Source organism: Chionomys nivalis, chromosome 3 (genome assembly GCF_950005125.1).
Source record: "Chionomys nivalis chromosome 3, mChiNiv1.1, whole genome shotgun sequence".
NCBI classification, from domain to species: Eukaryota; Metazoa; Chordata; class Mammalia; order Rodentia; family Cricetidae; genus Chionomys; species Chionomys nivalis.
Genome location: NC_080088.1, coordinates 83094099 through 83218154, shown reverse-complemented (window position 1 = coordinate 83218154; position 124056 = coordinate 83094099). Strand labels below are relative to the sequence as shown.

The following is a 124056-nucleotide window of genomic DNA, read 5'->3' as shown; positions in this document are numbered from 1 at the left end:
TGTTTTAAATGGGAGACGAGCCGTAGTTAGCTCGGGGCGGCTGCATTTTTAAATTTGAAACCCATTTAATGTAATTATTTTTGTTACGCATCTCCGAGACTTCCACACCCCAACTTTTTTTTTTTTTAGTATATGAAAACTTTTATTAAAATCGACAGGATCATAGCTATTTTTAACAAAGAGGAGCTATAAATTATTTGCTCTACCTCTCAGACTGTATATGAGAAACTGCAGAGAGATGTGGACCTGGACAGATCTGGGCCAGGTTCAGATCTTAGCACTGATACGTATTATATAAAATACAGCACCCACATTTGGACTTGACGGACTTGTGTTCTGGCTGTCCTTATTAATCTGTGAACCGTGTGAACTTGTTATTACCAGCCCTTCTTGTGTACTCCCTCACAGGATTTTGTCATGATCAGAAACTTACACAAAGCACCAACCATATAATTATCATGTATTTGTGCTTAATGTCTGTAATCCCAGGCACACCCGTAAAATGCCAATAACACCCATTCTTGCTGGGTTTTTGGAAGGATTGGATGCAAATAAAACATGTAGTGTGCTAATGAGCATTCAGTAAATTGTAAGAAAAGCTGTTGAAGCCAGCTTCTTGCCAGAACTGAAGTCTCAACTCCAATTGCTTGTGGAAGCGGAGAGGTGCCATCATCCTGCCTTCCTTTGACTTAGCCAGCTCCCTTACCTGCTTATGTACAGAACGATTCAAGTCACAAGAGGCCATTAGACGTCCCCCCCCCTTTTTATTTAAACACTTGTCATTTTCTACTAGCTTCATTCTGTTTTACTTAAGTTTTCATTCTTTTTTATTATGTAATTCCCCATTCTATTTTGGTCATAGCTTTAAAAATTTTAGGTGGAAACTTAAATCAAATAAAGCAAACCCTCTTGGTGAGATGTCTCAGTGGTTAAGAACACTTGTTATTATTGTAGAGGACCCTGGTTTTAGTTCCCCAGTATCCACATGGCAGCTCACAACCATTGTACCTGTAGTTCCAGGGGATCTGCTGCCCTCTTCTGGCCTCCACAGGTACTGCACACATGTGGTGCACATAAATCATGCAGTCAAACACTAAGACACATAAATATAATACATAAAATCATAGAACTTTTTAAAAATTAAGGCACTTCATCTCATACTCTAGCAATGAGGACATAGGAAAAGTATATTAGAGCGTCACCTTAGACCACCGGGAAACATAGATATTTACATTACAATTCATAACAATTGCAAAATTACAGTTATGAAGTAGCAATGAAAATAATTTTATGGTTGGGGTTCACAGCAGTATGAGGAACTGTATTAGAAGGTCACAGCAACAGGAAAGTTCAGAACCACTGGTCTAAGCCAAGTTTATCAACCTTGGCCCTCTAGAGGGAGACTGCGCTTTCATTGCCTGGCTGCCCAGACCTGAATAATCACACAAAAACTATATTAATTACAACTGTTTGGCCAACAGCTCAGGCATATTCCTAGCTAGCTCTTACATCTTAAATTAACCTATTTCTATTATTTTATATTTTATCATGAGGTTCATGGTTTATTACCTCACATATTTCTTAGGCATCTACATGGCGTCTCCCTGACTCCACCTTCTTTCCTCCTCTATCTTTGCTTGGATTTCCTGCCTTGCTATATTCTGCCCTGCCATAGACCAAAGTAGCTTCTTTACTACCCAATGGTTATAAGACATATTCACAGCATACATCACGGGCAGGAGGGTATGATCCTCCTACAGCCAGCTGTGGACATCTTTGGCTGGACAATGCTTTGTTGTGTGTTACAAGTTTTAGTTCATCCCAGGCCACTACCCAAAGGAAGTTAGCTGCACCACAACAACCAAAACTGTCCCCAGATACTGCCAAATGTCCTGGAGGCTCCATGCCTCAGTCTGGATAGTTTGATCAACAAAATGGCAAGACATTGGGACATATGTGTAGGGAAAAGAGCCTGACTCACTTTCTGGACCACAGAGGTAAAGACAAGCCAGACAGTTGCACCCTGAACAGATACCACATGGGGAACCTCCCACCTTGTCTCATTTGGTCCCAAGACATGCCCACAGCGGTGAAGATGTCCCCAACCCATGCCGAGGCAAGAGTGTGGAATTGTGCTCTTTGCTTTCTTATTTCTCAATAGTCATTTGGACGCCCGCATGGCATTTCCTAAGTAAGAAAGTGAGGGGCAGAATTCAACGCCATTGCTCTACTAGCTAGTCGCTTGAAGAGCAAGTATGGGGGCGGGGCAGGATCATTTGTGCCTTACATACTCTTCTGGGTTTCCGCCCTGAGGACTAACTCCACACACCAGAAATAGAGGCTCTTCTTCTCTTTGCTTTGTTTCACCAGTGCATGCGAGATAAAAGGAGCAGGCAGGAGAGTGAGTGGCTTGGGTCTTTTCTGAGTTCTTTTGGCAAATTGAAAACCCTTGTGCACAGACAGACTCTTGGAGTGTTGTTGGGCCTGTTATGATAGGTTGTGGGTCTGGGATGGGATGTGTCCTCTAACTACAGATGATCGCAGCCATGTACAGACACCTTTGTCGGGGTGGTACGTCGTGTGCTCTGAAGCAAGGATGTGTTCACTTTTCCAACCAACTTAATCATTCACACAGGCAAGTGGGAGTGTTAGAATTTAAAAGAGAAACACCTTGGGGGTTCATTTTTCAAGAGGAAAGCAGACTGCCACCTGCAGGCAGCATGGATGCGCCTGGAGTCTTGACGCTGAGCCTCCACCATCCCAGAGCTAGTTTGAGGTTCCCGCAGAAGAGTGCAGCTACTCACACACCTTGGACCAAAGAGGAGTTCTCTGCCTACTCTCTTTGACACAGTGTGCAGCTTTGGGAGTGGTGAGGGAGAAAGGGGACACCTCCCAGCCAGCAGGATCAACTCCGATCAGCAGGTGACAGTGCTACCTCACAGCCAAGATCTGTTCTTATCAAGCAAGTCAGGCTGTTTTTACCTTATTTGTACTAAGAAAAATAAAATTCTTCCTTCCAGACACTCGAGAGACCTAACTACCTGCAGGGAGAGTCCCATTTTGGCAGGCAGGGATGGATGCAATCACCGTTACTTGTCGAATGGAACATGGCTAGAATAAGGTGAGAAAGAAGTTACATCAAGCCACACAAATCAAGATTCTATATTTAAGTCCATGAGTCAAAGGAGAAATAGCACACAGGGAATTTCTTGCTGATCTGCAATGGTGCAGCGCTCTAAGATAGGTACGGGTGCCTTTTGGCTGCATTGTGTCAGGAAAAACAGTAGCGTTGAAAGGAAGCCAGTCGAGAGGAGTAAAGCTTGGCAATGCATGCGCATCTTCAACCTCCTGGGCGAAGTTACTAGGCCAGGTGCAGTGGCACACACCTGTAATCCCTACACTTGGATGGTAGAAGCAGGGGGACCAAGAGTTCAAGGTTATCCTTAACTGCACAGAGTTCTAAACCAGCCTCAGCTATATGAGGTCCCATGTCAAATATAAACCAATATAAAGATTTGTGCAAAAAGACATGCTCTTTGTGCAACCCGGCGCACAGTGCTCAGTGTGAGTGCTGATATATATAAGATTATGATGCTCAGGGCAGTTCAGAGCAGTGGCGGTGTCGATAATGGGGCTGCTTTAAAGAATGAAGAGTTGATAGTGGGGCAGCGGTGACACACACCTTTAATCCCAGTACTCAGGAGGCAGAGCCAGGCGGATCTCTAGAGTCCGAGGCCAGCCTGGTCTACAGCGTGAGTTCCAGGACAGCCAAGGCTACACAGAGAAACCCTGCCTCAAAAACACAAGGGAAAAAAAGGAAGACACGAAGGGCCCTTAGATGGCGCAGTGGTTTAAGAGCTCTTGCTGCTCTGGCAGAGGATCTGGGTTTGGTTCCCAGCTCCCAGGACTTATTGCATGCTACACAAGCATGGTACCACCTGAGCTACGTTCCCCACCACACGTTTGTTTTTGAAGAGACTCCAAACTTCCCGGGGGCAGAGTAGTGTGCTGTGGGAAGGGGGCTGAGGGGTGCATCAGGAATGGTGAGCAGGGGGACAGTAATGGAGTAGAGATGTCCATTTGCTGGGAAAGAAATGGCAGTGGGAGCCTCAGTCTACTGCAGATGGCCACACCTGCAATCAGGAAGCAAGCAGACCATTCAGAGGTGGACGCAGGGCTCAAGACCCCACCTTGGTCAAGGCTCTAAGGCCTCAAGGCAGGAGATTGTCCCTGGGTGTTTGAGGGTGTGTAGGGGTCCCGAGGGTCTCTTTGCATGGGCAGGAAATCCCCAGGGAATAACCACGATAAACTAAAGCCAACAAGACACAAGGAATGTGGACAAGCCTTTATTTCAAACAGCCCTGAAAGATTATACCATGAAGAAGCTTCCTTCTTTCCTTTCTCCTTCCCTTCTTCCCTTCCTCCCTTCTTCCCTTTCTCCCTTCCTCCCTTCCTCCCTCTCTCCCTCCCTCCTTTCTTTCTTCTTCCTTCCTTCCTTCCTTCCTTCCTTTCTTTCTTTCTTTCTTTCTTTCTTTCTTTCTTTCTTTCTTTCTTTCAATTCGTCAGTTCCTCCTCAGAGTAATCTAGAAGGAGTCTATTCCCCTGTTGGAGTCTGGGCTGGTGTCTGTAGCTGGCTGGCCCAACCTTGTTGTCATGCCAACATGGTGCTTTTTTTTTTCGTTCAACTGCTTCTGAAGAAGGGTGACCCCCTGTCCCCTGCTTCAAGCCACTTGCCATACCTCTGACCCTTACCCAATGGCCACCCCAAAGCAAGAACAGGGAGAAGCTGTGACCAGTTTGGAAGGACCCCCAATCACAACTGAGAACAGACTGACCTGAAAAACAAATTTCTGTCAAAGCGCTCACGGGCTGAGGATAGACTCAGCTCCTCCGGCGACCAGAGAGCAGGGGAGTAAATAAACTGTGAAAAGAGCATCGAGCATCCGTGTACAGAGAGCTGGAATCCTGGAGACGTGAATTTATTTTCTTTGCCACTCAGGGGAGCCAGAGACTCATGAACATCACGCACAAGCTGCCAAAGAGGCGGGTGGGGAGAAGCAGTGTTTCGCTTTGGACTTAGTCACAGGCGATAAAGAGAAAAAAAAAAAAAAAAAAAAAAAACCAAGCAAGCAAAGAAACAGAACAAAGCAAAATGCAACACTAACAATAACAACAACAAAAACCATGATGATAGAAAAGGAAAGGCATTAATTCACACGCCAGGAGCTCCCAGGGAGCTTGTGGTTTATTCTCGGCCTTGGCTATCCAGGGGCTCAGGGCTTGCTGGGCTCTCTCTGTGTCCACTTCTTCTCTGAGGTCTGCTTTGCTGGTTTCATTCCCAAGATCTCCAGGGTAACACTCTTATAGCCTGGAAGACAGGACCAAGCAGGTGTCATCTGCCTCCCTCATGTGTCCTTCCAGCCAGCTCCCAAATAATGACGGAGACTTATTTTTTATCATGAAGGCTCAGCCTATATCTTAGGCTTGTTCCCAACTAGCTCTTATAACTTAAATTAACCAATTTATATTAATCTACACTGTAACACATGACTTTTTACCTCTCTTCCATCTTGCACCTCCTGTTTCCTCTCCGTGTCTCCTGGCGTCCCTGCCTTTTTTCTTCCCAGAGTCCTCTCTGTCTCTGGAAGTCCCGCCTAACCTCTTCCTGCCTCGGTAATGACCTTTCAGCTTTTTATTATACCAGTCACAGGAAGTACATCTTCACACAACGTACAAATATTCCACCACAGACAGGGGCACCTGGCCTCTGCCGGTGCAGGAGTGTTATCCCCAGAGGGCCTCAGGACTCCTGCAGAATGGGCAGGAGTGTTGTCACCGATGTAAAAAATAAAGCCCTGGGTGATGGAGGTGAGAGAAACAGTCGCATCTCAGCCCATTTCTGGGTACCAAGCCTGCATTTTCGTATATCCTTTCAGTGTAGAACTTTAAGACAATTCTGAAGCCATTTCTGACAACTCTCAGTACTTCCCCACCTCCCCTGGGAACCAAGGACATAACAGCTACGCATGCACGTACTGAGACGTTGGGAACTTTTCATCTCCCTGAATAGGGGCATGATAACCCTTAGGTGTTGACTCAGTTACTGATGTTTTGACTTAGTCCCTGGGAAGGGGCAAAATGACCCTCAGAAATTTCCCTTTACCTCGTCTGATCTGGCAACCACTCTCCAGCCAATTATTGATAATAGCCTTTTTGAATAAGCCAATCATAATAGTTAAAGAACAACCCCCAGACACACCTTCCTTCTGTGTTTTTTCCCTTTAAAAATAGCCTGTACCAGACATTCAGGGTCTTCTAGCCTCCCGAATGCTGGAGGACAATGTCATGACAGAATTAATAAAATTCTCATGCTTTTACATCAACTGTGATGGGAGATGGTCTCTTGGGGCGACTCCTCCTCCTCGGTGATTGGACACTAGGGTCCAACATCAGGAGCCTTCATAGATAGATGCCTGCCATGCTCAACTCTGTTTTACATCTGAAAGTGAAGAGCTTCAGAAATACCGGCAAGAGGTTGGGTCAAGTTTGAACTCCTTGCTTGATCAAAGGGGAGGGACAGAGAGTGGATGAGGACTGGGGCAGGCAGGTGTGGGGAGTGAGAGGAAGTGTCTTTGAGGAATGGTTAACCCGTCTTTAGGCACACGTAAGCCCCTGGTTCTGGACAGGTAAATTCAGAAGGACGTGGCGCTTAGGTTTGCATTAGCATCAGAAAGTAGTGGGGCTGATATAGGACAAAACTTTGAGTCTGGGTGGGGTCTTACACAGAACAAATGGCAGCTCATCCTGCAGACAGCCCTAGAGTAGCCTGGAGGCAGCTATCAGAAGATAAGTCCAAATCCCAGGAGGTTCCTTATCCACTGGGGGCTTTAGTCTCATTCCTCATTCTCCCTGTTAATTAGACCAAGTTAGTAACCCTTACAGGGGATTGTACAGTTCCTGTGGGGACAGGGTCTTAGCACAGATGGCTTAGAAGGCAGCTGGGAAGGAGGAGCCAGATTAGCCGGAGGAAAGCAGTTCACTGTTCTTAGTGTTTGATTAGAAGCCATGAGCTAAAGGGCCCTGGAAAATGAGGGACTGCAACAAGAAAGCTGGTGTCCCAGTTTCTCCGTGAACGGAGGAGAATGTTCCAGGGCACCTGTGCGTGGGAAATGAGATAACAGTGAGCCTGTGCGACCTGGAGACAGACAGAAGCTGCAGCCAGAGGAACCCCGGCCTCACTCATAAAAATTTAATCAATCTCTGACTTGACTCTAGTTCTTGCAGGACCATAGCCCGGCTCCATGGTAATTGCTTTTATACTGTTCATATGCCTTAGCTGTGTTTGGATTTTGCCTAAGAATTGTGAAATATCAAACACTGCTTCAGCTGTTATAAAGAGAAGACAAAGAAAAGGTAGCTGAATGACTTTTATAAATTGTACGGGGTTGGTGGCTTTTCAGGGGCACCGAGCACCCCAGAGTCCGGCCTTGGCACAGCCGCCTCTATTAGTTTCCATGGAGAGCAAAGTCAGGCAACAGCACTCCATTCTGTGAGACTGTTACTTGGGATTGCAGAGTGGATGTCTTGTACGGCAGTCGAGGGGGTCCTACCTAGGTTAGCAGCTTCTTGTCCTTGCGTCTGCAAGCGTTTACCGCTCTCCCGTCGGCATGCCACAGTCGTTGAGTGTCCAGCAAGTGCCTGCCTGCTCAGTGCCAGGCTTTGTTCTCTGAATTGGCTCTCTAGTGGTAAACGGTGCAGACAAAATGTTTGCCCTTGCGAATATTACAGGAAAATGAAGGAACAGCTTATGGTAAGTGTTGTGAAGATACCAAAGTGGAATAATGGGGAGCTGTGGGTGTGTGTGTGTGTGTGTGCACAAGCGTGTCCTTGTGTATCACTGTGTGCACTCCCTGCTTTAAATAAGGAGGTACCAAATGAGCAGAGACCCGAGGAAGTGAGGGGATGATGCCCTGGTATCTAAAGAAAGGAAGTCTTAGCATTAAAGAACCACTCAAAGTCCCAGATGACGTGGTGTTTCCCCACTAGCAAGGTCAGTCTACTCTGCATAGAAAGGCTACCACACTGGTGATTGGGGATGGGTTAGAGAGGCACCTAGGATCATCTAAGCCAATGGAGGCCCGGAGGACCCCACAATAAGATATTTTATTGCCTATGAGTAAAATACCAAGCCATTGGAGGGCCTAAACAGAAGTGTAACATGACATGATTCTCAAAGGCTCCAATCCTGCATGATGTCTTTGGTTTGTTTGTTTGTCCTTGGTTTTTGAGACAGGGTTTCACTCTGTGGAGCTGGCTGGCCTGGAACTCATGCTGTAGACCAAGCTGACCTGAGAGCGTCACTAGCCTCTGCCCCTCAATACTGGGATTAAAGGTGGGTGCCATCTATGCATACCACCATGCCTGGCTTGCACAAAGTCTTGAGGAGCAATGGCTGATGGAAACATAATTTGAGGGCCAGGGAGAGGGTTCAGTCAGTAAAGGGCTTGCTGCATAAGCGTGGGACTTGAGTTCAAGTCCCCAACACTTATATAAAAAGATAGTGGCTCAAGCCTGTAGTGGCTCAAGCCTGCAGTCCCAGCACTGGGGAGGTAGAGGCAGGAGGATCCCTGGGCTTTCTGGGCTCAAGACCACCCAACTCAGTGAGCTCCAGGTTCAGTGAGAGACCCTGCCTCAAAAGATAATGCGTGGAGCAATGGATAAAGACCTTTGCTGTTAACCTCTGGCCTCTGTACGTGGGCATGCACACATACTTTATCTCAGTTCCTTTTTTATTGCTGTGCTAAGACACCACGATCAAGGCAACTCATAGAGGAGTTTATTGGAAGCTTACACTTTCAGCGGGTTAGAGTCTATGACTGTCATGACAGGGAGCATGGTGACAGGCAGGTAGACATGGTGCTCGGGCAGTAGCTGAGAGCTTACATCTTGATCCGTTAGCAGGAGGCAGGGTGGGTTGGGATATGGGGAGGGAGGGAGAGATGGAGAGAGATAGAATATAGCTGAGAATGGTGAAGGTTTTTGAAAACTAAGTCTGCCCCCTGTGACACCTCCTCCAACAAGGACACACCTCCTAATCCTTCCCAGATGGGTCCACCAATTGATGATCCAGTATTCAAATCTATAAGCCTATGGGGGTCATTCTCATTCAAACCACCATGTACATTTTACGCACACACACACACACACACACTGAGCCTTAAGTGTGAATCATGTATATCATTTAATTTTTTTAAAAACTGGGTATGATGGCACATGACGTTAATGCCAGCACTTGGGAAGCAGAAGCAAGTGGATCTCTGTGAGTTCCAGGCCAGCCTGATCCACATAGAAAGTTCCAGGCCAGCCAAGGTTATGTAGTGAAACCCTGTCTCAAAAACAAAACAAACATAAAAAAAAAAAGAAGCAAAAAACCATTCACCACCCCCCCCCTTCCCTGCACATCCTATTTTCTACTTGTTGCATTAAAACGAAAAGAAATGGGAGAATAAGTATATTTGAGGGCTGGAGAGATGGCTCAGTGGTTAAGAGCATTGCCCGCTTTTCCAAAGGTCCTGAGTTCAATTCCCAGCAACCACATGGAGGCTCACAACCATCTGTAAAGAGGTCTGGCTCCCTCTTCTGGCCTTCAAGCATACACACAGACAGAATATTGTATACATAATAAATAAATAAATATTTTTTTTAAAAAAAGTATATTTGAGCTAACTTAATATATCTAAGTTGGTAACAACTCAAAGCAATGTAAGTTATTATAGTATGAGTTTATATATTGTTTTAAATACATGACATTCTTGAAATCTGTGTATTTTCGTCTTGTAGAGCATCTGTGTGGCTTATAGATGGTACAGGTCCACACTTTAGGGGGAGGGTAGAAGTGAGGTCAGCGGGGAGAATGTTCTCAGAAGTGTTTAGAATGACAAGGCAAGGCAAGGCTGGGGCAGAAGTAGCACAGGGAGGGTTGACCCGGAAGCATGGTGTCTGCTAATGTCCAGTGTAGCATTGCGGACTCACTCACTTCAGCTTCCTGAGGGAATGGAAACCTCAAAGGAGAATTATTCCAGGCTCCACAGGACAGCTGCTTGGAAGAAAATAATCCTGATAGAAATCTCTTCCTGGCTTCGCTAGTGCTTAAAACTGTCCTTATCAGGTCCCCACCCAGTGCCCAGAAAACTCCGCCGGCATCCAAGAGCCTTCCCTAGCATCCTCAAGATTTCTCCAGCATCCAGGAGCCTTCCCTAGCATCCTCAAGGTTTCTCCAGCATCCAGGAGCCTTCCCTAGCATCCTCAAGGTTTCTCCAGCATCCAGGAGCCTTCCCTAGCATCCTCAAGGTTTCTCCAGCATCCAGGAGCCTTCCCTAGCATCCTCAAGGTTTCTCCAGCATCCAGGAGTCTTCCCTAGCACCCTCAAGGTTTCTCCAGCATCCAGGAGCCTTCCCTAGCATCCTCAAGGTTTCTCCAGCATCCAGGGGTCTTCCCTAGCATCCTCAAGGTTTCTCCAGCATCCAGGAGCATTCCCTGACATCCTACAGGTTTCCCTAGCACCTAGGATCCCCCCCCCAGAACCTAGGAGCTTCCCAACATTTGGGAGACTCGATCAGAACCCTAGGGGTTCCTGAGACACTTAGGAGGCCCCTGAGCACCCAGAAGCCTCCTCCACCTCTCCACCCCAGATTCTTATGTAAAACTTGGCTATCCTTACCAGTGCTCTTGCCTAGGGTATCCTGGGGTGGGGGCCTGAGGGAGCACCATCTGTCCCCAGAAGCCAGAGTTTTCTCTGTTTCTCTGCACTTGAAAGTGCAGCATTTCTGGTGAGTAGGAAAAGTCAACCATCTTTCCTTTGCCTTTCCGAGGGGAAGTTAAAGACTGAATGCCCTTTAAAAGGATGTGGCGCGACTTTAGGGCCTTAGCTACCCCTGCCTCCATAGACCCTTCCTCCCATCACACAAAGAACAGCAATAAAATAAATGCACACACATATTTACACATGTATGTAGGCCAAAGATGAATATATTAATAGCATATTTAATTTTTTTCTTCAACAAAGTTTTCCCCCTGATTTTAAGGAAATACCAAACAATGTCATAAGCCCCCTAAAAAGTACTGTGAGCCCTGTTGGGTTTAATGGGGAATTCGGCCCTTGCTCCATTATAGGATTATTGTATCTACCCTTTCTCCCTCCTAAATAATCAGTAAGACAGTTGCCTGAGCCTCCCAAAGCCTTTATGAATGTTAGATGTGTCACCACAGGCCTCCAAGAAAGGACATTCATCATAATACTAAATGTCATACTCTGCAGTAGGCTGCGTGTCACCAGTGATGTCTTTCAAAACCCAACCAAGTGGATCTGGCAAGTTTATATGGAGGATGGCAGGTTTGGTAGTTTGAACGAGCAATGTCCCCCAGATACTCAGGTATTTGGATGTTTTGTCCCCCGCTGGTGATGCTGTTTGGGAAGGGACCTTGCTGGACAAAGTGTGTCATTGGCAGTGAGCTTTGAGTATTTATAGCTCGCCCCACTTCTATTTAACTCTGTAGTTGAAGGTGATCTCTCGGCTTCCTTTTCCAGCCGCCTGCTGCAGTGTGCCCCCCCCCCCCATTGTTATGGAATCTTTCTCGGAGATCATAAATCCAATGAACACTTCCTTCCATATGTTTCCTTGGTTGTGGCATTTTATCCCAGCAATAGAAAGGTAACTACTTTGCATTGATATATAAAATTCTGAGAATCTATAAAATGGCTCCTTTCACGTGTTTGCTTCCTTTTCTTTTTGTGTACACACTCACTCTGGGCAGAGCAGAGTCGGGTGCCTGGTAGATTCTGGATCGTTTATTCCTGAGGTGGCTGTCCCTTCACCTTATGCAACACGTCGAAAATCTTGGTTAACTCTCCTGTAAATTGGTAGATAGAGCATTTGCTTTTGAATTTGTGCATTACCCCGTGACCTGCTTTAGAGAGCACAGAATGAGAGTGGAAGTATTTTGTGTCTCCTCGTGGCAAAAGTCTTGAAGACACTGGGTATGCAGCTTTCTTTGCCTGCTGTGGGTCCCTTAGGTCCTCGATGGTAGAGGCAGGAGCCTGTGTCTATGAGGGTGTTGGAACAGCGCCTCCTAATGGCCTGAAAGGATATTTACCGGGAGCAAAATGGGTCTGCCAGCTCCCTTGCTTCCTTTCTTTCCTCTCCCTTCCTCCTTCTCTCCCTCCCTCTCTCTCCTTCCCTCTCTCCTTTTCTTTAACATTTTAAGGGTTATCTCATAAAGGGGCATTGCCTACTGCTACATGTACTTGCTGCGTTTCTTCAGGTTAAGGTAACTCTCACGGTTTCACTTTTCTAAGTGCTTGGAGGTCAAACTGAAACCTAAGGCTGTAACAGAATGAGCCAGATTCTAATATTGTTTATTCATGGTAGGGGCCCTGTTTGTTACCACCTAGAAGATGCAACACCCACCCACCCCCTCAGCTTTGGTTTGTATGTGTCCTCTAAAAGCTCCTGTCTGAGAAACTAAGTCCCTCTTAGAGCGTGAATGTGAAGTGGCCTCTGTAGAACCCTTGGCCACCAGTTGGCGCCTTTTGAGAGCCTATGGGTGGTACTGGAGGCAGCAGAAGTGAGTCACTGGGAGCAGGCCCTAAGGTGGTATCTTCTGGGGTTCCCAAGCAAGCTGTCTGGTACTCCTGGACCTGTAAAGATGTGGTCAAGTGTCTTAAGAGAGACTTGAGGCTGCAAGATCACTCTGTTGTGCCATGCGATGCCCTCTGCTGTGTTAATCGTGGAGCAGCAGGAAGACTTGTCATGGCTGAGCCACACACTGTCATCACACACTCGGGTCCCCGGCTTCCGGAAACGTGAGGAAAGAAGTCTAGATAAAAAACAAACAAACAGGTTACACACTAAGCTGAATTCTGCTGCAATGCTGGGATGAAACACTCTTTGTGCTGAACTTATACTTGGTTGTGCAAATTATTTGAACAGTGAAATAATATGAAAATGGTGTGTGGTTGTTCTGGGGTTCTTCCCTCTCCACAACAAGTTTTAAAGTCCCAGGAAGAGGCTTCTCTGGCATTCTAATGGGTCTGAGAGTGAAGAGCTACATTCTTAACACACATACCCTGAAAGACAGAAACAAACCCTTATTATGGGAGTCCCTGAGCACTTAGGGATCATTTATCATCACAGCATAGTGTAGACAGATACATAGCACAGCTTCAAGTCCACATGATTTCAAAGTCCCAAATAAACCCCAGAATCAAAGATCACTATTAGGAGGAAACACATCGTTAGACCTTTGTATCGTCTAGATTCCTCTCTCTTCAGGGCGGAATATGTTAGCTCATCTGTTTCTCACTCATTCATTTTTATCATGACTGATTAGCCTCAAGAACTCTGCTGACCCAGGCCCTGCTGCCTGTCTAAGAGGTCAGAACCAACAGGGGCAGTGCCCTCTTTTCACTTCCCATAATCCACTGCTAAGGATGCTTATTGCTCCTCGCTGTTTGCTTGCCTAGGCAGGTGCATGGGCACTGCTCTCTATAGTCAGCGTGCTCAGACCTGGAAGTAGGAAGCAGAAAGCAAGAGGCCATCTTTAAGAGCCAACGGTACTCCCGCAACGTCCTAGACGCGCACTGGGGGTAGTTAGTAGTACATCAGCTTCTGTCCCTGTCTGTAGATGCACGACATTTAGGAATATATCCTATACGGAAGGACAGACGAGCGGTTTCATTTTCCGAAAACCCTTCGAGCCTCATCTCACAGGAGAGTTCAGACATCCCCTCTGAAGTTTCAATCTTTTTCTATTAGCTAACTAGACAGCTTCACAGGAGAAATAAGAACTAGTTTACGCACACTGTGCTGGATGGTTTTATGTCAACTTGATACAAACTAGAGCATCAGAGAAGAGGGAGCCTCATCTGAGAATATTACTCCATAAGATCAGGCTGTAGGGCATTTTCTCAATGCGTGATCAATGGGGGAGGGCCCAGTCCATGGTGGGCGGGGCCATCTCTGGGCTGGGGTTCCCGGTTTCTGTAAGAGAGCAGGCTGAGCAAGCCTTGGGGAGCATGCCAGAAAGCAGTACTTCTCCATGGCCTCTGCATCAGCTCCTGCCTCCAGGTTCCTGACTTCTTTCAGTGATGGACTGTGATGTGGAAGTGTAAATAATAAATAAACTGAAAAAATAAATAAGCTGAATAAGCCCTTTCCTTCCCAACTTGCTTTCGGTCTTGGTGTAGGACACCCAAGAACCATTTAATACACAAAAAGTCAAAAGGGGGACCAGATAGATGAAGCCTACATACCCTCTTCCTAGGAGACAGAGAAGGGTAGGGCCCTCTGATGATTTAGAGCAGCAGTTCTCAACCTGCGGGTCGCCATCCCTTTGGGGGTCGCATACCAGATATCCTGCATATCAGATATCTACATTACTATTAACGGAACAGTAGCAAAATTAAAGCCATGAAATAGCAAGGAAAATCATTTTGTGGTGGGGGGTCACCACCACATGAGGAACTGTATTAAAGGGTCGCAGCATCAGGAAGGTTGAGAGCCATGGCTGCGGAGGGATGGGACACGATTTGAGGATGAATGAGTCTGGAGACCACACAATGGCCTGAGGGAAAGGTCCCTCGGGCTCCAGTGTCATGTTGGATTTTCAGTCTCTTCTTCAGTGAGATGAATTTAATCTTCCTCCATTAATGAAATTTCAGCCAGAAGATTGAAACAGCAATCGGGGCTCTCCTGAGTGTATCTGGTCTTTAGATAGATAAGAGAACCCAGAGGAGGCTTCCTCTGCATCTGCTCGTCCCTGGATCCTTCCTTTTATGTCCACGTCATTGCTTCTTTGGAGCATTGCTTTCTGAGCCATAAGGCTTTAACAGCATTTAATCTGTCCATCCACTTCCACCAAAGCAAAGCGGCATCTGGACTGCAGCCCCTGTACCTACCCAGGTTGTCTTCCTCAGCTAGACTGTGGCAGAAACTCAAAGCTGTCCTCGGGAGCAAGTGATCGGGAAAACAACGCAAAAATTAAACACTAGGTCAAGACCCTTGGCGGATCTCGTCCAAACTAGTTTTGCTTTCAAATTCAAAAGGCTACGTTTGAGAAACCTAGGAGGGAGGTGAAACTGACAAAATTACAAAGCTTCACACAGAGTCAGCACAGAGTGCCCCTCCACCTCACCATCAGCGGTCACACCAGCACCACACCCAAACACCGTGACACTGTGAGCAGGCAGATACGGGCACAGTTAGAGTGCACGCCCAGCTAATTATTGACATAATGCATTGCACCCCCATAGTTCTGCTACCAACCAAACAACTTCAGCAAGTACAGGGGACGTTGCAGGGGACCTCAACACGCAGTACTTTTTAGAGATTCTATTTTTTGTAGAATTGCACAGCTGGATAATTCTTATAAGCGAACCACTGAGCCTTGAATGGCCAAACTGAATAGAATTTTCAGAAGTGGGAATTGTGAGCATTTAAAGTATATTTCTATTGTTCTTCCTGCCCTGCTTCGAGACCGCCACACATAACTGGGCTTTTGGCTTGTTTGGGGGAAATATTTTCAAGAGTAGAAATGAATGGCCCAGTCTTAAATGAGATGGTAATATTCAAATATGTTGTTTGGAAAAATGATATCTCCCTATTTTATTTTATTATTTATTTATTTATTTATTTTTTGTTTTTGGAGACAGGGTTTCTTTGTGGTTTTGGAGCCTGTCCTGGAACTAGCTCTTGTAGACCAGGCTGGTCTCGAACTCAGAGAGATCTGCCTGCCTCTGCCTCCCAAGTGTTGGGATTAAAGGCATGCGCCACCACCGCCCGGCCTCCCTATTTTGATCTTAGAACTTTAGATTGTCTATTAGAACCTCTGTTTGAACCTTGACTATAACTTCAGATTGTGGATAGAGTTTGTAATTCATTTGTGCCCTCGTGAGTCAAACTGAGACGAAAAGAGAAAAGGATGAACGGGTGAGCATGGAGAGATTAACGTCAATCACTTGACTTTGAAACTTCATTTCTTCAGATGAGGCAGCCCAGAACACCAAGTCCTGAGTCCCTCCTTGCTGAGAAAAATCACAGGAACTTGAAGCCATATACATAAAATCCATAAGCTGGTTTTATGTGAAAGCATGTTCCGGAGCAGCAGAGGTGGTTCTGCAGTTAAACACACTCCCTACTCTTCCAGAGGACCCAAGTTTGATTCTAAGCACCCACATGGCAGCTCACAACCACCTGTAACTCCAGTTTCAGGGGACCCAATGTCCTCTTCTGGCCTCCTTGAGCACTGCACTCACGTGGTGCACATACAGGCATGCAGACAAAATACTAGTGCATGTAAAAAGTTTCTAAAAACACTGTGTGCTAGGTAGTCAGATACAAAGACAAATTAGTGTACTGACACAGGAACATCACGGTTGTGAGCGATGCCACAAGCTTGACAGATAGATACAGAGTGAGTGTACCTAGCTTCAGGCAGAAAAAAATATTAGAATTCTTTATACTGTTTGTCTCGCATTCTTTTCCTGTGTGCTTTTACATATAGACAATTAATACAACAACATATTTATGGTATTTGGCTAGATATAGGTAGATATTGTTCATATCCAACAGTCTAGAGCAGTGGTTCTCAACCATCCCAATGTTGTGACCCTTAAATACAATTTCTTATGTTGTGGTATTGAAAAATTATTTTTGTTGCGACTTTGTAAATGCAATTTTGCTACTGTTATGATTCATAATGTAGATATCTGTGTTTCCCAATGACTTTAGGTGACCCTGTGAAAGGTTTATTCGACCCCCAAAGGGGTTGCAACCCACATTTTGAGAATGGCTGGTCTAGAGAGTATTACCGAATGGTACCAGAAACCATAACATAGTGACTCCTCCTACTAGTGAGAAGATCAATTACCTGACCTCAACTCTTCAAGCACAGTAAGTGGAAAATTCCAGAAAAACAATTAATGCTACATTGCATACCACTCTGAGATTATGATGAAGTGTCTACCACTGTGTTCTGTCCCACCCAGATGTGAAGCATCCTCTTGTCCAACACATGCACACTATATGGGCCACTGACCTCATAATCAGTTCATAGCCCATCTCCATGACACTGCAGACTTACGTCCGAGTAAAACATAATTTACTGTAAAATGTCTCCAAAGTCTCACACCACAGTAGTGATGCTCACGATTTTTTTCTCTTTTCCTATTTTTCTCCCTGCCTATTTTGTTTGAGATGGTATCTCACCATGTACGCCAGACTGGTTTTGAACTTAACATATAGCCCAGGGTGGTCTCAGTCTTATGATCTCCTTACCTTAGTCTCAAGTACTGGGATCACAGGCATATGTAACTATACCCAGCGTACCAGCAATTTTCTTAACATTGTATCATTATGCTCATTCTATTTTATTGTTAGTTATGCTAATCTCTTTATTACCTATTTTTCATATGCAATGAAAAACATACTACATAGGGGTTAGTATTACACAGGGTTTTTGATACCTCTTAGGGGGGGTGACTTTGGACTGTATTCCCCACAGATAAAGGGCTACATGGCAAAATGAAAACCCTGCACTCTTTCCCCTGTGGGCAAGAGAGACTGATACATGTGTGGTCAGAGAGTCCTGAAGCCCTGGTGGGGCATGTGAAGGACGAAAGAGGCAGAGCTAAAGGGGGTGAGGGGTTTGACTTGCCACACACATTTTATCCCACTCGATGGGGCAGGGGGAGGGGACTGCAGAAGAACATGGTGGGTTTGTGGCTTATTGCACCTCTCCACTGCCATTTGTCTGATACTTAGAGGAGTTCTGTCTGTTAGAGCAAGAACAAAGAATTAACAGTAAGACAGCCCTCTCGTTTTAAAAAGATTTTTAATTTTTTTGTTGCTATTTTTGTTTTTTTCAAGACAGGGTTTCTCTATGTAGCCTTGATTGTTGTAGATCTAGCTCTGTAGACCGGGCTGGCCTCAGACTCACAGAGTTCTGCCTGCCTCTGTCCTCTTCCCCCGAGTTCTGGGGTTAAAGGTGTATGCTACTACACCCAGAGTGGTATTCAGGCTGCATTTCTCATTCCTAGTGCAGTGCTCCCTTCCCAAATCCTTGGAAATTCTGGGGTGATATTGCTCTTGAGAGCCCATTTGGTTCTAATGAGGCCGTTCGTGGTGGGCCCCTAAGTAGCTTCAGGACGAAGGCTGGTAAACCAGGAAGACCAGGCTCGATTAAAATCTTAGGCCTTACAGCCTGTCCCCATGCCCTCTGATGAGGGGAGAAGGAGGATAGATGAGTTTACCATCAGTGACCAATTATTTAATCAACTCTGCCTAAGGCGTGATTAAAGGATGGGGTTTGGAGAGCGTCTGAGTTGGCAAACACATGCACGCACTGTGTAAAACTTGCTTGTGTCAAGATAGAGTTGCTTGTGTCGACATTTATTAAATAAATAAAGCCAATACATTTTTAAAGGAGGCCTTTTGTGCATGGTTGCCTGATAGTAACTGTCACAACAGGCCACCAGCAACACGGACCCGCCGAGCATAAAAGCCCCAGCAACCTTGTCCAGAAAAAGCCTCCGAGAGTGCTTCTTTACCATCTGCCTGCTCAGCCTCGGCCTGACATCAATCTTGGATGAACTATCGTGACCGGAGCTTGTTTCAAAATGCACTGCATAGGTGCGGTGCTGGTGATTCAGTGAGTTGCATGCACAGCTACCTTCCAAAGTACGTGTCTGATTCTGCCTTTCTCTCTAAAGACTTCCCCTGGTCTCCATGCCTTTGAAGACACCCACAGTTCACCACAGCATCTATATTCTTGTTGCGATGCCCTGTGTTCCCACTGCAGTGCTGGTACCAAATAAATCTAGATTTCTCTGGCTTCAGCTCGAATTTCTTTGTGTTTTTCTTGATTGGCAGCCGGGAGGACAGCCTATGCCGACTCGATGGGGACATTGTTTCTCTGCTCAGGACTCTGCTGGACCCCATTCTGTGCGCTGTTTGCCCTGGTGGTTCATGGTAAAACAATAAGCACAAGTCAAAGTGCCTGCCTGGGCCCCCAAGGCATTCTTTAAATTTATTGAACCAGAGGAGAGGGTGATGGGAATTCCCAGGTTATAGCCACTGTGAGCACTGCAGGTGACCTGGGACTTAGGAATGGCACTAATGTAGGACTGAGCTGTGTCTTCTGTGGGATCTGATGACGTCAGGATTACTTTGGATCGTTAAATACCCAGTTCGTGTCAGAGAGTTGGAGAATGATGGAATAAATATCAAATATTAGTTGTAAAGGAAAACAAAACCTAACAAAGTCCATCAGCCCCAACACTCTTGCAACTTTTTTCTTCCCCCTATCTGGCATTCTGTCTTTCCCTAACTCCTCTTCCTCCACCTCCCCACTTAAAACAATAGTTTATTTTTACTTACGTGTTTATATTAGTTTAAGTGCACCATTTGCATTCAGTACCTACAGAGGCCAGAGGAGGCACCAGATTCCCTGGAGCCAGAGTTACAGGCAGCTGTGAGCCACCTGCCCGGGTACTGGGATCTGAACCCAGGTCCTATGGAAGAGCGGTCAGTGTTCTTAACCGCTGAGCTAACACTCCAGCCCTGCACCATTCTCTTTCAATCCCCACTGTTTGCCATAGTTTCTTTTCCTGTTCTTTCGTGGGTAATGTCAAACCTGTGATCCATTTACTCTTCTGCATGCTGAGGTTCTAAGTTACCCCAATTCCTGAACACTTACACCCAGACGCTCCACCCTCACTCCAAATGCAGTTGTCCAACACAGACAGGCAGACCACTTCCCTTACATAGCTAATCCTGTGGCTCGGCAATTCAGATGCCAAGGCAGACAGCTGCCTCTTAGTCCTTCCTGGTTAATCCTGTGTGTGATGTCATTGATCTTTGCCTTGAATGTGTTTCTCTAATGCTATATGCACCACTGTAGTTCAGCTCCTTGTCGGCTTATGCAACTTCTCTGGCTGTTGCAGTAGTCATAGGCCAGGCTAACAGGCTTCTGACCAGACTTTTCCCTGGTGCGATCTGCACTCTGCCTCAGAGTCTTCCTGAGGGCATGCTTTCGTGAGTGTTCTGCTCTCAAAGCACGGTGGCAGTCAGCTTTCCATCGCTGTAACAAATGGCGGAGACGATCCCCTTCCATCGAGGCTTACTTGGGCTCACGCTTTGGAAATTACAATCCGCATTCCACTGGCCTCGCTGCTCTGTGCTGAGGCCACGCACGATGGATGACCTCAGTGCATGGTGGAGCAAAACCACTCATCTCACGGACAAGATGCAGAAGAGGAAATATCAGGGTTCTCCAATCCCCTTGGAGAGCATACTCCCAGAGATCCAATTTCCTTCTCTTAGGCTTGTCCTCCCAAGGGTTCTACCACAGCTCAATGTGCCACAGTCTGGGGACCGTACCTGGAACACTTGGTTGGGCCTTTGGGGGACATTCCAGATCCAAGTGACAGTGATATGGGAGGTGGTACAATCTTGTAAGCCTGCCTGCAAGAACTTGAGAGTCTGCCCCGGTTCCCTTGTTTGTGCCTATTGTGTCGAATACTTAAACAAAAGGGGATTGTGTTGTATGCACCATAGATGGGGATGTGTTGATTCCAGCCCTTTGAAAGGTCTTTAAATCCTGCTGCTGGGAGCTCTCCCTGGCAGTCTCATTCTGTCTATGGTCACACCCCTATTTCGGCCTTTCTCTTTGCTTTTGTCTTAACATTGCTACATTTATTTACTTACATATTATACACACACACACACACACACACATATATGGGTCCTGGAGATCAATCTCAGTCAAGCTTGGTGGCAAGTATCATCACCCCTGAGCCATCTCTCCAGACTGGCTTCTTTCTTTTCGTTATTGGCCCCACCCCCTTCAATAAATTGTGGTGGCTTTCCCAAATGGACATATCATGTGTGCCCCAACATTCAGGTTTTCCTTTCTCCTTTCTCCTCTGTTCTTCCAAAGACAGATACTAAAGCACAAAGCAGGCGCACACAGACGAGGACATGCCTACTCCCACTTGAGATCTAACACATAACAATTTGATTTAAGCAAGATGCTTCCAACATCTGCTTGACTTAATGCTTAGAAAATGCTATTTCTGAAAATGCTGTTTTTGTTTGTGTAAGACTATTATGCCACAGCTATTTTATTGTTATTGAAGTTGAGAAATTATGAAGAAAACACATTTTTAGGAGAAGGAAAAAAAAGAGACATAAAGCAAGCTTTGGCTTGAGTTTTCAATTAAAATAAACGATGCCCGTATCTCTCATCCTAATGTTTCTCTTGTGGACAAATAAGTGGCTGTCAGATCCCTGTGGCTGCCATCTCTGTGGTCTACTTGTTTGCATGCTGTTCCTCTGGCTGGGATGTGGGACCTCCCCAGGCTGATGTCTTCTATCCCCAGCGTTATCCCTGAGTACAAACAGAGCTTTCCTGGAGTGACTAATTGCAGCCACACTGGTCTAGCCACAGGCTTGTGAATCTCTCTCCCCTCAGCGCCTGTAATGTCTCGTCATTCTTCTCTGCCGGTCTGGATGCTCCCGGCATGTGATGACCTCTGTTCTGAGGCCACGCTCTCCTCGGAACTGTCATGCTAGGTCTGGAGGTTTCTTTCTCCTGTGACCACCCAGGGCTGCTCAAGTCACCTGGAGTCCTAGTCCTACTTTGTCGACAGCTGTCTGTGTGTTTATCAGGTAGACAGTTCACAGTAGTATTCTATCTTCTTAAGTGTTTTCGGGTTCCTGAAGGCTACATTTCCAATCTTGTTTTATTCCCCAAGATTTATCTAGCATGGTATCTTTTCAGAGAGATCATCATTTTCAATTGTACTCTTAGGGCTTTGCTCTTGATTAGTTTACCTTGGTTTTGGTGCCAGGGATGCTATCCAGGGCCTTACCCACAATCACCAGGCAAGTGCTTGCCCACTGAACTACAACCACAGCCCCTGCACGTTAAGTGTAGCCCAAAAGCCCGTGTGTGAAAGGTTTGACTCCCAGCATGCAGCCACTGGAAGGCGGTCAAGTCTTTAAGAGGTAGAAGGAAGTTAGGTCGCTGGTGGCATGCTCCTGAAGGAGGTTGTAAGACCCACTCCAGTCTGGCAGTCCATCTGTCTGTCTATCTTTCCATGTGCAATGGGGCACAGTAAGATATGGACTGGAGCCTCAGAAAACTGTGAGCCCAATGAGCTTTCATCTTTGCAGTTGATTGCCTCGGGGATCTCATGAGAGCCAAGGAACACTGACTTATGCTGCTTGGCAGGGAGAGAAGACATGGGCATTTGGCAGTGTCGTGTTTACCAGCAGCAGGCTCCTCCGTGCGACTCTGGGCTATTGGCAGCGCCTTCTCATTCTTCAAGACAACAGAGTCTGAAGTGAATATGACATTCTCACTGGTAGCTTTTGATTGTTGAGGCTTGGCTCTTCAGTATCCTCTTTCCATGCCACAGTGATGGCAAAAGACGCAGCTGACATGGCCGTCAGCCTGGTCCCTAACAACAGGTGATGGTTGGCTAGAAGGTCACTATGGCAGCCGGCTTAGCATGACTGAGACAGGTTCTGTTATGTGGGATTGTTATCTCGGTATAACTTTGCCCGTTTAACGGATTGCTGTTATCTTAACTCTGTAGTGACTGGGACTTTAACTGAGTGGCCGTGAGCCAAAGTAAGCTTGTGGGAACCACGTCCCTCAAACGCAACAGATCTGAGGCTGAGTGTGGTGGAGCCCAGGTCCACGAGGGAGAAAAAGGACTTGGAGTGGATCCAGATCCACTCCATCAATTTCTAAACTATGCCTCCTGAATTGGCCCTCCCCAAATAAAGAAGGCTTTCACCTCAAAACCCTCTTATATTCTGAAAAAGAAAAATGAGGATCCTAAAGGGAGTTTGCTTAAGTGTTCTGTTTCTGGGAATGTTTACTGTTAGATGCAAAACTCAGAAATTTAAATACGTTCATCAAGTCACCCAAATTTAAATGAACACGTGCATCGTATAAGTACATTTTATTTTTGTAAAAATAGTCTTTCAAGAGGCAGTTCACAATTATCGTTATCTCCAGTTCCAGGGGATCTGACACCCTCATGCAGACACACATGAAAGCAAAACACCGATGCACATAAAATAAGAATAAATAAATCATTAAAAATGTTTTTAAAAAAGAAAACATATTTATGATTCATAACAGTAGCAAAATTACAGTTATGACGTAGCAACAAAAATTCAATTAGTTGGGGTTACCTCAACATGAAGAATTGTATGAAAGGGTCACAGCATTAGGAAGGATGACAATTCCTGGACTAGAGGCTCAGATCAGCAGAATTAACTGAAAGGGACAGAGACCAGGCAAGCAGCCTGCAAGAGCCTCAGGCCACCTGAGCCACCTGACAGAGACGCCCCCAGCCAAGGAGCTGCCTGCAGGCTGTGCAGTGCTCTCCGGGTTTCCTGTTGCTATCTGTCTTTGGCTGGGCTTTGGTGAGACAGCTGTCTTGAGCGGTTTCTGTTCCTGTAAGAAACACCTCACCTGTATCCTGTAAGTAACCCCAATAAAACTCATTGGTTCACCAAGTTGGGCTTTGGTGGTATCGGTACTTTGATCTGCCATGAGTTTCCTATATGGGGTGAGTAGGTGTGTGTTCACACCTCCCTAGGAGCAGAGTCACACAGCACTGAAGCACTGTGATTGTTGAAATGCTGGGGTGAGTATGTGTGTGCTCACACCTCCCTAGGAGCAGAGTCACACAGCGCTGAAGCATGGTGTTTGTTCAGATGTTGATGCTTTTCACAGTGTGATATGAAGAGTTCATTTGGTTTTTTTTGTTGTTGTTTTTTGTTTTTTGTTTTTTTAACTCAGCCACTGGTCCCATTACAAGGTCTTTAAGGATCGGGAAGGTGTTGCATTCTCAGCAGCAGATATACAAGTTTCTCAGAACTCTAATTTTGCACTAAGACTTATGTTTTATCACTGGCAACAAATTTTACCAACAGTTTTACTTGCAACGACAGGCTCACTTTATTTGTTGAGCATGTAAATGTTTGGCTAGGCCCTAAGCCCAAGCAACTTCTGTTTTTGGCCTTTCTCTCAGTCATACCCAACTTTCCCAGAAATAAGCACCTAGCTGAGCTTGTAATTCAAGGAGGCTCGCAAGTGTTTCTTCAAGGGACTTCATGTTATCTGTGACATGCGAGGACTTACATGTTTACCTCTCAACTTGTTGCACAAACTACAAGAGAAAAAATGTGTATTCAAGGGTGTAATTTTTAATAAACCAGGTAGTTTCCACTGCTCGTCAAGGACTTATAACTTGGCTCCTCAGCCCTTTCCTGGTCCAGCCTGGTGTCACTCTGGTCAAAATGCTTTCATTTGTGGTTGATTCTGTGCCGTTACTAGGAAAGTCTGCATAGAACAAGCTAACATTTTTGCATTGATATATATAAAAAAAAAATAGTTTGTACTTTGCAAACCCAGATACTCTGAAGTGATTTCAGGAATCCCCTTAGGAAATTATTCAACCAACCCAGGTTTGTTTCTGTTGCTGTGATAAAACACCCTGACAAAAAGCAGCTTAGGAGGAAAGAGTTTATTTGGCTGACAGCTCCAGGTTATGGTCCATCATTGTGGAGAGGTCAAGCAGGACTGTGGTATTACAACCACAGTCAAAAGAAGAGAGAATGTACGCATGCATACTAGCATTTAAGCCCCTTCCTGTTCTTGCACCGTCCATGACCCACACTCTGAGGATGGTGCTGCCTACAGAAAACTGGGCCCCCACCTCAATTAATGTAATCAAGGCAGTCACTTGCTGTTGGTTGTTTTTACTCTTTACTCTTTGGCGGTCTGCCACCCAGCTCCCAAATAATTACACGGAGTCTTATTCTAAGTCATGATTGCCAAGCCTTAGTTTGACTTGTTTCTAGCCAGCTTTTCTTAACTTAAATTATTTCATCTCTCTTTTGTCTTTGGGCTTTTACCTTTCTCTATTTCTGCCTATCTTTATTTCTTTCTAACTCTGTTGCTGGCTGTGTAGCTGGGTGGCTAGCCCCTGGTGTTCACCTCTCCTTCTCCTTTTCTTGCTCCATACCTCCTCCAAATTTCTCTGCCTGACAGTCCTGCCTATCCTTTCTCCTGCCTTGCTTTTGGCTCTTCAGCTCTTCATTAGACCATCAGGTGTTTTAGACAGGCAAAGTAACACAACTTCACAGAGCTAAACAAAAGCAATTTTAAAAAACGCAATATATCTTTGCATCACTAAACACATGTTCCATGACATAAACAAATGTAAAGCATTTAAAATAATATTCCACCACAGTCACCCGCAGGCTTGTCCACAGGCCAGCCTGACCTGGACGCTTCCTCACAGACTCTCTTCCCTGGTGAGTCTGGATTGCTTCAACAATGAAAACCAACTACCACACTACCCACCTTAGACAACCTGACAATAGTAATAAAACTGTTTGGAGAATTGAATGGCAGCTTAATAAAAGAACATATAACACTTTTAGGCTGCTGCCTGGCATAGAGAAGCCCCCAGAGCATCACCATACACCAACTGGTGCTGGGAAGGCATCCTGTTCGTGTGCTGGTGTTGATTGTAACCTTTCATTTTTCTCCATAAACTCATCCTTCTGGCAGATACCCACTTTAATTAATTGCTCCATCGGTCCCCTTCTGTGTGCTCTTTCTTAGCGCCAGCCAGTATCCACTCACAAGTACAATTGGTCTGACCTCTGTCACACTGTCAGTGATGTCTTCCTTCCATTTCACAGGCAGCTCTGGTTTCTGTTGTTAGACCCTCTTGAGATTCATTTACTAATCTAGAGAATGGATGTCTGTCTGAGGTAGAAGGACTGAGAGTTCCCAGCAGGCCTGGGACACATACACAATAAGACCCCATCTCAAAGGAAAACTAGAGAAAAAAAAAAAGAATAATCATTTTATGTCTTTGGGACTGGGATTTTCATTGGAGGGGGTAAAGGTTAAATGAAATAATATACTTAAAAGCAACTTCCAGAGTGCTTACCTGTGGCATATATTTCTCATATGTATCAGGCTTTTTTTTTCCTTTGGCTCTGTCTCGTCCCCCATAACATCACCACCGAATTGATTTTCTTATGTATTGTTCATTCACATGGGCATCATCTGTGACTTCATCACCTCATGAAATATTTAGTCATCGCTTCTCCGAGAGAGGCTGCGCTTAGGACACAAGACAGGCATCAATAGCTATGGACCCATGGTGGAAGCTGTGTTCTTGTTGGCAGCCAATATAGCTTCTCCGACAGCCTCAGTGCCCTTCCATGAAGGTCAGCCTTCTTGGCAAGGCAACCAGGATGTGGCCCTAGCCAGCTTCCCTTTGATGTTCCTTATGAGATCACTCAACTCCTGTCTCTGGATGGTTCCAGTGCCCAGCATACAGCCAATGCCTGTCTGTCTCCTCTGTTTGGAATGCCTTTCTTTATCTGCCACAGCTTGCTGGTAACTGTGCCATCCATGAAAGTCCTTCCCCAACCCTTGCTCCATGACTTCCCTTCTCTCTTGCCCTTCCACCTCATTCTGTTTCCAGGCTTCTCAAAAGATGTGTGCTCAAACACGAGCTCATGGTCACTCTGTGTGTCTTGGTCCTCTTGAAGGGGTATGATACACCAGGACAGAACTTCCCCCTCCTACTGTCAAGCCATAAGAGAGTCTGGAACATGTAATTCTTCCATGAGTGTTTGTCTCTGGATGCATGAAAATGCTTCCCACTAATTTTGGCCAGCTTATTTAGTCAAAATCCTACATCTGCAAGCAGTTGATATAAAATGACTGGCTAGTTTCTAGCAATAGCATCGAATTTCACACTGACTGTGGAATAAGTGGACCACACACCTCACTTGCTGATGCTCCTGCCTTTCATGATAGATTCTTGGTCCTTATATCCATGGGAATGGGGAGGAGGTCTGACTCTGGGAAAGAGAACAACATAGCAAAGTGGATCATTTAAGTGATCATGAGAAGGCCTAGGAGGTAGCTCCTCTGTGGATAGATAACTTTATACTTCGGGGACATCAAGAGACTAGAGAATCAGATGTCAAATAACTTCATATTTCTGGGGCTTGTTTGGGATGTCTCTAGAGGTGAGATTGTGACCTGGGTTGTATTTCTTGGCTCTGGGTTTGGAGTTGGTAAGCTGTGAATATACTTTGATGAAACCTCTTTGGGTGAAACTCTTGGCTGAGTGTTTGGTTTGGCAGAAGGTGTCTGCCTATGAATTTTAAATGACGTTTGAAGTAAAGTGAGACAAGACTCTTGTGCTTGGAGACATCATTTAGATCATCCAAGTAATTTTCAAAAGCACTTGCTGTGGGCTATGCTCACAGGATGAAACATTTTGTTGGCAAAGTTAGACACTGGGCAAGAAATTGCCCTTGCCTTGACTGCTGACAGTACGTTGTACAAACTGGATAAGCAGGACATAAAAGAAGGTGACTGCCAAACTTTGCCAAGACAAGGTCAGATAGTCCTTCAAAATTCCTGCTTCACAGAAAAGTTTGTCAGATATTCTAGGCCTGTAGGCTGAAGATAGATGCCCCAACAATGCAGGAGAGCCTTGGGTGACTGTCCAGGTAGCTAGCTGTTTCTGTCATTTCTGTCAGTTTTGGAAATTTCTTGCTCTGCACTTTATGTTTACTGAGACAATATTATCTTGTTCTGGGTCTTTGATGGGGTTGAACACTAGAAAGTTATAGTTACAGTTTTCCTTGTTACCAAATTCAGTAAAGAAACTCACAAAAGAGGTGTAACATTTATAAGGTTGAGAGACATAAAAACTTAAGTTGTTTATTTAAGAAAATGTTTTAAGGTCTAAAAAGATATATTTTAGGACAGTGATACAAGTTATGATACAAATGGTTTAGTTATTAGTTTAGGTATAAAACTTTAGACTCATCAAGATAGGATAGATAATAAGGTAACTTCTCCAAATTTGTCAAATACAAATGAACTAGACATTGTGAATGTAATTCTTACTTGATAATTGTTCTTATTGTATATAGTCTTGCTGTGTTAGAGTTCAAACCGTTTCTTTTTATTTAGTCAAAAGGGGAAAACTGTATATTTTTGCATGTATTTGTACACTGCGTGAAGATGCATTGCTGTGATTGGTGTAATGCAAAGATGAAAGCCAAAGCTAGGCAGGAGGGATGGGCGGGACTTCCGGGCAGAGAGAGAACCCTGGGAAGAAGAAAGGCAGAGTCACCAGCCAGAAATGAAGAGGAAACAGGAGGTGCAAGATGGAAGAGAGACAATGAGCCCCATGGCAGAATGTAGATTAGTATAAATGGGTCAATTTAAGCTATAAGAGCTCACGGAGACAAGTCTAAGCTAAAGGCCAAACTTTCATAATTAACAGTGTCTCCACATCATTATCTGAGGGCTGGCAGTCCCGATGGAAAGTACTGCACTCGTCAGTGGTTAAGGTATTACAGTATGGGTCTGACTTAATGATCTGAAGTCCTAAAGAACTACTTCTTGCCTTTCCAGTCCTCTGTCAGATTCCAGGCCTGATTTTAGTTTGGGAAACAACCCCTCATAACTCAGAAAGGCACTTCCTGGTCTGGGAAAGGAATGGACCTCCCAGAATGTGCCGGTTGCTAATTTGTTGCAGGCCTGAAACTAGGCCTGGAGGGAAGAGCAAGAATCTGAACCTGTCCAGTAACCTTCGCCAAACAGGAATGGGAGGCCTGAGGGCCCATCAGATTGATGGGAGAGAGAGGTGGCACTGGAGGGAGCCCAGCCGGAAGTCTTTCCCCTCGTCCATCATATGGCTGTTGATGGATCCGCCACATGCATGCCATACCTCTGCCTAGGACCAAATCCCCCAGTCTCTCGGCTTGAGACTTGCTATTTCTCCTTTAAGAAGTTACTCAAAAGTCACTTCTGTTTTTATGATCAGTTCCAAAGGGCTTGATAGATGTCATCTACTCCTCTGTGTTCCAGCATGTTCCTGCCATCTGCCTGGGCTGCAGCATCTCCTGCATGGCAGGTTACGGACATTCTGTCTCCCTAACTGGACTAGGGAGTGCTTGGGCTCAGTGCCAAGTACATGTCTCAGGGCTTAGCAAAGGCCCATCAGCCAATAGTACACTGTCATTTGAACGAAGAGTATTGCTTTAGGAGCCTGGCATTGCTCTGAAATCAACCATCCAGAGAGAATCGGTAATTTACAGTTTAATTAAACTTTGGTTACCAATGACTTTATGAATATGTATTTACATTATTTTCCTTAGGTATTTATGCAGGTTGCTTTAAATTACTTCAATTTTAATGATTTTACAAACCATCATTCTTTTCCAATCATGTGTCTGTAGGGTCCCCGAGAAGAGATGGCCTGTGCTAGCTTGTGTTCTCACCCTGTCCTCCAACAAGGGCAGTGGGACAATCCCAGAAGCCAGCATGGAGGTGACGGCAGAAGGAGGTGAGAGAATCCCAAGACAACAGAGCTATGGCCCGCTCTTCTCCAGGTCGCTATATTGGAGTTTTATTTTTTTCCCTGTGGAGAACTGTCCCTCACAGTTCTGTTACCAGCAGGCCTCATCATGTGTCTGTTGGTACCACTGTGAGCAGGTTTCCTCTGGGAGTCTTTCTATTAGTGATCAGGAGACAACTTCCAGGGAGTCTATTTATCACATGACCAGAGTCCCTGAAAGGTAATCCTTTTCCAAATGTGAGTTATGGAGCTGTGCAACGAGCCATTTATCATTGTCCTCTGTGAGGAGGCAGAAGATGGGCAAGTTCATTTCTTAAAGGATGTGCTCTTGTTCTCATGGCCCAATTCCCCACGCTTGTCCTGGAAGACAATAATGTTGTATCACAATTAGGTTTTTAAATTAAAATTCTGCATTTTCTTGATTTTAGTTTTATGTACTTGTGTGAGTCTGTTGGTAGGCATGTGTGTATGAGCGTGCTGGTGGAGCCAGAGGTATCAGATCATCCCGGAGTTTGACTGACAGGCAGTTAGGAGTCAACAGATGTGGGTGTCGGGAAGAGAACTCAGGTACTCTGGGAGAGTAGTACACGCGCTTAAACATTGGGCCACGTTATGAGATACTTGTTCACGGTGTGGAGATATATTGCTGTGACCGGCATCATAAAAGCTGAACAGCCACTAGGTAGAAAGACATTAGGTGGAAATTCTGGGGGCAGAGAGGACTCTGGGAAGAAGGGTGGAGTGTCCAACTCGATGGAGAAGTAACAGGAGGTGCAAGATGAAAGAGGCACGTGACAGAACGGAGATGACTATAAATGGGTTAATTTAAGTTATAGGAGCTAGTTGAGACAAACCTAAGCTAAAAGCCCAACTTTCATAATTAACAGGAAGTCTCCATGTGGCTGGCGGTGCGAGGGGAAGTCCATCCACAGAACAATCTCTCCAGCCTCTCAGGTTCAATTTCGATGGCCACTCTGATCCACTAAGCTCTCAAAGTTGTCTGCCACCAAAGCAGAGTCTTCAGTCGAGTTACTCAGCTGCTAGACCCTTCTCTCAATTTACATCTTCTTTATATCATGTGGTGTCTAACATAGGGATGGAATATTTGCTGTGGAGAAAGCCAGACGACTTTGGAAATGGAAAACAATCTAGAAGTTTTAGAACTTTCCAGGAAGGGTCAAGGAGTCAAAACAAGTCAGTCAAGAATTTAGAAAAAAAGTCTACTGCTGGTCTTCATTAAATGTAAGCTCTCAGTCAAGAGATTGGCATTAGGCACCAAGAGTTGAGTTGCAGACACTTTGAAACTAAAACATGTGCTGTAAAAGTCCTTATGAGGAGGCGTCCTCTGAGACTCTACCTGTGATTGGATGAGAATGTCCACTGGTCATTTGTCCTATGACCAGACTCTGAAAGGCCACCCTGGCCTGCCTCCAGACCTGCATGGTCTAAACTCAAGCCGGGGAGGAAAACCTGTATTTCTGGGAAGGGTTCCACCTTCTTCAGTCCAGTACAATGTGATTGGATAAGCCTGTAACGCAGCGACACTTCCTACTTGGGAAGGAGACTTCATGGTTCTGTGTTAGACGGGACTCTGTCTAGGGAGCCTTTCCCACATCGCCACACTCCTGTATTTTTAATTGATTTATTTTTATCAGGTATTTTGAATCAAAGTGTACCCCCCTTCCATCATGGTGAACACTTAAAATTACATTTATAAAAAATTAGCTTTACATCAACATCTATTAAGAGCAAAACTCCGGGCCAAAGCTATTGATCAAATTCCATTTAAAAGGAGGATATTAAGTAAATTAGTTGAGCTGATTAAAAACACCTTCATCAAAGTGGAACATCGGTGCCAACGATATTAAGAGTTGAATTATCGATTTTGCTTTTTATAAAAAACAGAATATAGTCCATTAACAGGGAGGACAAACGATCCTTCCTCCTTCACTTTGGGCACTGTAAGGGGAGTGAGAGATCTGTTGCTGGTGATGGGGAAGGAAGTACGGGGGAGGGAAGTGTATGAAGGCAGAAAGGAGGCCCCGAGGTCAGAAGCCCAGAGGAGGGCGCGGTCCAGCTGGGCAGCAGGACCACCTACAACCACAGCTGCTGCGAGCGCACACTGGGGCGCTCCCGCTCCCGGCCGCCAGAGGGCGCAGCCCGAGCCGGCGCGGTGCCGGGAAGGAGGAGGGGAGCGCGAGAAGGGTCAGGCGCGCAGGGCTTCCGCGCAGCTCGGCTCCGGGAAGGGCGCGCAGCCTCCACCGCCGGGATGCGGCCGCCCGCGCTACTGGCGCTGCTCAGCTGCTCCGCGGGTAAGTAGCGCGCGGTCGGGGCGCGGCGTGGGGAGGGAGTCCGGGGCTGCCGGCCGCCCCCGCGCAGTTCCGGCTGCCGCCCGCCCCGTCCCGCCCCGTCCCGGCCGCAGCGCCCTCTAGCGGCGCCACCCCTGGCCCGCGCCCTCTCCGTCTCCGCCTTCTTCCGCCGGGCCAAGCGGGCTGGTGGGGAGGGCGCGGCCGGGTCTGGAGGCTGCTCCGCGCAACTGCTAGAAACTTTGCAAGAGGTCGCGCGGTGCCCGCCCCTGCCCGCTTCCCGCGCGCCTTGCCGTGCACACCCTGCGCCCCACTGTGTGCACCCCGCCCCGTGCGTCCCCACCGCCCCGGCGTGTGCACCACGCGTCCCTTCGAGTGCAGCACTCCGCACCCCACCGTATCTACCTTGAGCCCCACCGCTTGCATGCCATGGCCCGCTGTGTGCACTCTGCGCCCCACTACGTGCACCTACTCCTCACCTTGTGCGCCCCGCTCTCTACCTTGTGCACCTCCCGTTCCCCACAGCTATTCACTCATGGGCCCTACAATGTGCACCACATCCCCCTAGATGTGCACCCCTTCGCTCAACCACATCCCGTGTATTCCTGGTACCCCGCCGTGCATATCCCGGGTCCTACCTTGTTCTACCCCTCCCGATCCTATGCATCCCCCCCCCGCCAACGCCTCATGGTGCACACCCCGCATTCCACTGTGTGCACCTTGTTCACCCCCTGCGTCCGGCCCTGTGTACCCCGTTCCTCCGGTTGTGCGCAACCTGAGCACAGCCATGGGCATCCCCCTTCCCATGCTCAACCGTGTGCTCCCTGGATTCCCAGCTGTGCATGACCTGTGTCCCACTATGTTCCTACCAAGTCCTCAGTCATGCACATTTTGTCCTGCCTTGAGTACCCCACGCGCCCCGCCGTGTGTTCCTTGCGACCCCACCCAACCTTATACAACCTTCATCCAGTCCTTAGCACACTCTGTACCCTACTGTGACTCCTGTGTCCCTAGTCCCCCCCATCCGTACCCCTAGCTCTTTTAATTTCCTGGGACTCCACCTTTCTAACCCCCCCCCCACCCCCGCCACCGGCCTTCTTCCTAGTACAATTGGGCGAGGAGGGGAGGGGAGAGCCCTGCTGAGCCTTGGGGCTTGGGGAGGATTCCCTGGGAAAATCAGAGAACTGATCTCAGGCAGTCCCGCTGCTGCCCATTCCTTCTTTTCCGTTTTCCCGAAGGCATTTCCTCCCCCCTCCCCCGTTAGCTCAGATGATGTGAGAAAAAGTTAAAAAGTCACTCTGAATGACTTTTTATGATATTTGTTCAAGTTTGAAAGCGTGGGTAAAAAAGAAAAAGGACTCTTCAGCTTGTCATTATAATACTTTCTCTAACCCTGACTTGCCTGTGCTTCCCGTTTCTGAAAAGGCAGAATTTCAGATTTTTGGAAATGGCAGAACAGTGCAGTATGGAAAGACGGTCCACGAGAGCCTCGGCAGCTTGTTTTTATTTGGATTTATGCTTTCCGAATAGGGACATTTTTTTGTTTTGCTTCTGAATACCCCTGGCATTTCTTCAGGTGCTCACTAAGTGTGCGAAAATTGAGCTAGATTAGCTCATAATTAATTGTTCACTCACATGATTAACTTGGCAACACTGTAATTTAAAATTCTGGGGCATCTTGGACCCAGAAAGTGACAACTGATCATGGGGAATTTGGCCAGAGATCATTAGCTGAAGAAAGTATTGTGGAGCCCTGGCAGAGGGCAGGCAGGAGGGTGGGAAGCTGGGTGACTGTGGCCATCCGCCTTATCGCCTGAAGGTTTCGCAGCTAACCAAATGGGTGGGTGGTGACTGAAATTAGCCTTCTATTTGCGGCATGCATTAATAGTAATATTTGTAGCTCACAGATGCAGTATATAGGCTGAAAGCTAGGCTAGTTATTTTTGCATCTACTTTTTAATACCCATAAGGGGAGATTTCATTTGATAATACAGGAAAGGATATTTCGAATGAACTAAAATGTCAACACATTTTTAGAGATGCCGCCGAACCTCGTGAAGTTGTTAGATAAGCACAATAAAGGAAACAGAAAATTCCTTAAAAGGTTTCTTGGGAGGCTGGAGAGATGGCTCAGTGGTTAGAGCACTGGCTGCTCCTGCAGACGACTTGAGTTCAGTTCTCAGACCCACATGGCAGCTCACCACTGTCTGTAACTCCAGTTCCTGGCCTTCTGATGCCCTTTTCTGGCCTCCACGGGTACCAGGCACACATGCGATACTCATACATACCACATGCGGGCAAATTATTTATATATGTGTAATAAAAATAAAGTAACCTTAAAACAATCCAAGTCCCTGTGAGACTCTTGGGTCTTGTGAGCTGGCTCCTGTGAGCTGGTACAGGAACGAGAATTCTTTCTTTCAGGCCTGGTGTTTATTGTTCTATTCTTTGATATCAGGGGAGAGACATCGAAATGTCTAAAGATGTGCCCCCACCCCAGTTAGGAATCTGTTGAGAGAGAAAAATGTGACATGCACCTGGAGTCATTGAATAATTCTGGTAGTTTAGAAGTACATTATATCCCACCCACCCCATTTTGATTTTCTTGATTGGGTTTCTCTGTGTAATACTTGCTGTCCTGGAACTCCCTGTATAGACCAGGCTGGCCTCGAACTCAGAGAGATCCTCCTGCTTCTGCCTCCTGAGTGCTGGGATTAAAGGCGTGCGCCACCACCCCCTTTTAGGGTGGTCTGACAGGCAGTTTTCCCACACACTACCACAGTTTTTTTCTTTATGAGGAGAGTCCATTTAGAGATTTTGTTTTCAACCTCTGTGTATGCAGACAGTTCACAGCAGATTCAGTTCTAGAGTCTGCAATGAGTTCCAGAGTGAGATTTACAACCTCTTGGTTGCCATTCATTAGCTGTATGGCTTTTAGTGGCTTTGAACCTTCATTATTTTATATAGAACTTGAGGCACGGTCTTGGCTGACCCCTGGAAATTTTGCTGTCTCCTACAGTTTGAACATACAAAATCCATCATAGAAGAGACAACTGTCTACCTTGTAGCCGTTGGCTCGTCTTTCTCTAGCCAGGTTTATTTGTATTACATGGGATTTAAAAGGATGGCGGGGAGGGCGTGGCGATGATGTTGCTATGAGATATTTCTCAGTGGCTTTTGTAAATGGGGTGATCAATGAGGTATCTGTGAGGATTATGGGGACATTCACTTAAAGTGGCTGGTGCAGCCAGGGTATAGCGCTTTGGGGCTTGTATTATTGTCCTTCTCATTGATTTTGAGTGGACCTGATGGCTTGAACTCTGAAGGTCACGTTGTGGCCGTGAGGTTACCTTGAAAATGGGGGGCAGGTAGAGGGAAGGAAGCAGCTGGATACCAGATGGATACAGAGTGCTATGCCCGTCCTGTCTGTCACCTGCTTGCAGCCTTGTATCGCAGGAGATTATATGCAGCCAAGCCTACTCTTAATTGATACCTCTGCGGAGAAGACGATCTGAACCAATGGTGAAATAATAGCTATTAGCGTTTTTCTTTCACATCCCTGCCTGTTCTCTGAGTGAGCCAAGATTCTATTTCTTAGCACCTGCCAAATTGGAATGATTTTTTTTTCCTTCTGAGCCAAGTCTTGCTCAGATTCTTCTCATTATGGTGAGTCAGAAATTTTAAGACAGAGTCAAACCTAACTCTGAGTTGTTTTCTGTGTGGGCTTTTTTTTCTTTTTGATTTTGCAAATTCCCCTGTTGTTTCTTAAAGCCACTTGTAGATATTGATGACAGTGGTTTTAATTCTCCAGATAGATTTGTTGTCATTTGGGACCCACCCCTAGCAAGTTGGCATAATCTACTTGGTCATGAACTTGACCCTGTAGCTCAGTCAAACCCTATAACCATGACGTCAAAGTTCTTCCCAAGCCCCCAACGAAACCACATTCACTGGAGGAATACATTTGAATTGCTAGATAGAGTAGATTTCAAAATCATTAAAAAAAAAAGATCATTAAACTGAAAGACTATTTGGATTCATTATTCAAAGGTAACTTTTGAGGACCTACTATGTGTTGGGTACTGAGCTGTCCCAGGAACAAGACAGCTAGCTCCACCCTTGTGCAAGTGGCTGTGTAGGAGGGAAAGCAACATTCAGTAATTAAACCAGAACCCAGTTGCATCCTGCTAAGTTCCGGACACTTTGAGAACGTGTCACAGGGAGGTCCTTGCTTCTGTCTGTGTGCTCAGATACAGCAGTTTGCAACAAAGTAACACTTGTTAAGAATGTCACTAGGAGCCAGGTGGTGGTGCACGCCTTTAATCCCAACACTTGGGAGGCAGAGGCGGGCGGATCTCTGTGAGTTCGAGACCAGCCTGGTCTACAAGAGCTAGTTCCAGGACAGGCTCCAAAAAAACCACAGAGAAACCCTGTCTCGAAAAAAAAAAAAAGCCAAAAAAAAAACCCCAAAAACAACAACAACAACAACAAAAAAGCCGGGTGGTGGTGGCGCACGCCTTTAATCCCAGCACTTGGGAGGCAGAGGCAGGCGGATCTCTGTGAGTTCGAGACCAGCCTGGTCTACAAGAGCTTGTTCCAAGACAGGCTCCAAAACCACAGAGAAACCCTGTCTCGAAAAACAAACAAACAAACAAACAAAAAAAAAAAAAAAAGAAAGAATGCCACTAGGTCACCCATGTAGCATTGATAGCCAGGGATATTGTGAAGTCGTGGTTCTCAGCCTTTCTAATGCTGCGAACCTTGAACACAGTTCCTCATGTGTGGTGACCACTCCCCCCCACCATAAAGTTATTTTAGTTGCTACTTCATAGCTGTAATTTGCTACTGTTAGGAATCGTGACATAAATATCAGTGTTTTCTGATGATCTTAGGTGATGCCTGTGAAGGAGTCTTTTGATCCCAGGGGGTCACCACCCACGGACTGAGAACTGCTTTTATAAAGCATCCTACAAGACATAGGACCTCTCTGCTGCCATCAGACAGCTTAGTTAACGGGCTCCAAATGTCAGTAGTGTTGAGGTTTGAGAAACTGGTAGATCCATGAAGGCTTCCTGGAGGAAGTGGTGGCCGCTGTAAGTTCAACCCTGAAGGGGAAGTAGAAACCAGACAACTGGGAGGGAGAAGCAAGCATGCCAGTGGGAGGAAGGCTGGGGCGGGGGATTCAAGTAGAGAAACAGCAGCATGGAGAGTTTAAGAAAAGAGGCGGAAAGGTGTTGGGGCCAGGTGAGGTGGGCCCTGCATATAAGGTTGCAGACTCGTGAGTGGCCTTGTGGAAGGGCTTGTCGTGTGTGATGCTCGTTCTGGCTGTTCTGTGAGACGGGGATTCGAAGGGTCCGTGTAGACCTGGGGAATGGTAAGCAGAGAGCGGCGTAATGACACATGGGTATGAAGACGCCATAATGAGACACATTGCTTCGTACGGTAATTTTTAAAACTCTTTTTAAGCAACGGGAGAAGCTTCCAGACTCCATGATTGATTGGGACAGTGGGCTGAGAGTGGAGCGGGGGAAGAACGAATCATTGTTTCATCTTTTTGTTTTTGTTTTTCACCTGGAGATCAGACCTGGGGTCTTCACTCTGGGGAGATGGCTCAGGGTTTACGAGCACTTGCTGCTCTTCCAGAGGACCAGAGTGCAGTTCCCAGCATCCAAGTCAGCCAGCTCACTCCCATCTGTAACTCCAGCCTTTTCAAACAAAAATCCAGGGTCTTTGTGCACAGTAGGCGTGTGCTCTGTCGCTGAGCTACACCCATGCTCTGAAATAAATACCGCTCTCTGTAAGAAACGGGCCAGAGGCTAGTGTCTGGGTTCTGATGTGGGTGTTTAGAGGAGGGCCAGAATTAATTTTTTTTATTATGGTTAAGTATGTATAATAGAAAATCCATTAAGTATATATTGAGTATATATATATAGTACCTATATATATGTATATATACCTATTGAGGTATATAGTTCTGTGGGGCTACATAGCTTGACTTCTAATTTTCAGAGGGCTGGGAGGTGAGGGTGATGAGTTCTGGACAAGTTGAATTTAGGGTGCATGTAAATTGTTCAGATCCGGTTAGAAATCTGGGTCAGAGCAGGGCATGGTGGCGCACGCCTTTAATCCCAGCACTCTGGAGGCAGAGGCAGGCGGTCTCTGTAAGTTCCAGGACAGCCAGGGCTGTTACACAGAGAAACCCTGTCTCCAAACAAACAAACAAACAATAAATACAAATGTAAATTAAAAAATAATTTGGGTCAGGAGCTCATCTACTTGAGGAACTTGAGGGGCTGTTTTTGTAGGTGGCATTTTGAGCAGTTTGTGCATATATATATATATGTTATATATATTACTTTTTTAAGGAAGAAAGACTTTGGCAAAATAATTCTTTTGTGCTTCGCTTCAACTGTATGCATGCTAGAGACGTTTCGACTTTTGGGAAGACAGCCGTCTTTGTAAATATGCAACTGTAGGTTTAGGCAAAAGAGTAGAAGTCTCATTAGAGGGAATTTGCATATATCAGATATGACAGCACCGGTTTCTCCGAGGGGTGTGGCTTATCTGCACTTCTAATAGAATCCGCTGGCAAAGGGAAAAGGTGATCTATTGCTGTTTGCATTATTGCTTGCTGTGAGAAGCTCAAGGCTTCTCATATTTCACGTTGAATTTATCTTCTGCAGATCCTTGAGGGTGGTTATGCACGAGTTTGTGTATCGTTTATGAAATGAATGAAGGGAAGGGTTCGAAAAGGACAAGGTCTTTATGGAAATAGCCTCACGTAGCTCGCTAGCTCCCTTGAGTTCTTGGGTAGCTGTCTGTCCCGATGTGTGTCAGGCTTTAGTGTACGTGATAGTCATATCAACATTCCCAAACGCTTACGTCTATTCAAATGGAGATTCCAGGTAACTTAGTCTGTAGGATAATGCAGTGTACATGAAGCTGGGGTAAAGACAGCTCTCGAAGCTGACCGATGGTGGCGGATGGTGGGTGTGGCAGGAGTGCGTGCAGGCATGTAGGGAAGGGGCACACGGGGTTGCCTGTTACGTCACAACCCAGATCCAGTACCTGGAGGCCTGGGCTGCTTCCACGTGAGAGGTATTGACCCCTTCTTCGGTGAGTGCCTCCTGACTCGGTGAGTGCCTTGCCAGTCTTCAGTGCTTGAGTATAAGCAACTGTACACTGCTGTAGGAGAGAGGCTGCTTGTTCCTCCTGGCCGCCCAGCTAGCTTAGCCCCGAAATAACCACACAGAAATTGTATTAATTAAAACACTGCTTGGCCCATTTGCTTTAGCCTCTTATTGGCTAACTCTCACATTTTGATTTAACCCATTTCTATTTTTTTTTCTTTTCTTTTTTTTTTTTTTTTTGGTTTTTCGAGACAGGGTTTCTCTGTGGTTTTGGAGCCTGTCCTGGAACTAGCTCTTGTAGACCAGGCTGGTCTCGAACTCACAGAGATCCACCTGCCTCTGCCTCCCAAGTGCTGGGATTTCTATGAATTTGTATATCATCACGTGGCAATGGCTTACTGGGAGAGATTCTAACCGGCATCCGTCTCAGGCGGAAGATCCATGGCTTTGCTGACTCTGCCCTTCTTCCTCCCAGCATTCAGTTCTGTTTTCTCCGCCTACCTATGTTCCGCCCTATCAACTAGGCCAAGGCAGTTTCTTTATTCATCAACTAATGAAAGCAACACACAAACAGAAGGAACTCCTACACCAGTACACGCTAGTAGTTTTTTGTCCACCTGACACAAGCCAAGTCATTTGGGAGGAGGGAGCCTCGGTTAAGAAAGGGCCCCCAGCAGATGGGTTTATGAGCAAGCCTGTGGGACATTTTCTTGATTGGTGATGGATATGGGAGGGCCCAGGTGACCGTGGGTGGTGCCACCCTGGGCGCCATAAGAAAGCAGGCCGAGCAAGCCATGAGGAACAAGCCAGTAAGCAGTATTCCTCCATGACCTCTGCATCAGCTCCTGTTCCTATGTTCCTGGTTAATGGACTATAAGCTGAAATAAACCCTTTCCTCCCCAAGTTGCTTTTGGTTGTGGGTGTTTTATCAGAGCAGTAGAAACCTAACGGGCAGCAACCAAACCTCCAGTGTATTAGCCTTGGAGGCCAACCTTCTCCAAACCTTCCTTCTAGAAAGCTTATTTTTTGAGCTCTATTTCAAATGAGGGTTGCAAATGTGTATTTTTAACAAGGGGTCCAGGTTATCTGTGTGCACAACCAGGTGTGGGAATGCCATGGATCAGTCCTTTTCTACACTAGGAATATGTATTACTCTCCTTGGTTAATAAAAAGCTACCGGTAGCTGAGCAGGAAGTTAAGTTAGTTGGGAAAGCCAAACTGAGAATGATGGGAAGGAGGGTGGAGTCAGAAGAGGCACCACCCAGCCACCCCAGGAGCTGCTGGGTATTTGGGAACGGGTGGTCAGAGGAAGTGTCCATTTACATGGGAGCTCTTCCTGGTCCACCTAGGCTCAGGTACCAACTGTGACCATTACTGGGTCACTTTCATGAACATCTGTAAAATGTAGAGATGTCTCGGAACTGCCCTGCCTTGAAGATGAGCTGGGTAAATTTTATGGAACAGAACCCCAGCTCGTATCAGTCAAGGGGGTTTCTCTACTTAGGAAAGAAGTAGAAACCCCAGAACTCAGACCAAGAAGTTCCAGCACCATGCCCTAGTTGGCTTCCTATTGCCATGATAAGCACCATGACCAAAATCAACTTGGGGAGGAGAGGGTTTGGCTCACAGGTTATTGTCCATTATGGAGTCGGGGCAGGAACTCAAGGCAGGAACTGAAGCAGAAAGCATGAAGGAATGCTGCTTACAGACTTGCTCTCTGTGGCTTGCTCAGCCTGCTTTCTTATACCACCCAGGACTGCCTGCCTGGAGTGGCCCCAACCACAGTGAGCTGGGCCCTCCTACATCAGTCATAACCTCATAAGCTGATCGGATGGAGGCATTTTCTCATTTGAGGTTCCTTCTTCCCAGATGACTCCAGCTCGGGTCAAGCAGACAGAAATATAACCAGTGTATATAATTTGGCAGATTTTTGTATCCTTCTGAAGAGACTGCCATGATTTTAAAAAGAACTAGAGCCGTGAGTTGTTCTAGCGAAGACTTGTAGAGCAGGCACAAGGAAGTCTCTGGGCTTAGACTCTCTCAGATTGTATACAGCATGGATTGCTGCTGGCGGGGACTTTCCATCTGCTTTTTCTTGTGAGGGACAAGCTGCCCATCAGTTAATTGCCCATTGTGTTTTTCTAGAGTAAGCCTGGCAGTTATCATTCAACAATAGGATTGCTATTTAAAGGCGTTTTACGAAGAGCTAATTTCCTTGTGTTTGGATATTTGCTTTGTGCTCTACTGCAGTGTGTTTTGGAGAGGGCTGTGTGAGCAGGGATTTTTTTTGGATTCTGTTTCAGACCATGGAACATCCTTATAAAGATAGGTTTTGAATCTCAAACCGTTGGAGTGAAATTTTTGCTTTATCCCCTCATCTTGACTGACTTCTTTAATCAAGATGTAAATCAGAGAGGCGAATTCTCTTGCTTTGTAAATGTATGTGGTTATTCCCATTCTGTCCCATGTGCTGTGCTTGTAAATATAATTATCTTCCAGCTCACAGGGTCTCTGGGCCAGACTGTCTCATGCTACTTTTTTTTTTTTTTTTTTTTTTTTTGGTTTTTTGAGACAGGGTTTCTCTGTAGCTTTGGAGCCTGTCCCGGAACTAGCTCTTGTAGACCAGGCTGGCCTTGAACTCCCAGAGATCCGCCTGCCTCTGCCTCCCGAGTGCTGGGATTAAAGGCGTGCGCCACCACCGCCTGGCTCATGCTACTTTTTATAGTCACGCAGTGCTGGGGCCTCAGATCTCCTCTACCACAGCTTCCCTCTCTTGTCAATTTGAAGGACATGGATCTTTTAAAGAACTATGTAAAAATTTCTCTTAAAGGGTACTAGAGAGGTGGCTCCCTGGTTAAGAGTACTTTACTGCTCTTGCAGAGGACCTGAGTTCAATTCCCGGCATCCATGTCCAGAGACCCACAACTGCCTGTAACATCAACTCAGGGGATTCTGATGCCCTCTTTGGGTCTCCTTGGGTACTACGTGTGTGTGTGCGTGTGTGTGTGTGTGTGTGTTCCAGGGGTTGCCTGGAAGGGACCAGAGTCTTGACCGCATGTCCAGTGCTGAGTGGGCAGGCTGTGGCTTCAGTCTCCTTGTACTATGGAGACCCCAGCAGTGCTGGTCTCTCTGACTCCACGCTGTGTACTGTTCATGCAGAGGAAGCTGCTTTCGGAGTTTTGTGGTTAATTCGTTCAGTGTCCAGGAACAGGCTTCCCTCATATCTGCTCACCCCATGACCTTTTCTTCCTGCTAAGTCCCGAAGGTGGAGTCACGTGCTCTGTTCTTCTGCACGGCCTTTTGACTTCTCCCTCCCAACTGTAGCCACTTGCATATCTGCCTCTAAGGTATCTTTGACAGATATCTTCTGTCCCCTCAGCCTGACAGCCTCAGGTGCTGGCTTGCAGTTCCCCCATCCTGACTGAGGCCCAGAGATAGTCTTGTGCCAGTAGCCTCCCAGCTGGCACGTGTGTGCCGGTTCTTATCCCCTGAACAGTCGTTCCGTTCACTGTCTTGAGAAGTCTATCTAGAAAACATAGCTCCATATTGCGTTTCCTTCTTCAAGAAGCTTTCATGCCCAAGTGGGGCGGGGGGATTAGGTTCTTAAGGCTCCCCTTCATTGTATTCACCTACCCCATAACTCCTGCCCTCTAGGTGCTCCCCCATCAGACTTCACTCTTCCCAGCCATTAACCCCAAAGTGCCCCTTCTCCATCAACTCTACCCTCTCAGGTATGCCCACCCCAGTCATCCTCCCAGGTGTCTCTGCCTTGGCCGCACCCTTAAGCCAAGTGTACCCTCTCCAGCTAATGCCTAGTCACCCCCTCAGGTGTTTCCACCTCAATCAATCACACCCCAAATTCCTCACCCAGTCAGCCCCCCCCCCCCATAGGTGATTCCTCCGCAGTCACCAGGTATCACCAACCCAGGTACTTCCCCTACCAGGCACCCCCCTCACAAGTTTGTTTCGGCTGCCGTTACCCCTTCCCCTTGGTGTCCTAGCCCTCTCATTCCCTCCCTCAGTGCCCCTGCCCAGCCTCTCTCCTGCACTTTCTGTCATCCCTTGGGTGTCCAAGTGCTAGGCGTGGGCCTGTACAGTGCAGTGTGTGTGGGGGAAGTCTTTCTAGGCCTCCTTGGTACCTTACCACGTGCCCTCTGGGCTAGGGCCACCTCCAAGCTTCAGGACTCTTGACAGACTCTGCTGGAGACTGTTGGCTCCTCTGGGGGGCAGGGCCTTCTTCTTTAGCATAACCTGGCACAGACAGACAGACTTCTTGTCTTTTGAACAAAGGAAAGTCTGAGCGAGTGAGGTTGAAGAAGATGGTTGCTAACACCTGTACACACTCCAGGGCCTTTGCGGAAGACGACCTCCTCAGTCCCTCAGGGGCCACCGGTTCAGGCCCTTCACCCTGTGGGTTGGCAGTGCCCGCTAGAGCTGCTTCCCAGTGTGTCAATGACTGGGGTTGATGCGTCTGTCCAGGGAGGGTAAGAAAGAGGAGGGCTCTGTGCCTACGGCCTTTCCCTGGGCCGAGTCTGCTGGACTCGGGATTGCTTTTGCTTCTCTGCCCTCAGTGGAGTGGGTTACCCTCAAAGCTTTCATTAGAAATGAACAAACCGCAAACCGGCCTTGAGCTGTGGTCCTGCGGTGAAAGGCTCCCTCCCTCCTGGGACCTGCAGGGAAATTCAGAAAGCTCAGGGGAAGGAAGGGTCAGCCCCTAGAGGCCAGAGCTGCCCTGGGAAAGGAAATGTTTGGTAAGTAGGGTCACAGGGAAGAAAGAAAGAAAGCCCCAAGGCTTTTCCTCCCAGAGGGTGGTAGAAGCCAACAACCCAGGCATGTCGGTGACTGGATCAGATTTTCTGCCTCCCTCCTGGCTTCTGGACAGGACTTGCACCCACATGACAGAGAGATGGACAGTCTGCATTGTCTTGATTAGCGACATAACTTGCACTGTTGCAGGATGTTTTGGTTTGTGTTGTTTTGGAGACCGTGTCTCTGTAGCCCAAGCTAACCTTGAACTCATGACCTTCCTGCCTCCAGCGCCAGAGTGCTGCGATTAAAGGTGTGCGCCACCATGTTTAGCTTCCCCCAGTTTTTCCTCAGTGTCAAGCTGGTCCCTAATGGCTTCACTGTCTTCTCCTCAGCACCTCCTGAGGTGGGAAACTGGATGCAGAGCGTGTTACTGTTTTCTGTGGTTTTCAGTTTTGTTTGGTTTCTCTGATGGACGTTTCTGGAAAACTTGGGAATTAGGGGGCACGAGCGCATTCCCTGCACGGAGGCAGGGTCCTCCATCCACTCCCAGGACCCAGGCCAGCCAGGTGGTGCATACTACACACACTGCAGTTAACTCCTTCGGGTTTCTTAAGCATTGGGGCTTCATCTAGCCTGTAAAACTGCATTCCAGGCTACTTAAAGATCTCAATTTTTCTTTCCACTATAGGTGTGCTCACACATCCGTTGGCCTGAATTATTTAACGTTATCGTGGAAAAGGCCTGATTTCTATCGCCTGCCCTGATTTGCACTTTAGATATAGTTCCCTGTCTCAGTTCACTAGAACTCGTGTTGAAAATAGAAGAGAGAAAATGACTCTTAAACAGCAGTTTGGCACATAAAAGCATGATTTACCTTGGAATACTTCTCCAACTCCACGTTAATGCACTAACGCCACATTTTCAGAAATGCTTTCCCCTGCCAAACCTAGGAATCAACGTGAAAGGAAACAGTGGCCATTCCCGGCGTCCCTTTGGCGGGTAGGGTATGTGTTGGAGAGGGTCCCTCATCTCCTCCCTCTCAGTCCTCCCCACCTCTGAGATCGCCAGACCTTAATATTAAATCAAAAGCAACTCAACCGTGAACATTAGAAATACAGGGCATCTCATGTAGACCCGAAGCCCGACGGCAACTTGAGGGACTCCGCGTCAATATGGCACACTCCACATGCAGTGCGCAGAGCCCGTCATTTTCCACTGTGAATTATTCAGCTTCTGTTTATATTTGTGTTTTCTATATTCTGCTTGCTCCTCTGATTAGCATACCCCAAATCTGCAGTGCGTCAAAATGCTGAAATTAAAAATAAAAAAGAAAAGGAAAAACGAAAGCAAACATTGACCTGTCTCCTCTCACTTGTGAAAATGAGACGCTGGGTTCTATTAATATCGAGAGCTAATTTAAGACAAAAAATAGTTTAAGATTTTTACACTTAAGCTATTGGGAAATTATCTTTGCTTTGGTAATACAAAGTCAGTATTTGTTAGAACTGCTGGAGTAAATGGACAGATTTTTAAGCCTTATTTACTCTGTTTTCTCGCTCTTTTAACCCATTTACACCCCTCTTTCATCATCTTTTCCCAGGAAAGCTGGGTTTTGTTGGGAGGAATTCTGCAAATGACTCATCATTCTATACTTTGCTTTATTATGCACCTATGGAATACATTTGGTGCCTACACTGTTTTGTGTGTTCGGTTTAGGTGATAGGAGAGAATCAGGATGAGGGAGAGATGGAGAGCGATGGTCATACTCATGGTGTCGCTTTAAATATTATGTCATCTTTGCTGTGGAAAAAAGATTTTAATTTCACAGTAGAGTGATGGAGACGATGACAGGGTTTTTATTTTTAAAGGATTTTTTTTTTTAAAATGTCTAGATCTGTGTATTTTGGGATAGAGATAGACACGAACAGTAAGCCTTGTCTGCATGAAGGCCTGGCATCTCCTTCTCAGCAGGCAGCATCTGTGGGGCTCTCTTGACTTATTGGCGATGTGTTCTTTTGTCCGTAGATCTCCTTTACACAGCGACATTGGGAAGTAGTAGCTGCCTTTTAAAAGGAGAGGCTGCACCTTGGTGCCTCCTGGAGCCCGTGCAGAAAGGGACCGTCCCTCAGTCTGCTCACCCTTCTCAGCTGGCACAGCCCCACGAGTCATAGCCCTTTGGCTTTGCAGGCAAGTCAGCTGAAAGAAAATTCTGGATGTTAGATGGTGCCATTGGACCTTTTAAATGAGAAAGGTACTTTATTTAATAACAGAGGAAATGATAACCAAGAGACCTTAGATGATCTAGGTTTGAAATAAGAACTGACTGGAAGGAAGGGAGGTTTTTTTTTCTTCTAGTGCTGGGGATCAGCCGAGTTCTGCATGTTAGGCAGATATTCTGCCACTGAGCTCCATCCTCAGCAAGATGGATCTCTGAATGGAAAAGTACATTGGCATTGCTCCTGGGATGTGAGGCTATACTACTCACCATACAGCTGAAAGCCCAGGAGACAGATATTCATGGGTGGAAACAGGCTCGTTCAAAACCCATCCTAAAGAAGACAGAGGCAACTCTCAGCCTCAGAAGTCCATCTCTAGGTGTTTAAGGGAGCAGAGAGCTTTTATGGGGTCAAGACGGGGAGTTATGAATAGATAGTGTGTGTTGGCTAGTGTCTTTTCTTCCTTCCACAAAAGGATTAAGGGGAGGGAAGGTAAAAGAAGAAGAGGAACACTGGATTATTTATTAATTTTTAAAGATTATTTTGTTTTATGTGTATGAGTGTTTGCCTTCATGTATTATGTGCTCCATTTGTGTGCAGTACCTGCAGAGGCCAGAAGAGGGCGATGGGTCACCCTGTAATTGGAATTACAGATGATTGTGAACTGCCAAGTGGGTGCTGGGAACTCAATCTGGGTCCTCTGCAAGAGCAGCCAGTGCTATTAACTGCTGAGCTAGCTCTCTACCTCTCCCACTATCTGTCAGTTCATCCATCTGTCCATCCATCCATCCATCCATCCATCCATCCATCCATCCATCCATCCAGGATCTCCCTATGTAGCCCTGGCTGGCCTAGAACTCTATATAGATCATATTGACCTCAATCTGCCGAGATCCACCTTACTCTTCCCCTTGAATCCTGAGATCAAAGGTGTATGTCATCATACCCTAGCAAAGGACAATTTAAAATAAACTGCTATAGCTTGACCACAGTTTTTATAGCCTGTAAGTTCTCAGCATGTTTATTTTCCAGAATCCAGTGCTGCCAACTGATGTTAACATGTCACCATGATGTTTATTTCTTCCCTATTTTAGGTTAAACCCATAACTTTGTACATGCAAAACACATACTTTCCACTGTGCTGTAATTCCAGCATCTGTACTTAATTAGTAATTCTGGTTTTGATATCTCCTTGAGAGTTTAATTAATTAAACTATTTTATTTTTCTTCTAATTGTGTGTATATGTTTGTGTCTGTGTGTGGGTTTGTGCCAGTGGGGACCAGAAGAGGGCGTCAGATCCCTTGAAGCAAAGTAACAGGTGGTTGTGAGCCCTCTGACCTGGGTGGTGGGAATTGTGTCCTCTTTAGGAACAGTAAATGCTCTTAACTGGTGAGCCATCTCTCCAGTCTCCTCCCCGACTGTTTCTAATGTAAGAGTCTCTTGGGAGCAAATGAAGTAAGACAAACCCCAAATATTAAGTACCCAGAAACAGGACTGAAATGACATTTGGGTTAAATGTCTGCTTTATTAATGATTTGAGCCTTGGTGTGTGTGTGTGTGTGTGTGTGTGAGTGAAGCGTGGAAACAGATCATATCATGGTGAAAATAGTTGGACATGGGCAATAGGCTCTCTTCTGCTGGATTAGATGGGTGTTGCTGGTAAGGGAAGCCTTTCAGTGAGGGGACCCCATAGCCGACACATACCTCAGTGTGCTGTTCGTATCCTAGTTAGCCAATAAAATTATATTCCTGTGTGTGAAGCTTGTAATAAGAGTCTTTTAGTAATGGTCCCCAAATACGTATTTCCAGCTGGTGCCGAGTTCTCTAATGAACGGTCGGGCCGAGTGGGGAGGACTGAGGCTGGTGTACCGTTTCGGCAGTCATGGGACCTCGTACGCTGTTTGCTCTTATCCTAATTCCACACACTGAGGTTCCTTTGGCTGGCGCTTCAGTTTCAACCCTGCCGTATGAAATGTCATTCTGGAAATGGAAACGATTAAACCGTGGTAGTCATTTACTTTTTAGTGTGGACATGTTGTAGATGACTTCTTGTGAGCAAATGTTAATGGGTGATGTGAGGCAGTGGATGTCTGGGGGTGTAGTGGGGGAGGGAACGGATTAGACGGGGATGGGGTGGGGTGTGGATGTAGTGGGGGGAGGGAGACCCAAATGGTTGGGTTGTCTCCTGCTTGTCAGTGGCATTCTCCAAGGACCCTCCCATGATGCTTCTTAAACTTCATTATTGTCTTGGTGTCCTAGAACACTCTATGCCATGTGCCTGCCCTGGTACAGTGCCCACTTCCTCTGGGAATGCTGCCTGGAGGACCCGAATCCCTACCCTGCAATGCTCTCCTTTAACTCCTTCGGAGAAACTCATTATGCAGTTAGTGCTTGTGTTCCTTGCCCTTCCGGACACGTTGTCTTTAGCATTTTGCTTCGTATTTTCAGTGCTGTGTTGCATTGTCGTTGTTATTATTTTTAATGATCAGCCTAAGTGTGCCTCTAAGGAGATCTTTGCCTATTTATGACTTGAACTGAAACGTTCCGTCATTCTGAATGAAGGATGATTTTTCATTCCTTCAGTCTCCTGCCCTAGAATTTCAGTAGGATCCGCATCTTCTCCCGCTGGCTTGTCAACAGCAGCATCTGCGATTCTAACCCTGAAGCCCCGAACAACAAATGCACCCCAAAGATAGTTCTGTTGCTTTGGCAGGGAAGATGGAGGTAGGAATTCATACTACCAACCCCTGCATTCTCAGGAATTTTTTTTATGTTAAGAAGGTATCTAAATCAAGAGTTTAAGGAAATATTTTTCTACATTTTTTGGTTGTTTGTAAAGATTTTAATTCCTCTGTTTTTTTTTTCTTCTTTTTTCTGCTTGGTAACCCGATCTCATTGACTTTACAGAGATAGTAATTTCAGGTCTAAGATAGAGAAAACCCGGAATCCTTGTTTGTAGCGGATACGGCTGTTTAAAAATGAGCAAATGCGTCTTGTTAGAATATTCCTCCCCCTATTTTCAGCAGAATTATTAAGTGTGCGAATGAACCGAGATTGCTAATCTTAATGAAACCATGTTTCTCTTTTCCCTTCCAGCTTTTGCTGTGGTGTCTAAGGAGATAAAAGAAAAGGCCACGCTTTCCCAGGTACAGTCTGACCACTCTCCTGACATTCTTTTAGATTTAATGAGAAGTGTAAAGATTTTGTCCTTAACAGTTAACTTTATTTTTTGCTCTTGTATGGAGTGAGCTATTGTTCAATATATGTTTCTGTATGTATATGCTTGTGTGGGGGTACTGTGTAAGTGTTTTGAGTGTGGAGGCAGAGGTGAGCTTTGTATGTTGTTCCTCAGGCTCAGCCTGTGTGTGTGTGTGTGTGTGTGTGTGTGTGTGTGTGTGTTTGGGTGTATTCCCCATATATGCATGCGGAGGCCAGCCGAGGACATGAGCTGTCATGCTCTGTCACCCCCCACCTTATTCCTTGGAGGCAGGGTCTCTCTCTGAGCCTGGGGCCTGGTGGGCAGCCAGCAAGCCCCAGCCATCCTTCTGTTTCTGCCCCGTGGCAGCTCTAGTCACCCACCTGGATTTGTACACAGCTTCTGGAGATTTGAACTCAGGTCCTCACGCTTGGGTGACTAGTGCTTTACCAACGGAGCCGTCTCTCTGGCTATCAATATGGATTTTGATGCCCTAACAACCTGTGAATAAGTTTGATTGTTTTTGTTGTGTGGGGGCACATGTGTGTTGTATGCATGCTCACATGTATGTGTGTACATGTGCGTGTGTTCCTCCATCACTCTCCACCATATGTACCGAGGCAGGGTCTCTCACTGGTCCCAGGGCTCACCGTTTCAGCTAGTCTGGCTAGTCAGCTTGTCCTGGGGATGGTTTATCTTTTCCACTCCATGCTGCACGCCCAGCTTTTCTGGTCTCTGGCCATCTGTGTTCTGTAAGCCCCATGCTTGTGCTTTGCCCACTGAGTCATGTCCTCAGCCCCAGATTTGTTCTGAAAAGTATGATTTAATAGTTCCAACCATTTTAGGAAAAAGGATTTTTGATACAGAGATAGATCTCTGAGAAGCCCTACCTGGGTAGCTTTGTTTTGCCCCAATCTCGGACTATCCTTCCCTTGGCTTCATCTTCCAGTCTGTGAAAGGATTCTTGGGGAGAGGGCAAAACCTGATCACTGTTGCCTTGAAGATGGAGCCCTGTGGGGAAACATCCTGAGGACAGGATGAAGGGCTCCACAGGTGACCAGGCTGCTGGGTTCCTTGGAAACTCAGAACCCAAAACCAGGTCCGGGGGCTGGGCAGAGTGGGTCGTACTTTTCCAAAATCTCTGAGCCACCTCCATTTTTGATCACTGATGATGTTGGAGAATTTCATATATATATATATTTATCTCCACTTGAGCTTTGCCTGGGCTTAGTTTAACAGGTGAGCAAGCAACAGTATTTAAAGACTGCTACTCATTTCGTCATGGTAATTAAGGCTCTATTGGGCCAGCATTTTCTCTGCAGTTGGTGTAAAGTCTTTTGAATAGAATATGTCTTTGAACAACAGAGCATTATCTAACTGTGCCCTGGGATCCCTCCAAAGGGGAAACGATGCTAATCATTTCTTATCATGTTAGGACTCTTTAGGCCTAATGAAAGCATTTGAACACATTTTATTTAATTTGATCTTCTCAGTGGCGCTGGTATTGCTAAGCAAAAAAAAAAAAAAATAGATATTCCCAGTTAAACAGAGGAAATTTAGCCTGAAAGCAATTATGTGATTTTACCAAGGACATAGGATTATTAGAAATTCAAGTTAAATGTTCTAAATTCTGTATTTTCAGTCTGTACTCCATTTTAATTATAATGTGTGTCTTGGACAGGATTGAGGCCTGCTCCTAAAGAGTTTAATGTACTACGCAAGGGTTATTAGCAGAGAATTAAAATTTTGTTTAATGAATTTAGAAATTATGCATACTTAAAAATGTTAAGATGATTATTAAATTTTATTTTTATGTGTACGAATGTTTTGCCTATATGTATGTATTTCCACCACATGTGTGCAGGTGCCCGTAGAGGCCAGAGGAGGGTGTCCGATACCCTGGTACTGGAATTACGGATGATTGGGAGCTGCCATGTGAGTGCTGGGAACTAAAGTCTGGTCCTCTGCAAGAGCAGCCAGTGCTCTTCACTGCTGAGCCTCTCCTATGTGAAAAATTTGCAAACTAATCATTGCAAATTTGAATTGTCACTGTTCAAACCTCTGTGGTCTTGGTCTTGTTGGCATGTCTGAGTTGGGATAGATGCGCTAATAACAGTTCTCTTTCTTGTCTGGCGGTCGGTGTGCAGCCTTCACAGCAAGCATGTTTTTGATTACTAAAGATAGTGGCAGAAACTTGTAGCATCAGAGATCATAAACAAGCCCTGCGCCTTCCTCCTCGGAAAAGCGGAAGGCCGGGTTTTCAGTGTTCTGTCGTTCCTTCATTTAGCCCAATTTTCTTTCTCAAAGGAGAAATTACTCAGGACTATGTTGGTTCCTTGGGTATTTTATTTTTTTACAGTTTACCAATTGGGTTGTTTGAGAAAGCTAATCATTTCCCTAGCTTTGTGTCGGCCAGTCTGAGCTACAGGGCTTCATACCAAATAAGAAGATCCGTGATCCGGGTCGGTCTTCTTTGATGTCGTGAAGATGTGTGGTTGCAAGTGCAGCAGGTGTCCAGGGCTGTTGAAATGACGCTGACTGGAGCCCCTGGGTCTGGCTGGTTTTCGTCTTTCCCTGTGTGGGAGGTGACTCTGGTTATGCATAAATGTGTGTTGTACTGATTGTTTTTCTGAAGACCTGCAGGCTGGTGCTGCGGGGAAGAAGGGACTAAGAAGACCCAGACCTTCATCCTGGGTTTGTGGCCAAGGATTATTGAACCCTGGGAAGTTCCTTTTTTGTGTCCTGAGAGGAATGGTTTTCTCGTTTGGAAGAGGGGAATATTGGCTGTAATCATCTCTTGATGTTCTTCGTCTAAATGTTCTCTTTTCCCACGAACCACACACAGCTGATTCGGTGGCTTAAGGAGAAGGATCAGGTACCTCAGGTACCTTAGGCAGGGGACAGGGAGCAGTCCTGGTGGGACCCATTGGTGGCCTTATGCTTGGCACAGCTGCACTGTGGGCGGGTCTCCTGATCAGGTGCAGCCTTTTAATGTCTGCACAGGCCAGCTTGGCATGCTAACCCGGCTTGAAAGAACACCTTCAAGAAGGAGTAGAACTTTCCAGTCTTAGAGGTTTCTTCCAAAGTTAATTGTTTCATCAGGATTTAATGGTTGTTTGTCCCGGGGTCCGACAGAGCAGTGTCCAGCAGTGGCATAGTCTCTACTCAAGCAGCCTTTCTGCTCTCGGGGCAAGGACAGTTTCATAAGATGAAACCCATCAAGTCACATCCCTGCCTTCAGCTCTGTCACTGCCTCGTCTCACGGACCCTTTGGCATCCCTTGAGGACCTTCTTCTTTGTGGCTTTGTCTTAGCTTTGTTGGTAAAGGCTCACAACCGTGTTTCTTATTTCAGCCCGTAGGAAAATCGAAGGATATTGGTGGTGGCTAATTGCTGTAATTATAGTGTAAAGCTGCCAGCAATGAAAAACGAGCACTTAGGAAGAAAACGTTGCCCTCGTCTGAAGGGAAGGTCTTGGAGGTGGCAGGTTGAGCTGTTGACCCAGCGAGTTGTCAGAGAAGCTGTGAGTCTCCAGAATCAAGTTATCTCTGTGCCTGTGTCTGGATCTGTGTGGTGAGGTTCACCAGCCCTGAGGCGCCCTTTTGTGCCCAAGAGTTCTAGTGACTGCATGTTACTGTAACAAAATGCCTGAGACTGGGTGCTTTATAAATAACTGGCATTTATTTCCTATAGTTCTAGAGGCTGGGAGTCCAAGGTATAGGAGTGGAGGCCTTTTGTCTGGGGTCATTCCGGAGCAGAAAGCAGAAGAGCATGGAGGATGTGCTAGACAGAAAGAGAGGGCTGGACTTGAGTTTATAACAGATCCATGCTTGATAGTGAGCTCACTGCCTTAATAGCACAGTGCATCCATTACCTTGTGAGGGTTGCACCTCAACATTGTGGAGCTGGGGATATTTCCTCCCTTCCCTTCCCTTCCCTTCCCTTCCCTTCCCTTCCCTTCCCTTCCCTTCCCTTCCCTTCCCTTCCCTTCCCTTCCCTCCCCTCCCCTCCCCTCCCCTCCTCTCCCCTCCCCTCCCCTTCCCTCCCCTCCCCTTCCCTTCCTTTTCCCTCCCTCCCCTCCCTTCCTCCTTCCCTCCCCCTCTCTTTCTTTCTTTCCTTCTTTCATTCATGTGTATGAATGTTGTCTGTATGTATGTGTGGTGTGTGCTTGCAGTGCCCATGACGTCCAGAAGAGGCCATCAAGTCCCTTGAAACTGGACTGAACAGATGGTTGTGAGCTGCCATGTGGGTACTGGAAACTGAACCTGGGTCCTCTGCAAGAACATCAAATTCTCTTAATAAGTGAATCATCTCTCTAGACTCAGGGATGGCCTTTTCTTTTCTTTCTTTTCTTTTTCTCCTCCCTGAGACAGGGTTTCTCTGTATAGCCCTAGCTGTCCTGAAACTCAGTCCGTAGACCAGGCTGTCTTTGAATTCAGAGATCTGTCTGCCTCTGCCTCCCTAGTGCTGGGTCTAAAGTTTGTGTGCCACCACGCCTGGCTTGGGATGACATTTTCAACATGTTTTGAGAGACATGTTCAAGCTGTAGCAGTTGCCATCTGTCCTCCAAGGCTCTTTGGGAACCTTAGGGGTGCTTCTCAGACAAGAAAGACCATGTTAATGGTCTTTTAAAGATGACTGTTTTTATTCATTGTGCATTGGTATTTTGCCTAGAAGTATGTCTGTGTGAGCTGGCGTTACATATGGCTGTGAGCTGCTATTGTGGGTGCTGGGAATTGAACCTGGGTCTTCTGGAAGAAGAACCAGTGTGCCTAACCACTGAGCCATCTCTCCAGCCCCGTGTATTAACATTCTTTATGACATCGTGTCTTAGGTACGTCTCTATGTGATGACAAAACACTATGATCAAGGCAGCCTATGAAGGAAAGCATTTTATTTGGGGCTCACAGTTCCAGAGTCCGTGACCATCGTGGTGACGAGCATAGCTGCAGTCAGGCTGGCGTGGTGGTGGAGCAGTAGCTGCGAGCTCACATCTGGTCCACAAGCATGAGTCAGAGAGACATAGGAAGATTTTTGAAACCTGGAAGGCCACCCACAGTGACACACCTCTTCCAACAAGGCCACCTCTCGTGATCTTCCCAGCAGTTCCACCAACTGGGGGCCAAGCTTTCAAATATGTGAGCCTGTGGCGACCATTTTTATTCCAACCTCCATACATGATGTCTGAGCTCCACAGATAAAGATGATAGCTGGGGGGCTGGAGATATGGCTCAGGGGCTGAGAGCACTGGCTGCCCTTCCAGAAGACCTGGGTTCAATTCTCAGCACCCATTAAAAAAAAATAATAGCTGGGAGCCCTTTCCATCCTGAGGCGAGTCCTTCCAGCATTTGGACTACGTCTGGTATTCATAAAGCATTTTAGAGTTGACAAGGTTTTTAGAATCAACTTATCACAAAATGTAATTTTATACAGGAGGAATAAGTTTTTTAATCCAAATAAATGACTTGCCTAAAATCACATGCAAAGGACACAACTCATGCTGGAGAGATGGCTCAGGGGCTAAGAGCACTGGCTGCCCTTGCAGAGAATCTGGCTTTGATTCTCAGCACTTGCATGGTAGCTCACGAACTTCTGTAATTCAGTTCTAGGGGATCTCATGCCATCTGCTGGACCCAGTGGGTACTGCACACACATGGTACACATACCTATGTGCAAACACTCACACACATAAAATAAAGATAAAACAATCAAAGGCACAACCTTGTTGCAGAATTTCTAGAGCGAGGCAGGCGCTCCTGGTTCTTGCTTTGCCCCATTTCGACCTAGCCTCCTTACTTTAGGGAAGCATTTAGCTCCATCCTCAAGTCTTGTCACCATATGTTAATCCAGATTATTCATCTTGATTCACTGTGTTGCTAGTTCATTTGAACGATGGAATTCATCTTTGCCTCTTTCATTTTAAACACAGGATTCGGAGCAGAGTAGTCTATCAAGGAAGCATGACATAGGTAAGTGAACTTTTGTTCCTTTTACATCTGTGTGGTATGGCAAGTGTGCATATGTATATTTGCATGTGTATGGGTGCACGTGTGTATGCACGTGTATGTGTGTGTGCATGTGATGGAGGCCATCGCGTGTCTTTCTTATTTGCTTTCCTTTTTATGCATTGGAACAGGGTCTCTCCCTGAACTGGTAGCTCCACCGATTTGGTAAGCCTAGTTGGCTCTCTTGCCCCAGGCTTTTCTGTCTCTGCCTAATGAGTCTCGATTTTAAGTGGGTTCTGGGGATCCAGACTCATCTCGATTTTAAGTGGGTTCTGGGGATCCAGACTCAAGCCCTGTACTTGCTCAGCCCGCCCTTAATCCTCATCTCTAAGAAAGATTTTTTTTATTAACCAAAGGACGTACTTTATTAGCTCCTGAGCTCTAGTTCTCCTTCTCCCGTACAGTTTTGGTTCCATGTCGTCATCTAGTCTGGCCAGCAGCAACAAGACCCACTTTGCCCCCAGCAGGGCTATCTCTTTGGGTAGTGGAGGGTTTGCCAATGTGCTGGCGGTTCCCACCTCTGAGGGCTGCGCCACAAGATTCATGACCACATCCCGTGCTTATGGCCAGAAGTTCCTCTTGTAGGCACGGCCAGCTTTTAAGATAGGTTTGTCAGTTTTGCCTCTTCCGGCCGACACACCAACAATGGCTCTGTCGACATGACCTCGGGCCCTGAAGGCAGCTTCACATGGGTCTCTTTAGTCTCTGGGCTGTGGGAGATTACTGTGGCATATTTCCTGGAGGCTCGTGCCAACTTGCCCCTGTCCTAGGCTTGTCCCTCAGAGAGCACACAATAGGTACCCTCAGGCATGGTGCCCATAGGCAAACATTGCTGTAGTACACAGTGCCCAGTGGGTATTCCCTCTGCAGCCATGCGCAGCTCAATCCGCTTCTTAGATCGGTAGGTATCACGAAAGACCACTTTCACGAGGGGAGCCGTGCGACAACCAGGGTCACGAATGATATCCTTTACAGTGCCCTTAATGTTGCCGAGCCTCCCAATGAAGTCTACGGCATGCAGGCGCATGGCGCCCTTATGGTGTTTCATGTGTGTGTGGAACACAGAACCTGTGTCTCTCCTCTGTCCTGGGATTACATGGCCCCCGGTGGTGCGTCTGCCAGCAAGCACAGCTGAAAAGAGGGGAAAAAAAAAAAAAAAAAAAAAAAAAAAAAAAAAAAAAAAAAAAAGATATGGGCTCACTGTGTAGTTCTGGCTGTCCCTGAACTCACAAAGATCCATTTGTTTCTGCTTCCTGAGTGCTGGGAGTGAAAGTGTGCGCCACCATCCCCGTCCCCAGCAAGGAATGTTTAAGTCTGTATTTATGTGAATTTGTTGGAAATTAGAGTCTAGCGAAGCAAACTTGCCCTTTTTGATGATACTTGCGAGGTATATGTTGTTGTTTGTGACTAGGCTAAAGGTCGTCGTCATGGAGACGTTGGGAGGCCACTTTTCAGAGTGGCCTATGGCTTCTGATACGAGTGAAGTCCTTCCTGTCCATCCATTTATTGCTCATTCCTGGAGGAGGAGCGCTGTCGATTATTGCGAACCTTGAGCATGGTTGCTGATGGCAAAGCGTAGGGAGTTTAGAAAATAGCAGCCACAGTGTACGGGAAAGAGGGGATTCACCCCTCACAGCTCTGTCCCCCAGGCAGCAGGGTCAGGTGGTTGGGTGGCACACCAGAGAAGGCTTTGGAGATCAACTTTGGGCTCTGGCCTCAGCTGGAGTGTGACTCCCCAGAGGGCACACTAAGGTCATATGTAGAAAACTTCTCTTATTTCAGATGTAAAGAAAAGCAGGCTTGTAAACTTGTGCACTCTTTGCTGCTGCAAACTAGATTAATCTGGTTCTTTTCTGGAGTGGGTTGGGACCAAGGAGCACATCAGTAATCTGCCATTCAGTATACTTCCTTCAACCTTACCACCCAGACCCAGGTAACTCTACCAAATGGATCCTGTCCCCAGGACAGTTCCTATAGTCCCCTCTGTGGAAAGGCCATGATGCCTCGGTCTTATTTGACTCCTGGTACCATTTCTACTTTGAAGGCAGTTAGTCCATAGTCCAAGCATCCTAGCATGTATATAAATTCCTCATGATCTGCCTTGGCTGAGCCCACCCACCCTCCGATTTCATCACCTGGGTGCCATATGTCTTTTTACAGAATGCTTCCGCGGGGAAGCTACAGAGATAGGGTCAGCTGTAGGCTCTGGGATAACCCCACTTCTTCCTCGGCTACTGTCCTCCCTTCCAAAGAAATCCAGCAGATCCTCTGTGAGCAGCCCCACTGCCTGCCTGTTCCCACATCACCCATGGTCACCTCTGACTCTCTATCCAGTTCAGTGTTCCTGGGTCCTGGCACTGGACTGGGCTCTGATGCGTCCACACTGCTTCTGAGCAGGTTACTGATGATGTCTGCAGATGGAGTGTGTAGCCTACATGATTGTAGTCCACAGAAAAGGAAGGGCCAGTATGATCTCAGCTATGTGAAGAAGCAAGGCGCGAACATGACTCACACGATGAAGATGCCTGAGAGAAGAGTTTGCTTTTGTTTTCCTCCAGTAGTCTCTTCCCTGCGTTGAGGATCTGTTGTCTTAGAAGATCAATGGGAGCTTTGCTGCACCTGCGGAGGCAGCAGGTCTTGCTTGCTATGGTGAGCAGAGGATTAGCCTTTTGACAGGTGGATTCCTACAATAAAGAGTTCATTAGGAAATGATCTGGATTTAGGAGATGCTATAAGGGTTAACGCAAAGAACGCCTGTGTAGCCACAGCCCAGGTTAAGAAGTAAAACATTACTGAGAGTCCATATCACGAGTTATGTTTATTGCTCATGGAAGCTTTGACACTTTTAAGGGACATATGCATAGTGTGTTGGGGGCCCAGCCTTGACAAAATATCACTTGCCAGGGTTGGGTTATGGGGATGAGAAAAATCAGTAAAGAATATGAAAATGCGAGTAAAAATAATAAGACAGAAACATGGGATAGTATCGGGAGGGAGTTCCAGTGAGTACTGAGTCGCCGTGTTTAATTTTCCATACACTTTTACACCCTAATACAAAAAGAAGTCAACAGAAGACTTCTTTAAGATGGTACAAAGGACAACTCAAACAGTTAATTACTTCAACACTTTGAGGCAAGTCATTAGCATTCTGTTGTTTAGGCAGTGAAGCCACCCTAGACACTGAAGGCAGCCACTCCCCAGGTTAAACCTCCTGTTAAAAAGAAGGAGCAGAAGTACGCTTGCGTATCCTGACCCTCTGTCAGGGTGGGGTGGGTCTACCTGTGTGTGCCATCTGAATGTCAGAAGAACCAAGTGATGTGTAGCCCTGGTATCAACAATTTTGAACAACCCCAAACTCTTTGACCCTCAGACAAGGCGGACATAGGCTCACATCTTTGGGCCTCTACAATACTGGGTAGTTTTTATTGTAAACTTTGCACAAACTAGAGATGCCCGGAGAGAATAAACATCAATTGAAGAATTGCCTTCCTCAGCTGGGCTCATGGGCACGTCTGCAGGGCTTTTTCTTGACTCCTAACTGATGAAGGAATGCCTTGCCCATTGTGGGCAGTGCCATGCTTAGGCAGGTGGACCTGGACTGCATAAGAAACCAGCTTGAACAAGCCAGGGAGAGCAAGCCACTAAGCGACATCCCTCCATGGTCTCCCCATCAGCTCCTGCCTCAGGCGAGTTCCTGCCTTGGCTTCCCTGGACGCTTGTCTGTAACCTGTCAACCAAATCAACCCTTTCTTCTGTAGGCTGTCTTTAGTCATGGTGTTTATCACAGTAACGGGATAAATCAGAGCAGTATTATCTACTCGATGGATATTTTTGCATATGTTTTGTAAATTACTGATTTATACAGTTTTTTCCTTCTCTTTTTGTGTCTTGTCAGTATTACAACATTTTACCTATGAGATTTATCTACAGTATCTTGATTTAGACATGTTGTCTTAGCTACTGTTTTAATTAATTAGTCGTAGTTAATTAGACCATGCTAATCAATTTTTATTGCTGTATAGTATTCTGATTTATTTATATTGCTGGTGAATAGTCAGGTCGCTTCCATTTTTTTCTTTCCATGTGCTTTCTTAAGGGTGACTAAAATGGTGGGATTCTGGGTCACTAAGAAAAATACATCTTTGCAGGTCAGTGATGTCGTACTCCTTTAATCCCAGCACTTGAGAGGCAGAGGCAGGTGGAGCTCTGAGTTTAAGGCCAGCCTGGTCTACAAGAGCTAGTTCCAGGATAGGCACCAAAGCTACAGAGAAACTTTGTCTTGAAAAACAACAATAACAAAAACAAAAATAGAAAAAAGGAGAAGAAGACATCTTCAATTTAGTTAAAATTTGAAAGCATATCAATTCCCTAAGCTTATTTATTCCATTCCCTGCTTTAGTATTTTGAAAGTATTTATTTTATGTTAATGAATGTTTTGCTTTTGCCTGCTTGTATATTTGTGTACCATGTGTGTTCTGGGGCCAAATTCCTTACAACTAGAGTTACAGATATTTTTGAGCTTCTATGTGGGTGCTGAGAACTGAACCCTAGCTCTGCAAGAGTAATAAGTGCTCTTAACTACTGAGCCATCTCTAGCCTCTATTTCGTGTTTAACAAAAACCATCTTTACAACTTGACTTCACTATGTTGGCTTCTATCAGTGATTCTCAACCTGTGGGTCGCGACCCCTGTGGGGGCAAATGACCTTTTCACAGGGATCTCATAGCAGATACCCTTCATATTAGATAATTACATTGCAATTCATAACAACAGCAAAATTACAGTTATGAAGTAGCAAAGAGGTAATTTTATGGTTGGGACTCAGCACAGCATGGACTAAGGATCTCAGCATCAGGGAGGTTGAGAAGCACTGGTTTATATCAGTGCTTTAGGGGGAGCCGCTCACAGGTAGTGTTTGCCTGAGACGGGAGACGCCCTTTTAAGCCTTACCTCTGTGCTCAGTGTATGGAGCTAGGACTCCAGCTTAAAATAGAGTATATCTGTGGACTGTTCCCGTTCATACCGACTGGGAAATGAGGTTGGCCGTATTCAGTAGGTTGCCCAGAATTTCCTTTTAAAATTTTTATTGAGTTTTATTTAGCCAAAGAGCATTTCTGGTTATTTTTAGGACCTAGATGGCTCACTGTGGAACTATCAGTTGCGTGACTATTTAGACAAATAAATGAATGGAACTCCAGAACCAAATGGAACAATAAAACATAATAGAATACAATTAAAATCCAGTTAGCATCCTTGAGGCTTCTGGTGGGAGGAAGGTCCTCATGTCGGTTTGCCATAAACCAGGCTGAAGGCCACAAGTGACATCTCGCCGTACCCTGGCGCTGTTGTCTCTGCTCTGTTTATTTCATTGTAAGTTCAGAATCTGAGGCGGTCTCCTCCGCCTCCGTGACACGTGACCTGAGCAGCCCCATTGGTTTGGGGGGTTTTCCCGAGATAGTTGGAGGTTTGCTCCCTGCTCACTGTTGTGAAGGATGAGCGTACTGAGGCGAGTCCTGCCGTCAGCGTGCTGTGTGCCGTCAGCGTGCCATATGTACGCCGTGCTCAGCATGCCATGCACCGTGTGCCGTGTTCTCGTGTGCGCTGCTTGCCACCAGCACCTGTTTCTGTGGGATTGTCATGGCTGGTTTCCTGGAGATAGCACCCAATCTTGGCTAGGTGCCTTGCGACTGAGGGTAGGGATTATTGCCTTGATTATTTGAAAATCCTTGTGACCTCATGGGATGTAGACCGCCACTTTTAAGTACCACAGTAAAAGGTCATTTGGAACATTCTTGCATATTGCGTATTAGTTTGCCAAGGTTGCTGTAGTTTAAATATGACGTGTTCTTACAAAAGCTGTACTTGAAGGCTTGGTCACCAGCCCACAGCACCACCTGGAATTGGTGACGCCTTGACGAGGGGAGAAGCTAGGTGACTGGGGCAATGCCCTTGAAGGGGACATTGGGATCCTGGCTTCTTCCTGGCTTTCTCTGTTTCCTGGGCTTCAGTGAGGTAAATAGGCCCAGTGTTTGTTGCTCTTGTGCCCCTGTGACCTCAGTCCCTGGCAGAAACGGCTTATAGGAGGGAAAGTTTATCTGGGCTCCCGATTTCAGAGCGTTTCAGTCAGTGGGGAAGTCCGTAGTGCTGGGACTGTGCAGGTCACAGCCAATCTGGAAGCAGAGTGTGAGCCAGGAACCGGGGATGGGGCTGACTGTCAAAGGCTCTCCCTAGTGACCTACTTCTGCCGGAGGCTCCACATGGTCCTAAAGGCTCCACAGCCTCTCACAGTAGCAGTGGCAGGTGGGCCCGAGCTTTCAGAATGAGCCTGGGAGGGACATTCCAAATTTGAATCCCAACGGGTACCACACACCTCACATTCCCGTCCACGACACACCGTGCTGCGGTCTCAAAATCAACAAGGCCAAGTGAGCATGTGTGGGGACCACCAAAACTTGAGTCAAGGGAACTTCTGCTTTCTATAAATTTGCCCATGTCCATCTTTTGTCATATAACAAAATAATTTGTTATCTCAGAATTTTGGAGGCTAACATCCGCAGTGAAGCTGTCTGCATGGTTGGCTCCCAAGGGCTGTGGTTCTTTTTTGGCTTACAGATAACCATGCCTGTGTTTTTACACCATCTTTCCCCTGCGGCGTGAGTGTCCCTTTCCCCTGCTCTGTAAGGACAGAGTCACACTGGGTGAGGAGCCTCCGTTTGGCCCGATGACTCTTGAATACCCAATGCCAAACGGGATCGTCTTGTGAAGTCTAGAACTCAGCAAGTGCCTTTTGGAGGGGACACAGTTCATGCCATAGCACAGTGTAGGGTTATGTTGGGACCGTTGGAAGGTCCCTGGATGGTGTGGCAGGTTTGTTTTGCAGATCCAGAGTTGTTGTTTGTTCCCCAAGGCTCCATCTAGTGCCGTGAGCTTGTTTGATTGACATTTCTAGGAAGGAAATTTTGGACGTTGCTTTAAAGCAGAGAAGATTTTGGTTCTAGAGTTATATAAATGAAAGATTTCCAGGACTGGGGAAATGAATCACTGGCTGCCCTTGCAGAAGACCTGGGTTCGGTTCCCAGCACCCATGGGGCAGCTCACAGCTGCTGTAACTCCAGTTTCAGGGTATCTGACGCCCTCTTCTGGCCTCTATGGGCACTGCATGCACATGGTGCACATACACACATGCAGACAAAACACCTCTACATGTAAAAATTTAGAAAGTGTACAATTTTCCCGTCAGAGTTGATTGCTTGTATGCTTGCTTTAAAACTGCACTCTTACACTTACGTTCAAGTTAATTTTAATCAGGGTTGAAAAAAAAATAACTTGGAAACTTTTTGTTTGTTTGTTTTAGACTTAAAAGAAATTGTGTTTGTCATCCAGAGTCAAAGTAATTCTTTTCATGCCAAGAGAGCAGAAGAGCTGAAAAGGAGCATCTTAAAGCAGGCTGCAAGTCTGACACAGGTACGCAGAGAAGATCTGGGGTATGTAGGGGTCATTATGTATGCGTTGAGATAGTTATGTTTTCCTGAATCTGTAGAAAATCAACTTTATTTAGATGAGAACAACCCTTTGGACTCATTGTACTAATTTCATGTTGAATATTGCTGAAAATGTTCTCTCATGGTATGTGTATACTTAATTACAAGAGTTCTGTAATTCTATAGGACTACCATGGCTTTGTCATGGAAGAAATAGCATTTTTTTTTAAAGAAATAGAGATAATTAACATGCAAACTTTTTGGCAATAAGTTCTAAGGCAATTTTTTTTTTTTTTTTTTTTTTTTTGGTTTTTTCGAGACAGGGTTTCTCTGTGGTTTTGGAGCCTGTCCTGGAGCTAGCTCTTGTAGACCAGGCTGGTCTCGAACTCACAGAGATCCGCCTGCCTCTGCCTCCCGAGTGCTGGGATTAAAGGCGTGCGCCACCACCGCCCGGCTCTCTAAGGCAATTTTCATGTTGAAATAACATTTTCATTAATCTTACTGTAGCACTCCCTCTATGAGTCTCTCTCTCTGTGGTTTTTTAATTGGATGCTATTAATTGAACCTTTGATCTGATTTATAGTGTAATACCCCAGGATTATGGAGAGAAAAATATACACATACAGCTCCATTTTAATGACATCTAAAAGAAGTGTGAACTGAATCTCAGGTTCTTCTGAATAATGTAGGTGTTTTGAACAAGCTCTACCTTCTTGTAGGTCATTTCCTTTGTTTGGTGAGGACACAGTTCAAGCCTCCTAGTGGGTATCTGAAGCCACAGACGGACCCAGACTATTCTGTTTTCCATGTTTTAGACACACACACACATGCACACGCACACACACATGCACACACACACACGCACACACATACACACACACCCCTTTATTACCTAAGGTAAAATTAATTTATAAACTAAGCACAATAAGAGATTAGCAGTACCTAAAAGCGGAGTAGTTAGAACAGTATGTTCTCAGCCCATTGCCGAGGATGCTTTGGACGAGGACCAGGGGGCACTTGAATGACAGTAGTCAGCTCTGTATCACGTGACTGACTGTCACCAATGGGTGAGCATAAACTGTGAGGATGTGCTGGATGCCTGATGGGTGTCTGGCAGGGTATTGAGACAGCACAATATTTCACTGTATGTATCAGAATATCACACAGTTTTAAGGCTGACAGTTATGTATGGTATTTTTCATCTATTTTTCAACCACAGTTGACCCTGGGGAGCCGAGACTGAAGATAAGAAAGTCTGCTGTCCTGTCTCTGGACGCTTTCTTCTTTCTCTCTCTCCTCTTCTTTTTTTTTTTCCCTCTCTCTCCTCTTCTTTCTCTGTCCCTTTCCCACTTCTCCTCTTACTCTCCTTCTTCCTTCCCTTCTTCCTCCATCTCCCACCTCATCCCCTTCTTCTCCCTTCTCCATTTCCCTCTCTTCCTTCTTCTCTTTCTCCTTCTATCTTTTCTTCTTCTTGCTTTGAGACAGGGTCTCACTATGTAGCCATGGCTGACTTGGAACTTGTTATGTAGATCAGGCTGGTCTTGAACTCACAGAAATCTGCACGCCTCTGCCTCCCGACTCTGAGATTAAAAGCAGGTACCAACATGTCTGGCAGACATTTTCTTCTTTAAGAAGCCCAGAAACACACATGCATGCATGCATGCATGCAGGCACACATGTACACACCCCTCCAAGTCCTCTGTCTGCATCGTTGCCTTGGCTCTCAAGACTGTCCATTTGTGCTCTCTCTTGCTTCTTATCGTGGTCTGCTCCACTCTGCTGCACTGGAGAAGCTGCTGAGATGCAGTGTAGGGTACCACAGGGAGAAGGGACACTAGTGGCCTAGATAATCACCTTTGAGTTCAGGCAACCATGGCCTGAGTGAACTCCCCCAGTGAGACCTTGTGTAGTTAGTGATGACTTCAGACACACCGAAACTGGATTGCTTACTCTCGTGGGAACCACGGGTACACTTTTACCTTCCCATCATAGAAGCAGTTTCATGTGTTTATGTGATAATTCTCTGTTTAAACGGTGCTATGGTTCTTGTCAATCATGTGGCTGTCAAACATTAGTCTGTGCCAGCCAAGCCTACGTGGTTGAATTCACTCTGTATTTTCTCTTCTGTACGTTCACGCCACCCTTTTGTTCTTTCTCTTCTTGTCCTGATGTGTGTGTATGTACGTGGACGCATGTGTATATGTGCACACATGTGCATCTGGCAGTCTCCTTGGCACTTTGTAGCAGGGCAGTGCTCCTCGGACTGGGCTCATAGTGGTGATGAGACCTCTGGGTATTTGTTGATGGGAAGCAATAGAAATTGTAAAATGTTCCTCCTTTATACCATATATATATATGTACATATACACATACATATATGGAAAGTGCTGTTTGGGAGTGGCTGTGCCTGTTTCCTTTGGGGCTTTAGTTACTGGATACTTAACACTGATTCTAGGCTCTGGGAGAGGGTGGCTTGAGGCTCCCACCAAAGCGAGATCCAGTAGTTGTGATTAGGAATAGAGAATGTGTGCCTCTTTGTGTCTCCAGTAGTTTCGTTTTGTTTCTGGGAGTTGAGCATTAGCTTCCTGCACACGGGACACATACCTGCTTTACTGCTGAGCTTCACTTCCAGCTCCTCCAAAGAGAGGGAGTGGATCCAGCAGAACAGTGGTGACCTTCAATAGTTCCTGTGTGTGTGTATGTGTATATGTGTGTGTTTCTGTGTATATGTATGTGTATATATGTTTGTGTTTATATGTATATATATATGTGTATGTATGTATATATGTGTGCATATCTGTGTGTATATATGTTTGTGTTTATATGTGTATGCATATATATGTGTGTTATATATGTGTATATGTTTGTGTATATATATGTGTTTGTATATATAGGTGTGTGTATATATGTATATGTCTGTGTGTATTATGTAAATGGAGACTGTGCTTTCATTTCCTGGCCACCTAGACCTGAATAATAACAAAACTATATTAATTACAACACTGTTTGGTCAATGGCTCAAGTGTATTCCTAGCTAGCTCTTATATCTTAAATTAACCCATTTCTGTTATTTTAAATTTTACCATGAGGCTCATGGTTTGTTGCCTCACATCTTGCTTCTTGGGCAGTCAGTCTGACTCTGCCTTCTTTCTCCATGCATTCAATTTAGTTTTCCTGCCTAGTTATATTTTGCCCTGCCATAAGCCAAAGCAGCTTCTTTTTATTTATTTGTTTATTTATTTATTACCATAGGGTAATAAAACATGTTCATAGCATATAGATGGGAATCCCACATCATATGTGCATGTATATGTGTGCATATATGTAGGTGTGTGTATATGTGTGTGTATGTGTGTGTGTGCATGCATGTACATATGGGCCTGTGCATGTGTGTATGCCAGTAGACAACCTTGGTGCAATTCTTTTTTTTTTTTTTTTTTTTTTGGTTTTTTGAGACAGGGTTTCTCTGTGCTTTTGGTTCCTGTCCTGGAACTAGCTCTTGTAGACCAGGCTGGTCTCGAACTAACAGAGATCCGCCTGCCTCTGCCTCCCAAGTGCTGGGATTAAAGGCATATGCCACCACCGCCCGGCCTTAGTGCAATTCTTAAACAAGCTTCCCTCCCTCCCTCCCTCCCTCCCTCCCTCCCTCCCTCCCTCCCTCCCTCCCTCCCTTTCTTTTTTGAGACAGGATCACTCACTGGCCTGGAACTTATCCATTAGGCCCAAGAAGGCTAAACTAACTGCCTTAGCCTCAGAATCCACTCATTCCTAGTCTTCTTCCTGGCCTTGGGGTTTTAGATGCATCCTGCCATACATGCCCAGCTTTTATTTGGGTGTTGTGGACCCGAAGTCAGGTCTTCCTGCTTGAATAACAAGCATTTTTAAACAACTCCAGCTTCAGGGGGATCTGATGCCATCTTCTGGCCCCAGAGGGTACTGCACTGGCGTGCACATAATCCACATATGTGCACACATTGGTGGTATGGTGGTCCTGTGATTACGAGCAGGTGCCACCATGCCTGGATTCTCTGTGCCAGCTTGACCCACAGCTGTAAGTCACTCCTTGCTGGCCCTGCGTCTGTATCGTGTACAAACCCATTGTATTCTTTCCGGGTGTGCTACTGCTTGTTACCGAGTTATCCTTCTCTTCCACAGACCTTGAAAGCAGAGAACAGGTTGAATCCCGTTAACTTTTGATTACTTAGAACCAAGCGATGTTTGTGTGGGTAACTCTGACTTCCCCAGATTCATTCTCTTCTCTGAGTTGTGTTCTCTTCTGTTGTAATAGATGTTTCTTTTCTTTTCAAAGCAATTGTAAAAGGATTCATCTATTTTATTTTATGTGTATGAGTATTTTGTCTACATGTCTGCCTGTGCACCACTTACACACAATGAAGAGACCAGAAGAGGGTGTCAGGTCCCTGGAAACTGGAGTTACAGATGGTTTGAGCCCCCATTTGGGTGCTGGGAACCAAACCCGGGTCTTCTGCAAGAGCAGTCAATGTACTTAATGGCTGAGCCATCTCTCCAGCCCACAAATGAACGTCCCAAGGGCACAGTTCAGTATATTTCTGTTGGCAGTATATCTCCAGAGACCCTTTATCCCATAAAACCAATACTGTGAACTAAACATCTCCCTGCTCCCCTCTCCTGTAGCCCCCAGTAACCTTCATTTAACTTCTAGTCTCTGAATGAGAATGGTATGGCTGTCCTAGAAGGGGTGAGGGGAGTCTTGGAGGAATAGTCCTTTAGGGGGACAGGCTTGTTTCACCTACTCGTGTTTTTAAGGCTCCTTTGGTCAAGAAGAATGGCTGGAGCTGAAGAGATTGCTCAGTGGTTAGAGCACTGACTGCTCTTCCAGAGGACCTGGGTCTGGTTCCCCACCCACATGGAGGCTCACAACCACCTGAAACTCTGTTCTTAGGAGGTTCTGACACCTACTTCTGGCCTCTGTGGACACTACATGTACGTGATTCATAGATGCACAGGCAGGAAAACCACACATATAGATCTGAATAAATGAAAAAAACATCTGTCAGTGTTCCTTGAGACTAGTGCCTTCAGTCCAGTGTGATGGAGATTTTCATCTGTAGGTGCTTTGTTCCTGCTGTCTGACTGGCATCCCGCCAAGGCCTCTTCATGGTACCTCTTGTCCTGGTGTCTCTCTGTCCTGTGTTCAGGTACCAGGGTAAGGCAGGACCCACCTCTACTTTTCTTGTGTGTATCCCCCCACCACCCCACACCTACTGGCATGCCAAATACAATATTAGAGACCACGTTCCCATTGATGTGTTTTCTCGGCTTTTAAATCTTGGAAGCAGACCCATTTGTTTAAAGCGTTAGACTCTTTTAGCTCTTTGCTTCTCTTCAGTTTTAAAATTTGTATTTAGTTTTTATTGTCTTTTCATTTACATCCTCAGTGAGTTAGGGCACTGGTTGCCACTAGGTGGCGATATTGGTTTTACATTTAAAGAGGTGTAGTTAAGAAATGCCCATTAAGTACCCCCGGCCCCCAGCGTTTAATTTCTGTGGTAGTAAAATAGAATCTAAAGTGATAAAGAGACCCCCCCTCCTAATTATAAGATCAATTGTTACTGTTACCCTGACATTACATCCCCGGGTAATGTAGAGAGGACAGATTTGTAATGCTCAGATTTAATTTGCCAGGGAGCACTGGAGTGTGCTGTATGTGCCTTAGGCAGGTTCAAATGCGGATTAACAAGGCTTTTGTTAGTCAAAAGATTGCAGAATTTGCAGCTATGCTTAGTCCTGGATCCTTTTCTCTTTATGCAGCTTTTTATCTCTCATATGGGATTAAAACTTTGGTTTAATTCCACGAATGGCACTTCGGAGATTTTAAAATAGTTGACAGCTCTCGGGGTGGAGCCGGGGATGATGATGAGACACTTAGCTTTGGGACTCTATGAGCACTTGAGAAAGGTCATTTTCTGAGAATTAATTGTCAAGCTGTACCAACCAAGCAAGGAAACCACGTCTTCCAAAGCAGGAATGCTCCCTGGTCGCAATCAAACTGGAAAACAGTTTCAAGGAATTGACATACTTTTGGGAAAGTGTTGACAGCTGAGCTCAGCCTGCCTCAGAGCTGGGATGGGAAGTGGGACATGCAAGGACCGCAGATAAGGGGGCCATGGCAACCACAGTGTGTGCGGGACAGTGATGGATGCTGTGATGGACGGGTTGGGGGCACTCTCCCAGGACCTGAGCATGAAGCAGTCCTTCAGCTTACAATAACCAGTCTCTCAGAATGCCTTCTGAGATCATTCCTGAAAGTTGTCCCGGGAGGGACAATCAGCGGTTAACTTTTTATCACTTGACTATCTGATAGCTCGAAATACCTGTGCCTCCCACAGCAGCAGATTCTCAGAACCGCTGTTTATTCATTCCTCACTCCTGTCAGGTGGCAGGCACGCTGCCAAAAAATCAAGGCACAGCAATGGAATCAGCTCTGTGATTACAACTCTCTGTCCTGCTGCTCTCTTTGAGTAGGCGGGGCCATTACCTGGGCCAGCTTTGCCTCGAGGTGCTGAAACATGGTCTTATTAACACCACAGACATTTCTCGTTATTACAGTGTGACTAAGAACTAGGCGCCTGCACTAACTCTCTGAAATTTAGTAGTTTGCTCCTACTGGTTGCTGGAGTGACGAGACTGTTTTCCTCGTGTTCTAGAATATTCCCGCTTGATGCATGGTGTGCAGTTTATAGTCGCTTTGACATTTCTAATATTTTTTTAAATTTTGTTTTGTTTTATGTATTTATTTTTTTGAGTCAGGGTTTCTCTGTGGAGCCCTGGCTGTCCTGAAACTCGCTCTGTAGACAGGGTTTCTCTGTTCGAGCCCTGACCTCGAACTCACAGAGATCCACCTGCCTCTGCCTCTGCCTCCTGAGTGCTGGGGTTAAAGGTGTGGGCTACTACCATCCAGCTGAAGTTTCTAACTTTTAGCATCTTTTTTTTTTTTTTTTGTCTAATCAATGAATTACCAGGTTTTGCCCACTGCTGATTGCAGCTGTAGGTTGCTCTGGTGTGGAGGGTTACAGAGGAGTCATAAAATTTTGACTTACTTTTAAGGCAGGTGGTAACTGTTTCCTACTGTGCATGATATCATTAGGTAGAGCTTGGGCGTACATGCTACTCTACCCGTGTAGCGGGCATCTGTAGCTTCATTAGGCCTGCCTGTCTGTATGGAAAAGAGATGTTCGCACACCCATGGGCTTGGGGAAACCGTGATGCCAGGCAACACCGTTTGAGAAACAGGGCCCAGTGTAGAGAGTGAGTTGGTTTGTACCAGTTTTGCATTTGAGGCTGGAGCCGATGGAGGGGCGAGAGTCTGTGAAATTAGGTGGCAGACAGGGAAAATCAGCCGAAGGATGTGGATTTAGATCACAGATCTGGGAGGTAACCACGTGGATTTACAGAAAGCTATACCTTGGGCTCCCTCACGGGTTCTGGCATTTGTACAGTCATCCGCGGGATGGAGCAGGCACGTGCTGGGGGCAAATTAGTTCCTTTCAGGTTAGAATGGAGGGAGGAGAATGCCGGGGCAGTGGAGACCATGGCTGGTGAAATATGAAGTCCCCAACTATGTTGGAGACAGATGCAGATTCCGAAGGAATGCCATTTCCCCTACAGATTTCTCTTTTTTTTTCTTTTCCTGCTCTACAGCTGGAGAAGGGATGTGAAATGGTAAGATTGTCTCTCTCAAGAGGCATGCAGGCGAAGAGCTAAGTGAGGAAGGGCCCTGGGGAAGCACTTATGTGGTGCCTTCCCAATAAATCAGGACCGGAGATGACTTCTGTTTAAATACACGTTAGGTCCGAGGCATCTGGTGCCAATTATGATTTAAATTTTGGTTCTTTACCCCAACACAATTCCTTCTCAAAGGAATTGCTTGTGCGAGGCTCCTTTTTGTGTTTGTTACAGCTATGTTGGGACACAGAAAAAGGCTGTCACCTGAGTCCCCCCTTTTTTTAACCTTCCAGAATGTGGCATCTAGTTACCAAGTGTAGCTGCCTAAGATGATGGGGACTGAAGGGTTTGTTTCACTGCAAGAGCAAAGGAAAGGAGACGTGAAGCTTACTGACATCATGTGGCGTCCTGGAAGGCACTGTGATGAAAATGTCTGTTTTGTGTAGCGTAATGAAAAGGTCACTGTAGGTGGGGGTCAGGGAAGAAAGTGATTGTAAGAGGACTGGGTAGGTGGGGGGTGGGGAGCAGAGACGAAGCCTAGAATGATGCCATAGGCTAAAGAACAGTTGAACTGTCGACAAAGTAGACTTTCCTTTCTCTAGGCAATCTACCAGTAGAGAAAACACACTGCAAGCAGGAGATGCTTGATTTGGGTCCGAGCAGATCATTCTGCTTCGGGCCACAGCGGGTCTGTGCCAGCTCTGTTAGAGCCCTCTCCCCTGCTCCACTCCTACCCATATAGCTTCTAATTTCACTGCCTTTATTGTGGGGAGACTCTAAGGCTTATTTAAAACCTGGCAGAACCTCAGCCTTGCCAATAAATTATTCCCTTTGCCTCTTCACGGAAAGTTGTGGAAATTGCCATTTTCTGGAGCCGTGTTAGTCGGGCTGTGGCTCATTAGATTAAAACAACCCCAGCTCCATAAAACCAGCCAGGTGAGCTGGCAGAGTCTGGCTCAGAGAGCCTGGAGAAGGACGGCCTCACACTTTGGAATTTTAGAACTTTATTTTATTGGCAGGGAGACAGTGTGAGGTACTTCATTAGATTAGTGTTGAGCGTCAGCAGTGCGATTTTATTGCCTTAGTTTTTTTTCTCTTTCTGTTTTTTTCTTCGTAGATACAGTCTTTTCTGTGTAGTCCTGGCTGGTGTGGAACTCACTTTGTAGACCAGGCTGACTTTGAACTCAGAGAACCACCTGCCCTTGCCTCTTGGCACTAGGATTAAAGACGTGTGCCACCATGCCTGGTTTGGCTCAGCTTTCTGATGCTATCACTATACTTGACTTTTGAGATGGGTGCGTCATTACTCAGGACCCTTTCTTTTGGGTCGAGATTGATGGGTGTTGATTTGTCATATAAGGTCTTTTTTATTATACTGGAGACTTATTACACTGCTGTTGAATAAGAAATTATCCATTCTTTCATTTGCTGGATATCTAGTATTCAGTTTATGAATAAATATTAATAAATATTTATTTCATACAATAATATTTTAATGATAATATACAATGAAAATATATAATAATAAGTATTATTAATAATAAGTACTTTGGCAAGTGTCTGAGCAAAATATTCCATGAGGAAAATAGTTTTTAAAATAAATTCAGTAAAATATTTTTTAAAAATTCACAGCTATAATTCTTAAAGGCACCATTTATTCATTTTAATGCTTTAAGATGTCATTATGTATGTATTTATTTTGTGCTTTGTGTCTGATGCATTCCTGCCATGCTGTGTGCACATGGGACTCAGAGGGCAACTTGCTGGGCTCAGTTGTCTCCTTTCATAGTGTGGGTCCCAGGGATCGATCTCAGGCCATCTTGCTTGGTGCCCAAGCGCCTTTACCTGCTCAGCCATTACCGACTCAGAAACATCTGTGTGCGTACATGCCTTTACCTAGTGCATTCCATGCAGCCCAGGAAATAGAACCCTGTGACTCCGGGTGGGGGTTGCCCAGCAGCAGTGACGTCTTCTTATGGTTGAGAAGCCATCTCGTTAATGTTGACTGTCTGCTTTTGGATGGCCAGTACCTCAAGTATTTACTGTCCTAGATACTGGTCCTGTGTGAGTCTGGAGAAGCCTGGGACTTGGCCATTGTTTTCATTTGCTTTCTATTGTTGTGATTAAATATGGTGACCAAAATCAACTTAGGAGGACATAGGGTTTCTTTGACTTCTGCTTCCCAGTCCATCACTGAGGGAAGTCAAGGCAGGAGGCGAAGTAGGAACTTGGAGGAGAACCCAGGGAGGAACACTCTTGCTGGCTTGCTCTCTGACTCATGCTCAGTCTGCTTCCTTATATAGCCCAGGCTCACCTGGGGCTGGTGCCATCCCCAGTGGACTGGGTCCTCCCACGTCAACCATCAGTCAAGACAGTCTCTTACAGACCTAACCATAGGACAGTCTGACTGCATAGTCCCTCCTTGAGACTCCCTCAGAGACCTCTAGGCAATGTCAAAGTGGCTGCTGAGGCTACTGAGAAAGGTCACGAAGGAAGCAGGGGCAGATGCCCCATTTTTCCAGGTATGCTATAGCATGAATTCTAATTGGCCTTAATAGCAAAACCCCATAGTGGTTAATGCTGAAAGATCAGAGAGGCAGAGCAGCCAGCCATTAGTTCTTACCTCTACTGACTCTTCAGACCAAAGGGCGATTCTCTCCCTACAAATCCTCAGACTGAATGCTGAGCTCCTGCTCCCTCCTCCCTTATATTCCTCTCTCCGCCCAGCCACATCACTTACTGTCTCCACCTCTCTAGTGCTGGGATTAAAGGTGTGCGCCACCACTGCTTGGCTGTTTCTCTTTTCAACTGATACAATCTCGTGTAGCCCAGGGTGACCTTGAACTCACAGAGACCTGTCTGCCTCTGTCTCCTGAGTGCTGGGATTAAAGGTATGTGCCACCTCTGCCTGGCCTCTATGGCTAACTGGTGTGGCTAGCTCTACACTCTGATCTCCAGGCAAGCTTTATTTGCTAAAGCACCAACAAAATATCACTGTAGTCTGCAAGACGCCCTATGATCCAGCATGGTCAGTGGGATGTTGCCATGTAGGGTTTGGAGTCAGGGCCCTGAGAAAGCAGATTGCTTTAGGACTCTGTCCTCGAGAGGTAACAGTGTCGGTATCAGTGGAGACAGGAGGACCAGGTTAAGAGTCAGTACATGTGGGTGTGCACACGCAGATGATGTGATGTCAGCAGGGGCAGCCTCTCTTGGTTGCATTTCTTTGGATATCATACCCTGCTCTGTGGCAGGGGTACCTGCTGTACCAAGGGGAATAAATACGTGCCTCCAGCTGGGTGACTTGCTACATGGCTCTATATAAGCGTAAGATTCTAAGAACACAGGCAAAGATGCGCCTGGCCACACCTGGAAAGACATGCCAAAGTTACGGCATTTGAAGCAAGCCTTGAGTTTGTAAGTTTCCTGGGCTTCTGTGGATGGAAGCAGGAGGAGAGGTTTGATTGGATGTATGCATAGATGAAGAGGAAAAAAAAATGTGTACTCCAAGCTGAGGATCTGGGCTTATGTGTGAGCAGGTGGCATGTAAGGGACCAGCGAGATATCTAGTGTGGAGGGCCAGGCCTGGGGTGGAGACAGTTGGGAACCCTGCTGGAATCCTAACTGGTTTTCTCTGGGTATACATCACTGGCATTCTTGTTCTGGGCCCTTGTTGCGTGCTAAGTTCTGCTGTTTGCAGGCAGGAGTGCATGCATTTCACTCCCAGCCAGCCCACATTTTGCAGAAAGGAACCCGCTATTGAGAGGTAAGGGATTTCCTTTACCATCTGTGGTGGAACCAGGCCAGACACACCCGTCAGCAGGTCTGCATGGCTGTCGTTCTGTGTTCCTTACTGAACAGCAGTCTCTTTGGCCAGTCCTTACGTTGGTACTACGATGCCCTAGCACAGGTCCTTGTTACTCTTCTGTAGATTTGTTTCTGAGTGGCTTGACCCTTACTGGAATGTGAGACCCTAGTGGGCAGGGACTCCGTTGCTCTCTTAGTAACTCTTGATAGTAATCTTATTGTCAGGCCTGGTGCGTTAGTTACCTTTCAGTGCTGTGATCAAACAACACAACCAGAGGAACTTACGATAGAAAGAGACTGTGTGGGCATGTGATTCCAGAGGGAGTCCGTGATGGTAAGGACAGTGTGGCTGCAGGTGGCAGACCGCAGGCAGCAGGCATGGTGGCTGGAACAGCAAGCTGAGAGCTCGTATTTTGAAGGACAAATACAAAAAAGAAGAGGGGGGTGAGAGAGGGATGGATGGATGGATGGATGGATGGATGGATGGATGGATGGAGACAGAGAGGCAGAATACTGAGAATGGTACAGAGGTTTTGAAGCCTTAAAGCTGGCCTGCGGTAACATACTTCCTCCTGCAAGGCCACACCTCCTTGATCCCCCGAACAGTGAACAGTGCTACGAACAAGTGAGGACCAAGTGTTCAGATACATGAGCACATACATGAGCACGTAGAGACATCCTCATCTCATTCAAGCCAGCATCCCTGGTGCATAGTAGATGCTCAAAACACACTGTTAAACAACAATAATATTAACAGTTACTTAAGGGTTTTCCATGTAATAACTCACTTATTCCCCATCTGTCGTGTTAGCTCATCACAGGAGGCAACAGGCCCATAGCTAGTGCAGGGAACTTACTGAAGGTCACATGGCTGAGAGGGGAAAAAAAACGCTAAGATTCAGATGGAAATACTTGGCTTCCAAAAATCGGGTCTTTAAACACCAAGGTTTACTGCTTTTATGAGGAAATGATTAGTTAAATATATATGTGCTATAAAAGTATATTTAGTAGTTCAGTTCAAAGTACATGGCTTATAAATAAAATTTATAACGCTATAATACATTTTCTTTCTGGAAAACAGTTAATGAGTAAGACAGGTATATGGAGGAGATATATATACACACACACATATATACATATACTTGGGTTCTTGGAAAGAATATTAGTATACTGTCACTCATAATGTTCTAACCTATAAATGAACACTATATTTTAAAGAGTATAAATCTGTCTCATATATGTTCCAAGAAGCATATCATACAGCCCCATTATGACAATAAGTATATATCTCTTACAGAAGGAGTTATAATAATAAGCAGATGTGGATTTTTATTATAGTTTACTTGTTGATCTGTCAGCTCAGTTTAGTGCCCCAGGGCTATACAAGAGTTGGGCTTAGATATTGGGATCTTAGCCTCTTTACCTAATACCTACAAATGTTTTGGCATCTGCTGTCTGGTCTAGCTCTCGGATCTGCATTGTGGGGTGAGGGAACCATAAAGTTTCGTTCTTCAAAGCTTAGGTCAGTAAAGGAAAGTAAGGGCAAATCACAAAGACTGAGAAATATCTATGGACAAAGAGAGACCAGGGGCTGGAAAGCTGGCTCAGCATGTAAGAGCAATGGCTACTGTTGCAGAGGACCTGGGTTCAGTTCCCAGCATCCACACAAGGGTTCACATCCAGTTCCAGGGGATCCAACGCCCTCTTCTGGTCGATGAGGTCTCCTGCATGCATATGGTGCACATACATACTTGTAGGCACAAACAAACATATAAAATAAATTTTTGAATGGAGAGATAAGCAATTGAGTTAAATCATTGAACTTTTTTTTTTCCAGACAGAGGCAGGAAGATGAAAGTGGTACAAAGCTAAATCTATGAAAGGTTAAAATTATTGACAACCGTTTAAATTTTCATTTGCCTTGATGTATTTTCACATATTATTAGCCTCTTTATTTGTCCCATTAATATCTCCAAATATGAAATCTTCATGGCTCCCCTCTATGTTAAGAGTAGTGGTCTTGGGCTATGGTAATGTAGCTTAGTGGTAGGGTACTTGCTCCGTGTGCACAAAGTCTCAGGTCTGATCCCCAGTGCCACCAAACAAAATCAAGCAGACGAATAAGCCATTTCTCTACTGTGACACTGACCTCAAGGCCCCTTTCCAAATGAGGAAGATGAAAAGGTGTGTGTCTGGGGCCCACCAGGGAGTCAGAGCCCTGGCTTTACAGTTGTTTGCTTCCAGTAATCATTGCCTGCTTTAAGTATGAGCCTGTTCCTTGAGACAGATGAGTTCAAAGGAAGAGCAGCGGCATCATCTCGGGGACTGTCTTCACAGAGGTGGTGACACCCAGGAGGTACCGCTGAGGCAGAAGTGGGCTTTGGTTCAAACACAGCGACCGTATCGACAGGTTAAAAGTCTCTGTGGTTCCCCGACCCTTTGATTCACCCACATTTGATCAGCGGCATTCCTCGTCCCTTCGTGCTGCTTCTGCTCGAGCCTCAGCACTCTCTGCACAGATTTGAAATAGTGGCATGGCGAGGGGCCAGGCGGCCTTAGATTGTGGGAGCCCCTCTACTGTCCTCAGAATAACCATACACAGCATTTTCTTTTCTTGATTTTTTATTTGGAAACTTTCTTCTGCCTCCCTCCTTCTTCCTTCTCCTTATCTTCTCATAGACTTGGTACTCACAGTGTAGCCCAGGCTGGACTTGAATTGGCAGTAGTCCTCCTGCCTCAGCTTCTTGTGAGCTAGGATTGCAGGCACTAGCCGTGAGTGGTTTTCAACAATGAATTTTCTTTTCTTTTTGTGAGCATGTGTGTGCATGTGCATGTTTGTGGGTCTGTGTACATAGGTCTGTGTGTGCATGTGTGAGTGTCTGGGTGTGTGTTTATGGGTACACACACCTGTGTAAGCCAAAGGAAGGTGTGAGGTCCTGCCCTCTTTCTCTGTTTTATTCCTCTGAGACAGGGTCTCTCACTGACCTGGCGCTTGCTGTTTCTTCTGTTAGGCTGGATAGGCAGCAGACTCCTCTCTCTGCGTTCCACACATAGTTGGGGTGACAGCCATGCACAGCCCTGCTTGGCTTTTATGTGTATGCTGTGGAATTAAGATCAGGGACTCATGTTTCTTCAGTAAGCACTTTTACCCACTAGGCCTTCTCCCTAGCACCTCTTTTTAATTTTTTTTCTTCTTCTAATTTTACTTTTTAGTGCTGGAGATCAAATCCAGGGTCTTGGTTATACTAGGCAAGCATTCTACCCTTCTGTTGCTTCTCTGTCTCCAAAAATGCTCTCTTTCCAATGGCTTATTAAAACCATTTGTTTTGTGTCTAAAGGTGCCTAACAGCTGGCGACCTAACACCTTTAAAGGCGGTCAAAATCTTGTAGTGATGGATTAAACACAGATGGAATCATTTGATAGAAAATCTTATTGTAACTTTTTAAAATAATTCATTTGATATAATTGTGCCTGCTTATGTGTATGTGTGCGGGGGGCATCACAAGTGTTAGGATGTGTGTGTGGAGGTCAATGGACAATTTCATGGAGTTGGTTCTTTTCTTCTACCTTTATATAGGTTCTAGGGACTGAATTCTGGTTGTCAGGGTTGAGCAGCAAACACCTTTACCCGCTGAACTCCCTCACCAGCCCCTATTGTGACTTTTGATTATTAGAAGCTGTGTATATCTGCTTCTGTCATATATGATGATGATAATCTGAGTATGTGACAAAAATAAAAGCTCTTGGACTTTTAGAGTAGACGAAACCTTTATAATTAAGATGAGCTTGCCTCCCTGTCACAGCGCTCAGGACGAGGTTTATAGTGTGACAGCTGGAGCTTGCTTGTCACTCTTGAGCGCATAGTCGGGGACTATAATCCACAAGACACGTGTTTATTAAATACGTCTTAGAGATACATGGCCACAAAACAAAGCCTGGCCCTTCTTGCAGTAAGAAATAGAAGTACATAAGAAACATAGCAGACGATTTAGTGAATTAAAAATAATGAAGTCAGGAGTAGGTTTAGTTCACTGTTAATCCATCGAATCCGTTTCAGAAGAGGATTTGACTGCTGTTTTGTGCTGAGCAAACTCTAGCTGAATTTGTACTGTGGTAGAAGTCACTTACAAGCTGGTATCTAGCTTCTACTAGCAGAGTGGTCTTGCCGTTGGCAGGGAAGCCTGGGTTTACATGTTGAAACCATGTATGTCCCACAACTGGGATGTGGAATCATTTTTGAGTGAAAATGTAAGGAATGGCCTGTTCCTCTGGTGGTTTGAATGAGAATGGCCCCCATAGGCTCACATATACGAATAATGGGTCCCCAGGTGATGGAACTCTTTGGGAAGGATTAGGTGGTGTGATCTTGTTGGAGGAGGTGTGACACTGAGGGTGGCTATGAGTTTCAGAAGCCCACTCCACTGCCTGTTAGCTTTTTCTGCCTCATGCTTTTGTCTCAAGATGTGACCTCTCAACTGCCGCCCAAGTGTCTTGCCTTCCTGCTTCCTGCCACACTCCCAGCCGTGATTGTTGTGGATGCTAACCTTTTAAAATTTGTGAGCCCTAAATAAATGCTTTCTTCTATAAGTTGCCTTGGTCATGGTGTCTTATCATAGCAATACAAAAGCAATGAAGACAGAAGTCAGTACCAGGAGTGGGGTTTGAACCCACACGGACATGCCCATTGAATACTGTAAGCCCAAACGAGGCATTTTCTTTTATAAGTTGTCTTGGTCATGTTGTTATCACAGCAATAGAAAAGTAAGACACATCTCAATTTACAAAAAAAGTATAATCATATGCCAAGTTTACTGAAGCCTTTGGAAACACTTAGCTCATCTTCCTGTCATTACAAAACAAACTTTGTCACTTCCTGGTTCTTTCAGTTCCTGCTCACACAGGAAGTTGCCTTATTGTAGGATTCATACTGTTTCTCTATTTGTCATTAAGATGCTTCCATTGTTATAATACTTGTATCATAATTTTATTTTGTTTTGCTTTTCAAGACAGAGTTTCTCTGTGTAGCTCTGACTGTCCTGGAATTCACTCTGTAGACCAGGCTGGCCTCAAACTCAGAAATCTGCCTGCCTCTGCCTCCCTAGTGCTGGAATTAAAGGCGTGCGCCACCACCACCTGGCTAACTTTTTTGTAATGGCTACTTTGTGACTCATTAGCACTTGCTTTCCATCTCAAGATTTTAACAGATTCCTATATATACTTCTTATTTAGTTTATATTACCATTCACATATAATTATTTTAGTATTATGCAAATATTAATGTCATTAGTTTATACATGATTTTTGCTCTTGTATATGAATTTATATGCATATGTGCATACATTACAATTTTTAAAAGGCAATGAAAATTTGTGCATAATTCAGAAGCAACTGAAGAGAGACCTTGAATTATTGATTTTGTTCTATCTTGGATAACTGTTAATTCAGCCTTTAGGTTTGCTTTTTTTCTGAGCATGTCATATCGTGTGTCTGATCTAGCTTTTGATTGTGTTTTTTGAATTTGTACGTGAAAATTGAAACAAATATTACATAGAAGAAGGAAATGTGGTGAATTTGATATCCAGTGGCAGCAATTTATTTTAAAAGCTATGTCTTCTTCAATAATAAATTTATATGTACTGGAAGAAGAGTGGCATGGAATTGAAATAGTTTTGCTGCCCTGCATCTCCAGGGTGGCGTACATGGGTGGTGCAGTAGTGGGTGCAGCTGCTCCCCTAGCACTCCAGCTGTTTAGGAATTCGTCCTTAAAGTCTTTGCGGGTGTCACCATGGATTCATTTTATATCTAATGCAGTTGGAGACACAATAGTATGTGCTGGAGGCGAAGGCTCAAGCATGTGAGATAAGAAATTCTGACTGTTGGCTTTCCCAGCTACTTGAAAGACAGCAAATCATAGTGAAATTTCAAGTTACTATGCACAGCCTTGAGTTCATTACGCTTTGTCTGTATCCATGTATATTTATGGAGCCATGGCGCGTTATTTTAGGCTCTTTTAGTTCCGTCTGTGTTTATCAATTTGTAGATCGAAATTTCAGTAAGCCATTCCAACTGCCTGAGTAATTAAGGTTGCTATGGCTAGTATTTAGACTTAGAGTGGTGTTCCTATGGTGCCAAACATCTTTAGGGGCATTTTGGGAACTTTAAGCGAGAAGCTGGCATGCGATCGATGGGACCGTGCATCTTTTTGCTCAGACAGGGACCTTCATAGGACATGCTTTGCTTCCATGTGTGTAAAGGTTTGTTCCCGTGCCCCCGAGACAAACAACCCTGGGGGCTTTCCTCTCTGATTACACTTACAAATCTCCAGTTAGCTCCATGAACACTCTTGGGGTCCAGGCAAGGGGAGGGTGCTAAGTTGGTTGATCTCCTCTGAGGTGCATCACTGCTGTAGCCCCTGAAGCAAATCAGGAAGCAGAATGCTGCTCAGGATAGAATGCCAGCTCTCGGGACCACAGCACCACTTGGCATTTTTTAAAGGGCTGTTATAGGCTTACTTTTCCTCTTTGATTGTTATGTTTTCAGGATCTTCCCAGAGTCCTCCTTCTCCATCAGCTGGCGAAGCAGGAAGGTGCTTGGACCATCCTTCCCTTGTTACCACAGTAGGTACCTTTAACTTAAACAGTTTCAATAACCACACTTTTGCACTCCTTAGTAAGGTTTTTCAGGTTATTTAGAGGTGGTTTGTTTCCTGAGAGGCTAAGTGAAGTAAATTTGAGTTTAATATTTTGTGATCACTGGATTAAGTAAATGTTTTTCAGCGGTTGGTTCTTTATCATAGTTTGTTTTTGTTTGTTTTCTTTTAAAAAATGATTTACTTTAGTTTATATGCATGAATGTTTGCCTGCGTGTGAGTATGTGTACTACCTGCATGCAGTATCCACAGAGGCCAGAAGAGGGCATTGGATCCCCAGAAGCTGGTGTTACAGACGGTTGAGAGCAGCCATGTAAATGCTGGGACTCAAACCCAGGTCCTCTGCTCTAGCAACCAGTGCACCTGACTACTGAGTCATCTCTCTAGCCCCATAGTTTTTAGTTTTGGGTGTGTTTCTTTCTTAGATGATGCAATACTTCAAATTCATGTTTGAAATTGTAATTCTAAACTGATGTTGTTAAGGGCAGAATGAATTGTAAGCATTTTCTCCTTCTGGAGTCCTTTAGTCCCTGGCTTGCTTTGCAGTCAAAGCTAAGACACAAAGCTAAGATACAAGGGGATTGTGCAGAGAACAGGACACTCTAGACACCTTGTCTTCCCCTTCACCCATTTCCTAGAGCCAGGTGGTTGTGGCACACACCTTTAATCCCAGCACTGAAGTGGCAGACTCAGGTGGATCTCTGAGTTCAAGGCCAGCCTGGTCTACAGAGTGAGTTCCAGGACAGCCGGGACTGTTACACAGAGAAACCCTGTTTTGAAAAACAAAACCAAAACAAACAAAATCTTGCTATAATTCATTCTGTGTACTATACAGTATCTATACCATGAATCCATGGGCCTTAACCTGTTTCTTCCCATCAGCTTTTCTGTAACATATAGCAAGAATTCAGCGTGGATCTTCTTCTGTGAAGAAGAGACGAGAATACAAATCCACAGACTCCTAGAAACACTCAGGCGGTATGATCCAGCTAAGGTGCGCAAACTTCGAAACCATGTTTGCCTTGTGGGGGGACAATAATTCAGGGAAAATGTGATTTTGTTAAGAGGTATTGGAAATAATAGCTTGATTTCTGAAAGCTGTGTTGTAAAATTCTCTGAGGTTTATAGCATATGGAGAACATAAAAGGAGCCATTTTATGTGGAAAATCTACATTTATGTGTGTTGACAGCTTAAGGAAGTTAAAAACAACAACCCCCTTTTTAGTGTTACCCACCAAGTTTCCATAGGAGTATAATTAAATAAGTTATTTTTTTCCCCATTAGGAAAGGACACACACATAACATACAGAAGAATTTTATTTATTTTTTATTTTATCTTATATGTAGGGATATTTTGTCTACGTGTGTGTGTGTGTGCACCATGTGTAAGCAGTGCCCACAGAGGCCAGAAGAGGGCACTGGAACCCCTGGAGCTGGAGTTACAGATGGTTGTGAGGCATCACGTGGGTGCTGGGAACCAAACCTAGGTCCTCTGTAGCAGCAACAAGTGTTTTTAACCACTGAGCCGTCTCTCTAACTCTCAAACTGAATATTTTGATGTCTTGAGGTCCTGGGTCTGGTATCTACATCCTCAGCTCACAATCTGATCACTTGGGGTAAGAGGACTTGGAACCTTCCTGGTATTCTTAGGACTGGTTCCATCCAGACAGGAGTGTGGGGACCGAATGTCTGGGAAATACAGGCCATGTGGTTTCCCAAACATTGCATAGTGCATTACTGCCATGAAAATCATTGTGTTGGGAGGCTTTTAAGTGCTGGAAGGACCCATTAGGATTTCTTTCTGCTGTTGATTTCTGAAAAGCCACGGATAAGCCTGCATGGGAAGGCCATTAGGGGAGAGAAGGGTTAGGAGCAGGTTTGGTCCAGCCCTTCCGAATGATGCTATTCTCCAGCTATGGGCCTCGCTGCAAACGCAAACCATCTGTGAGATTTTTGTTTCCTTCTGACTTGAATGTTGGGGTTCCAGCCTCTTCCCCGCTGTTCGTATCATCTGGAGACTCTTGCCCTGTTACCCATGGTTCTGATTCCATGGGGAGATGGTGACTCACAGTGTCTTTTTAATGAAAATGAGAGTGAAAAATGGAAAAAGTTCAGAGCAAGTTCACGAGAAGCAAGTTCAGAACCGAGGCAAAGGGAGACCTTGCCCTTCCTTTCTGAACTCTGCATTGTGGAGAAAAGAAAACGCTAAGATTTATTTCTTTTGAAAGTAGCAGGACAGAATATAGATGACATCATGTTGAGGTCATTTCAAACCAGTGGGGCTTTTTCCTCTACTGTTTGAAATCTTTGGAGGAAAAAAAGCCAATACCGACACAAATAAGCCATATCAAAGTAACTGTTGCACGTGGAGTCCTGGGCATTTTGATTCCAGCACTGTTTTCTTTGCTATCTCCGAGTCATTCTTACAAAGGCAAACACAGGCTCTTGTCCAGTGTTTTAAATGTATAAGTTTAGTAGTTACCAACGTTAAAGTGCCTCCCCTGTATTGTTTGAACCCCGTCTTTTCCGCTCCGTAGTGTGCCTTTAATATCGGTGTGTCTGATGAGGCGTATTAACTTTGATTTATTTTTAACAGCAATGAGGCATGGTGCTGGTTAAAAGCGATCCTAGCAGAGTATCATCAGTTATCTTACCAGTTTTCTCTTTTTTATTAGTGTTCTTTCCATGAAGCCACTAAGCAAGCCATTCGCTAGGAAGAAAGATGTATGGTTCTTCCCATAGTCTCCACTGAGTCCTTCCCAAGATGATTTATCACCTCAATAAAAATATTAGTAGACTAACGTATGCGCTTTGTAATAGCTGGGCATTGTAATGAGGAGATAAAGTATGATGCTATGCTTTATGTAAAGCGTCAGTGTTGTCATGGAGATCTAGTAGTGACAGCTCAGTGTGGGGAGGGGGTCCTGACAGCTCGGCTTCCAGGCCTGGGAGCGGCTCTTCCTGTCTGTCCCACCTGCCAGTGCTGTTGTCTGCACATCCCATCATCTGCTGGACGCGTGCCTCCTGTGTTTCGTTTTTCTCAGTGGCTGTGGAGGGCTGAGCCAGGTCATCCCGTTGTGGCTGATGTGGAAGTTTTTCATTGCTCTTGAACGCGATAATATTCCTCTTGAGTCCAGCACGTGGAACCCAGCCCAGCCAGGCTGCCTCTTTCCTATCAGGTTCCCCACACCTGCTATGTGCCAGGTGCCGGGAGCAGGTGGGGAGGGAGAGGGTCTTATCATTCCAGGGACTTCACCCTGACAACATTTACTGTTCTTTTTCAGGTTCTTCTTTTTACCATGGGCGTTTGGATGTTATTTCACTATTGTTTGTTTGTCGTAAGAAGTTTCCCTCTCTTTCCTGGGCAGCCCCACCCCACCAGTTATTGCGCTTTCTCTATTCCTATTCCTTCTGTATTACAAGTGCATCCCTGCTGTTGTGGGTTCTTGATACATGTGGAGTGAATGAATGAATGAATGAATATGATTCTGGGAGGAAGTTTTCAAAGATTTGTTGAAAAACCCTTTTTGGTTGGGGCTAGAGAGATGGCTCAGTGGTTAAGAGCTCTCTCTGTTCTTGCAGAGGACCCCAGCACCCACTGGCTCACAGGCTTTTGTAACTCCAGTTCTAGGAGATCTGATGCCCTCTTCTGGCCTCTATGGGCACTGCATGCATGCGGTGCATAGATAAACACACAAGCAAAAGACTTGTTCACATAAAAGAAAACTAAATAAATCTTTTATATTCGTATGCGGGATATCGTATAATATACCACTCAGGCTGGTAAAACAGCCCAGGGGTAAAGGCACCTCTACCCAAGACTGACTGTCTACGTTTGAGTGCAAGGACCCACAGTTGTTCTATGATTACCACATGTGCACACACACACACACACACACACACACACACACAATCTAAATAAATAAGGCAATTTAAAATTAAAACATTTTTATATTTATGGCACACATGTATACACACAAAAATTTAGGCAACAAGACAGTTTTTGAAAATTAAAAAAATCTTGTATTTATAGTATAATGATGGCTAATATTTTTCACACCAATGACCTGATCCTGAGTTATTTTAGCTACAAAGAGTGTGATATATTTATTATCATACTTGTATTAATTATACTTTTATTTGGACTCTATAGAAATACATAATTTATCCTAACTTCATCTGCCAAGATATTTAGTTAACTAAATAGTTTAGCTTTAATATTTTAGATAACTAATTCAGGTGCTATAATTTTGCTTTCAGTCTGAACATTAAATGGCTTGTCAAAAGTGATGATGTTTTAACTTTTTATTTAACAGGAGTGGTTTTTAGGAAAAGCTTTGCATGATGAAGAATCAACGATCGTTCACCATTACGCCTTCTCTGAGAACCCTACAGCCTTTAAATATCCCGACTTCGCTGCTGGCTGGGCCCTTAGCATCCCACTTGTAAATAAGTAAGAGTTTATTAGACATTTTGGGGCATGTGTGTTATGTCACTGAGTTTTGTTACTGGTGAATCGTAGGTTCTCAGATGAGTTTTTCAGCCCGAGGTGTTCCACGTGAGGGGAAAAAAGCGAAGGGCAGGAAGGTCTTGCCTCAGCTGGGTTCCTTACGAAGCCCTGGAGATACATCACACCCCTCCTCTCTGCTTCCTCGTAATTTCTGGCAAAATAAGGTGACTAATGAATCTGGAGACTAGGGGAGGGTAGCAAAGGGCCAGAGAACACGGAGGAAGCATGACCTGTGTGCAGGGACCTCATTTGTGAACACGCACCTTTGATCACCAGTAAGAAGAAACAGTGACTGCAAGGAGCGGAGAGGTTGCCAATGAAGGAAACGGATCTGTAGATGCTGCGTGGGCAGACTCGGGCAGCTCCGGAAGGTGCCCTGGGCAATCATGTCCAGCCACAGCTCAGGCCAGTTCCTGAAGGAGCCCTGGGCAATCTTGTCTCAAGGCAGTTCCTGAAGACGCCCTGGGCAATCATGTCTGGCTGTTTATGTTCCTCGCTGAAGCAAGACGCTTCACAGTGTGGCAAGGAGAGCGAAGGTGACTGAGTTCAACCAAGGAGAAATGTGGTTGTCTTCAGGTCTTTGTTAGTTTATATTAATTATGCACCTTTATTGGAAGATGGAAAACGGCCTTTGTTATCATCAGAGATGGAAGGGTTTCTCTAATTTTTCATTGCATGTCCTATTTCTAGGATTTGGGTCTTTGAAAGTGTTTTGGGCCATTGTAGAGGAACATATACGTGTGAATAGCTGTACTAAACACCTGCCTGACGCAATTCACAGTTGGTAGTTTTGTACGCTGTAGCTCTCCTCTGTCCCAGTATAGACTCCACCGCTGCCCCCTTTCTACAGGGTTGTAGCTCCGTGGTGGGCGATTATCTAGCTGCACGATTTTAATTTAAATTGGAGTTGGTTGGCCACTTTTCACTGTGGCAAAGAACAGATGACACCAAATGCGGAAAATTATCTGGCACTGTGTTTCTCCATCTTTTTGGATTAATGTGGGCAATTCCTGAACTGTTGTTGATTATCACTAGAGGTTTTTAATTCAGTTAGTTTTTAAGTGACACATAACATTATACACACTGATGGCCATGTGCAGCCCTTCAGTGCGCGCAGAGGCTGTAATGTTTCAGTTGGGCTGTACGTGGGCTGGAGAGATGGTTTGGAGGCTAAGAGCACTGTCTGTTCTCGCAGGGGACCCAGGTTCAGTTCCCAGCACCCACGTGTAGGCTCATAACCACCTGTAACTTTAGTTCCTGGGGATCAAATGTCCTTTTCTGGCCTCCTTAGGTACTCAGTGTACACACATGGTTTACTTAACATCCATGCACACAAAATACTCGTACACATGAAGTAAAAATTAATATATAAACTAGGGTATGCATATTTGTCTTCTAAAATATTATCATTTATGGTAAGGGCATTCAAAACCCTTTCTTCTGAGCTTTTTAAATGATTGCAGTATGTAATTATTAGTTTTTGTTTCATTTCTTTTTTATTGTGTTTTTAGAAGGTTTTGTATGTGTGTATAGTGAATGTGTGTTTGTGTGCACACACGTATGCATGCGGGCATATGGAGCCCATTGAACTCATTTGTGGATGAGGGAGACTGCCAGGTGCACCTTCTAGAGTGTCTCCCATCTCCTCTTCTGGCCAAGTGTAAGCACAGGTCTTGCTGAGATGGGGAGAACTCCGGGTTTTATTGTGGTAGCTGGGTGTGTAGGTATCTTGGCCTGGACTGCTATAACAGAATTCCACAAGCCAGGTCATTTGTGAGAAAGAAAGGTGTATGTCTGTAAGTTCAGATGTAGACAGACTTTTCTTTGTGCTGCCAGTTCACACACCCAAAAGAGCAACACAGGAACTTATTATTAATTATGAACCCTCAGCCTATAGCTTGGTCTTGTCCCACTCGCTTTTATAACTTATTTAACCCATTTATATTAATCTATGTTTTGCCTTGTGGCTTTTTACTTCTCTTCCGTCTTGCACCTCCTGTTTCCTCTCTGTGTCCTCTGGCATCTCCTTAATCTCTTCTCCTTCTCTCTCTGTCCAGAAGTCCCGCCTAACTTCCTGACTAGCTATTGGCCATTCAGCTCTTTATCAAACCAATCAGAAGGTGCCACCATTCAGCTCTTTATCAAACCAATCAGAAGGTGCCACCATTCAGCTCTTTATCAAACCAATCAGAAGGTGCTTTGGCAAAGACATATCTTCACAGTAGAAAGAGATTATTCCACAGTATTTGGAGGCTGGGAAGTTCATGATGAAGGAATTTACAGTTTCAGTAGCTGGCAATGTCGGCCCTGTAGTTTAGCGCTAACACCCCTCACTGTGACCTCTGAAGAGAATGTTGTGCCCAGATTACGCCCCCCAGAGAGACCACCAGAGAGGCCTAGACTGTAATAAGCAAGGTTTATTTAGCGTAATACAAACTAGTTTGGAACCCATCTCTAACCCATGCTTCAGTGAGGTAGAGAGGAGTTGTAGCTCCTCTGTGGGGTATGCTTTTAAAGATGTAACTACAAAGAGGCCTTTTGAAGCTGCTTTGGCACGGGTGGGTGCAAGGACTTTCGCTCTGTCCCATCCTGCTGTGTCAGCTAATTCTGTGTTCTTCGAGCAAGGCCACCCTGTTCCTGAGTCAGGCCATCTTTATCAGCCTGAACCAGGTAGCTGGCTGGCTGGGCTGAGCTGAGTGACCTTGCGCTTGGAATCTCCCAGGTGGGAGGGGGAAGGAAAGTGCTGTCTTTCTGGGAACGTGAGGCTAATCTGTGTTTTTAATTTTAAAACATTCTGCTAGGAAATTCCTTCTTGTCCCTTTGACAGTAAGGGGTGAGGGTCCCACAGAGAACACATCTCCCTTGGGCTTCGTTTAGATGGCTACAAACCCCTTTGTGATGGCTACTGACCTCCCCAAAGATGAAAGCCCCTCCTCCTAAGAGGAGTTCAACATAGGAATATAAGCACAAAAACGTTCATCAGAAGCTACAGTAAATTACAGCTGATGGGATTTGGGTCAAGAGCCTGATTTTTTTTTTTACACGGAGTTCAGAAAGCTCCCTGTATGCCCCCCGTAATGCTGGCAGGATAGAGAAACATGCACCAGGTGACCTCAGCATTCAGTGTCATCTGCTCCTTACCACACTGAGTAGTGACAGCGAATGAGAGCTGTCATCATAACCGTGCTCTCTTCCCTCTCCTGCCTTCTCTCCTGTCAGCAAAACAATCAAGTAAAAAAAAAAAGTAGACTCTACCACAGCAACAAACCCAAACTCTGGTCCTATTTTGCTTCCCCCTGATGTAGACAAGGAATAAAAAAAAAAATAAGATAATGTAGCCCCATCTAGTATTGCAAACTATCTGTGGAAAGATTAATTAAACTATTATTATTAAAGCTTGTTCATTCCCTTCCCTTCCTTCCCTTCCAACCCTCCGTGTGCATTTGCACACACACACACACACACACACGTGTGTGTGTGTGTATGTGTTGATCACTCACTGAAAGCAGCAACTAATAGTTTGAAAGCAACCGTAAAGGAAACAGTTGTTCATCATAAATGTTGGAAGCAGCATGCGGATATAGGTTGATAGCATCTGTTTGTGATATTGCGTTCTATTGTGGTTCAGAAAATTCTTTCCTAATAAACTCTGGTAAAATTTGATTAAAGGCCTGGAGAGAAGCCTCATTAGTTAAGAGCACTGGCTGCTCTTCCAGAGGACCCTGGTTTGGTCCCAGCACCCACATGGCATCTCATAACCACGTGTGATTCCAGTTGCAAGGGATTCAACGCCCCCTTCTGGCCTCTATGGGCACTGCATGCAAGTGGTACACAGACATACCTGCTGGCAAAACATCCATATAAATAAAATAAATACAAATTCAAAAAATTAAGTTGAGATGTTCTCCATCCCTTTCCCTGCAGTGTCCTTTGTTAGAGACAGACAGACAGCACAGTGAGAGAAGTGGAGGATTTATTTAGCTTGCTCTTGGTCTAAATTATGTGAAGAGGAGGATTCTTGTTTTCCCTCTGATGTGGTACTGTCACACTCGGGGACCATGGCAGTGTTTGTGCTGATAGCCTTCCAGGGTTGGTTGCTTAGGCTTGGTCTTAAAAATAAAAATGGTTACTCAGTGAAGCCTGGATGTAGTAGGCTGGATGGGGCAGGGAGGGGTGTGGTCCAGCATGGGGAGATTAAGACTCTGGATGCTGGTGGATACAGAGCCCCCAGGCCAGGCAGAAGTGTGGGACTTTATTCCTTGTGGGAAAGGAACCATGGAGATGTTTTGTTTTTTAAAGAAAAAAGTGACCTGAAAGAAAACCGGCATTTTCCTTCCAAACCCGTACACGTTCTTAAAATTTTTATCTGTTTTTTAAAAATCCGTTTTTTACTATTAGAAAGTCTTATAAATTGATTATTTCTAAAAAAACATCATATGTCTCCTTTCTAGGCTTACCAAGAGGTTAAAGAGTGAGCCCCTGAAGTCTGACTTCACCATAGATTTAAAGCATGAGGTAGGTCATGACTTGACCAAGTCTTAGTGATCGTTACGTCACCCCTTTTGTTGGGGGCGGAGTTCAATGATTGCACATGCGCCCCAGCTGGAAAGGTCCTGACTATTGCCACCGACTCTGCACCAAAGAGAAAATAGTCATGTATTTGGATGCAAAAGTTGTGTTTTAAATTTTATATTCCCTAACAGTTGTGTATTTTTAATTTTATTATACCCTAGTATACCTTTCCCTGCACACACTCATGTTCTCCCCACTGAGGTAATTTCACAGCAGTAGATGGAGAAGTGGGGGTGGGGAAGGTTGACGCTCATGAGTCATATTCCTTGCTTTTTTAGGTAAGTAGATGGGTCCAGAGGTGAACGTTTAAATGTGTGCCAAAACATCATTGAAAATATCTCTATATTGCTTGGTGCTTAGGTACTTTTGCACCCTTCTGGACTTTGTGGCAGTGGAATTGTACAAGGAGCATTGCTGTAACTGGAAACTGATATATGTTGGTGTATGCAGCTCTAGCCAACAGAATTTCACTCTGGTGCTCTCTCTTTTTTTTAAAGATTGATTTATGTTTACCTTGTGTATAGTGTTTGTATGTATGCATGTGCACTGTGTATGTAGTACCCACAAAGGCCAGAAAGGGGCATCAGATCCCCTGGCACTGTAACTACAGGCAGATCTGAGCCACCATGAGGGTGCAGTGAACTGAATCAGGGTCCTCTGTAAGAGCAGAAAGTGCTTGGAACTGCTGAGCCACCTCTCTAGCCCCATATAGTGGCCTCTTGTATTAGCATACTATTATTCCCTCTTGATAGTGTTTGCGTGGTTCCTGGTTGTTAACTATGGCAGTCATTGTTTCTATGAATATTTTTGGTATGTACACAATTATTTGTGAGTGTTTCTCTATTGCAAGATAATATAAAACTCTTATGACTATAACATACTTTAAACAATACATGTTTTTTCTAATAGGTTGGGCAGGTGGCTTAGTTGATACAATGCTCATTGTATAAGCATGTGGGTTGAGTTCAGATCTCCAGCACACCGACACACATAAAGAGCCTGGCACAGTAGCCCAGCTGCCATCCCAGTGCCTGAAGGCAGAGACAGGCAGATTCCTGGAGCTCATCTCCAACAAGGCCACATCCCCTAATCTTTCCCAAGCAGTTCCGCCCGCTGGGGTGCAAGCATCCTAGCATACAGCCTGTGGGGGACGGTTCTCATTCACTGCACCTCGGGTGTTTCGAGCAAGCCAGCTGCTGGCAGTTCCTCACCCCAGACTGCACTTCCTCGGACTCCTTCCTGTCATCTGTGTGATTTTTTTTTTTTTTGGCATGGTTCCTGGTTCACTGTTTATTGATTATAAATGATCAAATCAATCAGTGTGGCATTATCATTTTTTAAAATAAATCTGTGGGGAAAATTCTGTTGAATATTAACATATTGGCATTGTTCTAAAAAGTGGTCTTTTTAGAAGGTGTATCCTGCTGTCCTTGGGCATTTTGTACCTTCCTGTATTTGTAGTTTTTGCTGAGTTCTCTCCTCTCTGCCACTCTCTTGTCTTGCGACAGATTGCCCTCTACATCTGGGACAAGGGCGGAGGACCTCCTCTCACTTCCGTGCCTGAGTTTTGTACAGCCGAGGCTGGCTCCCACTGTGCCACCACGTTCCATTCCTTCCTACCACTCTGTGTAAGTAACAGCGGCACGGATCAAAGGAGAATGCACACATTGTGTGTATAACATTTATACGTTGTGGACATAACATTTTCCTAGTAAATTCACTTACTTAAAAATAAATCAGCGTTTGCTCCAGGGAAGGCTACAGCCATATGCCTGATAGGTAAGCACGGTTGCTGTTCCCATCTTCTGTATTTAAATGAGAGGTGCATGGAGAGTTAGGGTCCATCTGCTTACTACTTGACAGCCAGTGCTGGGGAGATGGGAGCTGACAGGGGATAAGTGGGTTATTCAAGGGCTGGCGTACTGGAAGATGGGAAGTGTTGTCTCCCAAAGGGACCTGTCTTACAGAATGCAAATGTGTGAAGAGGCTTTTGTTGGTAGGAAAAGGAGGTGCAGTGTGCGATGGGTGGGGAGAGGAGGTGCAGTGGGCGATGGGCGGGGAGAGGAGGTGCAGTGGGCGATGGGCGGGGAGAGGAGGTGCAGTGGGCGATGGGCGGGGAGAGGAGGTGCAGTGGGCGATGGGCGGGGAGAGGAGGTGCAGTGGGCGATGGGCGGGGAGAGGAGGTGCAGTGGGCGATGGGCGGGGAGAGGAGGTGCAGTGGGCGATGGGCGGGGAGAGGAGGTGCAGTGGGCGATGGGCGGGGAGAGGAGGTGCAGTGGGCGATGGGCGGGGAGAGGAGGTGTAGTGGGCGATGGGCGGGGAGAGGAGGTGCAGTGGGCGATGGGCGGGGAGAGGAGGTGCAGTGGGCGATGGGCGGGGAGAGGAGGTGCAGTGGGCGATGGGCGGGGAGAGGAGGTGCAGTGGGCGATGGGCGGGGAGAGGAGGTGCAGTGGGTGATGGGTAGGGAGAGGAGGTGCAGTGGTGATGGGCAGGAAGAGTATGTGTGCTGTTAAGTTGGTTTTTGTCAGGAAAGGCCTACTACTCAGGGCACCAAGAGCATCACAGAGCAAATGGGTTGTATGTTTAGGAAGGGTATTTTGCCCATTGGGACCTGCAAACATTACAAGTCTCCTCCATTGTCACACTCTGTGTGTGTGTGTATTTGTGCGCCTACCATGAACCTGAAGACCCTGAAACTTACTGTTAATTTCTTTTCTTGTCAAGGAAAATAGATTCAACACCCTCATACAGTGTGTGTTGTGTGTTGTTCTCAGGTCCGTTATGGAGAAGGCTGTGTGTACTATCTTAAAAGTTAAACACAGACACACACATATACACATACACACAGACATGGACATGGACGGATGTGGACACACACGGACACCCCCCCCCCCAACACAGTGTATCAATAGAGGGGACTTGTAGTGTTTGCAGTTCCCAATGGGCAACTATCCTTTCTAGACATCAAACCTGTTTGATCTGTGATGCTCTTGGTGTCTTGAGTAGTAGGACAGAGCTGGGGGACATCAATGCGAGCCAATCCTAACCGCAAAGTGCTGGCATCACCATGACTGTTCTACAGGCTGAAGACAGATAAGAGGGGTGAAGCGAACGCATCAGATGGGGGAACATGAATCACATAATCCCACACCAGCTCTGAATAGAGTATACTAAGGTCTTTCGTTATTAAAAGGAAAACTCACGGATCACAACGAGGAAATAGGGACGGGATCCAACATCCAGGTGTGGCGCAAATGAGGAAGAGGGGCGAGGGGGCGGGACCGCAGCTTTTTTGGCATCCAAAGCTGCGCCCCACCTGGTCCTGCCTCTCAAAGGCCATTGGCTGAAGGAGGTTCTCCATCAAGGGGTGTTTAGTTGCTGTGATAAACCGTGATCAAAAGAAAGTTGGGGAGGTAAGGTAGATTTGGCTCACACATCCTGATCACAGTTTACCATCGATGGTAGGGAGGGCACTCAAAGCAGGGACCTGGAGGTAGGAACCTAAGCAGAGAACATGATGAAACTGCCCACTGGCCTGCTCCCCATGGCCTGCTCAACCTGCTTTCTTATAGAACACAGGGCCGCCTGCCCAGGGAGGACGCCACCCACAGTGGACTGGGCCCTCCCCATCCATCTTTAATAAAGAAAATGTCCCACGGGCCAGTCCGATGGAAGCAATTCTTCAGTTGAGAGCTCTCCTTCCCAGGTGACTCTAGTTTGTGTCACATGGATGAAAAGTTTAACCAATAAGTGGAGTCAGAATGCCTGTCCCCAGGAAGCAGCTAAAGTCCTCAGCTGTCATGTGCACTGTCATCAGATTCCCCTGTGTAGTATGGAGCAGCAGGCTGCGTCCCACCACCCGGCTCCCAGCCACCGGCTAGCTTTACCCAAAATAATTACACGGAAACTGTATTCTTTTAAACACTGCCTGGCCCATTAGTTCCAGCCTCTTATTGGCTAACTCTCACATCTTGATTAACCTATATTTAATAATCTGTGTAGCACCATGAGGTGGTAGCTTACCAGGAAAGATCTTAACCTGTGTCTGTCTCGGAGAGGAGAATCATTGCGACTGCCTGACTCGGCTTCTTTCTCCCAGCATTCTGTTCTGTCTACTCTGCCTACCTAATTTTCTGTCCTATTAAAGGGCCAAGGCAGTTTCTTTATTAACCAATGAAATCAACACAAAACAGAAGACTCTCCCACATCATTTCCCTTTTTCTGTTTAAACAAAAAAGCCACTTTGTAGTGGAGCAGCAGCCTGCGTTCCAGCCTCCCAGCTCCCGGCCACCAGCTAGCTTTACTCAAAATAATTACACGGAAACTGTATTCTTTTAAGTATTACTTGGCCCATTAGCTCTAGCCTCTTACTGGCCAATTCTCACATCTTGATTAACCTATTTCTAATAATCTATGTAGCACCACAAAGTGGTAGCTTACCAGGAAAGATCTTAACCTGCGTCTGTGTTGGAGAGGAGAATCATGGCGACTGCCTGACTTGGCTTCTTTCTCCCAGCATTCTGTTCTGTTTACTCCGCCTACCTAAATTCTGCCCTATCAGGCCAAGCAGTTTTCTTTATTAATTAACCAATGAAAGCAACAGATAGACAAATGACACTCCCACATCACCCCTGGGCCTGCTTCCCACCTGTGTGGTTTCCCTCCCACCAGGGGTTTGACGCAGTTCTCTCCTTAGCAAGGACAGAGCATCTGTGGCCCAGACTTGAGTGGACAGTAAAGAGGTCGCCCATGACTTTAGTACGAAATATGGCCAGACCCAGAGAAGCATTTATCTCCCACTTCTCCCTTTGTCAAAATCTTTACCAACTGGGAAAATGAAAGGGGAGTAACTAGCATTTATTAGTCATCTGCCATGTGCTTAGTTAGTAGTTGTGGCGCCTGCACCAGGTGGAACCGCTATCGGGCAAGGACCTGGGGATTAAAGGACACACAGAGACATGGGTCACTCTTAAAGCAAGAATGCCAATTTTATTGTGTTTCAGGGCAGTTTATATAGTGCTCTCCTTGACTAGTGGCCACACCCTAGTTCTTGGGATTTTTCACCTGCAAGCCCACTAAAAACCATTCCCTTGTTATCAGAAACTCATGAGAGTCTCATGCTCAGAGCAGCTGCAAGCATAGGAAAACAAGTTGTTTACTCTGACAGTCAAGAGGTCATAAAAAGTTCAGGGTCTGAGGGTCTGCAGTCCCCAACCAGTACTGACAGCAGTTTCTGATGCTTCTCAGTCCTGCTTTCTAAATAGCCAGACAGAAGTTCAGAGAGTTTGAGGGATGTGTTAATATGACTTGTGGTCTGCAACTGTTGAGCTGGGATGCAGGACCAGGGCTGAGCTGGGATGCAGGACCAGGGCTGAGCTGGGGTACAGGACCAGGGCTGAGCTGGGATGCAGGACCAGGGCTGAGCTGGGATGCAGGTTCAGAGCTGAGCTGGAGTACAGGTCCATGACTGAGCTGGGGTACAGGACCAGGGCTGAGCTGGGGTACAGGACTAGGGCTGAGCTGGCGTACAGGACTGGGGCTGAGCTGGGATGCAGGACCGGGGCTGAGCTGGGATGCAGGACCGGGGCTGAGCTGGGGTACAGGACCGGGGCTGAGCTGGGGTGCAGGACCAGGGCTGAGCTGGGGTGCAGGACCAGAGCTGAGCTGCGGGTACAGGACCGGGGCTGAGCTGGGGTACAGGACCAGGGCTGAGCTGGGGTACAGGACCAGGGCTGAGCTGGGGATACAGGTTCAGGACTGGCTCAGGGTACAGGACCAGGGCTGAGCTGGGGTACAGGACCAGGGCTGAGCTGGGGTACAGGACCAGGGCTGAGCTGGGGTACAGGACCAGGGCTGAGCTGGGGTACAGGACCAGGGCTGAGCTGGGGTACAGGACCAGGGTTGAGCTGGGAGTACAGTTTTAGGGCTGAGCTGAGGTGGAGGTTCAGGGCTGAGCCGGGATATAGAGTCAGGGCTGAGCTAGCTTGCAAATGTAGGGTTGGACTGGGAGATTGGTTCAGGGCTGGACTCCATGTAGGTCCAGGACCAAGCTGGGAAGCATTTTCTGTGTTGGTTGACTCCAGAGCCATCACTGTCAGTTTCCATATATGACCTCTTTTCTTCTAAAACCATCATAGATAGGATAGCTATGGCATGGATTAGTCTGTACTAAAATATAAGATCTACTATGAGCATGAAGTCTAGGTAATGCTGACCCACAAATGTATATAATTTTTCTCTTTTCTTTCTCCCTCCTTTTCAGGGAACACCAGTGGAGAAGGCGGCGATTTTTGTTGCAGTGAAAACATGCAAGAAATTTCATGGCGATAGAAGTATGTTTTGGGCTATTCATTTCCCTTGAACTTTCAAGATCCAAAATGTCTTTCTTTGAGACAGTGCAAGCCAGGTGCAAATTCAAGATGGGAGATTATGATAGTGGATGCCGTAGGAAAAGTGGCTGTTTAATCAGGGTTCCTCGCTGCGCCACTCCAGTCCCTGAGAGATCACTTCAAAGAGGCAATTTTGTATTGATGCATGAGTGGAGTGTTTATAGCTCTTCTAAATATTGTTGAGATCAGTACCTTAAGTTGAAAATGGGAAACTCAACTGTGGCAGCCTTGGAGACGGCGTGTGGGTGATAGTCTGTTCTGTAAAGGGTCCCACTGTGTGCAGGCTCAGTGTCTGAACCATAGGAGACTACCAAAGGGGCTTCCGAGGTAGTACAGCCTCAACAAGTTTATTTCACTTGTATGCATTGGTACTTTTTAAATGAAGATCCACAGGTTTGCTCATTGGTTATTTATATGGAAAATTGAAAACAAAACTTACCTAAGAAACAGTGGTCTGATGTATGGAAACTCTGGTGTGCAGATAAACATTGTTTTGTCCATTTCTGCTGTTTCATTATAGAATTTTGCTAGTTCCAGTGACAATGTTAAAAGGAAAGAGCCATCCTAAATATAATTGGTACAATTCCTCTTATTTTGTTCCATTTGAATCAGCACTCTCTCATGCTGAGAAACAAACATTCTTTGGCATGATCTAATTTTAGCACATTTTATGAAGACTGCACAAGGTATCATGTATATGTAGAAAGCTTCCTAATGCAGCCTCATGATCATGGGATTTGAGTTTTGGGAACTTCATACATATTGTTATGCAATAATGCAATCCATACAAGTTATATTTTAAGGGAGAAGACATTTTTAAATGAAAAAATATACTAATTGGGGTTTATAGTGTGACCTATGGCATCGTCACCAGTTAAAAACTAGGAAAAGTGGTCATGTTTTTAGACAGTAGGCATGTCCTTAGACTTGCCTGAATTTGTCATGCCAAATCCCAAATCTGTTAAATCTGACTAACACATTTATTTATTATACAAGGAGGCCCATGGTACTGTTAAGAATCAATAAAGGAGTTGAAATAAGACTTTTACTTATCATAAATTTAACCTAAATTTAATATCTGAAAGGGTTCTGTGAGGCAGTTTTGAAAAATATCTTTGAGGGGCTGGTGCAGTTAAGAGCACTGGCTGCTCTTCCAGAGGACCGGGTTCAGTTTTCAATACCTGCATAACAATTCACTACCATCTGTAATTCTAGTTCCAGGGAATCTGGCTCCCTCTTCTGGCCTCCGTGGGCACTGCACACACATAATGCACAGACATGCTTGTACACATCCACTAAAAATAAATCTTTCAAAAAATTGAAGAAAAGGTGATAGATAAATGCGCTAGATTTTTTTTAAAAAAAATTTTTGCTGGAAAATATTTACATCAATTTAATTGATCTTGAAGGTGCCCTCAGACTAGTGATTATTTTTGCAATATTGATGTTAAGAATAATGTGGCTAGTAAGAGATGACACTGTAATTTTTGCTTTAAAGCATATTTTTCAGATGAAAATGAAACAAAAATTAAAGGTCTCATCTGTTATATTTTTCATAATCTACAGATTATGAATGTTTGTTCATTTTGAGTTATGAATTTGAATAATTTAGTTTTCTTATTTCTTTAAGATTGAGATCATTTTTTTCAGATGTCTATGAAATTCTTTTCTACTTGGATTTGGAGTTTAAACATTTTTTAAAATTATAAAAATCTTAAGATTCTTTTCTGGATCTGTGGTGCCTGAGACACAAGTCCTGAGTGTGAAGCTTTCGCATGTGGGTTCTGTAGTGCGCTATCTTTAAACTCCGTGCCGTGGTTTGTGAAGACAGTTTTGTGGGGGTGTTGGTTTCCCCTTTTGCTGGGTGGAAACAAGGGCTGCCTGGCCACTGGGCTCTGCCCAGTCTTCTGTAAACATCTAGTCCAGACTGGAGAGGTGACTAAGGTTAAAAGCGTGTCCTGCTCGCCCGGACCTGCATCCGGTCCCCAGCACCCATGTCGGTCAGCTCACAGTTGCCCAAAACCCCAGCTCCCAGGATTTGATACCTTTGGCACTCATGTACATCTACCCACATTCAGGTACACACACACACGCACACACACACACAATTTAAAAATAATAAAACTAACTTTGTTAAAAAGTCTCATCTACCACCAGTTGGCTCACAGACTGACCAGTTATCTTGTCAGTGTAGACAATGCTGTAATGGCTGTGGCTTTCTCTTTCTCTCTCTCTCTCTCTCTCTCTCTCTCTCTCTCTCTCTCTCTCTCTCTCTCTCTCTCTCTCTCTCTTTCTCTGTTACAGCCACACCCTCATGTGATCTTTTGTTGGCAGTTCTTATGCTATGGCGATAGCTGTGATACCTTTGAGTTTGTAGAGACAGGCGATCCACATTGCACAGCCTCTTGTTACCAGAAATGTGGGGAGTCCTGCTACAGTAACCACATGTTACCAGGGCAATCAGGGTCCCCTCTTGGGGTTCTTGTCTCATTAATAAAAGAATTTAAGGACAGACTTAAGCAGCTTACAGCTTAAACTTTAGCATTTAAAAAGAAAAATTCCAAAGCAGGCAAGCTGTAAGTCTTCTTGGCAACTGCTTGGATGTGGGAGAGAGTGAAGAGGCCATGGCATTTGAGTTGAGTGGCCATGGAGGTCAGCCACACGATGGACAAGGAGCCATGCCAGGGAGGGTGCTTTAGAAGTGTGAGAAACGCAGAGTCCCAGCGAATGCACACTTGGGCTCCTGCCAGCATCTGGAGAAAGGAGAGAAATAGGAAGAGGAGAAGTTGCCCTTTTCTGAAGGTGGGCAGACCCAGCAGAAGCTCTGGAAGTGGGGGGGGGGGCTGTAATGGCTGTCCAGGGGCAGGAATTCTGGAAAGGAAGTGTTTTGTCATATTAAAGGGATAATGGTCCCCACCTCTTTAGCATGATTGCAGGTGAACCTGTCTTCCTGAGGGGAAGTAAAGGAGACAATGGCATGTCTCCATCCAGGGGTTGAGCCTGTGATTTATTTACTTTGTGCCCAGTGCCTGTGGAAGTCAGAAGAGGGCATCAGGTTCCCTGGAACTGGAGTTAGGATGGGTTGTGAGCCACCGTGTGGGTGCTAGGAATTGAACACAGTCAACAGCAACAAGTCCTGTGAACTACTGAGCCGTCCCTCCAGCCCAGATATTCCCTCCAGCCCCAGGTATTCCCTCCAGCCCCAGGTATTCTCTCCAGCCCTGGGTATTTTTTCAGCCTTGGGTATTCCCTCCAGCCCCAGGTATTCTCTCCAGCTCAGGTATTCCCTCCAGCTCAGGTATTCCCTCCAGCCCCAGGTATTCCCTCCAGCCCCAGGTATTCTCTCCAGCCCTGGGTATTCTCTCCAGCCCAGGTATTCCCTCCAGCTCAGGTATTCCCTCCAGCCCCAGGTATTCCCTCCAGCCCCAGGTATTCTTTCCAGCCCTGGGTATTCTCTCTAGCCCAGGTATTCCCTCCAGCTCCAGGTATACTCTATTCTTTTGACTCAGAGGTAGCAGCTTCCTCTTAGGGAGCCTCCAAGGCTACTCTCCTACCATTGAGAACAGGAGGTCTGGGGTTTTTGCTCTAGCCTGACCATACTCTTTGGATATATTACAAACCTCACTTTGATATTTATGTTGATGCCTGGCCATGCTCAAAGGCAGTCAGGGATTGGACAGAAACTGTACAAGCAGGCTTTTCCTTTGTAGTGACAAAGAGGAAGAATAGCCAGAAATTGGAGCCCCTACTTGACCTATAGCACGCACTGGGGCCCCGCCAAAGTGTCTTACTGTCCAAGTGTGACACACGGCTGTGGACTAGTGTTCCCCTTTCCCTGCTTTCTGGGGTAGAAGTCCTTGAAGAAGCAAAGACCAAAGATGACAATGAAAAGGAGGAAAAAAAAAACGATAAGAAAGTATAGTTTTGAAAAACTGAGACTGGGCCATGCTGCAGGCCCACCTGCTTCTTGATCTCCCATCACTTCCATGGAAGATGATGAGGGACAGAATGGCAAGGGTTAATGTGCATGGAATTTATATTTTTACATCAGTATGATGAACTGATAACAAGACCAAGTTCAAATATCTAATGGTCTTACTTGTATCCCTAACTCCTGCAAAAGAGCAAAAGCTATTGAATTTGCATGGATTCTGACAGGAATAGAATAGAAAATTCTCAGAACATAGCAAAAAGTATTTTTTTTTTTGACTCCAAGGAGTAATACGTGTTGACACCATTTGAAGCGTGTGAGTAGGGAAAAGACCCCTGAGTCTTAATATTGAATCTCAATGACTTCCTCTTGTGTTAAGGGATCTTCACTGTGAGGTGTGAGCTGTCAGAAGCCCTGAAGTGTTTTCTCTTTGTCTTCTTCTTGTCTCCCTTTCCTGGAGTAGGCAGTTTTTGTTCGTCACATTAGCTAGGGTGTGACAAGGTCTCCTGTGGGCTCTCTAATTACAAAGGTTAAGTGCCATTTCCTTAGCCATTAATCCTTTTTACAGCTTTCCCTAGATCTTAAAAACAAACACTATTGCTTTCAGACTTAAAAAAAAAAAAAAAAAAAAAAAAAACCACTACCACCACCAAAACATCTGCTGTCTTTCCTGCTGTGGTCTTGTTCAGGGGAGGCAAATGGGGATGGCTTTATTAGACAGTGTTGTGGGTGCCCCCTCTCATGAAAGAGGCTGGAGGCACAGCGACAAAACCCACTTCCTTACGAGGTGAGACTTGCATTAAAATGCCCCCAGATGGAAGGCCACACCAATCAGACAAGGTGATTGTGACTTGGCTGAGGTGAGTCATGTGTTGTCTGACTGCGTGGTGGCTGTGAATGGCTGAGATGTTCCAGGTGTTGATTTTCATCAGCCAGGAGGGATGGTTTTCCAGCTTAGGGCCACTCAAGTCTTCAAAACTGAGGAACTGGCGCACCTGTGTGTCCCTAACCCCCTCCGGGGAAGCACAGCACCACTAGGACTAACCTTTGGCGGGCACTGACTTGCACCTGGAGAAGAAAAGGTCCGTTTGCTGGTTGATAATCGTGAATTTCTCAGAGTTGGAGCAGCCCTTCCCTTTTGGCTGTGTGGCACATTCACATTTGATGGCTTGAATGCTTACAAAATGTTCCAATGTCACTTGTCACATGAGGCAATTTTGCAAGTTAATTCATAGGGGTAAAATGGGTTATTCTGATGTCCCTTACAGCGAGATATGTCTTCCACTGCCTCTAGGAAGATTATACTATCTGTACTACTGGGATTTCTTCTTCTTTTGAATAATAACTTTTGAATACTAAATCTTTGCCTTGTTCCAATTTAAAATAGCTCCATGGCAAGAGTCCCTGATTCGCTATGATTTTATTTCGTAGTGCAAAGTTTGGATGTGCAGTGTTCCCCCATAGGCTCGTGTGTTTGAACGTGTGGCCTAGCTGAGCAGCGTGAGCTCCAGGCTCAGTGAGAGACCCTGCCTCAGAAAATATAAGGCAGATAGTGATAGCTGAGAGCACCCCAAGCCCTCCTCTCACCTCTGGGCTGACAGATGTACACACGCACAAACAAGCATGCAGATAAAGCTCATATACATGCGTGTACATATATACACACAAAATCCATTTCACTTTTATTTGATTTTATGTGTGTTAGTGCTTTGCCTGCACGGATGGATGTGGACCTGGTGCCCAAGGAGGCAAAAAGAGGGCATCAGATCTCCTGTAACTAGAGCTACAGACAGCTATGAGCCACCATGTAGGTGCCGAGACCTGAACCCTGGTCCTCTATAAGAGCAGCCAGTACTCTTAACCACTGAGCTTCTCTCCAGCCTCCAGAAATATTTTGAGAATCCATTTATGGATGAGGTAAATGAAATAGCCTTTTGGGAGAAGAGAAGTGATTCACAATCCACCTGTGCAAGGCAGTGTATCATCGGACAGTGTTTTACTGCACGGAGGTGAAATGGATGTGCACACGAGGAGCCATCATCAGTACTTCATGCAGAGTGTCCCGTCCCATGGTCAGCAGACGACACTGACGTTCCCTGGGGTGCAGAGTAGACACCAAGTCTTGGAAAACTAAGGAAGCCTGGCTGCTTCCCTGCCACCCTTTGAACTTTCCTTTCTCTCTGTGTCATGCCTGTGACGGTCCCCTCTGTTGTGTTTCCAGTCCCCATCGTAAAGAAGACATGGGCAGCACAGGCAAGCCTTCTCGAGTACTACAGTGACCACGCCGAAAGTGCCATTCCTACAGTGGACCTGGGAGTCCCCAATACGGACAGAGGTGAATCCTGCCTTCTTACTATCCACTTGGAGTGCAATCCCCAGGCTGTGTAAATTCTGCAAGTCAGCATAAGTGGACATCTAAGGACTGGGGCTTCTTATGTTAGCTTTCTCTCTCTGTTTCCGCGGAGCACCTTTACCTGTAGATACGTCCTGGCTCTCGCACGGAACTTCAAGTGCAGAGAGAAGCGGCGCCTTTCTGGTAGGATGTGCAGCACCCTAGCACCGAGCACGTGGCAGTTATGATACAGTCGAGCAGTAGTGGTTACCCAGCCCCACAGTTCATCGTGGCGAGAATGGGAGGTGCCAAGTTAATCTGCCATCTTCTCGCACAAAGCTTGTGTCCCCCCAAGTTACGGTCTAGTTTGTACTTTGAATCTCAGAGCGCCTGGTACATTCCGTAGTGCTCAGACATACAGTGAGCAGTGTTATGTAATTAATATTTTGATTAGAAAGGGGTCGCGGCTCTACCGGGTTCTCTTTCTAGATGGGAGAGTTCACTAGTGAAAAACATTTTAGACAGAGTCTCATGTAGCCCAGGGTGGCCTTTAAAGCCACTGTGCTGGCCTTGAATTAACAATCCTCCTGTATCCACCTCCCAAGTGCTAAGATTATAGGCATTGCCTTACTTAGCGCTTCCGTGGCCGTGATAAAACACCATGGCCAAAAGCACCTTAGGGAGGAAAGGGCTTAATTCGGCTTACATGAGAATTAGGGAAGGCTAATTTCTGGAAATGTTCCAAGTTATTATTGTACCTATCAGGCTCTTCTGTCACTTTAAAGCTAAAAATAAATAAATAAAATGTATGCTACGTATTTAAAGCGAATAATACATTATAGTTTTCTTCTCCCTTCTAGGTCACTGTGGAAAAACTTTTGCCATTTTGGAAAGGTTTTTGAATCGCAGCCATGACAAAATAGCGTGGTTAGTGATTGTGGACGATGACACACTGATCAGGTAGGAGCCCTTCTCATCCTGGGGCGGGCTCAGACAGCTGTGTAGACGTGTCTGTGTCTGGTGATGCTAGTGAAGATACAGGCCACTGCCTCGCCGACTGCCTTCTGGCCATGCTTGGCCATTGCTGCGGGAGGAGGCACCAGCTGGAGCCTACACACAGCTTACGTTAAAGGGTGGAGCTGAGAGGCTCAGGGGACCAAGGCTGTTAGTTTTCAGGACCTAGATCTGGAAAAGAGACAGATGTCCAAAAAGACAACCCAGGGCGTCTGCAGACGGCCCTCCTCAAGTGTTCAGCAGAATAGGATGTCTGTGTGAGGAAACTTCTAGATGCTGGGACAGAACCTGCCAGACTGTCAGAGGGAATGATGGTGGGCACTCACGGGGGGACTGGGCATGTTCTCCGTTACCACTGGGCAAACTGAGGTACCGTAGCCCAGTGACACTGTCCCAGAGTTGATAGTGTTAGCATCTGTTATTATATTGTTATTAAATAATCATTGTGGCTATTTCATATGTTCAAAGGAGATGCATGGATGAAATAATAGTCTTATAGACATTTTATCAGGGATTTTAAAAAGCCTTTTGAACAAGGTTAACAGCAAGTTAAACATTGCAGAAGAAAAATACAGGAATTAAACAGTATGGTAATAATTCCTGGCCAAAGAAAAACATAAGGCAGAGGGGGGTAAAGTGCTATAAATGACATTATTGCACCAATTCATAAAAATTAGAATTATTAGTTAGCTTAGATACATTGTTTCAGTGTTTTGATTTCAACTTATTATAATTAAAGCTATTTAATTATAATTAATTAAAATTATATATAATTTTTAAAAGATTTATATATCTTATTTTATGCTTGAGTGTTTTGCCTGTATCTATGTATGTGTACCACATGTGTGTAGTGCCCATGGAGTCCCGAAGAGGGCGTCAGATCCCTTGGACCTGTAGTTAGAGATGTTTGTGAATCACTACTTGGGTGCTGGGACTCAAACCCTAGTCCTCTGCAGGAGCAGCCATTACGTTTAACTCTGCGCCATTGCTCTAGCCCCTACTGTGTATTTCCACATAGAGTCACAGTATAGTCTTGATTTCATTTCTCTTGGTTAAGCACATAGGAGCAGAATGGCTGATCTCTGTCAATGTTAAATTTCCTGAAGTCGAGGACTTTTTCTGCCCTTAGGAAATAAACAGTGGGTTGGTTGGGGAAGGTCTAACATATGCACTTCCAGGAACGTGAAAAAAAAAAGCCCATATTATGTGTGATTGTGTTGGGTTTTTTCTGTTCTCAGAGGAGAGTCTGTGAACGAGACACTAAAGTAAATGGGATAATTGGGAAATCTGGGGAAAGGCTATTTGAGGCTTTCATCCTGTTTTTGTAACTTTTGTATAATTATAAAGTGCAATACCATAATAGGCCAGAATGGAGCATTCCCTGGCATCGAGAGGTTGGTGTTCTGCCGGTGAAGCTCGCCTGCACTGCCAAGCTGTGCTCATCCGGCACAGGCAGTACTTGCTAGAGAGCCTGGGCGTGCTGTTTGCCTACATGTCTAGGACTCAGCAGTGCCTGAAATGGGAACGGATTGTTAAGTGCAATGCTTTTCCTGGGCCAAATCCCCATAGATGGGGCTGAAATCTCTCTGCTTCATCCACGTCCTTACTCTTTAGTGAACGCGGAGAGGTGATAATTATCAGACTCCATTTGCGGTCTCCGAGCCTTGCAGCAATATGTTGAAGATGTATAAGAAAAGCAAGCCCAGAGAAATCTTAAATTACTTTAACCTTAAAATACTGAATGTCGTAGGTGGAACTGATAATTTTACAATATGTGGGAAGAAGAGAAAAACAATTCTCTCTCCCTTTTTAAATTTTTACGATTTAATATATTTTTTTATGTCTATGAGCGCTTTGCCCCCATGTATGTATGTGTATCATATGCATGCAGTGCCTGCCAAGGTCAGAAGAGGGCGCTGAATTCTCTGGACCTGGGGTTAAGTGATTGGGATTCGTCATTTGGTTGCTGGGAACCAAGCCTAGGTCTCTGCTGAACCACCTCTCCAGCCCTCTGTCTGTTTAAGCTCAAGAAATACCCCTGTGCTGCCCTAGAAAGTTTGGGGATTTTGGTCGTTTACAAACTGAACCCTTAGGAAATCCCAAGCATGAATCCTCCGTCAGCAAACACAGTCAGCCTCCTCACACAGATTAATTTCTCAGATGGCTTCTTCACGGCAGATTCCGAATGAGGTGCTTAGGATGTGTAACCTTCATGCCGGGAGACAGAATGTGGAAGGATAGTGCTTTATGCTCACTCAGAAACTGCCAGCGTCAGCAAAGCCCTCGGCTCCCAGACATTCTAAACCTGCCTGTCAACCTGTAAGCCCCTGGAACACACACTTGTGTGGAGGGCTTGCGGCTGCTTTTATCAGTAAAGTTGTGTTCCCTGCTCTTGGTTTTACCATTTGCTTATTTAATTGTTTGTTTATATTTTTTGGTGTCTAGAAAGGGTGATGGACCAGTCACTCTTGTATGTTTGACCTCCTCCTTGTCACCTCCATTCCCCCCAGCGAGGGACCCTGCGTGTCTGGGATACTGGCTGCCCCTGTACTCATGTCCCAGTGTTAGGATGCCCCCCCGAGCACGTGTCACCCACCCAGGAGCCCTCGAGCTCATGGATCAGGGCCTCGGAGGCATCTTGAAGCTTAGCCCTTTTCACATTTTAACCCAAAGTTACAGGCTATTTGGAAAGTTGTTCTAAGGATCACTGGTCAGTGTTATAAGGGACAGTTAAGACTTGATGGTGGATGACCGGGAAATCTGTAAAGTGGAGGAGGCCTCTGGAAGGAGTTCCTAAATGTTATCATTGGTTTCCTTTTCCCTTCCTCACCCTCTTCCCTCATCTATCTTTGTCTGTCTGTCCCTCCTTCCCTCCTTCCTTAGCTCCCTCCTTCCCTACTTCCTTTTTCCTTTCCCTCCCTCCCTCCCTCCCTCCCTCCCTCCCTCCCTCCCTCTTTCTTTTTTCTTTTCTTTTCCTTCCTTCCTTCCTTCCTTCCTTCCTTCCTTCCTTCCTTCCTTCCTTTCTTCCTTCCTTTCTTCTCTAGCTAACCTAGAACTTGTTGTGTAGACCAGGCTGGCCTCAAACTCTCAAGAGATCTGCCTATTTCCTGCTCACAACTGTTGAGAATAAAAGCATGGCCCACTCACCCAGCTCAAAATGGTCTAATGCTTAAAAGCAGGCCTTTGTTCTATCGACCTGTATGCTGGCTTTTAAAAATGACTTTTCTGTCTTCTTTTCCCATGGTCTGGTTTATTCACCTCACTGCAGCTGTGCTTGTGGTTGTGGGCATCCACACTGGCCTCCGTCAGCTGCCATCCTCGGCACTGTGCAAGGACAGGTGGGCCCTCAAAATATTCAAAGGATACACACGTACACCTTAGTTCATTCCCTGAGAAGCCTTGTTGAGGAAGGCAGCACAATCCGAGGATTTGTGGGGGAACCCGCGTAACCTCAATCTCTTCCCACTTGCTGGCCTCAGCCTGATGGGAAACCAAAGCCTGCTTGCCTGGAAGCTCTTTTTTGCCCGTCAAGAGTTAAAACAACCTTGTCCATTTGAGAAGAGAAGAGGTTTGAGTGACGCTCATGTGGAAAGAGCCTGGGAGAGATTTACAGCCATCTGACCACCTGCAGGCAGTCACTCCTCTGCCACCCCACTGCCCCAAGGGAGGCCCCTGTCCCTGCAGTGCTGATTCAGTTGGATGGAGGGTACCTCTGATGTCTGGCCTTCTCTTCTAATGGGCAGTGTTCTTATTTTTTTTGGGGGGGGGACTTTTAAAATCCATTTATTCTACACTTGAATTTCACCTCAAAATGATTTATTCTGAAGCTACGTTAGAGTTAAATAAAACCTCTCTTTGCATTTCAGCATCTCCAGGCTCCGACATTTGCTTAGCTGCTACAACTCCAGTGATCCTGTGTTTCTGGGTGAGCGCTATGGCTATGGCCTGGGCACAGGCGGCTACAGCTACATCACAGGAGGAGGCGGGTGAGTGAGCAGAGTGGTTTTGCCTGCAGCCGTCTCTTGTCTCCCTGTATCTCTGCTAATCCCCGAAGGGTAGGGTCCAGGAACCCCTACAGGTGTTCAAGGCCTTTAGATAAAATGTGACATTGGCACGTGACTGTGCCCACACCTGTGCCAACTTTAAATCTGTTCCCGATCACTTCTAATACATGCCACAACATAAACGCTATGGAATTCCCTCTTTTGAGGAGAGGATCTGATTGGGTGGCTTCAGCAAACCTAGAAGGCCTCCTTCCTCTGCCTCCAGTGGGGATGATGGACTTGAAACCTGTGCCACTCTGCCTGGCTGGAAATAGGTTTTATGGTGTGTTCTTTACAGGATACTGAAAAGACTAAAGCTCAATGAATGGTTTCTTCAGCTGTGGTGGGGAGAGCCCATTGGTGCAGAGCCCTTGGGTGCAGAGAGGACCATTGTAGATGTTAGATTTTCTTTCCACACAGGCAGGGATGGTCTGCAGTGCTGAGCCTGTTCTGACACGTGGGCCCTTCCAATGGTGGTTGTTCCTAGAACAGAAATGTAAACATTACATTTGAGAAATGCGAGCAGAACGCAGAGTGAAGAGCTGCTTATCTTTTGAAGGAGGAATGTGTAATTCAGGTCAACGTACTTGGTAGGAATCTCCCTGGAATTAATGCTCGATTCTAGACAGCCAACTAGTTTTGACTGTCTTTTTAGATGGACAAAAAATGCTTAGAGACTTTAATTCCAGAAAAAGTCATTAAAATTTTAAATTATCTAGTGCCTAATAAATCATATTTGATGAAAGAAGAATATAGAGTCTTAGACTTAGGCAATTAAATAGTATTTGTGTAGGATTCATAGGTTTTAAATAATAGCTAAAAAATCAATCGTTTTAAATGAAGCACCTGCCTGAACTCTTTGGGGAAAGATTTTAATTTGATTTTTTTATGGATAAATCAATCAAGCAGTTAATCTTTTCTGCTATTGCTGCAGTCTTTACTATTTGGTGTTATTGGGGGCATTAGCTGGTTATCAGCCGCAGGCATTTATGTTTACTATGTGCCAAGCAGAATTATATAAAGTGTCTGAATTATATAAAGTGTTGGTCCAGGGCCTTTTCTTCTATGCTCTAGTGCCTGGGTTTGGAATGCTTCTGTATTAGCTATTTTACCTGCCGCTGTAACAAAAGACTTGAGCCTGGGTAACTTTTAACAAGAAGAAAGTTCTCTAGTTCACAGAGTTAGAAGTCCAAAGTGTGGCCCTGACTTCTGCTCAGCCTTGGTGGCAGCCTTCTGGTGACATCACACAGAGGATGCTTCATGACTGGAGCCCACGCATGAGAAACTGTGCTGAGACAGGAAGCAAGAGAGGTTGAAGGAACGACTTCTTCCTCCTGATAACCCGGGAGGCAGCGGAGAGGAAGCTTCCTGCTCCATACTGACTTGATTTCCCCATGGCCTATGACCAGAGTGTAAAGCCCACCACTTATCAAGGTTCTTGAGGCCCCTCATGGCTTGGCATGTGTCCTTTGGAACTTCTAGCCCAAACCGTCTGTGTTCTCATCCCAATGAATCCATGTTGAACTTGTTTCCTTTCCTCTCTGAGCATGGTCCCCTGAAGCACTGTTCCCCACCCCAGCTTTCTGCGTCACCAGTTCTCCTCACAGACTTCGGTTGCTATCATTTGCCACTCCCCTTCGCCAGCGGTGCAGCCCGCCTAGCCCCCGTAGTCACGGCTGGTGCATTTGCACGGTACATTCTGCGATCCATTACCATCTAATTGCCTCGTTACTCTCCTATTTCCCACTTAGGCTATGAATTATTCGTAGACAGCACCTGTGTCCTCCTTCTCATTACGGCCCCACTTCGTAGCTAAGGGACTCATTGCTTTTCAAGGTACAGAGAACAAGTAAATAAAGAAACACGTAAACGCTGGCATTTAATTTCCCCATTGTTGACGTGACTCATGCAAGGTTCTCTTTTTTTTTCAAAAGTTCCTTCATTGAGATGCAGAAGTAATCTTCGTGAGACAATCCCTTCAGTCAATCTTTGATAAAATATACAAACAAAATTGTGTACTCTGTCCAGAGCCACTTAGGATTTCCTAATGATTTGGCTGAAGAGTGAATGGGGTCAGGGGCTAGAGTGCTCTGCAGAGGACCCAGTTCAGCTCCCAGCACTCACATGCTGGTTGATCTGTTACTTCAGTTCTGGGCATATGATGCCCTCTTCTGGCCTCACTGGGTCACACAGATACATGCAGGCGAGTACTCAAACATACACATATAACAAAAATAACTACTGAGGTATCTCCCCAGCCCCACAGTTTTTAATATTTAAGAGTTGGCAGGTACAACACTCAAGTCTTCTTTCCTACCAAGCTGGGATTGGTCACTTTCCCTGTGGGCGGTCAACTTTATTCAGAAAGAACTTGTGGAGAGTACCACTAACTAAATTTTGCTAAAGCCTGTGTGTATGTGGTGTATGTACTGCGTAAAGTTGCTCGGTGTGCGTTGTCTAAAGTATAAAATCCTAGCTGATGGGAACTTAGATTTTATCTTGCCATGGAGTTGGTCTTCCAGAAGCTGCGCGCAATGAAAGGCCTTATTTATTCCCATTCTACTGGAGCTGGCAGAAGAAAACGAGGAAGTATTTGGTGACTCCTTTTCCCTCCCACAAACCCCTCCTCCAGGATTGGGAGGCGGGGGCAGTTGTAGCTAGCTGACTGTGCTGGAGTCTGATGGGGACCAGAAAGCATGTGGCCCTGGGTCTCGATGATCAAATCTTTAAGGAAGATCTTTACAGTTGGCAAACTTGCAGTTTGTGTGTGTACAGTTGACAGGAACTTTACCTCCCCGCTTTTGTTTCCCACAATTGTGTTTCCTTATAGATCAGCTATAAAGGACTTCTGTTTCCATTGTTGTTGGGTCTCATCTGGCATTTTAGCAAGACCAGGAGCACGTTTGCGCCGTGGTCCCTGGCGTTCGCACCATCTACTCGGTGTTTGCACTGCCGTCCCCCGTGTTTGCACTGTTGTTCCTGGTGTTTGCACCACCGTCCCCGGCGTTTGCACTGTCATCCCTGACGTTTGCACCACCGTCCCTGGTGTTTGCACTGCCATCCACACGGCCTTTGCACTGTTGTCCTGGGCGTTTGCACCGTCGTTCCCCAAGTTTCTCTCTGGTGTGTAACTGCATCCAGCAGACCCCAGTGTGGTGGAGAATTACCATTTTTAAATCAGCATCTTCAGACTCCTCCAGTGCTCTGTCCTGCTGGGTGGACTCGGGAAGATCTTTGCAAAGGAAGCTTTCTGGGTCGTTTTTTTTTTTTTCTCATTTTTTTTATTCTTTTTTAATTAAAATTTTCTGGGTTGTTTTATGCATTGAGCTTGTTTGATGCCTACTGTGTGCATGCACTGGGTTGTGGGAAGATGTGTGTGGATTCTAGTTCATCTGTGTCCCCTCTGAGGCTGTGTGATTATATTGCCCTGGGACCAGAAAGGAAGCCAGAGACCTGCTTCTCAGCCATTGAGAACTGCTGCAGCCAGGGGTGGGTGCCTTCACTCTGCCCACGGCTGCTGCGGGATCTCAATGCTCAGATACTCCATTTAAGGACCACCCAGGGAATGGCTCCCTAGACACTGTAAGAATGTGGCTGCCCCTGCTGCACAGACCAACAGGTGGTGGGGGGCAGCAGCTAACTGTCTTTCCTCAGTCTTAGGCCCCCTTCTGTCAGATGATCCAGGGGCCCGGCTGTCAAGGGAAACCCAGGAGGGCTGTATGAAAGGAGTCGTCTGCCTGGGATGCTGAGGGAGCATAGAAAGGCCAGAACGGGGCTGGAGCTTCCCCCAGGAAGTAAGGCCTCGCATCCCAGGTCAGATGGTGTCACTGATCAAGACGGGTCACAGTCTGTCCACCCTTGCGTTACTTTTCTGTTGCTGAGACAAACACCATGACCAAAGCGACTTGGGGAGCAAAGGGTTGACTTCATCTTATGGCTTGTAGTCCATCATGAAGGGAAGTCAAGGCAAGAGCAGGAGCAGAGACCATGGAGGAGAGCTGACTTGTTCCCCATGGCTTTCTGGGACCGCCTGCTCAGGGCTGTCACTGCCCATGGGGCTGAACCCTCCCATAGCAGTTATTAATCAAGAAAATGCCCACAGACTCGCCTGCAGGCCAGTCGGATAGAGACATTTTCTCAAGTGAGGTTCTTTTTCTAGATGATTCTAGTATGTGTCAAGGTGACAAAAAAACGAAGACAGTAATGTTAGAAAAATAACGTTACATGGTGTTTGCTTATAGGAGAAATATGTGCAATTGTCTGTTAGGTAGGTGAACACCTCCTAAGGTGATTTTACTTCCATACAAAGTGTAAAACCATCGTTTCCAGTGTAGTCAATGGAGGTGTGCCCATGTCAGTAAGGTGCACAGTTCTCAGGAGCGCAGCCCCTAAGCAGAAGCCCTCCGTTCAGGTGAACTGCTCCATGGCTCCACTCCTAACTCCCTTTCCTGTCTGCTCCCACCAGCATGGTCTTCAGCAGGGAAGCCGTCCAGAGACTTCTTGCCAGCAACTGCCGATGCTACAGCAACGACGCCCCCGACGACATGGTCCTGGGCATGTGCTTCAGCGGGTTGGGGGTTCCCGTGACACACAGTCCCCTCTTCCATCAGGTGAGGAAGCTCTTCTCTTCCGTCTCACTTCCAGTCTGTTTCTTTCTCCTCTCCAGTTTTGGAAATATTCTTAAGGAATAGGGTAGGTTCCATGTGGGATGTTCTTTTCATATTTTGCATGTGCATGTGTGTTTTGCCTGTGCGTATATATGTGTATCGTGTACATGCCTTTGCCCACAGAGTTCAGCAGAGGGCATCCTGGTCCATGAACCTGGAGCTAGGGATGGTTGGGAGCTGCCATGTGGGTGCTGGGAACAGAACTTGGGTCCTCTGAAAGAGCAGCGGGTGCTCTTAACCACTGAGCCATCTCTCCGGCCTTTCCTCCAGGGGTGTCCTTACCAGATCTTGTACTTTTCATGTGCATTATAAAGAGGAGGAGATAACACCCAGAAAACCAAGCGATACTGGACCAGAGGCCTTGCAAGCAGAACTAGGAAGCACACATTCCCTCCCCTGTCTTCTTTCCCTTTCCTTTCCCCTCTTTCCCCCCCTTCCCTCCCTTCTCCTCCTCTTTTATCTTTGAGGAAGATAGACAGACATACTGTTTTGGGAGACAGGAATTGAAAACCCATAGATGTCAGCCAAAACTGCTGATCTTGATAGGAAACAAGAACCTGCATCTTTATGGGCTTGAGGCCGTTGTTTAGATATGTTTATGGTATCCTCAGTTTTTACTTTGGCTTGTTGAGTTTTTCTGGGATTATTTTTATTTTTATTTATTTATTTATTTATTTTTATTTATTTATTTTGGTTTTTCGAGACAGGGTTTCTCTGTGGCTTTGGAGCCTGTCCTGGAACTAGCTCTGTAGACCAGGCTGGTCTCGAACTCACAGAGATCTGCCTGCCTCTGCCTCCCGAGTGCTGGGATTAAAGGCGTGCGCCACCATCGCCCGGCTCCTGGGATTATTTTTAAACAGGTGACTAGACTCCATTAAGTTTCAAGGTGGTGTCTAAATGTATTTTCTAGATTACAGATAATCAATAAAACAATTACATTAGTCAATAAAAGGATAAGATGATGGTTATAAAGGTGATGGTTTTCATGTATTCTTGATATGAATTTTAGAGTTGGAAAAGGGAATTATTCCTATTAATTTTAGTAATATTTTAAGAACTAATGTTCTAAAAATAATAGCATATAAATCATTTGTAATTCACATCCATTTAATATACACATATCCTTTTTAAGAAATATGAAGCTTTTTGAAATTTGAATATGGATGCATGCATATTAAAGGGCCCACTATATATTCAAAATAGTGCTTCTATGCTTTTTAAATTATTTAGAATTATTATTACTATATTAATGTATATGGGTGTTTTCTTTGCATGTGTATCTGTGCTCTACCTGTGTGCAGTACTCTCAGAGGTCAGAAGAGGGGATTGGATCTCCAGGAACTGGAGTTACAGATGGTTGTGAACCACCATGTAGGTGCTGGGGACTGTACCCAGGTCCTCTGCAAGAGCAGCCAGTGCTCTTAACCGCTGAGCCATCTTTCAGGCCCCAAACTCTGAGTCTCTCTCTTTCTTTTTTCTAAATCAGTAGCAAATGCTAGCACAACAATATAGAAAATTGAGCATGGTAGAATTTCACTATAGAAAAACATCTTTGAACAAAGCAAAGGAAGTGCAAACATTAGCAACAGAGATAGAACCCGTATGTGTGTCAGGGAAAGCACAGGGAAGTTAACAGGAAGCCTTTGTGAAAGGAAGCTCCTGGGAACCCTCTCTTCACCCTCACTCCTGACCCTGGGGGAAGGCACATGAAGCTCACGGGAACCCTCCTGACCTCGGGGGGGGTGGGGTACACATGAAGCTCACGAGAACCCTCACTGCTCCCCCGCCCCCAGAAGGCACACATGAACCCCAGCCTCCAGAGGTCTTTCCATTTTAAGCCTGTGTCTTATTCTATCTTTACGATAACTCAGAAAGTGAATTATTCTCTGTCCCTCCCTCTTAGAGGCTATGTTATGATGTTTTATGTCACAGTGTTTTACTCATGGAAAAATAATTAAAACTGTTTGTGTATAAGGAAAGCAATTTATCAAGATTAATTAGATTTTTCTATCTCAACTCCTTCCTCTTAGGATAAAATACATTAGTTAATAAAATGATGAAAGAGAAACGGAAAGATAACATAATCATGAAGGGAAAGTCTTTTAAAGATAATTCAGAAATGATTGTGTTGTTCCTCATGGTATTTTCCTTAATTCCTGTGGCAAACCTGAACCCCATGTGAATTCAGAGTGTGCTTGTCACCTGTGCCCCCAGCTGACCCTGCTATGTTTGCTGTCTTCAGCATCTTCTAGAGTGTGACTGGATTCGAGCAGGGTTTCCCATGTGTGATGCTGGTGCCCAGCTCTCGACACTGTATCCGTGCTGAGAGGATGTGAGAGGTGGGCCACACCTCAGATCCCCGCTATGTGGGAGATGGAGGGGTCTTGGGGCGTTCTCGGGCCAGCATCTATTTCTGTCAGTGTTGGAAGGGAACTCTAAGGAATGTCTAGATCACCCCTTCCAAAATCCTACTTCACTAGTGGCTATGGATCTGCAATGGCCAGTGAACTCTCTGCACAAAACACAAATATTAAACTGGACAAGGATTTGTAAAAGTAGATAATGATTTCAGGACTCTGGACATCAAATGAAAACAAAAGATTGAGAAGCATTGATTAAAAAAAAAAACCCTGCTATATGTGCTTTTGAATATGAATAAAGGAATACAAGTCCTTCCTGCCCAACGTCACTCCCATTCTACGTGTTTCCTACCCTTTCAGCTTGGTTACAGAGAACATCATTTTTTACCTGATGTGCCTCATCACACAAAATAAAAAATAAAAGCTCTGCTTCCAGAAGAGATGACGTGGCGTGGGGAAGAAGAAATGAGAACATACAAATAAATCAGCCAAAATAGTCGGTTTAGATATGGAGCAAACAAAGATAGGCCACATCTCCACTGCTGTCCCTATAGATCAGCGTCTCCCTCAGCACTCCTCAGAGAAGCTTCTCACTGTTCTTGTAGAGGACTCGGGTTCCGTTCCCAGCCGGCTCACAGTCGTTTGTAGCTCCCATTGCAGGGCTCCAGTGCTGTCTTCTCACCTTTGCGGGCACCAGGCACGCACATGACACACATTCATACGTGCAAACACTCACAAAAGACTCTAAAAGGGTGTGTTACATATAGTTACATGTATACTACATATACAAAACGGAGACAATTTTTATACTGTAAGCTAAATAATTTACTACATAAAACAAATCGCCGTATAAATTTATAGGCAAATTAAGAACATTGACAGAAACTGAATGCTTTGTTTGATGCCAACAAAGCCATGTCTGATTTCCATCTGCCTTTGACTGTTGGAGCTTTTGCCCCTACCCTGTCGTTTGAGGGCCTGTCTAATTCTGCCTGTGTTTCATTTTCTGAGGTGCAGAGAATTTGAATGGCAATAGTACTGAACCCTTTTAGTTTTCCTTAGGTTTAGTCCTTGTTTTCATTTGTCTTAGTACAGCTAGACCAGAATTACACTGCCTTTCCCTACAGTGAACTCGTGTTTTCTTTCTTTGAAAAAGCTGTCACCAGGCTATGTTGGGGCAATAGGTAGCCAGGACCTGAGAACACCTTGCCTCAGCTCTTGTATAACCCATGCCTGGCAGTTTCTCTGAAGAATCCCAGTAAATAATGTCCCCCCCCCCTTTTTAAAAAATCAAATACCACACACTGCTGACTTAAATGAATCCTAAGGAAACCTTTTGTGTGTATTTACCATGCTGGAACAGTCTTCCCGAAGGGAAGTGTGGAATGTAGGCATAGAAGGTGGAACATTCGAGATATTAAAGAAATTAAAGGCCATGGATAGGGAATTCAGGGGGAAATAGTGGAAAACGAGTCCCTTCTTACTTTAAGGCTCCCATAGTCACTGTCGCATGTTAAAGCAAAGTAGCTGCAATGTGGAACAGCATTTATCTTGGGCCATTTTAAATCCCAGCATTCAGGAGGCAGAGGCAGGCGGATCTTTGAGTTCAAGGCCAGCCTGCCCTACCGTAGGAAGTTCCAGGCCAGTCAGGGCGCTGTAGAGAAATCCTATCTCCAAAAGCAAAACAAATGTTATTCTGAAATAATAATGTAAAGATCTCTGTGTGCTTACTGTGTATGTGGCTGAAGGATGCCTTCACAGTGTGCATGTGATGCGCGAATCAGTTCTTCCAACGTGTGGGCTCAAGAGACGGATCTAGGTCCTCAGGCAGCTCCACTTGTCATCTTTTTAAACTGATAATAGATTTTTTTTCATACAATGTATTCTCAGTACAGTCCCTTCCCAGTTCCTCCCAGATCCTCTCCACTTCTCTACCCACACTAATCCACACCGTTTCTTTTTCTCTTTAGAAAACCAACAGGGTTCTAAAAATACACAAACAAAAGGTAAAGTAAAAACGGACAAACCAGAATAGGACAAAACGAATAAATAGGAAAAAAGACCCAAAGGAAAAGCACAAGAAACAGACATGCAGATGCAGATACACACATTTGCACACACAGAATTCTCCTAAAAACACAGAATCGAAACCATAAGCAAAAGACATGTACAGGACAAAAAACCCAGACAAAGCATTGAGACAAAACAAAAAAACCAACAGCAAAACCCCTCTAAAAATAGCAATGCCTCATTTTGTCTTGACCATCTACTGCTAAGCTTGGGCTCACTCTTAAGGAAGGTTTGTGTACCCAGTGACACTCCTTTGGAAAAAAATAAGTTTTCCTTTGCAAACAGTTGTCAGTTGGAGATAACTTCTGGGTTAGGGATGGGGGCCTGTGTCCACTCCCTCCCTCAGCAGCGGGACCCCATCTGATTTAGACCTATGCAGGTCCTGTGCATGCAGCCACAGCCTCTGGGAGTTCCTGTGTGCCTTGGTCCAGCTGTGTTTAGATGGCCTTGTTGTTTCTTTGGTGTCTTCCATTCCCACTGGCTCTCTCTACCTCGTGTTCTACAGAGTTCCTTGAGCCCCGAGGGGAGGGATTTGAGGGAGATGTGATCTCTGAGTAAGTTTGGATCTCTGCCCTTGTTCCCATCACCGCAGGAGGAATGAGCCAGTCAGTCTTAATCCCTGGGAAGCCATAACACTGTGCTCTTTGTGCAGGCTCGGCCAGTGGATTACCCCAAGGACTACCTCTCCCATCAGATTCCTATATCGTTCCACAAACACTGGCACATTGACCCGGTGAAGGTGTATCTCACGTGGCTGGCACCCAGCGAGGAAGACAGCGCCACGCAGGAGACATGGAAGAATCCAAGAGAAGAGTTATAGAACAGAACCTGGGAGGAGCCGAGAGAGAGTCACCCCATGTGCCGAGCTGTGATCCAGCTGCTTGGGTATGCCACACGAAACAGACATCTCTCAGCCTTCGTGGAAATAGGGTATTTTTTGATGGGTGGACTTGGGGGAACCTGGGGAATTCCTTGTTTTGAGTGATGTCGTTATTGTAACACAGTGATTACTGTGCCTCTTTTTTTCTGGGCTGTGACTCAACAGCTTTGTGACTGTCACAGGAAATAAATGGTACCCGAAGTCCTTTTCTGTTCTCTTCGTTGTAACGGGGATTCTAATACAAGAATGTGACAGACTGTCATGCTATATAAACACTGAGTCTTTCCATATGGAGAGTGCTAGTGGAATGAACCTTTAAGCCAGCAGTTCTCAACCTGTGGGTTGTGAACCCTTTGGGGGTAAAATGACCCCTTCACAGGGGTCACATAAGACCATCAGAAAAACCCAGAGATTTACATTACAATTCAAAATAGTAGCAAAATTTCAGTTATGATGTAGTAACGAAAATAATTTTATGGTTGGGGGGTCACCACGTATGAGGGACCGTATTAAAGGGTCGCAGCATTAGGAAGGTTGAGAACCACTGCTTTAAAGGGTCCCATTGATGATGGAAATTAGTTCCCGGGACTGATTCATAAAACGTAAAAGTCATTGTGAAATCCCCTCTCTCGTACAATCATGGTTGTCGTTTGTTACCTCCTCGGCTGGTTACACCCCAGAAATAGAGACTCGAGAATAACCACTGACGTTCTCCCGGAAGTCCTCTGCTGTAGTGAGTGTAGAGTGTTGCCAGGAGTTCCGATGCCAGGCCCACAGGTCTCTTCTATGTCAGCAAACCCCGTGGGAGTCCGAGGATCCCGTGGGAGTCCGAGGATCCCGTGGGAGTCCGAGGATCCCGTGGGAGTCCGAGGATCCCGTGGGAGTCCGAGGATCCCGTGGGAGTCCGAGGATCCCGTGGGAGTCCGAGGATGTGAGCTGCACCGGGAGCTGGAGTCATGCGCGCATTTCTCCGAGTGTTCCTTAATAACTTGCTTCTGGCTCAGGATCGACAGCGTTCACTCTGGCCGCTGCAGCTCGGAACTCATGGAAGGGACAACATGGGGTTTGGCAATTTCCCTGGGTTCTTAAGGAATGAAATGGAATAGAGTGTTTTGAAGCAGCCCTCATTTCCAAACCGTACCTTTTAAAATGTAGTAGTTTAACAATTCAGTATTGATGTATAAGAAACACTGCGTGTTAATGTTTAAAGCGAGATGACTGTGTTATAAGAAGGTATTTGCACATTGATTTGATCTCGAGCTCGTAAGTTTTGTATATTGCAATGCTTTCCTTTCTGTTTTCAGTCCTCAGTTCATTAACCTTGTGTATAAGGCTTCTAAACCCCACAGGTTTAAAGCCACACCACCAAAAGTTCCTGTTTTTTTTTTTTTTTTTTTAACATTGTGTATTTTCCATGTAGCTTACCTTTGACTCATGTCCAAGTTCCTGCAACAGTGTTTGTCCTTCTTCCCAGCATCATTAAGTATCCGGACTAATGTATGGCAGTGCTGTACCTGCTACTTCTGGTCTCTGGCGGAACGCACTGCGCTCAGTCTGTGAGAACCGACTTTGTGGTCCAGCCAGCAAGTGGACTGGGGACAGTTGTGTGAACGTAAAGGACCGTCAGGGTTTCTGGGTGTTGTGCTGTCATGGCTGCGAGTGTGACCATTGCTGCCATTGTACTTGACATTGCAATATTAGTCCTGGGGGACCTGACTGCTACTCCAGTGCAGTGCAGGGAAGTCCTTAGTCATCCCCACCCCTGTCTGCCTCTGCTCATGCAATGTCACCAGCCAGAGAAGAGAGTTCCCTTTAACAGGACAGAAGCCGCGTGTCTGAACATGAAGACCTGAGTCAGCCTTTCTTCTCTGTTGTGATCTGTGGCTTCATCTGGCTCTGGGGATCCTTCCCTGGTATGTCCAGATAGGTGGTCAAATTTCTTTCCTCTTTGGAACCACAGAAGTCTAACCATGAATAAAACCTCTTCAGTTTACTTCTGATTTTGCATTTTATCTATTAGTTGAGGTCAGAGAGGGGGTGGGGAGGAGTGTGCAGGACAGGCATTGAGAAATTGGGAGCACGCGCAGATCACTAAGACAGTGCCAGCTAACCACTTTAGGAAAAGGCAACAAAGTTAAAAACACAGCTATAAAGTTAGTATGCTTGGATATATAGCAAATGACAAGCCCTATTTGAGCACCAAGTGAGAATTGATGTCTAAAAAAAAAACAACCTTAATCTGGAGCCTGGATTTTTCAGGGTACATACTATCCTCTTTGGTGTTCTTTTTCTCTTTAAGGATTTCTTTACCAGTGGATATTTTTATCCTAAGGATTTAGCACTGAGGATTTATGTGTGAATTACCTGGTAGGCCATTTTTTCCTTTTAAGCTGTTTCTCATGACCTAGCACATTGCCCGGCGGTGTAGGATATTTTACATCTTACAGCTAAATCGGAAGTCGAGACTCAAAAATAACCTTTGTCGAATGCTTGGAAACATAATCGCGTGCCAGCCTGAGTAATGATGCCATGCAGGGCGTGGAAATGCCAGTGTTCTCTGCGCGTCCCAATTGATTGAAGCCATTCAGCGCTTCTGCCTCCCTCGTTGTTATGGATGCCTGTAGAGAACTCAGAGATTCACAGTGTGGTAGACATTTGTAAGAATGCCTGTGGTGCTCGCATTCATAAAGATGTCGTTTCTGCGGAAGAAAATCAATCATTACCCCATGAAGTAATGTATCAGACTTCCAAGAGTGCCCTTTCCCCCACTCACTGCCTTGTTCCTGCCATCTCTGAATGACTGGCGTGAAAGGGTGCTATGGTTTACGTCCCCAAGCCCTCTAAACAAATCACCTGTGAAATGTGTTTCTCCTCCATTCTATAGAATAAAATAAAAAAAGGCTTTGTTTGTCGTATGGTTTGGTCTGTGTTCTCTCTCTTTTTTTTTTTTTTTTTTTTTTTTTTTTTTTTTTTGGTTTTTCGAGACAGGGTTTCTTTGTGGCTTTGGAGCCTGTCCTGGAACTAGCTCTGTAGACCAGGCTGGTCTCGAACTCACAGAGATCCGCCTGCCTCTGCCTCCCAAGTGCTAGGATTAAAGGCGTGCGCCACCATCGCCCGGCTTTGTGTTCTCTCTTTAAAGGCTTGGATATTCCAAGCTGGGGAGGAGGATGCTCGGGAATAAGGTTCGTTGACAAAAAGCTGGCTTCTGAGATAGTATCGCTGTAAACACCCTTGCAGCCCAGGACTGGGGGGAGAGCTGAGCAGGCTGGGTAAGACTTGGGGGTTCTGTGGGGGGGTGTAGTCGGAGGGTCTGTCTGAGAAGGTGACATTGGGGCAGAGATCTGAAAGACCAAGGCAGCTGAAATTTTGCTTGTGGTTACAGTGTTATGAGCCAGGGGGACTAGGTACAGTGCAGGCCTCCAACATGGAAGCAAGTGGGGGCTGTTCCTCAGCCACCATTGTCATGCCATGAAAGGCAGATGATGGCCAGCCCTCAGTTGGATGTGGAAGTCTGGGGTTCAATGAAGCCATTGAAAACCACAAGCATTTTAAAAGTTACTTTCTTTTTAAGTGATGTGTAGTGTGTGTCTGTCTGCACGTGGATATGTGTGCGTGAGTGTAGCGCTCGCTCATGAAGGCCAAAGGCATTAGATGCCTTGGAGCTAGAATTACGGACAGTTGTGAGCCTTCTGACATCAGTGCTGGGAACTGAACTTGGGTCATCTGGAAGAGCAGCTAGTGCTCTTAACCCTGAAGCCATGTCTCCAGCTAGACCAGGAGCCTTTGAAAGGCTTTGCCATCTCAGGCGTGGATAGGATAGGCTGCAGAGAAAGCAGAGTGAAGGAAGGAGACAGCTGTGAAGGAGACACGTTGTGTTTTTGTGACGTGGGTGCTGGATGCCAGGGGTGTGTGGTAAGGGAAGCCTTGGGAGGTATTTCAAGATGTAAATGTTCCTTTGCATTCAGGCTGCCAAGAGGTCCATTAAGAGGGGACAGAAGTAACTGTGAGTCAGTGGCTTGGAAGTCACTAGTGACTGGACACGCCTACTCCCAGACAGTGAGACAGGATGAGGAACAAGCACAAGTTGAAGTTGGAAACAATTGTAAACCTCTGTCTCTCTGTCTCTGTCTCTCTCTCTCTGTCTCTCTCTCTCTCTCTCTCTCTCTCACTCACACACACACACACAGAGAATTCTGGGTTTGTTTAAAGTCAAGGGGATGAAGATGACTCAGGACATGAGGTTTTTGGAGTTTGGCTTTCTTCATGGAAAGTTCATGACAGTATTCCAATGGAGAGTAAGGTCGACTTTCCTGGCCGTGTTAGTGAATGGAGCTGGAATTCAGGGCTCTGGGTTTGTGGGGATCTGGCTGCCAGGAGAATCTACTGAGCAGTGGAGAATGGCGGCAGATAGAGACTCACTGCGGTGAGTGTGGCTCGTTACAGCTGTTCATGCCTGACACATTTGAGACACGCCTCTGCTTTGCTTATTTTTGTAACGTGTGGTTTTGTGTAAAGCAGCCTTCTGAGTTACTCCAAGGGAAACTGCCCCATATCACGATCCCTTTACACATCAGAGGCGTGCAGTCAGCAGCAAGTGGTGGAACTAGGTTTGAATTAATTTTTATCTTATGTGGAGATGAGTATTTTGCCTACTTGGATATCTGTGCACCACATGTGTGCCTGGTTCCCCTGGAAGCCAAAAGAAGCCATCAGATCCCCTGGAACTGGAGTCACAGCTGATTGTGAGCTGCCATGTGGGTGCTGGGAACTGAACCCAGGTTCTCTGCAAGAGCAAGCAGTGCTCTAACCACTGAGCCACCTCTCCAGACCCAGAGCTAGATTTTGAACTTAGGCAGGCATTTTGGCTGAAGAGTGTTTGTGTTTAAATCTTTCTGCAGTCTATCAAGAACGAGTAGACTTTCCAGACTGAATGTCTGCCTAGTTCTAAATGCCAGCTCATGGGAAGATGAAGAAGAGATCACAAATTAACCATATGAAAGCCCCGCAGACTAGAGATGATAAGCAAAATATGATTATTTATTGAATGAGTTATAGGACTACTGCGTGCTGTTAGATTAAGACAATAAGAAGCAAGCTACTTGAGAATATGAAACATTCGTTCTGCCACCATGGAAAAGGTACACTGGAGGTGGGGAATGTGCTTGTCCCCCTTGACGTCACAGTTTCACTCCGTGTGTGCCTTAGTGAACTCAGTGTACACACCAGGACCCAGGTACCTGAGTGTTGGCAGTGGCGTTGGCTGTTTCTCAGGCTGGAAGCTGCATCTAGCCTATGTCTCTGTTGCTTTTAAAGAACAGGTAAATAAATTTGTGGCATATCTTTGTGACACCTGCACATCTTCACAGAGCAGGGACTCACATGAGCGACCTATGGAGACATCACCATGTAGGCCACACTAAACCATCAAAGAATAAGATTTAGATAGGATTTCAGTGACCTAATTTGAAGTCACAAAAATGGAAAAAGTGAACGTCATGGCACATGCATATCTTTAAATATATATACATATATATACATACATATATACATACGTACATACACACATACATATGTACAAACAAGAAGTAGAGAAAACATAAATACAGAGTTCCAGATGCTGGTTGCCCACAGGGGAAGGAAAGGGAGAGAAGCTGAGCACCGAGAGATACAAAGCGGGCCCGGAGGTAACGCCACTTCTGGTCGTTAAACACGTTGGTGTGTGCATCTGTTACTTTTCTGTTGCTGTAATAAAACCCCACATCCAAAAGTGGTTTCTAAAAGACGTTTATTTGGGCTTAAGGCTCCAAAGCGAGAGCTCACAATGGTGTGGGCATCATGGCAGCAGGTGGCCAGGGCAAAAAGTTAAGAGTCACATGCTCAATAGCAAAGGTGAAGCCTTTCTCCAGCAAGGCACCAATCACCAAACGGTGCCACCAGTCTGGGACCTGGCCAAGTCATTGGGGGGTGGTTGGGTACAGGGACAGGATGGGGGGATGGGGACAGAGGGGGCGGGGAGTGACATTTCTCATTCGGACTACCACAATATGTACAAAAATGGTTGCCTTAAAATACTTTCTTTTTTTGAAATAACTTCTGATTTATTTTTATTGCTTATTTGAGAATCTCACATCATGCACCCTAATCAAGTTGACCTCCCAGGCTTACCATGTCAGCCCCGCTTCCCAGTGAACACCCCTCCAACACCACCCCATCTCCTGAAAGAAAAAAGTCAATTTTGTATTGTCCATATATTTACTCAAGCATGGTCAAATTCCTGGTGGCAAGCCCCCTAAGGGAAGATGAGTCTTTCCATCTGCATGCATGCCAGATGCCCCAGCTGAGGAGAGCTGATGGGTGGGCTGAGTTGGGCACGGCTAGCTCTCCCTCAAGGGGTGGGACCTGTTCTCCCATGTCCTGGGACATTAGCATGGCCTCAGGCAGCAGCCTGGACCACCTCGGGCATCCAAATGGGTTTCCATAGTAACAAGGCCCTTGACTGTATCAGGATCACTGACCCACACATAACTCCACGGCTGTACGGACCAGGAGCCTC

General features: G+C 45.7%; 1 protein-coding gene and 1 pseudogene across 1 annotated transcript; one reads left to right on the top strand and one right to left on the bottom strand.

Moving 5' to 3' along the window:
- Nucleotides 1-31669: 31669 nt before the first annotated feature.
- Nucleotides 31670-120418, top strand: B3glct (beta 3-glucosyltransferase). The gene is made up of 15 exons (XM_057765085.1): nucleotides 31670-31803; nucleotides 48990-49039; nucleotides 55018-55057; nucleotides 62448-62557; nucleotides 80627-80703; nucleotides 81618-81729; nucleotides 85052-85188; nucleotides 89697-89760; nucleotides 91326-91445; nucleotides 96080-96149; nucleotides 102359-102472; nucleotides 103330-103429; nucleotides 107350-107469; nucleotides 111992-112136; nucleotides 117276-120418. The coding sequence occupies exons 1-15, from the start codon at nucleotides 31761-31763 to the stop codon at nucleotides 117441-117443; spliced, it is 1470 nt and encodes a 489-aa protein (XP_057621068.1). The 5' UTR covers nucleotides 31670-31760; the 3' UTR covers nucleotides 117444-120418.
- Nucleotides 55475-61352, bottom strand: LOC130870822 (60S ribosomal protein L8-like; annotated as a pseudogene).
- Nucleotides 120419-124056: the final 3638 nt, after the last annotated feature.

Coding starts and splice junctions, on each gene's coding strand:
- B3glct (XM_057765085.1), top strand. CDS start 31,761: ATGCGGCCGCCCGCGCTACTGGCGCTGCTCAGCTGCTCCGCGG. Junction 91,446..96,079: donor ATTCCTTCCTACCACTCTGT/GTAAGTAACAGC, acceptor CCTCCTTTTCAG/GGAACACCAGTGGAGAAGGC. Junction 96,150..102,358: donor GAAATTTCATGGCGATAGAA/GTATGTTTTGGG, acceptor TTGTGTTTCCAG/TCCCCATCGTAAAGAAGACA.